Source organism: Lichenostomus cassidix, chromosome 28 (genome assembly GCF_008360975.1).
Source record: "Lichenostomus cassidix isolate B80296 chromosome 28, HeHo_3.0, whole genome shotgun sequence".
Classification (NCBI taxonomy): Eukaryota; Metazoa; Chordata; class Aves; order Passeriformes; family Meliphagidae; genus Lichenostomus; species Lichenostomus cassidix.
The window spans coordinates 5,774,157-5,880,488 of NC_139508.1; the positions used below are offsets into that span (position 1 = coordinate 5,774,157).

At 49.7% G+C, this 106,332-nt stretch overlaps 4 protein-coding genes, 1 long non-coding RNA gene and 1 pseudogene across 14 annotated transcripts; 4 read left to right on the plus strand and 2 right to left on the minus strand.

Moving 5' to 3' along the window:
• The first annotated feature begins 9,660 nt into the window (after nucleotides 1-9,660).
• Nucleotides 9,661-18,590, plus strand: ANGPTL4 (angiopoietin like 4). Its single transcript, XM_085040172.1, has 7 exons — nucleotides 9,661-10,211; nucleotides 10,559-10,669; nucleotides 11,158-11,284; nucleotides 15,626-15,739; nucleotides 15,825-15,920; nucleotides 16,222-16,497; nucleotides 17,061-18,590. The coding sequence occupies exons 1-7, from the start codon at nucleotides 9,696-9,698 to the stop codon at nucleotides 17,240-17,242; spliced, it is 1,422 nt and encodes a 473-aa protein (XP_084896298.1). The 5' UTR covers nucleotides 9,661-9,695; the 3' UTR covers nucleotides 17,243-18,590.
• Nucleotides 18,591-30,383: 11,793 nt separating this feature from the next.
• On the plus strand, nucleotides 30,384-48,783 carry RAB11B (RAB11B, member RAS oncogene family). Its single transcript, XM_085040729.1, has 5 exons — nucleotides 30,384-30,536; nucleotides 36,057-36,252; nucleotides 38,100-38,293; nucleotides 39,820-39,900; nucleotides 44,025-48,783. The coding sequence occupies exons 1-5, from the start codon at nucleotides 30,497-30,499 to the stop codon at nucleotides 44,168-44,170; spliced, it is 657 nt and encodes a 218-aa protein (XP_084896855.1). The 5' UTR covers nucleotides 30,384-30,496; the 3' UTR covers nucleotides 44,171-48,783.
• Nucleotides 48,784-49,204: 421 nt separating this feature from the next.
• Nucleotides 49,205-82,759, plus strand: MARCHF2 (membrane associated ring-CH-type finger 2). Of its 3 annotated transcripts, none has more exons than XM_085040488.1 (5): nucleotides 49,205-49,289; nucleotides 61,629-61,848; nucleotides 65,458-65,653; nucleotides 76,950-77,159; nucleotides 79,896-82,759. In XM_085040488.1, the coding sequence occupies exons 2-5, from the start codon at nucleotides 61,673-61,675 to the stop codon at nucleotides 80,052-80,054; spliced, it is 741 nt and encodes a 246-aa protein (XP_084896614.1). In that variant the 5' UTR covers nucleotides 49,205-49,289; nucleotides 61,629-61,672; the 3' UTR covers nucleotides 80,055-82,759. The 3 variants fall into 3 exon arrangements, with proteins under 3 accessions (XP_084896614.1, XP_084896612.1, XP_084896613.1); XM_085040486.1 differs by lacking the exon at nucleotides 49,205-49,289 and adding an exon at nucleotides 49,408-49,546; XM_085040487.1 differs by lacking the exon at nucleotides 49,205-49,289 and adding an exon at nucleotides 52,566-55,296.
• On the minus strand, nucleotides 77,155-79,896 carry LOC146426352 (uncharacterized). Its single transcript, XR_014846262.1, has 3 exons — nucleotides 79,718-79,896; nucleotides 79,559-79,682; nucleotides 77,155-79,518 (listed from the first exon to the last, which is right to left on the minus strand). It is a non-coding gene; the product is annotated as an uncharacterized LOC146426352 (long non-coding RNA).
• Nucleotides 82,760-84,910: 2,151 nt separating the features above from the next.
• LOC146426353 (E3 ubiquitin-protein ligase TRIM7-like) lies at nucleotides 84,911-87,945 on the minus strand. Of its 8 annotated transcripts, none has more exons than XM_085040491.1 (3): nucleotides 87,725-87,945; nucleotides 87,503-87,561; nucleotides 84,911-86,877 (listed from the first exon to the last, which is right to left on the minus strand). In XM_085040491.1, the coding sequence occupies exons 2-3, from the start codon at nucleotides 87,558-87,560 to the stop codon at nucleotides 86,357-86,359; spliced, it is 579 nt and encodes a 192-aa protein (XP_084896617.1). In that variant the 5' UTR covers nucleotide 87,561; nucleotides 87,725-87,945; the 3' UTR covers nucleotides 84,911-86,356. The 8 variants fall into 8 exon arrangements, 3 of the variants coding, with proteins under 3 accessions (XP_084896617.1, XP_084896616.1, XP_084896615.1); XM_085040490.1 differs by having other exon boundaries at nucleotides 87,503-87,612; XM_085040489.1 differs by having other exon boundaries at nucleotides 87,503-87,615.
• A 3,618-nt stretch (nucleotides 87,946-91,563) lies between these two features.
• On the plus strand, nucleotides 91,564-102,605 carry LOC146426354 (butyrophilin subfamily 1 member A1-like; annotated as a pseudogene).
• The last annotated feature ends 3,727 nt before the right edge of the window (nucleotides 102,606-106,332 follow it).

A 106,332-nucleotide genomic window follows, 5' to 3' on the forward strand; every position in this document is an offset into this window, starting at 1 on the left:
ACTGCCATTGGCTGTCCTTGCTCCTGACCTCGGCCCTGTTTACTTTGGGCCAAGCTGTGCTGCCCATCAGTCACTATTTGAGATGGCCAAGGTGGCTGTGGAAGCAGTCCAGGTGCTACCAGGGTGACACCCTTGCCATCAAACCCAGCCCACCACACCAACCCCCAGCCCACTCCTGTGACTAGCACAGGTCCTTCTCATGAGAACATTTTGCTGTGCTTTATAAACAAAGATAAAGTTTGAATATTTTTGCAAACAGGGTCTCAAGACTTGGGCAGTTCAGGCCTGGCCAATTAGGCCTAGGGGGAGGTTTTTGACTGACCAATCTGGGTGACCTGTGAGAAGTCTATATATATGGAAATCAAAATAATAATTCTTCTTTTCTTGCCTGAGAACCTGGGTTTCTACTTCTCTGCTAGTGGCTCAACAGCGGCATGCTCCTACACTGCATCAAAAGTTCTGTGGGGACCGCGGGCATCCCCCCTTCACTGGAGGGTCATGGGGGGTCTTTGCTGGAAGATATAATCAATGTCTTGTTTCTCTCCTTGGCTCCAAAGCTCCTTTTTCCTGCAGAAGAGGATAAGAATTAATTGAGCAAGAATTAATCAAAAAGCAGAAAGATGCAAATTTTCAAAGAGACATCAGGTGCTGCAGGTCCTGCCCTTTCAGTACTTTGGTTTCAACCTCAGCTTGTTCTGCTCCAGCTGCCAGCAGCCCTCACATCTATTCCTGCCCAGAGCCCCACGCAAGCAGAAATCCCCTCTGTGTTGCATCACCAGTTGAACTTCAGTGCATGCTGTCTCCAAAGCAACAAGCAGCTAAAATTGGTAGAAAGTTTGATCTGAGCCTGAGCCAAGCTTAATTTTTAATTGCTTCTAATTTCACTCTCTGGGCTGGGTTTGCCAAGCCAGGCAGAAAGGCCATGGGGGCAGCTGTGGGCCAGGTCACCTGCGGGCAGCACCCAGCTCTCCCTGGTTTGGTGCCCTCAGCCACAGGGCTCTGAAGGTACTCAGGGCCCCCAGACCCGGGGATCCAGCTCAGCTGCCTTGTCCCTGGCTCTCTGGGCCCCCAGACAGGCTCTCAGCACCCCAGGAGACCCATTTGCACTCCCCATGGCAGAGGAGATTGAGGCCCTTGACTGAACCAAGCAGGCAGTGGGAGGGTTTTTCAGCTTTTGGTTTTGTATGTGCAAAAGACTATCATGGGCTGAGGATTTGGTACTAAATCCTGAACACCTCGTGGCATTCCTGAGTCATTCCCACTCCTGCAGCCTTTCCCATTCCATGCCTGCAGCCTTTGTCTTCCCATCCAATCCCATCCCTAAAGCATACCCCTTCCATTCCTTCCATCCCATTCTATCTTATCCCATTTCTGCAGCCTTCCCCTTCCCATTCTATGGTTGGACAACCAGTCAGGGGAGGGTTTCTGGCATGGAAGCACGCAGGGCATCCTACAGTCAGCACTCACACTCCCTGGAAGGCACCTCCTCTCCCAAGTGCCTCTCTGAGCAGGGAGTATGAGGCCACATTCCTGGTGCAATTCATGGCTGCCAACAGAGAAGTGAAAATCTTCTGGTCCTGGCTCAGAGCTGCTGGAACTTTGCGCAAAATCCCAAACACGTTGTGCCTGTGCTGACACAGCAAACAGCTATTCAAATGTCAAAGGTCACTTTCCCCTTTCTGACAGCTATTTTTGCTACATGTCCTGAAGTCCAAGGATAAAGGAGGTACAGAACTTGGCAGAGCTCCATCCCTCACACCAGTTCAGGATATTAGCAAGATTTGAGAGAGAGGAAGAAACCATCCTGGGGAAGAAGCCAGGAGGAGAGTGTCCATCCTACCTGATCCTGCTTATGTCCCATGAAATCATCCCAAAGGAGCTCTGAGCAGGGGTTGCAAACATGAGGATGTGGTCATGCAAAGAAACATTGCCTGGACTGGCTGCACAGCTGGGTTTCACCAAAGCCCTGTGGTGAGGCTCTTCCCCAGAAAGTCATCAGCCCCTCAGCGAGACTCATCATTGAATGGAAAGCAGTGAGTGCCAGTGGCTCCCAGCCCTGCGAGGCTCTCGTGTGTCACCAGCAGCTGGGAGCACCCAGGAGCTGCACTCAGGTGTGGCTGGGACTCACCAGAGAGCTGACAGAGGTGGGAGGACTGCTACAAGGGCTGAGCCTGGTGCTGGTGATGTCACAGCCTCTGGCACAACCCAAAAACTGCCCCAACTCGGCAGTGCTGAAGTCAGCCCTGAGCCACAGGAAGGTCCAGCTCTGCTGTGATTGAGCACTCCTGATGATATTCCCATTTTCGGCAGAGTCCTGGGAGAGGCTGGTGACAAGGTGTTCCAGGGTAGCCTCACACCAGGAGAAGGAACATGCACCAGAAACTGCTGGTGGGCTTTCTCTGGTTGGTCCAAGGGAACTCTTGATGAGATTCAGGTCCCCACCAAGGAATGCATGGAAAGTCATCCAGGGGCACTTGCCTGGGACCATTCCCACCTCATGGGCAAGGGCACTGGGAGGGCTGGGACCAGCCCTCTGCACCCTGACCTTTCTCTACACAGAGAGTTTCTCCCAAAGGAAGACCCTGCCCAATCAAGGCCACTGATCTGGGTGGCTTTGGAAATGGCCATTTAGCAGGAGGGAACCACAAAACTGCCCTTTAAAGTGACACTCCCCAACACAAATCCTACTTTTCTGGCTTGAATGGAGGACCCATGATGCTCCATGGTCTCAGGATCACTGCCAGCTCATGATCATGGCAACCTCAGCCACACTGATTGACAGGAAACTCCCCATTTTGGACTACTTTTTTGGGATGGGGGGGTGTTCTTGGACTCAGAATTTGCCTTTTCTCTGTGCTTTGCAATGGGGAAGCAATTTCCAGGCCCCCTGAGAGTGTAGGTTCATTCTTGTTAATCAGGATTTTTTCCTCAAGGTATTTGAATTTCCTTGTGTGGGGGATCACCAGATTTCAAACCTGGGCACCTCTGAGGGCACATGTTCAGCTCCAGGTGAATGAGGTGGTCCAACAGCAGCATCCAAGCCCAAAGCTCAGGCACAGACTGGGACCCGTGTCAAGTTTCTTACAGTGCTGAGCAAAGTCCCGTGAATGGGAACACCTGTCTGCCAGGTAAAAATCCCACAACCTTTGCTTTTTTAGGGAATTCAAACTAAACCGATGCTGCTCTGTCTCTGCCCTGTCCCAGCAGAATCACTGCACGGTACATGCTCCTCTCTGACCTGAGGATGAGGAAAGCTGGATGTAGGATGCCCCTGCAGAGGTACTTGTGTGTGCTGGGTATTGGGTTCCAGGTGAGAGATGCCCCAGGCGAGGTATCTATGGGTGCTTGTATTGGGTCCTGGTAGGTTCTGGGTGTAGGATGCCCCAGGGGATGTATCTCAGTACTGGGTGATGGATTCTGGATGTGGGATGCCTCTGGGGAAGTGCCTGTGAGTACTGGGTGCTGGGCAGCCCCTACTTGGGAAGCCAAGCCCTGCAGCAGGGACAGTACTGCTGTTCTGGGGAGAGCTCAGATCCACTCCATGGGTACCAAAATGCTCAATTTAGGAAATCAAGAATCAACCAAAGTCCCTGTCAGAGTAGGGAAAGAGCTATGGATGGAAATGGGGCCAGCTCCTCTCTCCAAGCCCCACTTGGGATCTGGAGCGCCCCCAGCCACTGCTGCTGTTTTGCCAGCAAGGGGGATGGGAAGAGGCTGCTTGGCTTCTTGATGTTTTGGGGCATTTTCATCTGTTGTTTTTCAGGTTTTCAAAATTTTTTTAAATCTCCCCATGCCTATATATCCTGTGAGGGTGGGTGTAAAAATCTAGAAAAGTCCAGAATCGGAGCATGAAAATGCAGAAAAATCTTGACTAAAGATTAAGATATATTTCTCTTTGGAAAATGCATGCAACAGACAAAACCTTGTTTTCATCACTTTTTTTCGGTCCCCACCCTGCAGAGCCTGAGCCATCCCTTCCCGTTACCTTTTTGATGTAGTAGCAGGAAATATCCCGACTTCCCAGATGCAACCCACAGCTGGTATTCCTGGACACCCTGTTAAGTAGCTGAGCACACAGTTTGGATGCAGCTGCCCCGGGGGCTGGATAGATGTCACTGCTACCTCACCTGCTCCCTGGAGGCACGGCTCTGCCTCTCGCTGAGCTTTGGCCAGCAGAGCCAGACAAGGAATCCAAGCATTATGTTGTCTTAGTCATGAACCAAGCAGGGAGACGTGTAGGAAGAGGTTTGATCTCCAGCAGGAGTTTTCAGTACTGTGCCTTAAAATTTGCATGCTGCTGCATGAGGAATGTGTCCCCTGTCATTCTCCCATATAAAGCTCTGCTGCACTTTTCTGCAAGTCTCTTCCCAGAGGGAAAAGCAGCTGTGGTCCCATGGGGACAGGCAAGGATCTAGCAGAGCCCTTGTGGATGTGGCTGCTGCTGGCCACGCAGCTCTTATCCAGCATTCACCAAGCACAGTGTTGGACAGGAGGGCACATCCCCAGGGGTCCTTGTGGACACCCATCTGCAATGTCCTGGGACAGCTAAAAACCTTTCTGGGCAGCAGAAGTGATCTGGCGGTATTTCACACAACGCAGCCAAAAAAAGCCATTTGTGTTGTGTCAGGAGGTCCAGCCTGTGAGGGGCTGTGCCAGCAGGACAGAGGGGCCATGGCCACTGGCAGATGCTGACTGATAAATGCCAAGCCGTGCCAGTGCTGTCTCTGTCCCCATCACAGAGGAGGAGACGGGTGGCCAGGAGTGACAACAGGGCTGTGGATGAATTCTGTGGGCTTTGCTTGTACTTGCTGCAGTGAATCTCTCTTTCCAGTGGCTCTGGACATCTTGCAGAAACTATGAATGAAATGAAAGGATGTTCAGAAAATACTGAAGAAAGTCACCCTCATGCTTTACCAAATCCATTGTCTGTCATTAGCCAAAGCCTTCTGATAAAATAGAAGCCACTGTTGTCTCTCAAGGAGAGCAGAGCCCAGCACTGATCCCTGTGGTCTGGCCCTTCCCACTTGGGCTCATGACCTGACTGAGTGTGCCAAGGGCTGCACAGCCTCATCCCCGGGAACCTGAGGCAGCCCCATCCCTAGGAACCCAGGATCCCTGAGCTGTAAACTCCAAGCTCAGTCAGCCAGAGCCCGTAATGTGAAATGCATGTTGGTTAAACTGAGAGATGACTGTAAAAATAAGGGTCGGATTTCTCTGCCTGTGAAGCCTCCCATGTTACCCCAAGCCCTCTGGTTTCCTGCCTTCTGGCATGTGTGACCCTCTGCACAGTAACCCCAGAGCTCCCCGCAGAGCCCGAGATGGCAGGAAGAATAAAGGGGAGGGAAGACTTGCATAACGCTCATCCAGGCTCGCCAGGAAAATAAAGAGGCTGCTTCGACCAAGAGCATTGCTGGCCTTTTATGTCAGCTTCTCAAATGTGAAAATGGGCCTCTCTGCTCTGGGTTAATGAGCCCTGGGACCCTCCCCAGATGAGAGGTACCCCAGGGTGGCTGCAACATTCACCCATCCTCTGGAGCCCCCAGAAGATACAGCAACCTGGGTATGAACATCTTGCCTCACTTGGGCTGCCAGTTTACCCAGGGCTACCACATGCTGGCAGGGAAAGCCAGAGGAGAGAGGATGGGAATGGAGCCCAGTGACATGGCTGAGCTCCCGATGCAGCTGGTTCTCACTGGGATGGATGGCTGTGGCCAATTTTCCATCTTCCTGACTGACCCTGCTTGGAAATTCATCTCTAAGAAGCAGCACCATCGAGAGCAGGAGTTTTGTGCTTTCTCTGACAGGGGTGAGGGTGTCCCCAGCTCTGGGGAAGGATGAGGCAGTGCTCTGTCAGCCTGTGCCATGCAGCTGTCACCAGTCCCTTCGGGCCAGTGAGGGTTGGGGTACAACCAACCTGAGCTGGCGGCAGGAGCCGCATGGCCCCTCTCCAGAGTGGGGAGTGACAAAATTTGAGCCAGCAAACTTGCTTGGGAAGAGTGGGAATAGGTGACCTCAGGGGTGGGGGTTAGCAAGCTGCTTGGCTGCAGGGCCAGACCAGGGTGTGTGATGGATGAATCCTTTCAGGACCAGGTGTGAGCAGAAACTGAGGCGGACGGGGTGCCCACTCTGTCTGGGAATGCTGCCAGTGCCTGTCTGGGTGAGACGTGCTGCTGCACTCAGACGGGGGCCAGTAGGAAATCCGTGTTGGATGTTTCCTGACCGCTGCTGAATCAGAATAACTGTTTCTCTGGAAAACCTAAATTTATCCTTGAAGCCGTGATGATGTATTTCACACATGTCCTATTCCCTCTCACTGGAGTCTCCCTTACATTTGCCATTTCCAGCAACAAAGCAGTGCTGTGAGCAACCTTCCTATAAATCATCCAACCATCCCTCCTGATGACGTGAGCCCGGGGCTGAGCAGCTGCAGGAATTCGTGCAGAGTTCAGACCGGGCTGAACTTTCACACAGTGACCTGTCAGGTCAGCCTGGGAAGGAGTGGGGTGGAGAAAGGCAGAAAACAAAGACACTCACCACAGCCCACCCGCTCACAGCCTGACATGCACGGGACTGCTGGGACAGAGTCAGGGATGGGGGTGAAGACAGGGATGTGCTGCCATGCATGTGGAGGCTGTTTGAAGGAGCTACTTGTGATGTGTGTGGGGATACTGCCATTCCCGGGTGTCTGAGCTGGTGGGATTGCATGGAAGAAGGGAGAGGGATGGATATAGTGATAGGAATAAGGGTAGGGATTGGAGGGTGGGGATGGGAGCATCCCTTGGTTCCTGCAGAGATTTCCCACAGAAAATAACTTCCTTTGGAGTCTGCTGTTCCCTACCCAAAGGCTGACCCCAGACACCCATAGAGAGCCCCAAGAGTTATCATGCCCTGCTGATCCCTGTGCTGCTCTCGGTCCCAAGGCCACTGGGCTGGGGCAGAGTCCTAGTGGAGTCCTTGGGGACCTGCACAGGGGAAAGGGTCCTTCATCCCCTGGGAACAAACCTCGACCTTTCCCTGGCCCCAAGCCAAGCTGGGTAGTTGGGACCCCAGAGATTTTGTCCTTTTTCCACATGGGACACAGCAGAGCACAGAGAAATGCCCCAGGAGCTCACGTCTTGCTGGCCAGGCCATTTTAAGCTCCATTTAAACTCGAGAGCACCCAGCTCTGTGGAGAGCACTTTCCCATTAACCTGTGGTCATCCCCAGCCTGAGGTAGCTCACGGCCTCTGAGGGCTTTGCATTTGTGTACCTTAAACATTTGTATTTCTAAGGGCAAATTTGAGAAGTCGCAATAGGAAAATGCAGCCAAAGGAAAACGCATAAATCATGTGGCTTCTCAACAGGCCTTGGCTTCTTACATTCCCTCTCTCCTGCCTCAGCACAAACACTGCCACTGCAGAAAATAACCAGTGGGAACATGTCTGCTGCAGCACCCGGAGTAACCCCGTAGTTTCCCAGGACAAGCTCCAGTGTTGGGTAACGGTGGGCAGGGAGCAGAGCTCACACAGGATTCATTTTGCCTGATGTTGTTAACCCACAGCCACAGCCAACACATGAAATTGTGCTTCCCTGTTTGTCCCAGTGACTCGAGGGTTGGTGTTTTCCAGTCCAGAGGGCTCTTGGGGTGCCAGGTGCTTGGGCCTTGGGCTCCATGGGCATGGCTCCTGCCAGCTCACTCCCTCCTGGGATGCCAAAAACCAGCAGTACAAGCTGAAAAGGAGAATTTTCATTTTTCAGATCCCATCTGTGAATTTCTGGAAGAGCTTTGGCTGCCCCTACAGCAGTCAGGGGTGGTGGGTATGGTGGCAGATCTGTCCTTGGCAGGGAGGCCATGACCTGGGGGCAAGGGGGTACAGACCAGCCAGGCGTACCCCAAAAAGCATCCCAGGGACACCAAGACCAGCAGAGAAGGCTACTGAGGGGGGCAGTGGACTCTCCTCCCCATCACTACCACCCCTCTATGTCCCCAGCTCCTCTCTAGCACCAGTGTCAGGGAGACCACAGAGGGACTTCCCAAACCACAAAGATTTGGAAAAAGAGGTTCATATTTTCATTGTTTCTTTTTCTCCTGCAGTGTTTCCTACTTGTTTTTTTCTTTTTCCTTGTTTCTCACTTGAAAAACTCCTTCTGAGCATGAAATAAGTGACTGCAAAACCAGTGAAAAACAGTGAAAAACCCATGAAAAACAATGGCTGATAGAGGGGGCTTGGGACTCTATGGAGTTCGTGCCTGCTGGAATTTCCAAAATTCCACTTTAACCAGTTCCTACCTCTGTGACTTGACCCTGAGCTGTTGCTGCTGGGTGCCTGCTCCGAGGCCTCTCACTTACCCTTTGGAGAGAAGCAGCCTTGGAAATGCTTGGAGATGGCATGGGGACTCCCGGAAAGAGAAATCCTCCTGCCAGGCATTTTTGGACAAGATGAAAAGTCTTTTCCTTGGGCCATGCCTGAGCTGCAGGGCTCCAAGCAGCAGTGGTGGGATGAAGACAGGACTGCTGTGGGCTTGAGTGGAGGAGCTCAGACCCAGACCCCATCGCAGCCCTGATCCCAGGGGGCTCATATCGGCCAGACCCAGTGAGTGGTGGGAAACAGGGATTTGGCTCCAAAATCTGGAGTGGGAGGAGAGGCAGGTCCCTGCTCGAGGCTGCGCAGTGCAAAGCAGGGACGGAGCACTGGGGCAGCAGGAGGAAGCACCCCGTGGGGAGGGAGCAGAAGGGCTCCATCTGCTCCAATCCGAACAGAGCCGACAGCAGCTCCATCACGGTGTGTGAATTCCTTCATGGAGAGAAAACACAGAGACTCAAAAATCCCTTCAAGCCAGAGGAAAAAGACAGGATAAGGAGGAAGAGCCACAATCCGGTGTCCAAGACGTTGGCAAATGGAATAAGATGCTCATTTTTCACAGGGGGATGATTGAAACTTGTGGGGGAGAGGGTAATAAGGGATGGATATATTTATCCCTGTCACTCCTGAAAACCAGGAATGTTTAGAGGAGTGAACATTCTGCTTCCCTCAGATGTACAGAGGAGCTGACCCCAAGCATGCCTCCTCCCCAGGGTTGGCAGCACCCACCTGTGCCAGGCCAGGGCCCCCCAGCAGAGCCCTGTGCCTACAGCGGGCACCTGCCCTAGGGTCCCAGAACCCATCTGGGCAAGGCCTGGGAGCCCAAGGGTACTCCTGCCCAAGGGCCAGTGAGTCCCAGAGGGACACAGCCTCGGGAGGTGACATGGGTGCATCCACAGGGGTGGGGGACCAAGCTGGTGCAGATCAGGATCCCCAGTGCAGGAGGAGGGGCAGGACAGTTAGCAGGGATGGGATAGGGATGGGTATGAAGATGGGGATGGGAATAGGGACAGGCATGGGAACAGGTATGGACATGGGGATAGGAACAGGGATGGGAGTAGGGACGGGGACAGGAAAGGTGACGGGAATGGGGACAGGGATGGAGATGAGGACAAGGACAGGAGTGGAGATGGGGATAGAGATGAGGACAGGGATGAAGACTGGCGCGGGCAGGGGGCAGATAGAACTCGGAGCAGGCGGCGGATGCGGAGCCTGAGCCGAGGCCGACGGGGAGGGCGAACAAAGCGGCGGGGCCGGCCGGGCGGGGAGGGGCCGGTGCGGGGCCCTCCCCGCCACGGGGGGATAAAAACGGGGCGGCGGCAGCGGCGCGGGTAGAGGAGCGGAGTGGGTACGATGTGGCTCGGCAGGGCGGCGTTGCTGCTGTGCGCGGCGGGGCTGGCGGTGGCCCCCGCGCCGGCACCGGGAGCCGGGGCCGAGCGGCGAGCGGCAGCGGGAGCCGGGAGGGAGCGGCGGGCGCAGTTCGCCTCCTGGGACGAGGTGAACGTGCTGGCCCATGGACTGCTGCAGCTGGGGCACGGCCTGAAGGAGCACGTGGAGCGCACCAAGGGGCAGCTGCGGGAGCTGGGCGGGCGGCTGAGCGCCCACAACAGCTCCCTGGGGCGGCTGCTGCGGCAGGCGCGGGAAGCGCAGGAGCGCGGCGAGCGGCTGCGGGGCAGCGTGCGGGAGCTGGAGGGTCGCGGCCGGCAGCTGCTCAACCTCTCCGAGGCGCTGCGGCAGCGGCTGGAGGAGGTGGAGGCTGACAAGGACGCGATTCAGGGGCGGCTGGAGCGGCTGGAGGGCCGGGTCCGTCTGGCGCTGCAGGCGCGGCCGGCCGGGAACCAGAGCGCTCGGGACCTGGGGGCGCTGCAGGTGAGCGCGGGTGGCCCCGGCATTCACCGGGGGAGCGCGGTTGGGGGACCAGACCGACACCGGCTGGGTGGAGCGGGATAGAGAGGGCCCGACACGCCCCTGCCGCCGGCACCGACGTGGGGAGCGTTGGGGGGGCACACCCCAGCCCCGACCCGCTAGGGGACACCGGGAGCGACTGCGGGAAGGAGTGATGGAGGACCCGACTGTTCCGGGACATCGGGAGCAGCGGGTGGCAATCGCCTTCTGAAGAGCGAGAGGTCCTGGGGGCACCCGGAGCACCCTCCTCGGAGTCTCGCATGGCCAGAGCTTCCCGGAGCTCTGCATCTCACCTGGCTCTTCCCCCACAGTCCCTGATGGATGCTCAGAACCTGCGGATCGAGGAGCTCCTGCAGAAAATCAAACAACAGCAGTACAAGCTGGACAAGCAGAACCTGCAGATTAAAAGCCTGCAGAGCAAGGTGAGCCCCTGTCTTGTGCTGCAGCCCCCAGCCTGGCCCCACACCCTGTGGACACCCTGGTGTGAACACCACTGCTGTCCCCGCTCTGGTGGCTGCACTGCTGCTCCCTGGCTTAGGGGACCCCAAAGGGGCCACAGCTCTGGTCACTGTGCTGCAGTGTATCCTCTGTGATGTGAGGGTAGCAACCTGCAAGCTTACAGAGAGTTTGCATGGAGCAATAGGAGGAACTGGTAGATGGGAACAGCCTCCCTGGGCTCTGCCTTTGCATTCATCTGCAGAATAAATTAGCTAGCTCGGGTGTGAAAAACCACAATCATTTCTGGGTTTGCCAGGATGTGGTATCTTCTATTCCTCGACGTTTCTAGGCAAGTTCAGCCCCAGCTCTGGCCACAGGGAGTGGCTAGCATGTGGCTGACCATCTCCCCTAAGTAACACCATGGAAAACAAAGCTGAGATAAAACTGTTCTGACCTGCACATTTTTTTTTAGGTCAATCTACTAATTCCCCTACACCACAACAAAACACAGTCTCCAAAGTGGAAGATAAGCCTGAAGAAGAGCCTCAACCTCACCAACCAGAGTCAGAATGGCAGTGGTGAGCCTGTGCAGACGCAAAGTGAGTATCTGCTGGTACCACCCTGCCCATCCATGCCAAAGCAAACCTGCAGCAGTTGCAACCCTTTGGAAACAAAAGATTCATTTGTCCTGAGCCAGGATGTGAGATTTGCTTGAAAAACTGGAGCTTGGATATATGGCCAGAGTGAGGGGTTCTAGAGCAAGGCAGAATCCCTGCCTCCTCGGCCAGTGTTAGTCCAGCAGGAATTTAAGGATTTAAGAGGCTTTTTTCCTGCCTGATGTTAGGAATGCAGTGCGGAGCAAACAAAACCTTCGAGCAGGTATTTGTCAAAGAGGATTGGCAGGTGGCGGATGAGGAGAGGAGGGTCTCAGCTCTTTTGAGTTAACACTTGTTCACCTGCTTACACCTCACCAGGCAGGATCTGCTTTGCTGTCTGTGGGAGGAGGGGAGGGTTAGGGAGCACTGGCCTGAGAGCAGAGCTGTGTACTTGTGTATCCCTGTCTCTTGGCTCATATTTAGAGCTCGTACATGAAGCACAAGTGCCTCAGCTCACACTAGCCCTAACAGAAGGGGTTGAGTTGCATCAGATGCACAGGCAGTGGATGCTCACAGCCCTGGGAAATGTGCACTGAAGCAGGCAAGTGGATGCTGCATCTGCAACTCCCAGCTCTGCCCAGAGCATCCTCTCCACTGGCAGCAGGGCTGGAGGGGCTCCTGCAGAGGAAAGGGCAGCAGAGTGGGTGTCCCCAGCTGTGCCATGTCCTGCAGCCTCCCTCCAGACAGAAACTGGTGTCCCCACAGGGTTTGCTGGCCAGAAGCAGCTGTTATGTTGTGTCAGCTAAATCAGTGCTGGCTCTGCCTGTGCAGCTGTCCAGGGAGCAAAACAGAAACCAGGCAGGATGAGGAAGCACAGGGAATTTCTGCTCAGGGCCCAATGCAGGGATAGTTATGGGAGAACACACGGTAATTTGTCTGTGGAGCTCAGAGCCATCACCGGTGTCTGAAAGCTGGGTGGGCAGAACAAAGGGCTTGTCCACATGGACAAGAAGAAAGGTGGGATGTGTGGCTTCAGTCTCTCGGTGCTCAGTTCAGTGGGGCTGTGCAGGGTTAGCCTTGCTCAGAGCAGCACTACTGAGCCAGAAAACTCTCTTAGAACTTTTCTCCCTTTTTTTTTTTTCCAAGTTCTGCTTTGTGACTTGCCTGCAGTAGTGTGTGTCATAGAATTGTTTGGGTGGGAAGGAATCTTTAGAGGTCATCCAGTCTAACCCCTGATTCCACTCTTGGATTATGCTGAAAGTGGGGTGCAGGAAGATGGGTTGAGACTTTTGCTATTTGCTGGTGCAGATGTAGGCTGTTCTGGTTGATGCTGGCTGCAGAAATGTTCGTGATGCATAGTGGGAGGCAGCAAGAGCCACAGGCCTCATGGATGCTGCATGAGCTCAGCACCTTCCAGTACTGCACTGTCCCTGATGGAGAGACCTTGGGCATCTCAATTCCCTCCTGCCCAGCTGTGAGCTTCCCCTTTTCTTGCCTAATCCCTGATGTTGGTGTCACTGACTGAAAACAAATTGGCTTCCTTTCATTAGCAAGTTGAGTGAGTTTTCTGGCAAATCTTAAAGCACACAGGCTGGCCGTGTGCCCTCTGCCTGGGGAGGCTTGTGGCTGCTTTCAGAGCAGGACAGTGCTGGGGAGGCTTGTGCCGGCAGCTCCCAGGCTATTGTCAGGCAGAGCCTGGTGCCTGCGTGGCCCTGAGGAGCAGCGATGAACTTCACCAGCAGCCCTTGTAGAAAGACCCTTTTATTTGCGTCCAGTGAACACAAGTTTTTTTCAGAGGAGGGCTGGCATGGGGCCAAGCATGTGAAAGTTGAAGGCTCAAAGCTGCCTGGAGAGTGAGAGGTTTAATAGCTTGCAGAAAGAGGATCATGTCTTTGGGCAGAGCCTGTGCTTGCTGGCAGCCAGCCGAGTAGGGGAAAGGTAGAGCCCTGCTCATGCTCTCCCTGTGGCGCTGAGACTCCAAAATAATGGGGTTGGGTTGGGGTGGGAGAGGGGGAGGCAATGCAGGCAGCTCTAGGCATGCCCTGCCATCCCTGAGGATGGGTGTTTATACCAGTTAAGTGACTTCCCATGTCATGGCTGGAAATCCTGTTGGGTGAACACTAGCCTGAGGCAGATCCAGCCTTGGTGTCTTGCTTGGCTAAATAAAGGGGGAGGGAAAAGAAAACACAGGAGCAGCCAGGAGGGCTTGTTTTGCTGGTGCTGTTCGGATGTGCAACATGAACTGGAACTAACAAGCATGTTCCTCAAACAAAAAGATTGAGCAGAGGCTGTTCAAGCAGCTGCATCTTGCTCAGCTGCTGGAGAGTCCCTGTGGCACTAGGGGAACAGGGATTGAGTGCAGGGAGTGTGGCCAGGGCCCAGAAATGAGGAACAGGCAAGGATGGCGTTGACTTGTGCATACTGGGACCACTAAACATCTGCCTGGCACCATCCCACCGATGCTGGGAGATGCAGTGGGAGAGGAAATGAGGAGCTTGGCAAGCCCAGCACCTTCCTGCTGTGGCAATATGAGTGTGGACTTCTGGCTGGGGGTTCTTTCCTCTGAGCCTGGTTTGCTTCCCTGCCTGCATTTACCCAGAAGGTGGGGATACTCAGGATGCACTTGGCCCCTGCAGTCCTGGGGGGGCTCTGTGGTTTTGATGCTTGATGCAAAATGCCCTCAATCCCTTTGTCCCAATGCATGGGTTCAGGGTAGGGCTGGGGCACAGCTCATCCTGTGGTGACTGGTGATGATGGCACCAGTCCTGCACTGGCATTGCCCCAGCGGTGTGAAGGGTGTGACCACCAGTTGTGCTGGCTGTGGAAGAGGGGCTGCCCTTGCTGAGGAAGGGAAATTTCATGGTGGGAGGGGGAAGTGAAGGGAGGGATATGTTGGAAATGGGTGAAAGGTGTCACATTTCTGTCCCCTGGGTCCCCCCTGACCTTTCCTCCAGTTGGGGCTCTGCTCTTCACCCCAGTGCAGTGTCAGGGCTCCCCAGCACCTACTGAGGATGGGACAGGATGATGCTGTGCAAGGGCTGCTTTTGCTCTGGGTAGCTCAAAGGCCGTGTTTTGCCCCCTCCATTTGCCCCCAAGAAGCCCCTGGCCATTGGAGGAAGCCCCTCTTGCTGCCCCAGCTCTGGATTGTGCTGTCAGCCCTGACCCTGGGGCAGCTATTGTGAGGGGAGCCCCATGGCCAGCACCCCAGCACAGCCCAGGGCTTGTCTTGAGGTTTCTTTACTTGTCTGTCTCAGGGTCATGCTGGCAGCAGCTGTGAGCCACCAAAGCCCATCCGCCCTGGCCTGGGACGAACAGGCCCCCTTTGTCTGGGGGTGACAGGGGCACCTGTCCCTGCTGACAAAGAGCCCCTTGACTGTGCGGCAGCCTGGGGCTGAAGTCCCTGCACATCCTCCTTTGGCCTTTTGACTCGGGTGTTGTAACAGGTTCCCCATGCCTCATCTCTCCCAAGTGCTGTGGGTGGTGGTTCCTGGATGGACTTTTATCAGTGCTGTTGAAATGGTGCTTTGCTGGCAGCTCCGGGCAAAGTCCCTGTGGGGCAGAAGGAGCAGTGGGAGCCTGGCTGGCCTGGGGATGGAGGGGGACAAGCTGGGGGTGGCTTCACCCTGGGCAATCCACTTATGCAATGAGTGGGGACTCCCAGAGTTCACCCCTCCCTTCCTTGTCTCGGTTAGTGTATCTTGGAAAAAGGGTCACTCCAGCGTGGTGCTGTGCCTGCTGGTGGCAGGTTGCCCAGCAGGACATCTGGCTGGGGCCACCACAGTTGCTGGGATAAAGAGGTCATGTGCTGGATGCTCAGGCACCTTCCTGACAGTTGCTGGGATAAAGAGGTCATGTGCTGGATGCTCAGGCACCTTCCTGACGTCAGGACTTTGTCTTTCTTTCTGCCTCTGAGACCCCTAGACCCTGTTTCAGCCCTGGGTGGGATGGGGATGCTCGGCCCTGGCATTGCCCCCCCACCCCCAAATGGGCTGCTCCTGCCTGTGGGTGTACCAGAAACTGGGAAGCTCCTTGGTCCCTCCTTGGTGGGGAGCCTTGCACTTCAGCTGAGGTCACTCCAGCCTGGCCCAAAGCCTGGCTTCTGCCTTGGATGGAAGCCCAAGGAACTCTGTTTGAATAAAAGGGAAGATGTGGGGTCACAGTGTTTAAAGATGCTGAAGTCAGGGGCCACTGTCCCCAGCACGTGTCCAGAGCTGCAGCCACTGCTGTGCACAGCTGGCCGAGCTTGTGGCCAGGGCTGCAAGTGTTTCAGCCATGGCAGGAGTAACCTGCTGAGGAAGTGGGGTTTGTGGCCATCTCCTCAGTTGCTGTTTCCTTCCCCTGCAGGGCTCCCAGAGGGTTGCTATCAGCTCTTCCTGGCTGGGCAGCAAAGCAGTGGCATTTTCCAGGTGCAGCCTGCAGGATCTCAGCCCTTCAAAGTCTACTGTGACATGACCACAGGTAAAGCCATGTAGTGTCCCGCAGCACTTGGTAGGGTGCCCTTGTAACTGGTAACCCCAAGTGACTGTGTTTTCCCTGCCCACAGAGGGTGGCTGGACAGTGATCCAGAGGCGCATGGATGGCTCTGTGGACTTTGACCAGCTGTGGGATGCCTACAAGAATGGCTTTGGAGACCTTCGTGGTAGGTGGATGATGGTGTCTATGTTCTCACTGTGCGATAAGGGAAGCTTAGGAAAAGTTATTCCCCTTGCTGGCCCTTGGAGCTCTCTGTGCTGGAGGACAGCCATGGGCTGAAAGGGGGTGGACACTGCTTGCAGATCAGGCATCCTTGATCTTCCTGATGTGTCCTGCAGGTACCAGACAGTGATTCAAACACGGCAGTGTCCTAGGTGGTCCCTGTTTGTCTCTGGAGCTTGCTTTACACCTCTGCTTTTCATGGCATGTTTGTGTCCTTGTAGCAAATGTCATGGGTCTTATTTCAGGTGACTTCTGGCTGGGCCTGGAGAAGATACATCACCTTGTCCAAGAGGAAAAATACAATCTCCTGATTGAGCTGGAAGACTGGGAGGGAAATTCCCAGGTGGTTCAGTTTGTCTTCAGCCTTGGTGGTGAGAGCACAGCCTACACACTCAACCTGCTGGGGCCTCTGTCTGGAGAGCTGGAAAATGCCATCGGGGAATTCAGGCAGTTGCCCTTTTCCACTCGCGATCGTGACCATGACCTTAAAGCTGACACAAACTGTGCCAAACACCTCTCAGGTCAGTCCAAGCTCTTCTATCCCAGTATGTGCTCTTCCCTTTCAGCCCTGCACTGTCTGGTGGTGGTCCAGCGGGACACAGACCCTGTGGCACTAGACCCCTTTGCTGTTGAGCATGTCCTGTCCCCTGTGTCCCTGGGACAGCTGCTTCCTTGGGAGGAACTGTGTAGGGAACTAGGAGAGAAGCTGAAGTTGGGGGAGGGTTCATGATTGAGGTCTTTGCCCAAGTATCTGTCCTTATAACAGCTTTGCTGTCTGCCACTTTGCTTGAAACATTTTCAGGCAGAGCAGATGCCTCCCCTGCCCTGAGATGGGGCTGCTGAAGAGTTGCAGGAGGGTCTTCTCATAAGAAAGAGCAGCCTGGATTTGCAGATGCAGCCTGTAGTCATATAGGATCTGTGAAAGGTTCCCCAGTGCTCAGGACTCATTTACTGTGCATGAGGTGGTCTTGTAAGATCCTGAAGCCTGGGAAAAGTGTGGGAAATGGGGGCAGCAGCTATCTTGAATCTGGGTTTTTCTGTCTGGAATTTCTGTGAGTTAAAATTCTCTTCATTGCCCTTGTAGGTGGCTGGTGGTTCAGCACCTGTGGCCATGCCAACCTTAATGGGAAGTACTTCCGCTCCATCCCCCGGCAGAGGCATGAGCGCAAGCAGGGCATCTTCTGGAAGACATGGAAGGGCAGGTACTACCCCCTGAAGTCAACCATCATGAAAATCCAACCTGCAGCACTGGAAGCAGAGCCCTAAAGTTGCTACTTGAGACTTTTGCTGTGGAGCATGGACCTGAGCTCCATCACTCAGTGTTTACAGAAAACCACCCCCTCTCCCTTGGTTAGAAGCCCTTTAGTGGCAAGACACTGCTCTTCGCTAAAACAGCTCCATGTTGCCAAAACCCCTGGATAGGAGCTCCCAAACCTGAAGAGGAGCCACCAGGAGGGAGATCCACCTCCAGAGCATGCCCAAGGGTCTCCTGACCTGGCACATGCTGCTGCAGGAAGTTCATATTGTCTGGTGCTTTCCATCCTGTCTTAACATTTCTGTACTGTGTTGATGAGCTGTGCCCAGGGCAGGTGGGGCATGTGAAGTGTCTCACTGCTCTGGACCACAGCAATGGGTGTCCTGTCTTTCACTGTTGTTCCTAAATGATGTCCTACATATCCTACTGTGAGAGCCTCTGGAGCCTCCTTCACCTGCTGGGGCTGGGAGCAGTGAGCCTCAGGCAGCTCCATCTGTGCAGCCTGTCCCCCTGAGCTACAGGGCTTGGTGGGAGGGTTGAGGGTCACCTGTGCAGAAGGGGACGTCAGGCTCACTTGCTTTCCCTTTGAAGACCTGTATTTCTAGCTGTGCTGGAATTTGCTGGGAGCTGGGAAAACTACTTCCAACTCTAAGGTTGATGGGTAAGATTCTGCAGCTGGTTGCCTGAGGGAGCAGATCCTGGTGAGCTGTGTCTGGAGCTCTGCCTGGAACCTTCCAGTACTGCTGGGGGTGGGTAGGACAAGCAGTGGGACAGCACAGATACAGAGCAGTGACTGTCCCTGGGTGGGACCAGCCCTGCTGCCGCTATCAGCCCTGCAGAAGAAGGGGCTGCCTTCTTCCACCAGACACCTCGTGCTTTGTAGAGTGACTGGACCCCTGTCCTGCATGTGTGTCCCAGCACTACAAGGCCAGGGACAACAGGGTTTCTCTGCATGGTACACACCTCATCAGGTGTGTACCATGATGTGTGGCATCACCTCTGCCTTCAGGGTGGGTGTCTGCAGAGAGGTGGCCAAAACAGGTCGCCCAAAAACTTACAGGCCAAGATGCAGTCTTGGGGCTTCCCAAGCATCCCACCCTATTGTAGTCATATTGACTACTGTGCTAGAGCTTCTAGCTGCTAAATACTGTACATAGTTGTTTGTAGGATGTCGGACCTTGTTGATGAATTCCTTGTTTTAATTTGTTTTCATATTTAAATGCAGTGTTAATAACAATGTGGTGTAATTTATAAATGTTGATGCTGGAAAGGAAAGCAAGTGTAGTCTGTGTATTTTAAACTTTTTTTGTACTAAAGTATCTTTTCTGAGGATGTCTTTTAATAAAAACAAGCCTTTAAGTGTCCTGCCTGGATTATTTTCTTGATGGTTTACTTGTGGGAGGTGTGTGAGAGCATTGTGAGGACTCTGCATTTGAAAAGTTCCCTTGTTGCAAGTGTGACCTGAGCACTCTGCTCTCTCTGGTCTCCATTTTCAGCTGTAGCCTTATGGAGCTCTGATCTAAATTGTTGCTATATGGCCCAGCAGACGTTTTTAGTCTGCTTGAAGTTTATGGGCTCCTAAATTTCTTCCTGGAAATTAGGCTGTGGGGCAGCAAGTTTATAAGTGCTGATGTGCTGGATTTTCTTATTCCCTGATGGCAGATCTTTGCAAGAGGGGGACAGTCCTTGTAGGTGGCTGGAAAGGCCTGTGCTGACTCTTTGAAAATGCGCAGAGACTGAGGTCTGGATGATCCAGGCCCATTAAGGTCAGTGCTGATCAGGAGGACAAGCCCCACTACATCGCAGCCTTTTACCTGCTCATACCACCTGTGTGTAGGCATCTCCAAAAGCATTTACTGTAACTTCTGGGGGGTCATTATGGAGGTAGGAATGAAATGAGCTGGTGATGGAGTAGGGGCCTTTAAGATTATGGTGGTAAATTGCAGCAGTGCTCCCAACCCCATATATATCTATTTTCTCCAGCTCCAATATACTAGAGCTGGAGAAAATTATAGGTGCTTCTCTGGCTGATCAAGGAAGGGAGACAAAAACCACTCCTTGCAGGAAGAAGAGATGAGACTGCTCTAGTCCCCTGAGCAGCTCTGTAAATACCTGATGTACCTAAATGTGGCCCCAGCTCCTGCATCAGTCCTGCTTCCCTAGGGGAAATCCCAGGGTTAATGATAGCCCCAAGCACAACTGTGCAAACAGCCCATTATACCCAGCTCTGTACTCACTCCTGTATTCAGAAATGTATTTTTAATATTCCTTTTGCTTAATTCAAAGCTTGTTTAGTCCCTGAGTGCAGCAGCAGATGCTGGAGTGCATATTTTAGTCTGGAAACTGAAGTGGGAGTTAAGAAGCTGGTGAAGGAGCTCTTCTGCATTTACTGATTGCCAGGCTGGTTTTTTTGTTGGTTGTTTTTTTGTTGTTGTTTTTTTCAGATCTGGGGTTTGCTCCCCTGTGGTGCATTTGATCTACAGGAGGTGCCTTGTGGCTGGCTGGTGCCAGCTAGTACCAGGCACTAGTCAGGGTTTGGTAAATACCAAATGGGCAAACACTAAATGCACTGAATCTTGCCTATCCCAGGAACGACAGCTTCTGCTTTCTTGCGAGTCTCAGTTTTGCCTGTTCTGCTGCACAGTCTCCACATTCCATCGGTGTCAGTGCCACCCATACCCCAGGCCATCGCTCCTACGATGGAGCATGTGGCATCCTGGGGCCCTTGCAGAAGAAGCCAGTGTTGGGTCTCTGTTTTCATCTGAAATCCCCCTGAAATCCTCCACCTCTTTCATTGTTAACAACCACTTCGACTGCAGTTCATGGCAGCATCTGGGCACTGCCACGGGGCTCCCTCCAGCGACAGCGACAGACCCAGCAGGGCACTGCTGGAGCACAGTGCTGCTGCTTCCAAAACCAGCCATGGTTCCTGCAGGGCATGGGACCTGCTGTGCTAGCAGCTGCTGGTGGGATCGGCCACCCAGGACTTCAAGATGCCCCAGCAAAGGCTGTATAAGGGCGGCTGCTGCAGGTGGGGATGGGGTAGGCCAAAGGCTGCTGGGTCTGGACATGGTGTGATGGGGTTTTGGGGCCAGCAGCACTGTGGGATAGGCTGGGGCCGTGCTCCAAGGGGTGGCATGGAACTGGCATGCCGTTCAGTGCCGAGCTCGGAGCTGTCAGGAGAAGCAGCTCGACCTGGGATTCCCAAAGAGAATAATTAGATCAAGATGAAGTTGTGCATCAGGCACCAACATCCTGACCCAGCTGTGTTTGTGGCCCCAAAAGGTGAGGATAGGCCCAGCCTGCTGCACAGAGCTCCCTCTGAACAGCAGGAAAAACCATTGGGAGACATGACAGCAGGGCCTCAAGCTCTTTTTTATTCAGCAGTGGAATCTAAATTGCTCTTTGGCAAAAAGAGAAGGTGTTTGTGTGCACACAGAGCTGCACCAGCTTGGATGAACAGGGTGAATCCTGCATTGGTAGCACCAAGGTGTCGCTGTTGAGCCGCTAGCAGAGAAAAGACCCAGTTCTCAGTGGCAAGAAGGAAAAGAGGTTTATTGTTTTGATTTCATCATATATATAGAGTTTTCAAAGGTCACCCAGATTGGTCAGTCAGAAACCTCCCCCTAGGCCTGATTGGCCAGGCCTGCACCGTCCAAATCCTGGGACACCGTTTTCAATAACATCCAAACTTTATCTTTATTTATAAAACACAAAAGGAATTCTCATGGGAAAGACCTGTGCTAGCCACACCAAGGTGCGGGGGTCGGTAAGCCAGAGGCATCACCCAAGCCCTCCACCACCACTGTAGCACCAGAGCAGCAGCACAAAACCAAAAAAAAGCAAACTGGCAAAGCCCCACTGAGAACAGGAACCCGCCATGCAGCCAAGGAACATCAAACTGAAAGCAAGAGAAAAGCTCAGCACCCACCAACACTCTCCAGGCACCCCCAGCTCAGCACTTGGCCTTACCAGTGCCCAAAAGGGTCACACTTTCAAAATCATCCCTGGCTCCAATTGCCGCAGGGTGCCTGGCAGGCACGGGGTGCCAGGACTGTCCCAGTCCTTCCAGTAGCTTCTTCTGCTGGATCTCAGCAGCACCGAGCACAAATTGAGTTTCTTGTGGACATGCCTAGCTTTGCACAGGTACAGCTTTGCATCTGTACCTTTACCAGGGATACAAGCAGATGGGGCGGCTCCTTGAGGGTGCTCACAGACTCCCAGGGGCTCAGATCCCACTAAGAGAGTGGGAAGGGGAATCCTGGCTCAAGTATCCCAGGCAGAGGGCTGTGTCACTGTGACACTGGGATACTGCAGGGATTGAGGCTCTCCGGACAAGCTTCAGCATCGTAGGTGACCATTCTGAGCAAGTTTTTATCATGTTAGAAGAAGAAGCAGATGGCATAGATCTGACAGCTTTTCAGGGTGTGGGGCCCAGCAGAGCTTAACAAAATATTTGGAGCTAGTAGGACCCTCACTGGCTGTTGAGGAGCTCACGCAGTGCAGGTGACTTGGTGTGCGGCTGCCACGAGGGCTGCAGGGTGTGCTTGGGGTGTGGAGAGAATCAAGTGGGGCCCCTCTGGGGTCACTGGAACTGCTGCAGAGCTTTGGTTGCAAGAGCGACAGTCTGGGGCAGTGCCAGTTGGCCTACCAGAGTGGCATCAGACCGCTGGGACAGGAAAGTTTCCTTGATAGTTTATCGATCCTCGTGGGACCCCAGGCCACCACCTTTAGAGTCTCCCTTCTCCCAAGCACCCAAATACTGCTACCAAGAGAGCGTGAGTGTTCAAATTCCTTAAGCACATTCAATATAAATGCTAAGAGTGGGCCTGGGGCAGCATTTTGTTCTGATTTGGTGACACTCCTGCAGGGGTTGGAGCCCCTCGAGAGGCACACACAGAAGGGGGTAAAGTATATTTTTTAGTCTGTAAAAAGGCGGTTCAAGTCCCTCTTAGTGCTTGAAAAAGCGGGAATTAGCCCCGGCCTGGAAAAGAGGCCGCCCTTGGCCGAGGCCGTGCAGAACAATCCTCCACTGTGCAGGGAGCGGTGTCCGCGGGGAGCTGCCGAGCGCAGCGATTCCCGTTCCCCGGCGGGCACAGTCGCGGGTCCGGGCAGTGCCGGCAGTGGGAGCAGCGCGGGCCAGGCCTGCACCGTGTCCGCAGCGGGGTCCGAGGGGACAGCCCGGCCCGGCCGCGGCCCTGCGGGGACTGGGGGTGTTCGGAGTGCTGGGCTCAGCTGGGCTTGGAGGGAAAAGGCTGAGGGAGAATGGTTGAAGCATGTTAAAAGATACAGTGGGAACCTATTGAAAATCGTGTGCTAGAGACAGTTTTTAAAGTTTGTTGATTCCTTCAGGACATTTTAATCTAAGAGTTTATTTAAATTTTTGTGGGCTTCTGGAAAGCTTTTGTTGCAGCTCTGAGGAGGGCCATGTCTCTGGGGCACGAGCACCTGTGGAAGGAGCTGGTCCCTTGGGGTCACTGAGCACACAGAACCTCCTCAAAAAGGGGGATTCAGGGAGATCTGCATACAGAGGCACCTCAGCTTCCAAACATGTGCTGCTTGTGTCCATTTTCCTGGAAAACTTATCTTTTTTGTGAATTCAGATTTAGTTGTAACTATTTGAATGGGTTAGGTCGTCAAGAAATAGCATGGAACATGTTCTCCAGGTGTGTGTCAGCTCAAACACCACATTATTTTTGTATGTGCATGAGATTCCCTGTGGACATACACTTGCTTATGATGTTGTTATTTTTGTACATATGTCTAAATAAATATTTATAAAAGCACGTTTTTCTGCATGTACATTTATATTAGGTGAAGGGATGGTAAACATACAAACAATATTTAGAGTTTCCCCAGAATAAGGGGAACTGTTGTAGCTGTTCTTGAAGTTCTGCTATATTCTATTTATGAAGGGAGGGCATCACCTGTGGCCAGGACTAGTGACATGCGCAAAGCAGCAGGAAACCTCCTTACACTGGTATTATTTCTGTTGACTTGGGGAAAACTTTCATTTTCTTCCAGGAGGACGATGGGCAAAAAGTCCTGCCCAAGCAGGAAACTGGTTCTGTTGCCTAAGGCTTTGTAGTGCCGTTTCAGCGACAAGGAAAGGAAAAGACTTCTGCTATTGAAAAAAAAAGTTATATACATATGTGTGTGTGTGTGTGTGTCTGTGTGTGTGCATGGGCATAAAGGAATGACCACTGGAGTGGTTATACATATGTGTGTGTGTGTCTGTGTGTGTGCATGGGCATAAAGGAATGACCACTGGAGTGGTAACACAAAAAGTGGGACCCCACCAGAGACTGGTCACACATTACTCAATTTATCTAGATCCAGTTGCAGCAGGAGCACCAGCCTATCATAAATCGGAGGCAGCAGCAGCAGTAGCAACATTAGAAAAAAGCCACCCCCTTACCCTGGGACATCTTGCAACAATCCATGTCCCTTATGAGGTGGAGATTCTCTTGGAAAGGTGTGTGACCCCACCTCTGTCACAACAACAAATCCTTCTAACAGCTGATATTCTTAAAAAGATGCAACACCATGAATCCAGTGAGCCAAGTGCCTCTACCTGATGATGGAGAAGCACATCTCCAATGTGAGCAAGGGAAGCAGATTTCCATTAACTGATGTTCCCTCCCATAACTCAGATCCAGTTCTGGCCTCATCCTGTCACCTGGAAGGACAGTGATGGTCTGGGTAGGCCATCTGTGGGGATGCCAGGGACAGGTAAAAGAAGCAGAGCCACTTCCAGCAAGGGGGAGCACACAGGGAGCAGTCTTGGCACGTGCTGCACATCTGGGAAGAGGGAAATGAGTTAACAGCTATACATTTGATACTTGATATGCTTTCCGTGTTTGTCATGCAGCTGGAATGTCATGGAAAAAGTGGGGATTTTTCACATCAGCGGGACAGAGAGTATCCAATGGAAAGGAAATATGTGATTTGCTAGAAGCAGTACAATTCCCTGCAGAAATTGCTGTAACACCTTGTCCAGCCACACCAGAGGCATTACATTGGCAGAGGCAATGCCCCAGCTGATACACTTCTGAAGGCACAGCCAGGCAGCCCTTGGGATGATGTGCCACTCTGTCTGCTGGTTTCCAGAGTGAAAGGCCCGGTTTGACAGAATTTCAAACTATGTATGGGAAGGATGGCTCAACAGAAGAGATGATGAGAAAAGTGGGAGGCAACTCAAAATGATGGAATATGGTCAGCTGGAGAAAAACTGGTCTGCCAAAGAAATGTTTAGTCACTGTGGCGAGATGGTTTCAGGGTAAGGCCCATGGAGGGACAAAAAGTTTGGGCAGCTCCAGGAATTTATGCCGCGGCAAAATTAATTAATCATAGCTGCCTGGCTTGCCCAAAATTCTCATGTAACAGACCAAGCTGACCATGGGCCTGCTTCCGTTTCCAGTGGCTGCACTGAGATTACGGACACGTCACCTCCAGCTGTGGACAAACGTTTACTGGTGGTGGTGGTGGATCAGCTGCCAGGCTGGGCAGAAGCCTTTCCAGTATGAAGGGCTGATACAGGAGGAATAGTAAATGCCTAGCTAAAGAAAATTATACCTGACACTCAGGGTTCCAGAGCTTATTGAAACAGAGGTGCTCATTTTACAGCAAATATATTCCATCAGCTGTAGAAGTCTTTAGGGAGAGAGAGGAAATTACATACATCCCATCATTCACAGTCTTAAGGACAGGTAGAGAGAATAAATGGAACGTTAAAAGAAAAGAGAGTGAATATATGCACGTACACTAATCTGAAATGGACAGAAGCCTTAAATTTGGCTCTGTGGGATGTCCAGAATACTCTGTTACAAGCGGTGGGGCTGGCAGTTGGAGGTTAGGATTTTTCCTTTTGTTTTTCGTAGGGAATTTTGTCCCATCCGTTGCTAAGAGACGTTAATGATACGTACTTAAGGGAGGCAAAAGATGTACCGGGGCGGGGGGGAGGAGGAGAGCACCTGGCCCTGTTTCATCTGATGGCTTTCTCTTGGAGGGGCAGAGACCCCACGAGACTTGAGCCAGGGGGGTAGGGGTGGAGGGCAGCTCCTAGCTCACTGACTCTCTGAGAGCATCGGAGGGAACGGTCGGGCTGCTGTTTTTCCTGCGAGAGAGCTTGCTGCGACTGTCGGAGCCCAGCTCTGTGTACTACCTCTTCCTAACGGGGTGAGCCTTTTGTTTGTAAGAGCAGCCGTTGAACCGGGACCTTATTAACACCAAATTTGACTGGGAAGGATTTTTACCATCCACTCGGGTGCCTCAAGGGAAAACCCGGCATCTGACCCTCTTCCTCCTCCCGGAGTGCGTGTCTCCTCGGCTGCGTGCCGCAGCTGCTGGAGGAGCCCGGCTGCCGCAACCTAGCTCTGCCGTTTTTTTGCCGCTGCCTCGGGCTTGTTTCTGTTCCACTGTAACCCCGCACCCCCCGCTTGCCGGGACACGCTGCGGCTCCTGCCACAACTACGGAATTTCTGCCACCTTTTGCTTGCTACCCTGGGTGAGCCGGCCTTGCCGCTCCAGCTCGCTGCTCTGAGGTCCCTGCTACAGTCCATGCCGCCATCCCGCCCATCCGACATTACCGCCTGAGGGAGGCTCGCCCGACCTCGCGCCACAGCGCCCCCTGCAGCTGCGAGGGAATCATCGCACCTGCCCTGCCCAGCCGGGAGTCCAACAGCGCCCCCGCTGGCTGTGGCCGCAACTGCACCAAAGGGAAGGGCGTGTGGCCGCCCGGAGAAAGCTGGCACCGGGTTTCTGGTTTGTTTGTTGTTGCTACTGTTGTTGCTTGTTTGCCTCGTTATCAATACTAGTAAAGAACTGTTATTCCTTTTCCCATATCTTCGCCTGAAAGCCCTTTGATTTCAAATTTACAATAATTCGGAGGGAAGGATGGCCATATCCTCTATTCTAATGGAGGTTCCTGCCTTCCTTAGCAGACACCTATCTTTCAAACCAAGACGCTGACACAAGCAGAAGTTCCGTTTGGAATGCACTTAGCTATGCCGGAATCTTATATCCCTGCTGTGACCAGCTTATTGGATGGAGATTGACCCAGTGTGTTTATATATATGCAGAAAGGGTTCAAAGAATGAAGTACGCCCAATGTTACCAACTCAACCCCCTGAAATACAAGTATATGATATACAGCCTGGAGATGGAATTTTAAATAAGGTATTCTGTAGAAAATGCAAATTAGAACCTAGATGGGAAGGGTCATATGCTGTTTTACTGTGTTCCGAATTTGCTGTTAAGGTTGAGGTAAGAAAAATTGGATACACCATTCTCACATCAAAGAAATAGTGAATGATCTGTTCAATCACTTTCACTAGCGGTGACCAGGGATCAGTGTTGGGCCCAGTCCTGTTCAGTATCTTTATTGATGATCTGGTTAGGGGGATTGGGTTCACCCTGAGTAAATTTGCTCTCCACAACTCCCTGACAAGAGGGTGGAACCGGGTGGGAGTCAGGCTTTTCTTCCTGGCAGCCAGCAGCAGGACAAGAGGACAAAGCCTCAAGATGCACAAGCTGAGGTTTACATTGGACATAAGGAAGAATTTCTTCACAGAAAGATTAGGCACTGGAATGGGCTGTCCAGGGAGGTGTTGGAGTCACTGTTCTTGAGGGTGTTTATGGAAAAAACTGGATGTGGCACTCAGTGGACAAGGTGATGCTTGATCATAGGTTGGACTTGATGGTCTCAGAGGTCTTTTTCAACCTTAATGATTCTGTGATTCTATGATTCTATGATCAACTGGTTGATAAATAACTGACTTCTGAGAATCCTTTGTGATTTTGTGTTGATAATCTTATAAGTATTTCTGCACAGGAATCTACGTTGTACTTCACCCTGTTGGCCTTAATTCTGTTATGTTTTTTACTTATGATAATGTTGTATATAATGGCAGTACTCAAATGCCTTGGAAGCTTTTTCTTCTTTCTTTCAATACACTAGCAGGTGTGCCCCACTAAAACAAAGGGTGGGCTGTTGTGGAACACTTCAGCACCCTGTTCTGGGAACTGCGACACAAGCTGCAGGTTGTGCTCAGAGTGGGGGGAATGGCCAGAGCCCCTTGCAAGGGGCTGGGACCTGGCACTGACCTTTTGCTTTACCAAGGGCTCAGGGCCCTGGGGAGCCAGATGGGAGATGGCCAGTCACCCCAGGACTCTGTAGGAGCCAGGAACAGAGAGAGACCCCAGGCTAAATATCAGCATCAGCACAGGCACAGACTGGGAGGGGGCACAGCCCAGGGGTGCTTTGTCCAGGGTCTCTCCCCAGGGGCACTCACTGCTTGAGCTGTTCTGTGTCACTGCACCACAAAAGAACTGCAGTCTGGGGCTGAGCCAGTGAAAGGAGCAGGTCTGACTGGGGGAGTGTGGGGTGTGCGGGAAGTCATGCGGGGCTCGTGGGGTCACTGGAGCCACTACTGAGAAAGGCCTTTGATCCCAGAAGTGACCATCTGGGGTGGTGCCTGAGGGACCCCCAGAGCAGGATCTAAGTGATCTGACATTTCCTTACCAGTTTGCTCACCCAGATGGGACCTCAGGCCACTGCCCTGGAAGCTTGATGGCCTGTGGCCAATTTGAGGACATGTGGAATTTACAGAAAGATTCTGCAAATGTGTTGCCCCATCAGTGACACATACCTGTTTTTGGTGACATGACACTGATTCTCCAATTCAAAACATACCACGAACTGGGGAGACTCCTGAATGTGAAAAATGTGGGGACGATGGGCTCATGCTTCACTCCACATTGCCCCAGGACAGCATCTCTCTTGTAACATCATGTCATCATCTCCACTCCCTGCAGCCCATGTTAAAACCCATCCCAGCAGATTTTGGAGCTGGACTGCACTCAAAATGGTACCTCCATCATGTATTCAATCATGTATTGCTTTCTAAAACTCATGGCAAAAACACCCAGGCATTAGAAGAAGAAAAGAAGAAAGTGATTTCCATCCAAACTGATAAAAAATAGCTTTGGTGGTTTTTTAGGCCTTCCTCCATCAGTGTTCAGTTCAGAACGAATTAAGTTACTTAGGATAATGAAAATAAGATGTTTCAGTTCTACTGTGCAGAGCAAATCAAGGGAAGTAAAGGCTTCCTTTGCAGACCAGCAAGGAGCCGCTCTCCTCTCTCTCCTGTCACACAGCCAGTCACTGGATGCAGCATTATCAGCTGTGGGAAACTCCGCATGGGATAATAGCCCTTCTTAGGAGATCCTGCATCCAACATGTTCCGTCTTTGCTCCCCTGATGCTATTTAAGTGTTCATAATTGGATGCTCAACATGCCTGGGTGTGCTCTAGTCATCGCCCAGCAGGACATTTTGTTGGGGTCCTGCAGGAACAGGAACAGCATCAACAGGAGAAAGTGGTAACACCTTCCTGCAGATCCTGGTGTTAAATCTCCCTTTGTCATGGGAAGGATTAAAAGTCTGATGCTCCGTGCTGCATGTGAACACCCAAACCCCTAAGAAAAGATTTTTTTCCTAAGATTTCCTCTCCAGTCCTTCAGCAATCACTGCCTGTCACAGAGGAACAACTGGCCCAACCCATTGCTAGGCTGGAGTTGCGTCTTTCCTAAACAGCAGGTTCCATTAATTTTTTTGCTTTCCTCCCCTGCTGCTTCTATTGCCTGATAAGCAACAGGGATGCCTAGATAACTTGGCAGTGGAATTACAGGGTGCTTGCCCCATGTTGGTTCTCACCCATTCTCAGAGCCTGGGTCATTAACAGCCTGGCTGTCACTGAGCTGGACACCCTGCGAAGCTGTCGGTCTGGCTGCTGCCTCTCCATCTGCCCCCACTCATTTAGGAACACTTGTTTTTGGGAAATGGGACCCCTTGGACACCATGATCCTGCCTGTCCAGGGTGTTCATGTGTCTGGGGGAAACTGAGGGTAGCTCAGTGCCACAGAGCCTGGAGGGTCTGAATCTCTCCCCACCCCAACATCGCTCCCACTCTGAGCATCTCCCAGGCAAGCAAAAATAAGTCCAAAGCAAACTTTTTCCTCACCATTGTCTCAGTCTTGCTGCTACTCCCTCTGTGATACTGCAGACCCACTAATTCTTTAGGTGGATAAACACTCCTCCAGGGAGGAAAGTAGGGCAGACCTGTCATGATGAGCACAGCCCAGAAAGAGAGAAACGTGTGATGGAGCAGAGCCACTTCCCTGCACATTACAGAGAGAAGGAGGGAGTCGGAAGTTTCCCTGCCAGGATTTGTCCAACCACCACCAAAGGTGTCAAGCCAGTGATGGGACACTTGTGTGCACAGGTTGTGTGGGGTCAGGAGGACGGGGCCACCAGGGCAGCAGGGACACCCTTGGGCTCCTCGAGCGGCTCCGTGAGACTGGTGCTGCAGCCGGGACAGTGCTCCCACGATGAGCTGCTGCAGCTCTGCGTCAGGAAGACAAGGGATGTCCCGCTTGCAGCCCACGAAGCCGAAGCGAATGGTGTCCCGCCATCACCGCCCGAGTGGCCACGCGGCCCCTGGCTGTGGTCACTGCTCAGGAAACTGCCTGGAGCTGTGCCAGGAAAAAAAAGAGGAAATGTTTTCCTTTAACAATTGTGTCGCTGTACGGGCATGTTTTTGGCAGAACAGTCTTTTCAGCTCGTGTTTAACAGGAAGGTGGGGCCGGGAGAGCTGAGCGGCGCGGGGAGCAGCCCGAGGGAGAAGCGAGGGGGTTGGGGCGTGGGCTCTGGGCTGCAGCGGGGTGTGCTGGGACACTGCTGGGGGTCTCCGCCAATGCGCTCCCGGGCTCCGGTGCGGCGTTGACCCCCGGGCCGGGCCACGTCCTCCCACAGAGATGACACCACCACCCAGCGATCGGGAGTCACTCTGAAACGGGGCGAAACTCTTCTCCGCTCAAACCGAGGGGATCCCCATGCCCCATGAGGCCCCCTCCTCCCCCGAAACGAGACCCCCGCCCCGCCACTGGCCACGCCTCCACCCGGCCCCAAGCCCCGCCCCTGTCCTAACCCAAGCCCCGCCCCTGGCCCCGGCCCGCCCCGTCTCTCAAGTTCCCAGCTCAGGCGCCCAAGCACCACGCCTCCCCAGCTGCCCTCCTTTGATTGGACAGCGTTCCCCGCCAGTCAGAGGAGTTCCCGTCGTCTATTGGCTGTTGTTGATGGTTCTGGCACACCGCCCGCCTCCTGCGGGTTCTGGCGGGCGTTGATTGGCCCCTGCGGGAGCGCCCCCCCCTCCCGGCTGGGCCGCGGTCGGTGCCGGGCAGGCAGAGGGTCGGCGCCGCCATCGCCATGGGCACCCGCGACGACGAATACGACTATCTGTTCAAAGGTACCTGCTCAGCGGGGCCACGGCCGCTGCAACACGGCGGGCTCGGCCGGGACCAGCGGGCCGCACGGGCCCCGGGTGGCCGTCGCGGCCTTGGGGAGCGGGGCGGCCTTGTGGGCCCCCGGCCTGGCCTGGCGCCGGGGGAGCCCCGGGGGAGCGGCGGGAGAGCCGCGCGAGCCTTTCTGCCTCGCCCCGTCCCGTCCCGGTCCGCGTGGGCCGCCCGCCGGCAGCTGGGCGGCTGCGATCCCCGGGGGCGGCTGGAGCCGCGGCGGTGAGCGGGCGGGCCGCGGGCCGGGGTGTTCCCGACACCACACCCGGGTGTCGGTGCTTGCCCGGAGATCGCCCGGTGTCGAGCCGGAGCTGTAAAAACATAAGCTGCTGCGGAGGCTCCTTCGCAGGTCCCCGCTGGGCACCGGTATCGGAAGCCTGAGACCGTAACAGCGTTAATTTGGGTGTGCCGATGGGGTTCTACCGCGCCTGCCCCTGCCTGTGACATGTCGGGTTGTCTAGGGCTGTGTGAGGGCTCAGTGCTGCGCGTCCTGCGCTGGCGCCGGGGGGAACCTCGCCGTGGGTGTCCTCCCGTGGGATGTGTAGGGGGTTTCTGTCCCGTGGAATATCTCCGCAGGCCGGGCTCCTGTCCGTCCAGAGGCTCGGGCTGACCAATTTCCTGGAGCAGCCCATCGCCTGTGAGGCCCGAGGAGCAGTGCAGGTGTAGCACCTTCACCTTTGGTTTCCCAGCCTCTTTTGCATCAGATCTCCTGATGGTAGAGTGGCTGAAACCTGATTTTCATCTCAAGAGTTCACTCTTGGGAAGGGCAGTGCCGTTGGTGGTCTGTGGGGGCTCTGAGGATCGCTTGCTGCCGTGACAATTTCCCAGGTGTTTGGTGTCGGGACACGCTCTTTGTACCTGGATCCTCACAAGGGCAGCAGTGATTCTGAACTTGCGGACCATAGGAAAGAGCAATTACTCACCTGTGGGAAATATTTTATAGATGTATTTGTCTATTTGTTTTATTTGTTTTACAGTCTTGAAGACAATGGGGAAGGAAACCCCTTATTTCTTCTATGCCTATGAAGCAGAAGACCAGCCTGTAAAAATATGCTAAACTGTCTTGAGTCTAAAGTAGTTTCCTTCTTTAGTCATTCCACCGTCTGTTTCCCAGGTGGCTTAATAGCCAAGAACTTGAAAGCCTAAAAATTGTACTTCTTTTTTTCTTTCTATGAATAGTCAATTAGGTAAGGAGAGCCACCTAAAAAGTCTTTTAAAAATACTTACTTTGAAATGTGTTTTTAATGTTATCTGGAGTGAGATTCAACCTGAAGCCATTTGGTCAGGATCTGTGCTGTGGTGATGCTGGCACACTTTGTAGCACTTAATAAAAAACAAGTGGGAGAATTGTCCTTTACTGTGCATCTTTTGGGAGGGGTAATTTTGTGGATTTTTTTTTTTTAATAAGTAGATAGAGAAGGGTTTCTTTGTGGGTTTATTTATCTTTTCCTTCCTTTGATGCTTTTTGGGACTAGACAGTAAATAATATAAATGGGACCAAGTGGGATGAGGGCTCTACTGTGGGACCAACTCATTTTCCAGCCTTCCTTTTCTTTCTGCCTCCTCCAGTAGTGGAATTAAAAATCAAGGAAAATTGCTGGAATAACATTCAGGGCTTTGGTTGGCTTGTGGTTTAGTCTCTTCTTAGCTACACAAACAGCTTTTGGACTCTCTTCTGTCAGTCTGTGTAGTAGTCAGAGGTAGAAGTAATGAGATAGGAGGGTCTCAGTCTGGGAAAGTTTATTTTTATTAAATTTAAGGCTTTTCTGTTTCTCCCCTGCCACCTATTTCCAAAGGACAGCATGCATCAGGCAATGACTAACTTAAAGTTTGGGAGCACTCTGAGGATGTGGATGATTATGGTCAAAGCTGCTCTGCTGAACTAATGCTTCTTTGTTCCCAATTTCCCTTTCTTCTGTGTGCGTCCCAACAGAACCGCTTATTTTATTGATCACAACCAAATATTATTGTTACCAAAGTGCCTGAGCCAGGCTTTGAGGGAAGGAGCCAAATTGTGTGTGCAGGGCTGCATGGGGTAGTGATGCTGCGGAGAGCTTGTAGCTGTGCTCAGTGATGTGACCCAAGTGAAGCCAGCAGTTCGGGCCTCTGTTCCCAGTTAGTTTTGTAGCAGTGATAGTGAAAAAGCAGGGACTTTTCAGGATGAGTTTTGAATGCGTTGATCTCGAATTGAATTCATGACCTTTGAAGAGCTGTTAAAATATTTGAAGCCTTGTACCTATTAAAATGTGATCTGCACATTAGTTTTGCTCTTGAGGAGATTAGCTATTATCAGTGTTTATTTTAAAAATTAAGTTTGAGGTTGTGCAGATGTGTGCTGGCACAGGAAAAAGCAGCCATCGGAAAAAGAGCTTTATTTTGCCTTTGTGGGAATTTAGACTGCTCTGATTAGTCTCTGCCTAGCAAAAGCTGTGGTTATTAAATGCGTATGTTATTAGTCACCAATGTCTGGCAACCTTATGTACTTCAGATCTATCACAAACTCTGGTTAGCTGGTCTCTGCTAGAGGGAGTCTTAATCTTCTTAATTGCTCACAAGTATATATTCTTCTTTCCAGATTAATAAATGAGTGTATTTACAATTCTGTGATAAACTTGAGACATTTATTTTCCCTTTCTTACCAATGATGTGTGGCACTGGAACTTTAATTCTGACTTTGGCTTGTTTTGTACAAGGATCTCAGCGCACAGGGCAGGTGTTGAGTGGTGGCATTGTGCTCTAGTTCTGGATGTTGTAGACATAGGGAGCAGAGTGAGGGTGGTGACTGAGTTGATGGATGGGTAATGTAGTGATGGATAACCCACGCAGTGGCACAGGGTGCCGGAGGAGAGAGAAAATCAGGAAAGACTGAAGAAGCAGCATTCAGGATATAAACAGGATATACATGAGGCTTGTCTGTGTGCCTAGAGCCATCTGATGATGGCTGGTGCTGGTTCATGTCAGTTCCAAGATGAAACCAGCCTATCTTGCCATCACCAGTGTGGCCCTTTGGGGCATTTGGAGAGTGACTTCATCAGTTCTGGTGAGATGTGCCTTGGGAGTATTCAGACTCTTATGCTGTTATTTGGAACTTTCTTTTCTTCTTTGTCATGACTTCTGAGTTTGAACAGGCAATACTGTGTGGTGGCCTGTTACCAAATTTAGAAACTTTCCCAAGATCTAATCACTTAGTCCAGAATGTTGAAGGTACCTTCTTGCTCAACTCCCATAGAAAATAAATTTGTGGCTTCTGTCTGCACTTGGAGCCCCGGGTCTTGGCATCTTTCTTTTGAAAGTGAAAGTGCTCATTTAATGCTCAAGATTGACTATTAATAAAAAACATTTGGAAACTCTAGGGTAGAATGCTCTTTATGGAATTGGAATCTGGTTGCCTTCCTTTAACTTCTGAAAAATGTTCTCCTGCAATCTCTGTTGGAATGTGGAGGAGCCCAGTGAAAGGAGCTTGTGAGTAATGAGCCAAAGGAGTGTGAGACCCCTGAAATTTTTTTCCATTGACAGATGGAGTTAGTGACATAAGAACTGTTTGCATGGTTTATGCCCAAAATTGGTAATTTTAAAACACCAGAGCATGGAGATGGCTGGAACCCAGGAAGGCTGTGCTTTCTCCAGCTGCAAAATCAGGGAAAGGTGACTTCCTTTGGAAACAGTTGGAAGCCTCGAGTTTTCCAAGCTGGTCTAGCTTGTGTGGTGGATGTTCTTACTTTTAGTTATGGTCAGGGCTTTGGTGTAGGATAGAGCCTACTCCAGCCAGCAGATCCCTGTGCAAGATGGGTGATGTCGGCCTGTTCTTGGAAGGTCCCATGGAATTAGTGATGAAAAACTGTTTGTCTGAAAATAAAGCTAACAAAATCCTAGAGTTAGAATTTGTAATAAAATCTTTTTTTATCTATCTGTTCTCATGCCCTAAAAAATGGTTTAGGCAGTTTGCCAGGGAAGGCAGAGCACTGTGAGGAACTGGTTTAAACTCTCCTGGGTGGGGAGTTGTGGTGCCTTGCCACGATGTGCTGGTTGTCTGTTCCTGCCTCTGTTATGTTTTGCCTGTTCAGCTGTGCTAGCACAATTGTGTGTCTGTGCTGTCAGGCAGATGAGATGCTGGGGGGCTGTCCGGGGCGTTTCAACAATCCTCCTGTGCAGCTCGGGAGCTGTGGCAGCAGAGAGCCAGGGTCCAGCAGCAGCCTGGGAATGTGCTCCACGGGTGGGGTGGCAGCAAGCTGGAGCATGGCATTGCCAGAGCTGCATCCTTAAACAATGGCCTGAGCAGAGAAAAGCTGTAATAGCACTAAAGGACAAGTATGATCCTTGGCCCAGGGAGAACACTGGTGAGCTCATTATGGAAGTGTGCAAGGAGAAGATTCTTCTGTAATTGTTGGGGGGAAATAGGGTATGTTACTTGCCCATGTCTGCTTTCTGTAGGAAAACCAGATCATATGAATGAGGAAGATCAGCAAATCTGTACTTAGAACTGAAGTTGGGAATATTCCCAAGGTGAAGAAAGCTCACAGAGGCTGGCTGCCTTTCTTTCTTTTGCTTGAGCCAGGATGTTTGAATTCCAAAGGGTATGTGATACAGTCTTTGCCCAGCCAAAGGGAGGATGGCTCAGCTGCCTCAGCTTTGTTTCTCTCAATTGTTTCTTGCTCTCACTGATAAGCCCCAAAGTAGAGGGAACCTCCTGCCCCAAATATACTTTTGTTTTCACAATTCTTTTCAGGAAGGCTGGGCTTTGTGTGCTGAAGATCTCCCTGCACTAACATTTTTCTGTTAACATGGCAACACTGTGTGTGGAGGCAGAGATTTCTAGCTCATCTCTTACTTTTCATGCTGTCTACTAAAACTTGTTTTGCTAGATGAAGTTCTCCTTTGCTTTGTATCTTTTTTATAGTATCAAATGTCTCCTATTTTCCCCTTTCTGTGGTACACATGTTTATGAATTAAATTATTGAAATAAAATACCCCCTATGACTCCAACAGGGACTGCAAATAATTGTTTACTTACTGTGGTTTTGGTTTTTTAATAAAAATGGAGTGCATTTATACTGTACAAAGGCTTTTGTCAGGCAGACAGGTGGCCTATTTTCATGTTTTGCCTGTAGTGTTTTTTAAAATGTGGGTTGCAGCTTTCCTGTGGCAAAGGTTGAGTATGTGAGGGGCATCTCTTACCTCTGCCTGCTGCAGTGGTTGAGGCCTCCAAAGCACTGTTTGACTTTTTTTGCTGTAGCCAATTTCTCATTTTCACCTCTGAGGACCAGGCAGCTGCTCACGACAAAACAGCCTGGGACTCTTCTGAGGCTGGGGAAGCAAGCTGTGTATAGTAAAGTCTGAGGTGCTGTCCGTATAAGTCTCTCCTGCATTATCTGGCTGTGTATTTATAGTGGGTGCTGTCTGATAGGCTGTACTGCTGCATTGGGTCAGTGCTGGTATGAGAAATTAATATGTGAAAATAATGTCTCTCTTTTTAGTTGTGTTGATTGGAGACTCTGGAGTTGGGAAAAGTAATCTTCTGTCACGTTTCACACGCAATGAGTTCAATCTGGAGAGTAAGAGCACCATTGGGGTGGAATTTGCCACCAGGAGCATCCAGGTGGATGGGAAGACGATAAAAGCACAGATCTGGGATACTGCAGGCCAGGAGCGATACCGTGCCATTACCTCAGCGTGAGTACTGTGTCTTTGCTCAGCAGAATTCTAGAAGAGATGCTGCAGATAAATGTATGGGTAGAGAATCAATGAAACATATTTGGGACATGTGACAAAGTCATTATGACAGACTTCAAGTGGATCCAAGTAATAATAGAGCAAATACTTTTGTGTTCCCTTGATTAATATAATGAAATAAATTTTTAGATTCTCATGTTACTATTATGGAAACAAATGACAACTTAAATCAAAATTGTGAGAAATTCTGTTTCAGTTTTGTAATTTGGTTTTTTGTCTGCGCTGAATGTGCTGTGTGCATTACGTGGAGGGAGTGTCATTTCAGATGGAAGCTGGGTACTGTTGGTATCAAGTTTTGGTCTAGGCCTGGTGGCTTACTGTAACACTCATGGCTTCTGGTCTCTAGTGCCCCCTCAGTCTTCAGATGGGAGGGTGTTTTTTGGACAGTCTGCAGCCACAAAGTCCCTTGACATCTCAATGACTTTGAATTAGTGACAGCCCTGAAAATTAGGTCCATGAGTGTACACATTGAATAGCAAGGAAGTAGGAAGGCAACTCTGATACTGCTGAATGTGCAGCATTAGGAGCAATCCCTGGAGGTGAGAAGCTTTCACCTATGGCACCTTGTTAATCCACGGAGTGTCTTGAGGTGTACCTGTTTCTATGCAGGCAAAAGTATCTGGCAGAGGACAAAAAGTCCTTTGGTCAGGCCTGGTTCTCCAGAGCATTTTCTGATCAGGAAGTTGATTTTTTCTTATGTTACAGATGGGTATCAGTTTCTAAAGGTAAAAACATGTTTCTGAGTCATGCACAGATTGAGCCATTAAACTCAAGGTAAGGGGAATTTTGTCAAGATGGGAGAAAACCAGGAGAGGCTGGAGGCCAAAGGGAGCAATCTATAGGGAAAGGGATGCAGAAGCAGATGTAGGTGGCAATTTCAAATTGCATGTTTTCTGGAACTGTTAGTGTGATTTTCAGAAAGTTTTTTGTGACTCTTATTCTTCTAGCTGTAAAAACTGCCACTTCAGTCTGGGTCAACAGCAACAGGTTTGGCTGCTGGGAACCAGTGCAGCTGCAGTCCTGTGATCCTGCCTCTCCTTTGTGCTGGCACTAACTTCTGCTCAACACATCACTCAGCCAGTTCAGCCTGCTTAGCGAGCTGAATGCCAAACATTAGGGAAAAGGGAATGTTTTCTGCTGATTCGGTGCCCTGACTCAGTTCAACAACATGTCAGAGAAGTGCTGGCAGAACTGAGGAGAAATGGTAGGATTGTGTGAAAGAGAGATATGGATGTTATGGAAATGGTAGGATTGCGGATACAGATTGGCTTGTTCTGAGCTGAGCTCTTGGCTTGTGTTGAAATGGGACCAAACCTGCCCTGAGGGTGCAAACTATGTTCCTGAATTAGAGGTTGGTGGATAGTGACAATATAGCCCAGAGTCCCCTCTTTAATTTGTAGGAGGGATAGGAAATACTTGAAGGATCAGGAACAAATACTGACATTTTACTAAGGGCTGTTTTCCTAGTAGAAAGTTAGGCTCTAACTTCACAAAAACCTCCCGCCTGTACCGATTCTGAAATGGTGAGTTTTCCTGCACACAGTTTGGCAGGACATTTTCAGTCCTGGTTTCTACAGCCTCCCCAGCATTTTGGTACATGCACTGGATTTTTTTAGAAATGCTATTAGAAAAAAACCTGCATTTGGAACTTGATTTTAGGCAACAACAGTATTTGCATCAGCACAACTTTTTCTGAAGTGGAAAGCATTATAGGAGAGCTAGATGGCATGTATGTTGGTGTAGCTGGGACAGAGCTCTTGCTGAAGAGCTGTGCCTCATGGTTTCAGATATTACCGCGGTGCTGTTGGGGCTCTGCTCGTCTATGACATTGCCAAACACCTCACCTACGAGAACGTGGAGCGTTGGCTAAAGGAACTGCGAGACCATGCTGACAACAACATCGTGATCATGCTGGTGGGTAACAAGAGCGACCTGCGCCACCTCCGGGCTGTGCCCACTGATGAGGCCCGCGCCTTCGCAGGTTTGTACTCAGCCTGGGTGGGCTGGGGCTTCAGGGACCTGGGGGAGGGTGCCAGCTGTGATCACACTGTTCTGTCCAGGCTGAGCTCTTACCTCAAGTTTTAGTTTGGACCCTTAAAAAGACGTTTAAGGTGGGTTGTTTTTTTTTTTAATTAAAATACCTTGGCTTACTAACCAGCATGTGTGGTTGGTTTGGTTTTTTTGGGGTATTTTTTTGTCACTTTTAGTTTGGGGTTCTCTATTGTTTTTTAAATCTAGTGGTAGTACGTGTTTTTGAAACACTGTCCTTGAGCTGCCTGATAGCTGAAGATTAAACACTTCCTCTAACAAGGCTAGAAACAGTAAGCAACATTTAGAAGAGAAAATGTCACAGTAGAAATATAAAATATCACAACAAAAAATGTCCTTCCTTCCTTCCTAGAGACCTGATTCTGCTGAGTAGATACCAGTGTGGACAGCTACAAATGAATGCTGAACCTTCTCTTAGGGTGGTTGCTGCTCTTGAGCACTGATGCATATGGTAGTGTCATCTAGTCTCACTTAAATGCAGCGATTATCAGACTTGAAAGTAATCATTTGTTGGGAGAAGTCAAGTGGGTTATGAGCTGCTGCCACTGTGTTCCTTCTCTTTTCGTTACCTGGCAGAGCACTGGTCAGATACTCTTTTGCGCTGAAAGGGTGGCTGTCAAGCTTGGAGGTGGAATGTAAATATACAACATTTAAAGTACCTCTAGAAATATGACCAAGGTTTGCTTAAACACGCTTTCTGAAGTTTGCTTGTAAGCGAGTACCCTGGGGATAATAAAGCCACTTTAAATTTTCAGATGAATGAGAAGTGACATTTATCTAAGAGAAGCAAAACAAGTTGGTGGGTGCCCCAGATAGTCTGTTAGTTTGGTCACTTGGTTCAGCTTCTTACTTTTTGACCCTGACTTCCCATAAGACTGTTTTAAATTGCTAGTGATGGTCTAATTGTTGCTGTTTAAGTTCCATGACTGAAATTTGCCTATTCCTGGGCAGGTGATCCAGAACCATTCTAGGTATGATACTTGAGCGTTAATCACTTCCTTTTTTAATAAAAAAAATATTTTGCATTGTAAAAGGAAAGAAGAAAATGAACTGTGTTACAAGGGGTATTGTTATTTGGAAGTGGGGTCTGATTAGGAAAATGTAGGTCTGTTGATCTTTCTGGGATTGCAGAGGAGAATTGTGACTCCATGGCAGCTGATGTGCTTTTGCTGGGGCTCTTGCTCAAGGTACCTCTGGGTGCAATCTGTAGCCAGAAGGGGATGATACTTTGTGTTACTTGATTGAGCAAGGGCTGCAGTGGGGAAAATGTTCTTGCACTGTGGCCAAAGGAGATGTTGCTGAACTGCAGCACCAAGGTGTTCTTTGTGTAATGGGGAAAAGAAAAAAATGACTATGCTCTGGCTGATTTGGCCTAAAATAAAACATAAAAACCTCAAAGTAAATGTGAAATAAAGTGTTACTAAAGTTTTTAACTGAACCATTTCTTATTTATTACAGAAAAGAATAACTTATCTTTTATTGAAACATCTGCTCTGGATTCAACAAATGTAGAAGAAGCCTTCAAGAACATCCTTACAGGTATGGTTTGTTATGGATTCAGAGGAGCTGCTGAGGTGATGGATCTTCTTCATGGGCAAGTCTTGCAGTTATTGGAAATGTTTTGGAAATGAATGTTGGGAATGATGGTTAGTTTGTAAGCTTTCTATTCTCACCTTTGTGTTCTGCCTCCCACCCCATACACCCCTTTCTGGCCCAGGAGAGGGTTTCTGTCTCCTGGAGGTTTCTATCTCCTGGTGTTCCATAAATTCAAGCAATTGCAATAACACTGTTGTAAAGGAACTAGTAATTGTACTTCGGTGCCAGCACAAAATCTCGGCAGTGAAGCCCCTGGGAAGTTAAATGTGAAGGAGCGTGAAGCCCCATGCTGGGAAGTTAAATGTTCCAGTTTCTTCTCTTGCACCCAAGCAGACTAGTACCTTTGTCAGACTAATGAACTCTTGTTCTCAGCTGATAGCAAGAGTTGTAGGTGACTGTGCACCAACAGCATCTTCTTCAGAGAAGGACCTGGGCATCCTGATGGATGACAAGCAGACCATGAGCTGGCAGTGTGCCCTGTGGGCCAGGAGGGACAGTGGGATGCTGGGGGCATCAGGAAGAGTGTGGCCAGCAGGTCAGGGAGTGATCCTGCCCCTTGGCTCTGGTGAGGCACATCTGGGGTGCTGTGTCCACTTCTGGGCTCCTCAGGACCAGAGAGACAAGGAGCTACTGGAGAGAGTCCAGCAGAGGCCACAAAGATGATTTGGAGTCTGGAGCATCTCTCTGATGAGGAGAGAATGCAGGAGCTGGGCCTGGTTAGTCCAGAGAAGAGAAGACTGAGGGATCTCATCAATCTGTATGAGTATCTGCAGGGGGTGTCAGAGGATGATGCCAGACTCTGTTCAGTGGTGCCCAGCAAGAGGATGAGGAGCAATGGCCATAAACTAAAACACAGCAAAGTTCACTTCAGCATGAGGAGGAAATTCTTTATGTTGAGTGTGGCAGAGCCCTGGAACAGCTGCCAGGGAGGATGTGGAGTCTCCGTCTCTAGACACATTCCTAACCCACCTGGACATGTTCCTGTGTCACCTGCTCCCGGAGGCTTTGCCTTCGCAGGGAGTTGAACTGGCTGATCTCCAGAGGTCCCTTCTAACCCCAGCTATTCTGTGATACTGTGAAGTTGATGTTTCAAATGTCCCACTTCTAAAATGAAGTAATTGATAATTGCCAAAGAACCCTTAAAATCCCTGTCTAAATAGGAAGAGGGCAATCAGTCAGGTATTGGATTTCTGCTCTACTTTTGTCTACCCCAAGACATCTGAATCTCATCCTATAGAGGGGACAATTCATCAGTTCTGTTTGTTCTGTCTCTTGAAAAAGCTCTTTAAGATCCATACCATGGATGTGAAGAGTTGCCAAGATAATTCCTTACTACAGCTGAATTTGACGCCAATTAACTGTCTCTGTGGTCTCATTCCTGTACACTGTTTTGTGGAGTTGTACCTGATCTGCATGTCCCATAACATGTCAAGATGAGCATTTGCTGAACTTTTGTTGACCAGATACTGATTTCAGTTAAACAAGAATGAGCCTTTGTTCTGGTCCTGCTTTATTATTGGGCAGTGTCTGATCTATGTTGTTTATTGGATGCTCACCAAAGAACTGGCTTTGTATTACTGTTTCTTGATTATGTATCAGTGAGATTCTATTGCTGGGAAAGAAGCTGAGCATTAATAGGGTCAATTGTCAAGGCAGGCTCTTTTGGGTTCCTTTTGCAGTGGTGTACAGGGAAGCACTACAAAGCCTTGGGGTTGCTAAGTCTGGTGCTGGCCACCTCTGTTGGTAACAGAAATGTAGTGCAATTAGAGGAAGATCATAGACTCCCAGAATGGATTGGGTTGGAAGGGACCTTAAAGATCATCTCATTCCACCCCCTGTCATGGGCAGGGACACCTTCCAGCAGACCAGGTTCCTCCAAGCCCCATCCATCCCGGCCTTGGACACTTCCAGGGATGGGGTAGCCACAGCTGCCATGGACAGCTTGTGCCAGGGCCTCACCACCCTCACAGGGAAGAATTTCTTTCCAGTATCCTATCTAACCATGCCCTCTGGCAGTGGGAAGCCATTCCCTCTTTTTCTGTCCCTCCAGGCCCTTGTCCAAAGTGCCTCTCCAGCTCTCTTGGGGGACTGTAGATGCTGGAAGTCCTCAGTATGGTCTCTCCAGAGCCTTTTCTTCTCCAGTGAACAACCCCAATGCTGACCCCAAGGTGCCCAAGAACAGGCAGGCAGGAGAAAAATGGTAGCCAAGCTGCCTCTATAGATAAAAAGCCTGGTGGATGAGGAATGGGGTGTATTTGCTGCCCAGCAGGTTTGTGTTATTAAAGCTACCAGTGAAGCAGCTGGAGAGTGAGGCAGAGCCAACTGCCTGGAGCTGGAGCTGGGCCGGTCTCCCTCTGTGTAGCAGATTCATGGCTTTTCTGGGACACTTAGCTGGATCTGAGGCAACTTCCTTGGCACTCTGAGACAGTATTTATGGTTTTAGTGCTCTGAGTGTAGTTCAACAGTCAGCATCCATCCTGCCTTCCCTTTCAGTGTTGTCTAGCCAGGGTCAATCTCAGGACATGCTGGCCTGAGGCCACTCTAGGAGAGCCATGGTGCTGTAACAACTCAAGCTGAGGTCAAGCCTGAGCAAACTGAAGTCAAGCCCCTCTCTGTCAGCATCATCCTGGGCTCCCAAAAGTGTTGAAATTGTCCAGTTCAGATAGCATAAGGATATGGATAATAAGACTGAGTAGTCCTGAAAAGGCTCTTCCTAAAGCAATTGCCCCTGGGGGAGAATCATCCTTCTAAGAGAGGAGAAGGAACCTAGGAAAATATGCTGTGTAGAGTAGTGTGTGGGGAACCACCACAGGGGACTTGGAGGAGGGAAGAGAGTGGGAGCAGCAGGACAGTAGTTTCCTTACTGGCCACTTGTTTGTGGGATCACTAAAGACTGGAAGAAAAAAAACCACAAAACACCCCAAAGAGATGCTACCCCAAAGCTAAGGGGGCTTGGCAACCACTCTGAACAACTCAAATTCAAATACAGCACTGAGCAGGAAAGAAAGAGGATGTGACAGCCTCTGAACAGCCCTCCTCATCCCTTTCAGCAAAGATTTGGAGGTAGCCAGTGGCAACAAGACTGGCCTTGAGTTAAAGGTTTCCATTTCAGACAACGTAAGTTATGTGCAGCTTCTTAAAAAGCCTAATAAAAAAACCCCATAAACAAGCCCTGCACAGTCCTCCATGATTTTTAATCCTTACTAAAGGCATTGGGTGTTGCTGTTTTGGGGTTGTGGCCGTATGAATGTGACCATAATATTTACCACAGACTTCCAGGGAAGTACTTGCCCTTTTCCTGTTTCACAATAGAGGGAAGTTGGAAAAAGGGCTTATAGTCAGTCAAATAAGTAATTTAAAAACCTTTCCTCTTACAATAATTCTACTAACTATGCAGTTGATATAGTTTGTTTCTGAAAGCTTTTAACCTGGCAGTCTCTCTTTAGTGGTTGCAGCTTTGTGGATCTGTGTGCTTTGAAGCATAAGTTAGAGTCAAATAAATCCATTTAGAGAAGCATGGGTCTTTATGGACCCATGTAGCTTTTTACTGTCATAGGTGGGAAAACTGATGTGTTGCACTGCTGTTACTTGGTGGTAGCAGGTTGCCAGGAGCGGAGGTGGAGATCAGGTAACTTGTTGCTGCTGTGCAGGATGTTTCCCAGCATCCTGATGATTGGTGTTCTTAGAGTATGCTGCCCTTTTTTTTTTTAATCACAAAGATGATGATTCCCTGTTTTAGAAATGAGCATTCCTGCTCCTTGCCCATTAAAAAACCCTTTTAATAATTGCCATTTTCATGGAGTCATTGAAAAAGAATGGGCTAGGAAGTGCTTTTGTGGAAGACAGTGAGGACTCTTACTAACTTTTCCAGACAGAGCGGGCATGCTCGTTCCAGAACTGGAATGCCAGCCAGATGTTATATGCTGCATCTGGTCAGCCTAGATTCCCTTTCAGAGCCCTCAAGTTAAATCTTCTCATTCTTGGGTTCTGGCATGTTCTTGGACAATTCCCAGAGCCCTCTGGGAGGCCATGTCCCTGGGGCTCTGACCCATGTGCTCTCCTTGCAGAAATCTACCGCATCGTGTCACAGAAGCAAATCGCCGACCGGTCTGCGCATGATGAATCTCCTGGTAACAACGTCGTCGATATCAGTGTCCCACCAACCACCGATGGACAGAAATCCAACAAACTCCAGTGCTGTCAGAACCTGTGACCTTCTGTAGATGACTCTTGTGCCCTCCATTTCATCTGTGCTTCATTTAGAAACTTGTGTGCACTACCTATCTCCTGTGATTCAGTGACTCCCTCCTCTCTCCTTTACTGCATTCCCAAATCTCTCCCCTCTCATATTAGAGCTTTAATTGTAGGGCTAACATCCCCCTGCCTCTGAAACCCCTTCCATGTGGTGACTTCTGGGCTTGAAATGTAGTCACTGATCTGATAGACATGTTTGTGTTGGAACATCTGCTGCTGTATCTTATTCCATGAAACAGTCTTCTCAAATGGGTTTGTTTTGGTTTTGTTAGGTTTTTTTTTAGTTTGGTTTTATTGTTGTTGTTGTTTTCTGGGAGGGGAACACGGGGACTTGACTCTACCAGTTGAAATAACTACATTTAGGTGACAAGGTTTTTTCCTCCCGTAGTCCGATATCTCTTTTTTTGTGTTTCTGTAAACATGGGGGAGAAATTAAACTAGCTATCCTGCCAAATGCTCTGTTTTCTGTCCTGATAAAGTGTCACAGTGAGGATTTTAGTGGCTGCACACACATAAGAAAGCTGTTGAAAATAACTACTTACTCTGTAATTACCCCTAATACGATTAGTCTGGCTGTGTAGCTTGGGAAATCTTTCTCTTTTCTTGTTTTATTTGGGAACAATGAAGTATGTCCGCATTGCTTTCTCTGCCACCATGAATGCCTGTGCAGGCTTTATGAAATGGCTTAATATTTATTAATGGCTTATGTTAATCAGTTAACATTATTGTACAGTAAGTGCCAGTGTATTGATTTCAGAAACCTTTTGCAACCTGTACAAGTAGGCTTCTTTTGTACTGTAGGTCAGTGTCTGAAAGCAGGATCTGCTCTAGTTCCAGGGTTTTGCTTTTTTTTTTTGCATGCTGCTTTTTCTCTAGATCTCTCCTGCCCCTGTTTGAGTGAGTGAAGCAATATTTTCATGTCGCATATGTACCTGCACTTGTAAGGGTTTTGGTTGTTGTAGAGAAACACAATACTTTATACATTTTGTAAAACTTCTGCAGATCCGTAGCATCTGGAACTTTCTCTTCATGATCTTTCACTATTGACCTCTACTAAAATGCATAATATTAGGATTTCACATAATAACTACTAACCTGTTGTTTTCTTCTTACCATTTTACTGGACTGCAGGCTGTAATTCTTAAATGATTGTACTTCACTGATGTAACAGATTTGTCATCAGCAGGGCTAACTACTCTAATTCTTTGTTGTGCTGAATGGCAAGAATGTTACCACAACTTGGTGTAGTCAGTCTCTTGCTTGCTTGTGCAAATCTCTGATGTCTTTTCGTCACTCAACTAGCTCTTGCACACTTGCATCCCCTCCGGTATCTGCCGAATGTTGTGATGGCAAATACTGGGTGAAACGATCTAAAGGAAGAGCTGGAGACCATCTGCTGCTCCCTGAAGGCTCGTGGAGCCATTTGCAGTGAGTTTTTGCTCTGTATTCTGAGCCTGTACCTCACTGGATGAATCCCAGCTGCATATTAGTGAGTTGATTTTTCTTTACTGGTACAAAGCAAATATGAAACTGGGAATTGTGCTTGAAGGGGAAATCTGACATTCCGGTCTCAACTGTTCTATCTGGTTATGTAATAAAATTAAGGGCAGTTAACTTTGATGGCTTTTCTTTTATAGGATTTCCAGACCAATGCCTTTAATTTTGTACTGTATGCACTGAGAGGGCTCCAGCTCACAGCACAGGATGCACGTGGTGCCCGGCACTTCCACTCTTCAGCTTTGTTTAGAGGATACATTCAAGGTGAAGGAGAGCATGCTTGCAGCCTGATCCCATTAAATGAGGGTATGAATTCCTCTTTAGGCATCGTAGTGCTCTGTCCTAAGGGTGTTCCAGTTCAGGAGGCACTTTCAACACTTGATATTTACTTCACTTGCATTCTGTTGAGAGAAGGTGGGAACTGGGAAGTCTCCTTTTTGGTAGTCCAAGACCAGAATGTAATGTGCAGTCAGTGTTTAGACAGCTGGCAGTGAGAGAGTAGAAAATTCTGAAATACTGAAAATATTTCATTTGAGAACAAGTGGACACTAGTGGAGCTGGGCTCCTTAATTTTTGAACAAACTTTATATAAAGCAATCAGTTGGATAGCATGTGGAGGAATTGTACTGTTAAGAAGACTTATTAGTTCAGGGTGATGTATTAACGTATTTACTCTGCAAGTTCTGTTCTTAACATGAAGTTTCTAGAATCAGTCTGGCCTGGTGTAAGAAGCCAAGAAACGATTTAGTCACTTGCTTGTCTCTTAAGAAATTTTCTTTAGTCTTTGACTTTGTGGAAGGCTCTCGACTTTGCTGCAGAGTCCCAATGAAAGGTCAGTGTCTAGGGCTTAAGTGCTGTTAAATTTAAGGGTATTGAAGAGCTCTTGTACAACTCTATTGTGTGTTGTCCAAAGTTTCCTCAGTGCCAGTGGACCTTGGACCATTCTATTGTGTTTGAGATCTGTTGTGTGATAGGGAAAGGCCTCCTGCCCTTTTCTGGGGGCACCCAGGATGTGGGAGTTTGTGTGTGTGCACATGTGCACCCATGTAGCTCCTGTGAGCACTGGGAACTAAGTGGGGGTTTTATCTGCTGTGGTCCCTCAGTATGAGACAAGGCTCTTCCCCAGGCTGCTGAGCTGCTGTCCAGGCAGAGCTACAGCCCTTCTGTGGGTCTGAGGTGCTCCTGTTCAGACTAAGTACAGGGCTGTTCATGCCAATAGAAAAAGGACGGTGGACCAGTTCTGCCAGGTTAAGCCATCTTCCTGTGCATAGACCAGGGAAAATGCTTCTGATGTGGAGTTCCTGGTGCCCTGATGAGGCAATGTGTGCTCCTTAGAAACCATCCACAACCTGGCCTACTATTGTGGTAGAATTGCTGAGGGGAAGACTTGGAGTAATCCTGAGGAGGCTGGAAGTACTGAAGAGCTGTCTGACATTCAGAGAAGCTCTCCAGTAGCCCAGACTCCTTAAAGCATGCTTTCCTAATGTGGAAATTACAGACTACATGTAACCTCAACTCGACTACTTCATCCCACAGCTTTGCTGGCTGTGTCTCTCAGTATTGCTGTCAGGAAAAAATAAAAGGTTCCAGCTCTTTTCCATCTGCCCCAAGGAATTTGAGGGCTGAATTTGGCTTTTGTAAAACTTCTGGTAACAGGAAAGCTGCCTGTGAAAGAAGGAATATGTGCTCTGCTTGCTTTACTTGGATGTTGAGGTTGACTTTCCTTTAGCTATTGAAAACACTACAAAGCCCTGAGTATTCCCACCTGTGTCAGTAACACAAACATCAGTCAGAGGCTCCTGCTGATGTCTAGTCCTTTAATGCAGAACTAGGCAGGAGTCTGTCCTGCTGCCTCTCCTGTTACTAATGGGGAGGGTGAAGACCAAAATTCACACATAGAAGTGACTTGGTCCTGAGCACACAAACAGGTAATTGGTAAAATAAATTCCTTGGGTAGAGCAGATCAATCCAACATCTTTTCCTGCAGAGTCAGTGCTTACAGACAGGTGAATTAGTCTGGGATCTTCACTTGAGCCTTCACAGAACAAGGAAGTTTGGTTTGTAGGAAAGTTTTAAAGCTCCATACTTGTATAAATGTAAAAATCCAGTTAATGGGTGACTGCTTGCTACTTTGTTAAAAAGATTATAGTGTATGCTGTGGAGGCCATCAAGATTTGGTAGAAGAAAGACACCTTGGTGCCTTCTTGCCCGTGTGGCAGGTTTAGAGGCTGTAGAAAGATGATGGATCCCAGAGATGCCCCCACTTGGGCGCTGTTTTGTGAACCCCCCGCCGGTGATCAGGGAGTCTTGTGTGAGCACAGAGCTCTTGGCTGGGTGTGGTAAGGGTTGGGCTGTGCCTTTTATTTGAATCAGTCACTTAACAAAAGCTGTTGTAGAAATGTACAGGAGGTATTTTTGCTCCCTGGTGCTTGATCCCTGCATGCTGTATTGCTCCAGAAGGTGTGGGTGGGATCTGTTTGTGTCTGAGTCTTACCGAGACTTGGTGATCATTTCCCTTCTAAGCATGAAGGAAGAACTTGCTTAGAGGTTCTGGACTCTGTAGAAGAAAAGAAGATCGCAACGAAGTGATTTAGTCACTTAGGGAAGATTTTTTCCTCCATAAAAAACTAGAACAAATAGTGTTAAAGGTAGGGGCCTCCATATCAGCTAAGGAAAATCAGACAATTGGATGTGAAGAGTAACTGTCCTTCAAGTAAAACACAGTAAGTGGGGGCTGAAGGGTAGATTCTCTTGACTTGCAGACTCTTAGATGTAGTTGGGATGGTGATTTATGGAATGTTTCCATGGAATGAGTGTCTCCAGGGCTGCACTATTTCAATAAATAACAGCAATTTCTATTTTACACTGGTCAGATAATGCATGGTAGTGTTGACTATCAGGCTTTGTAGGCTATAAATAGTACCGGGCCTTTATGCAACCCAGAAGAGAGGTTCCTTTCATTTACTTTTATTCCTGGTTCCTGTGTTAAGTGCAATTCACTTTGTAAATAAACACATCATTCGATTTTTGTGCATGGTTATGATGTATTGTGGATATAAAGATTGCCAAATCATACCGTCTGTGTAAAGTTCTGTTCCAGACACAGCTGTAGAATAAAGTGGGGCCGCCTCCCAAGCGCGGGGTGGGTGCCCCTGCCAGCGCCCCGGGGAGCGGCAGGACGGGGTACTCGCTGCCCCTGGGCCTTTTGCACCGCCGCCGGGTGCCGCGATGGGCGGGAAGCGCAGCCCGCTGTCCCGGTTTGGGGACGGGGGGGCAGCGCCGGGCACCGCGCGGGGGGCGGGGCCTAGGCCAGGGGGCGGGACAAGAAGAAAGGGCGGGGCCGGAGGCAGCAGGGGCGGGGGCTGGCCCCGGGGCCGCTATTGGCCGCCGGCTGTTGCCAGCGGGGTCGCGTCGCGACGCCAGCGGGTTCCCCGTAGTCCATTGGGCGCTCGGGAGCTGCGTCAGCACGGCGCGGGTGGGGATTGGCGGGCGGGCACTGGGGGGCGGGGCCCGGCGGCCGCCGCAGCCGGCGCTGGGGCGGCGCGCGCCGCGCTGAGGGGCCGCGGGCGCCGGGAGCACAGGTACCGGACGGGGGGAGGGGGGCGCCCGGCGGGCCGGGCAGCGCTCCGGCGCGGGACTGCGGCGGCCGAGGCGGGAGGGCCGGGGGCCCGGGAGCCCTGACGGCCCTTCAGGTGTCCCCGCCGAGGGGTGTCCACGGTGTGAGGTGCCGCTCGTGCTCGGGAGCCGGAGGCGCGCTGCAGGTCTCGGGGCCACTCCCGCGGAGCAGCTGCCGCCAGCCCTGCTGCTCGCATGGGCCCCGTGCGAGACGTTGCCTCCGGTAGGGGCTGCGCTGTATTCGCTGTGCGGGTCCCTAGCGCCTGAGCCGCGGCCCTTCCCGGCCGGGCCGGGAGGGCCTGGGCTGGCACCGTCCCCCGGGAGCGCCGGGGGTGTCGCGTACAGACATCACCAGGGACACAAGTGCCGGAGGTTTGAGAATCGGCGTTTGTTTGTTCATCAGGTTCTTCTTCCCTGGGTATAAGCAGTTATTAGGAAAAGTTTCCTTTGCCAGTGGGCTCCCGTACCTGTTTTTTCACGTGTTTTGGAGCGTTCTGATGCCTGTTTGTGCCCCCCGAGCGTTGTGTGCACGGACACGCTGCCTTGTATGAGCTCGGTGTCACAGCACAGCTGAAGAGGTTGCTGCAGCCCTGTGTTGGAGCAGCAGCTGCCTTCCTCCATGGTGTAAGCTTAGAGTTTGTGATGGACTTTTCATAAACTGGCAGTCTCTAAGTCTGTCTCATTTAACCTCAGGTTTCTTGAGCCAACTGTCTGTGACAGAGGCCAGAGCTGCTGGTTTGTGGGATTTATCTAAGGGACAGGCTTGTGGCTTGGGTACAGGAAGGTGATTGTGACATGGGAAGTGTTTTGTTACAGTCTCAAACACTTGCTTTTTTTATATGTTCTAGATCTGGTGGGGGAACCAAGAGTACAAACCGAAAAGCTGTGCAATGGCCTTGGAGGCTTCTGGAGTGTCCAATTGCCTGTACTTAGTGCCCACAGAAATGGTGCCACTGAGGTGTAGGGTGACACATCTGCACTGCGTGGTGCTGCTGTCCCAATGAGAGTTCAGGCTGTTGTCCTCTTGGAGGGAGCTGTGCAGAGCTCGAATTTTGCAGGCAGGCAGGTGGAGTGTTGCACAAGTTGGGGGTGATGATGGTGAACTGGAAGTGTTAGGGTTATAAAAAGCAGCTCTGGCTTTTCATCCTGCTTGTTTATATTCAATGCACTGTCCCTGCCCTGATGTGTGTGATGAAGACCTGTTAACGTGGATGTGCTTCTCATCCCACCTTATGCCCTTTTTTGCGTATCCCTAAGGGACTGTTTCTATCCCTCTCTTAACCCTCTCTATTACTAGTCCTCATTTTCCTTGGCACTCTCATTCTCTTGCTCCACTCTCCTTCCGACAAGCATTTATCTCTGTGTCTTTCCCGTCTAATGCAGTTTCTAGCACTTTTTTTACCTTTTTCCAGGTTCTTGTTGAGAATATCTGTGATGTCGTTGTGGTTGGCCAGCTGCATTGGCTGTGGCCGGTCCCCTTTGTTGCCCTGCTCATGGGGACATAAAACCCTGCATGGCTGCCACTCACATGTGCGCAGTATAATCATTTGAACAGCTGGATGTTAGTCTTGGTTTTCCAAGGCTAAAGTATTTGAATACTTCTCTGCATCTCCAAATGATTATGCAGAAGCTGAAAGCGCCCTAGTTTTTCAGGTGTATTTGAAGCTGTGATGGTGTGTCACCCTTCAGAAACAGAGGCTGGCAGAGAAGGGAGCTGGGACTCTAAAATCCCTTTGTCACGTGCACCGTGACAGTGAATTTAATAATTCCAGCTGAGGACAGAAGGTCTGGCTACTCCCAAGCATGCGCTGGGTAGTGTTACAAGCAGCCTGCATCAGTCGGGAAGTCTTAGCTTTGCCAAGAGCAGACCAGGTGGCACAGGGAGCAGCCAAGTGTGCGCCTAATGTGTATTTCATGGACACTCTATACCAGCTGTAAAGCTGGGGGTGTCTGTGTGTGGTTAGCTGATCAGCACCACTGCCTAAGTGGAAACAGAAAAAGCCATTGGAACTAATGTTCCTTGTTTTGGATGTGTTTGACTGCTCTTTCTTGCTGTGGATTGCACAGAGGCTGCAGGGTCAAGTCATCCTGTGTTGGATGCCAAGGGGACCATGCAGATGAGCAGGACTACAGTGTACTGACTGTGAGCAGCTTCTGACAGAGTTCTTCCCTTAATGGATGCTGGGAGAGGGCCTTTCCTCTTGTAGGTGATTGGTGCTGACCCACAGCAATCAAGTGTAGGACACAATGTTTCCCTGGGAGTAAGTAAGCACTTTGTTTTTTTGAAACAGCATGACCAAAATCAAGTCCAAATGCATCCATGGCAAGCTGAGGCTGGGTATGGACTACGAGACTCCGTGAGTCCTGAGGAACTGCTGCAAGTCCTCAGGATATGACTTTGTAGTAGTTCTGCTGGTACTAGAGAGGCACAAAGCAAAATGGGCATTTGGGGGCTTTTTAAACTATTGTTTAAAATATCTTGGCTTTTCACACTAAGAACACAGAAGCTTTTCTTAGAAAATGAAGGGAGGAATCAGGCATCCTGAACTATAAAATACATGATGAGTTTATTTTTTTCTCCACTGACACTTGATTCAGCTTTGGATATTTGGAGATGTCAGAGTTTCTGTTTCCAAACTGGTTCTTTTCCCCTCCAGATTGAAGTTTGAGCTGGTGTGTCTCTTCTCCCTCCCAGTCTAATTTACTGTGGTTAACTTACGCTTCTGCCTGCTCTTAGCTCAAACCTTTACCCTAAGAGGGAAATGGTCTTGTTTACGGACTCTTGTCCTCTTGGAAGCACCTTGGGTGCATCACAGTGAATGACACGTGGGCATACACTGTCTGTGATGTCCAGGATGAGCCATGTGGAAAACAAAGTCCTGGGGCACTTTTCTCTGAAGGAAATGAGCACAGCACCAAAGCAGGGTAGGCAAGTGGTCTCCGTGAAGTCTGTGTATGTTAGCTTTCTCTGGTGGTAAAATGACACATTAATCTGTGGTGAGGCTTATCAAGTGTGGCTTATCAAATTCGTGGCTTATCAGCACAGTTCACGTCATGAACATGAACAGCAGGTTCTCCTCTCCAGTCCTTGTCTTGTTCTATCTCCAGCTCCAGCTGTAGCAGGTATTGCCTGGGAACCTGTGTCTTTGTGCTCTGTTTGTTGTAAGTAGACCATGTCAGCTGTAGCTCATCGCAGCAGCAATGTAGCTCAGCTGGGAGAGGGGGTTTCCCACTAAATATGGTTTGGGAGAGCTCTTGGCTGCTTGTCTTCCTGCGTGAAAGCAGGGAAATCACTACTGGGTTTCTTAGGGTTTTGTGCACCTTTCCTGGGGGTGGAATGTGCCTCTAAGCATGAAGCTAAAGTGCAGAATGACAAAATCCTGAAAAGCAGGGACTGCTGGTATGTCCTGAGACAGGGACTGAACCCCATGCATCCTCCAGTGAAGGTAGCAGCCCAACAGGAGCTGTACTGACCTGCAGCTCTTCCTACCCATCAGCTTTGCAAATGCCTTTCCTGCCCCAGGCCTCTCTAGGACAAACAGTGTTACAGTTTGGAATCTGTAATTTGTCCGCATTGCAAATAAATAGGCATCCATAAATTTTCTTCCAGATTTTATGTAGCAATTCTAACTAAACTTTTCAATTCCTGATAGAACCTGAGATGATGTGGTTAACCTCAAGGACAGATGTACTGTCACTGCTGTTGCAATTTTAATCAGTTGTCATGAAATTACTGATAGACTGAAGGGAACATTTTCCTCCTGTTCCTAAAAAGAGGGAACAAGGAGCAAGCAGCACTGGCTCAGCAAATACAAGTACAAACAAATCAAACTTACCTTCTAAAGCACTTCTCTGCAAAAGGAGAATGCACCAAGCTCATGTAGTCTTGACTTGAACAGTGATTTCTTTGTTTGAAGCTTTGCGAGCTTTAGTCCTGTTTCAGCTGAAAGCTTTTTGGGGTTAGATTTGAGATTGGTGGGAGGCGAAAGGTAAACTACAATTATGGACTGTTCTCAATTTATTTCCTCCTGGTTTTTCTTGTACTTCCCTGAAGACAAATCAGACAAGGCCTGTGTCCAGAAGAACTAGAAATGCAGCCTAAGCAAAACATTGCAAACTGAACTGAGAGAGTTTTGTGGCACAGATGCCAATTGTGAAGTTTCACGTGAGGACTGGGGAGGGAATCTCTAGCAGTAAGGAGTGGGCAGAAGGGAGACAATGATGCAGTTGGCTGGGATGAGTGAATCCTTCTCTCTGGCTGACCATGGGGATACTCTCAGCTGGCGTCTGCTCTGGAGCTCTCCAGAGTGAGGTGATGAGTCACAAGCTGCCTTTGCTGGAAAGCTCTTTGAAAGCTGAATGATCTGAAGAGATTTGTGATACAGCTAGGTTGAAAAATATAAATAGTCAAGTTAAATTCCAGATGAAATATCTCCTGGGAGCTGAGCGTGCTGCCTGGTTTCACATGGCGGTTGTGCACCGGCCGTGAGCCGCTCTGAGCAGTCAGAGTGAGCTGGGCTGCTGAGTGTTGTGCTGGTGGTTTGTTCCAGCTCCAGTTTGTCTCCAAGCAGAGCATTGTTATTTGTATAGCAGTGTAAATGGTGCTTTATGAACCAAGAAGGAAAACAGCGGGGAGAATGCAAGTTCTCTCTGACATGGGCTTTCTGATCCTGAAATAATGTGTTGCATCCTCCTGAGTCATGCCCTTCAATGGACTGACTGGTTCCGTGGTGTGTGGGCACTGCAGTCTTGATCTGGTGCATGTGTTACTGCTACACTAAAATTCTGTTTCCTGAGGTATTATCCACAGCTGGAAAATCCATTTTTTCTGAACAAATTGCAACTGCCTGGCAAGTGACTGCAGGACTGGGGCGCCCTCAAGCTTTGGCCTTGCTGTAGAGGTTGCCTCTCTTTAAAGAGGAGCTTGCTGAAGCAGTAGAGCTGGGAAGCAGAGGTGTCTGTGTTGCTGGTGCTGGTGTTTTGTAAAGCATGTGGGTGCAGAGAGATGTGGGAGGCCACATAGCTCTGGTCCCTTCAGCAGGGCAGGGCTGTGCTTGTGTTTAGTGAGCTGGTGTTCCCAGTGATGGGTAGCACTCTGCAAGCATTGCTTTGTAGGCATGACAATCCGTCTTTTTTTTTCCACCCAGGGTTCATAAGTTCAGTTTCAAGTCTTACTAATGCATCTTTCTTTCCTTTCAGAAAGAGAATGATAAAACACAGAGGGAGGTGGGTGCAGAACCTGTGAAGTTGCATTATGTAGTGAGTTGTGCTGCTGTTCACCTCTAAAAGCTGATGTCTTTTGAATCCTCAGGGAGTTGCAGGTGTTCCTCTTGCCCCAGCTGGTTTTCAGTTGTTCCCTTATGAAACTTGTTATTAAAATGGATGAATTTTGATTGGAGATACCGTCTGCAAAGAATTTTCTTCTAATGTTGCAATTCTTTTTTCCAGATGTTGGTAATTAAAATGCAGTAAAGTTTCCTTTCATATGGCCTTTTGGTAGATAGCAAGTCTCAAAAGATCTGAGATAACTTTGTTCATTTTGGTATTCCAGCTGTAACATACAGCCTAATCTTTCCCAACCACAGCAAGAAAAAAAATAATGCTTAAGTTTTCTTCTTTTTGTACTGATTCTTTTCTCAACATCTAAGCTTAAAACTTTTGCATCTTTTTGAATATTGAGTAACTTTATTAGGCAACAAAGAAAACTTGTTTGAAAAGCAATGGGTGAACAACATGATAAGTACCCTGAAATCTAGGGAGCCCTGCTGTGTCACAGCTCTGCTGTGGCCATGAGACCCATCCCAGTGGCCTTGTTTGGGAGTTAGGGTTCTCACCTGCTGGGAGCCCCTGAGCCCCACAGGGGCTTTGCCACAGGAGTTTCATCTTTGTCAGCCAGTATTTTTCCAGTGCTTCAAGACATGAAGTGAAACTACTGCAGATGTTGATCCAGTATGCTGAAGTTTTGGAGAAGAGGTATGTGTGTGGATGTTGGCTTTGGAAAACAGCAGTTATTGATCATCAAGGCTTGCTGCAGTATTTTTTTTTTAGCAACGGGGAATAGAAGTCAGAACCTGGCAATGTGTCTCTTTGGAAAAAATGGAAGTGGAAGACTGTCTCTTCATCTGTCTCTGCAAACCCATTTGCTATAATCTAAACAATCAAGACTTCAGAGAACTTCTAGAATATGTCTAAACAGTTTCTTGGTATAGAGAAGTTATGACCATTTGTCCCCAGCAGCAGCCAGTGAGTGAAAGCTTGAGTTACCATTGACTGCTGCTGAGCTGTGTTTTTGAAATAGTGGAGAGGCAGCCCAGCCAAGTCCGGCTGTGGTCATGTACAAATGTGATAAACACCGGAGTCCAGAGAGGTTGTGTCCTCAAAGCTTCTCACCTCCTCCTGGGTGTTACAGGGTTAGACTTGAAGCATGTGTCTTTAAATTCAGCCCCAGGGATCGGGCATGTGAGCCTCTGAGGTCAGCTTGAAGCTTTTGCTGTTAAGGGTGTAGGAGGTGTTTCCTGGTGTGAAGCTTTATCAGAAGGTTCACACGCTCCCAGAATGTTGCGCTGTGATTATTTTTTTCCCTTGCTTTTTGGGGTTTGTTTTGTTTTGAGCCCAGCGTCAGGGCTATCCCCTGGCTCTGATCCGCAGCATTGCTCTGCTGGCATCCTCTGAAGAGCAAGTCATGGCTGAAGTTTTCACAGCATCTCCTTTAGTTGCAGCCAAATGTTGCAGGCAGGGCAGGAAATAGAGAAGCTCCTGGAGAGTGGAATGCTTTCCTGTGTGTTATTTACCAAAATTTAAAATGTTTTAGAAGCTGTTGCATGGCATCAGATCTTGTTTTGAATGTTGAGGTATATGCCATAAAATACTATGTCACTTTTCTCACTGGACAGGGCTCCTTGTACCCTGACCTTAGGGCTGTTGTGTTCAGGTGACTTCTGAGCATAGGACTAATGAGATTTCATCCCAGGCCCTGAGCAATGGGAGAGTTGCTGATGGGTCAAGCATGAGCAGATCCTGTGGTGTCTTTCTGGGTACTTTTAAGGTGTTACTTAGCAGACCTGCAGGGTAACTTTGGGGAGTCAATTGATGTGTAAAATCATTAAAAATTTTATTTTTAATAAAGAACAAAATAATACTGTGGTTTTCAGCCCTCAGCAGAGAATATGTTTAAACAAACAAAACTGAAAACAAAGCCGTGCAGCAGTTTTGGACCGGTTCTTGGGGTTTTTTAGTTGGTTTTTTTTTTTGTTTTATATTAATCCATTTAGACAACCTTTTAACAGTAGCGTGGAGCACTCATCATGTTCCCGCCCATGTGTATCTCTGGTGGCAGTGTCTCAAGTCTGTGATCACTGTGGGTGTGAGGGTCTAGAGGCCTGATGTGTAAGAGGGGGTACTCTGCCAGTCAGCCAGAGCACAGGGGCTGCAAGTACACCGGTGAGGCCCTGCAGCCACCTGCAGTAAGCAGAACTGGTGCTGGAGGATGTGCTGCACCCCTGGGATTGAGCCTGGGCTGTGGGAAGATGTGCGCTGGTTAAGTGGGAGCAGGTGATTAGATGTGTGAAGGAAGCAATTCTTTGTATGGTCTCTCTCAAGATGGAGAAAGATGTTCAGATGTAGGGCCCAGGATTTGGGAAATCCAGTTTAGTGGTTAAAAGGAAAGCATTGATGCTTGGAAATGCTCTATAGCAACTGAAAACCTTCAGTTCACTGGTGACTTTTGCAGGATCATATGATTAGAAAACTCAGTGTCTATGTGCCCAAAGTGGCTAAAAGGGATTTGGAAAGGAGGCTGAGAAGCCTTACTCCAGAGTCAAACTTCAGCTCATGTCAGTAGTGGTTGGAGCTCTGATTTGCCATCAGTGAGTGGGTTACTTGCTAAATTTAAAAAAAAAAAGTCCTTGTGTACAGATGTGTGGGTTTTGTTGGCTACACAACTTGGTTATCTCTGGTGACAGCATGGGTGAGGTGCCGGGACTCGGTTACAGTAATCAGGAAAATGGGTTGCTCAGTGAGTGGAACAGACTCTGCCGCTGGCAGCCTCATACGTAGGGTTTTTTCTTGCTGGAGATGTCCCAGGGAAGCTAATCTATTCAGGAACTGGTGTGTATGTGCTGCACTCAAAGAAGGTGAAGCTGGTTCTAGTCCCAGTTTGTTCTGGATCGTATCAAAGCCACAGGATTGCTCCAAGGCTTTACACTGGTTGGGGTATTCGGTAGTGGACAGGCTGTGAGCAGCATGGCAGAGCCACAACCTGCACCTGACAGTCCTTGTTACTGCCATCCTTTGGCTGAAGCCTTTCCTGTTGTGTTTCTCATCTTGACTGTGCTTTTCCCTTTGTGGCTTTGATCCAGGTGTTCATCTGGCCTGCTGTGGTTTCCTGTCTGGGAGAAATAACTGTCTTGTCCATCTTCAAAGTCCAAATATGAGAGCTGGGGGACCCTTTAGCTCCTTGACTCCTGCTTACTCCTGCTGGGCACATCTCCTGCATGGAGAGCACTGGTCCAGCCTGATCTCTGCAGTCTTTCGAAGGAGTTTTGCCTGCCTCGTTGCCCTTTGGATGATATAAACTGAATTACATATCTCCTTGCAATGTGTGAAGACAAGGGGGAGTATCTTGCAGGCATGTTTCACTTAAGCTATGGAGCAGGATCCTGCACCAGCACCCTGGTCTCTGCCTTGGAGCAGCAGCACAGCATGAGCTGCTCTTTGAGGAACTGACTCATTTTGCTCCATGTGTTTGAGTTTTGGAATTCTAGTGCAGAACTTGCTCTTCTGAGCCAACTTTCCACAAACAGGGTTTGTTTTTCTTCAATTTGAGTAATATCTACAAACTCAGCCCTTTATGTTCTGGGTCTGCTCAGAAGCTGAGGATGCAAAATGTTGCTGAGAAGAGACTTCTGGTTTATTTGCTCATGTCTAACTGTGGCAGCAGAAGGGATGTTGATAATAAACCTAGTGTCTCTGAGACTTTTTTTTAAATGTGGACAAGAAATGTATCCTCGAGGAATCGGCTCAGAAATCACAGGTGCTTAGGAAAAAAAGAAATCAGTGTGTGGTTCAAACAGCTGTTTGGGTCTTGTTTCTCACTCTGGGATTTTGATATTTCTGTTGTAAACAGAGCTGGGGGAAGGGCTGGAACACAAATGTGATGACGAGAGGCTGAGGGTGTGTGAGGGTGAGCTGGGTGTTCAGAAAAGTAGGTTCACAGGGGACCCTGAAAGGAGAGTGCAGCCAGGTGGGGGTCAGTCAATTCTCCCAGGTGACAAGATGAGAGGAAAAAACCTCAAGTTGTACTGGGGAGGTTTAGGCTGAAAAGATTCCTTCAAGGAAAGGGTAGTCAGACACTGGCACAGGCTGCCCAGGACAGTGGTGGAGTCAGCAATCCCTATAGGGATTTAAAAGCCGTGTGGATGTGACACTTGGGGACACAAGTTAATAGTGGGCTTGGCAGTGCTGAAGGAACAGTTGGACTTGATGATCTCAAAGGCTGTTTCCAACCTGAATGATTCTGTGAACACTGGGTTTGGGTTGGATGATCAGTTGTGAGAGAAGGCTGTCTGTTGATGAGCTGATCCTTCAGGGATCAGGAAAGGGACTGACTTGGCTGTACACCATGGTTCATATTCCACTGGGTATGGAACTGGAACCTGAGTGCACTGCAGATGTTATCTTTGGATTTCAGTTACTTCTTCACTAACCATGAAAATCTTGCTGCTTTTCCTTCATATTTGCTGAATGGCATGAGTCAGATATTAAAGCAGTGACTTCAGGTTCCACCCTGGGCTAGACCCCAACAAGGAAGTGCCAAATAACTTGTAACAGAAACCTGTGCATTTCCTGAAGAATGGCAGGGTGGCCATTCCCATCCAGCCTGAGTGGGGCTGCCAGGGCAAGGCCATGGGGCTGCCTGTGTCTGTCAGATGTGGAGCACAAAGAGCGTCAGTATAAATTCTCCCAGGATACAGTCAGTGAAGGCAGTTATATTCCAATATGCAGAACAGACCTTTTTCCTCTGGACTTTAAAATATTTTAAACAACATTTTGGCCAAACAGATGGAACTGACCTTTTTATTAAAAGCATATATCTTCTCATGCTTGTTTCAGTAAGAGGTTGTTAAAATTGAAAGAGCTCCTTAACTTGCAGAACAGCTGACTTAAGTCATTCCAGTAGCATTTATCATCTTACTTTTTGCTCCTTGAAGCTGGAGAGTTTGTAGCCTTTCTTTTGAAAAGGAGAAATAAGAAAAGCAGCTCTAACTCTGTGTGCTCTTTGCACAGGCGGAGAGAAAGGCTGAGTCTATGAAGTTAATTTTTAAGTTGATGAAAAGATTCATGTTCATTTTGAAGAGGATTGACCTGCCCACAAGCTCAAGCTTATTCCTGCTCAGATACAAATTATTACAGACAGTTATCAAGAGCAGCTTTAATAAAGAGATTAGAAAATCTTCTATTAGAAATTAGAAACTATTCTGTAAAGTGAGGGGATGCTGCCAAAGATGGCATCTGGTGCTGAGACGCCAGTGAAGGGCTCTCTCCCTCTTGGATGCATGTATGTGAAGGAAGCTGTCCTGGCAGATGAAGGCCTTGGTTGTGTGAGAGTTTCCTTATTTCCAAGACATGAAAAAGCACTTTCACTTACCCAAATCAGTGTTTCCAGGGCTTCAAGAATCACGTTCTTGTACCAGCTTTTTGGTTTTTTTCCTCTGTAGTGTGGCCAAGCCTCCAACCAGGAAAACCCTTATTTTCTTTAGTTATTTTAGTTAGATTTTGGCTTGGTTGATAACTGACAGAACAGCAGTTTTGTGGGAATGTTTGACTCCTGTTGTGCAGAGATCTCAAAACAAAAACCCCTTTCCTTGGATGGGATGGCAAAGGTTTGTTTGCCTGCTTCTACCTCCAGGAGGCAAAGACTGCAGATTCCCCCCACTCCCCCTAAATTTAACAAACCTAATTGTTTTTGTATTTCTTCTTTGGGGCTGGAATTATTTTATTTCTTTTTATTCGTCCCCCTTCCCCCCCCCCCCTTTTCATTGCTTTCATTTGAACTTCTTTTATGGATTTATTTCTATTTGAAATCCAGCCACCAGGATGAGGCAGCATTCCAGCTCTGATCCCAGCAGTTCTGGCGCACGGGGATTACTGTGCGTGCCTTACATAAGGCAGTCCTGTTTACAGACACAGGGATTTTGGTTTTACCAGCACTACTATGTTGTTGGATTGTGTTCAGCTTGTGACTCACTGTAACCCCAGCTCTTTAGTTCTGCACAGCTGCCTCTCAGGGATCAGGTTAAAGGCAATTGGCAAAACCAGCATTTTTCTGAATCTGCAGAGCATATCTTATTCTAGGGATGAGATACCCCCTGCCAGGGTGGAACTTGGCTGTTTTTGGCAGCTTGGGTGAGCTGCTGCCTTTCCTCAAACGCAGAGAGCTCTCCTGTCCAGACGTGGCTCATCAGAGCCAGCTGCTGATTTGCCGTGTTGGGCTTTTCTCTGCATCTTCTCTCCAATTCTTGCATTTGCTGTTTGCTCCGTGTGTTCTCTTTGCTGGGTAAATGTTGAAAATGTACTGGTATGCTTTGCTGTTTGCACGTGGCTCTTGTAAAAGTCATGATTGGCGTGAAAGTTGAAAGGATGAAGGCTGGCCTGCTGCCCTTCCTAGGGAGGATTTTTGGTGCTTTTGAGAGGTTCATATCCACGTATTCACTGTTGGGACTTACCACAGGGGATATAGAAATGGAAGCATGCACATTTCTGTAAAGAAATAAAGAGAAAAAAATATCAGAGATGGGGTTGGGGAGCCTTTTGGTCTGGGACAGACTTCCAACTGCTCAGAAAGCTCCTGAAGGCAGCTCAGGGTCTCCCTTGAACCTAGCCACATAAACTGGTTTAGGAATCCTGTTCAGGCGAAACTTTGCTGTGTTAATGGAGAGTATAAATATTAGTTTTCAGGACAGCTGTAGCCAGAACAGCAGAGGCCCATGGGTCTTCTGGTTGTCTTCCCCATCTCTGTGTCAGCACGTTCAGTTTGAAAGGCTTCATCAGGTTAAAGGGTGGTTACCAGGAATTCTCTCTGGGAAAGGCAAATTTGCAATTCTGATGGTTAGTTATGTAAGTAGAACACTTGAAGCCTTAATTTTATGGTAAGGCAGCCTCACAAAGCCTATTAAAGGGGACAGAAGACTTACAAAACGTGTATCTGTTGGGGGCCTGGGGGGCTGCCAGCACTAGCGGGGTTGGAGGCGCATGAGGGGTTGGGCACGCCAGGGTTCTGGCCTCTGACTGCAGTGCTGTTCCTGCAGGTCTCCCAGGTGCCGGGCCCGGGACAGAGGGGCCCAGAGCTGCCATGACGACAGGCGACTGCTGCCACCTCCCCGGCTCCCTGTGTGACTGTCCGGGAAGTGCTGCCCTCTCCAAGTCGGTGGAGGACTCGGACATCGGCCGCCCGCAGTACATCACACAGGTCACCGCCAAGGACGGGCGGCTCCTCTCCACAGTGATCAAGGCGCTGGGCGCCCAGAGGTGAGGCTGCTGCAGGGACGGGGCTCGGAGCTGCAGCAGGGCTCTTCCTCTTTTGTGGTGGCTCAGGGGTACAGGGAGACAACAAAGTCTTGTTTTGTGAAGAAGTTTGCCAGAGCGCTAATACTGAGTGTGAATCCTCGTGAGCCGGATGCTTCCCAGGCCTATGCCCTCCTCAAGGGCACACCTCCACTGTCCCACATGGGGCTAGCGTGGGGCTGCTGTGTTCATGGAAGCCCCAGACCTGCAGCTGCTCAGGGCAAGGCGGCTCAGGCACCTCTCGCTGTGTGCTGCTGTCATGGCCTCGCGGGGCAGCAGCGAAGGTGGGGCTGTGCTTGTAGGGCAGCATGCTGTTCATGGAGACGTCTGAAGGGCTGGAAGGGAAGCACAGCCCCTGTTCCAGGAACGTCCATAGAGTAAAGGCGTGGTGTTGATCTTCGGCCGGGGGGGGGGGGGAGGGGAGGGTGTTTGTGTTGCAAGAACTACAGCATCCAGGTATTGCTAGAGAAGACACATGGCAGCTTCACTGGCTCAGGCTCCTCCTGATGTGACTTCTTGTCATGTATTTTGAGCAGCTTCCAGAGTAGAGGACATTTGGCAGCATTGTTCAGTTCAGATTCCAAGAGCTGTTGTATTTTGTGGCCAGAAATCCTGTCTGAACAGCTGTTATTTTTTTCAATGAGTTTGCTCAAACATTTATGGGATGTGAAAGCAGTGATTGCTGACATGGGGGAGGGATTCAGGGAAGCTGGATGAGAATAGAGGCAATCATAATTGCTGCATCCAGCAAACCTGGACTAGGTCAATAAAAATGTGAAGGGAACTGGGCTTGCTCTCTGGGCAATAGGCTGGGTGAGAAGTTGTTTAACCCCTTAGAACTTGTGGAGGTGTAATAATCATGGGGGAAAACTGCCTGGAAACATAGGTTAAAAAACCTCAACAGGATTCTTTATGTTTGTACATGAACACTAGTTCATTCTTTTTGGTGATGGTGGGTTTCAGTCTCTTCCTTCTCACCAGCACTTAGCAGAGCAATGCTGGGAGCAGTGTGACTGCACTGGAATGTTGAGTTGCTGATACAGTGTCTACAGCCTGCTGGAAAACTGTGTCTGAGTGTGTATCATGTGGGAGTATGACAGGACCCCCACCCGGTGGGGAAAGGAAGGAAAATGAAGTCTGATAAGAAATTTTTTTCACACGCTGCCAGCAAATTTCTTCTTTTTGGGTTGTTTATTGGTAGCCAAGGTTATAGTAATGTGCTGGAAATATGAAACTTCTCAAACAGGAAGAGAACGGATGAAATATCTTACAGATGCTTTTCTTAGGAAATGACAGATGCATGAGAGCACTGGGGACTTGAGGGGGTTGTCTGTCCCTGTCACTAGGATTTTGTGTGTGGGCTGTACCTTTGATGTTCTGGTACAGCATTTTATGGCAATAAATGTTACAGAATCACCAAATAATTGAAATTGGAAGGGAATTCCATAGGATGTCTGGTCCAGCCTCCTTTTAGAGCAAGCCTGCTCAGAGCCTTGTCTGATGTAGTTTCCAGAATCTCTGAGGATGAAGTTTCCACCACCTTCCTATACTGCTGTTGCATCTTTTGCAAGGATTGTCCTGGCTGAAGAAGTCCCCTAAATAAAAGGCATGTAAAAAGGAGGAGAGAACACGGGTCAGTGGTTCACCAGTGATGTTTGGCAGAGAGCAGGGGATGGTGTACATTGGGTGTAAATAGCTTCACAGCCCTAAATATGAATAAAAGTCTAGTTGGGATGAAACCAGCTAAATATTGAACTGGAAGTGGCAGAGATCTCCTGTGGCACACAAAGAGAGGAATTTTGCTTCTCCTTTAGCAAGGTGACATGCACTTCCTTGCTGGCTCTTCTCTTTCCTTCATGTCCCACCAACCTTTTCCCACAGTGTGCTCCTTTTCCTTGAACTGTGCTTCTGTGCCTCACTCTTGCTTTCTGTGCAAACTAATGGAAGTGGTGCTGTTGCTTTTGAAGATTGCTAAGTGCTTGCTCTAACTGTTGTGTTGCAATCCCACAAACTTCTGCAGTCAGGTGGGGTTTTTTGAAGTCAGAATACCAGTGGAGTATGAACTATGATATGGGCTCAGTGTGGCTTTTGTTCTGTCAGCAATACATAGAAAAAGGTGATAACTGATATCACTCACCTGGATTTCAAGAGGGCATATAATAGGGTCTTTGAAATTAAGGTATTCCTTTCTCACCCTCTCTCCTACCCCCAAATCTGGACAGCTTTGGATGTAAGAGAAAAATTGTGTGAAAGAAACAGCTGGTTGGAAAGTGGTAAGTGAGACACTAGTGAGGGCCTTGTTTCCATAGTCCAGGGAAGGCAGCCCTGCCCATGGCCTCTGCAGTCCAGCACTTTGTTCCTGCATGATTTCAGTGATTGCTGAAAGCTGAAGAGATGCACTGAACTGCTAAGAATAGTGAACTTTGGTGTCTAGAGCCATTTGGGGCTTCCCAAGGACCCCAAAACATCCTCGGCATATGTGGCACTGGGCTGCTAGGAAACCTGTGCCTTGGGTGCCAGCTGAGATGCCCCAGACCTGTAAGTGTTCCAGGCCAGGTTGGCTGGATCTTTGAGCAAGCTGGTCTAATGAAAGGTGTAGCACTAATTGTTCACAGTCAGTGGTGCCAGCTGAAGGTGTGAGGAACATCTTGAGAACAGATGGGTGGTTTGAGTGCAATGAGCAGCGCAGGCCTCCTGTGGCGAAGGCTGCAAGTGTCTCTGAAAGTGTTTGTTACTTTTCTTGATAGGTATCTCCAGTGCTGTGAGGTCTGTGAGGTTCTGTGTGATTCTGTAGTTAAAACTCATGGCCAAGAAGGTATTGTTGCTGAAGCACCAAAGCATTTCTGCAGCCACTGAGGGGCCAAACGCTGCAGAGTGGTTGTTGCTCTGGGGAGGGTGTGCCCATGGGATGCCAGAGAATTACTGTGAGGTGATGGGCAGAGGGTTTGTATGCTGAGACCTTGGTCTGAGTGCCTGCTTGCTGTGAAATATATTGTGTTCTTAGAGAGGTGAGCTTCCAGGGTCAGTGCAGTTGTGTCTTGAGATATTGCTGTTCCTGCTCAGCCCAGGCTGCAGAGCTGAGTTGGGCTCAGAGTGGGTAGGTGATCTGGTAAATGTGACTGATTGCCAATCTCTTGAGTGGCTGCGGTGGCTGGGGCATGCTGTGACTACTGTGGGTCATTCGGCTTCACTTTGGGCTTCTGGATTTCTATCAGTGCTTCAGGCTTGGTGTTGGGTCCAGTGTCAGCCCCTGCCCACTGTGAGCAGAGCTGGAGACTGTGGGAGGTGCGCTGCAGTAGCTTCTGGGGCCAGCTGAGCTGTCCAGGCTGATGTGCCATCTTCTCTTGTTGTTGTGGGGCTTCCAGATTTTAAATGACCTAAAATGTCCTGAGCATCTCCATGGTCCCCTGTGACTGGTTTCTGTCTGCAGCACGTTCCTGGCATGGTACGCCACAGGCTGCCTGCCATGCATGTGCCTTTCTGGGCCTTGGTGGGACCAGACCCTGTGGCTGTGTTGCTCTGCCTGCTCTGACTGTGATTTCATTCTGTTTGTCTCTTGTTCTGCCTCTTTAGTGATGGTCCCATCTGTCGAATCTGTCATGAAGGTGGAAGTGGGGAGGGACTGCTTTCCCCATGTGACTGCACAGGAACACTGGGCACCGTGCACAAGAGCTGCCTGGAAAAATGGTTATCCTCCTCCAACACAAGTTACTGTGAGCTCTGCCACACAGAATTTGTTGTAGAGAGAAGACCAAGACCCTTGACAGAGGTACCATTTTCTTCCTGCTTCATTTTTATTTCCATATCATTTGAGAGAAAATATGTCTTGTAGTTCTTGCTGTCTCCTCCTCCGTGCAGTACCTTTGTACACACAAAGAAGAATCTATTTGGAGAGATCAAGTCCCTTATCAGACCAAGTGATGTAGTTGCAAACACACAGTATTGGTGTTTGGGGCAGCTCTTACCTGTGACCTTCCCATGTGCAACCTGCCAGAAGAAGCACTTTGCTTGTGGCTGTGCTTTAATACCTGAGCATCAAAATGCAGATGTCACAACATGACTGACTGAAATATGAAGTTCTCATAAATATTCTTTTTTGCTGCTGGTTTTAATCTTATCTCACAGTGTTGCATTAGTGCAGCTCTCTTGCATGTGCCTTCCTTGTCATGTTCTTTTCTGAAAAGTGAGATGTGGTGTTTGCTGATACTGTTTGTAAAAGACCTGTCTTCCCATGACTAATATTTATGTGTGCTTCAAAGCCTTTGGGCCTTGCTCCTTCCTGCTGCTCTGTCCTCCTCCCAGTTGTAGGAGAAAACAGGACAGGGCTCCTTACAGAGGTCCTTATGTTCCTCTCTGTAGTGACCATAGGGTGATCAGGATCCTGATGGGTCCATCAGCCTCCCAGAGTTGGAGCCCAGGCTATGGCTGGTGGGCTGGGTTTTTTGGTTTTGGGAGCAAAGGAGGCATGGGCTAGGCCATTGTCTGACCTCAGAGTTCAAGTGTACGTCCCCAAAAGAGGAATAAGTAAACCAGTGAGGTACAATACAAAAGGCTTAAGGGTTTATTTTAGATGGTTGTTTCATCTGTCTGAAATTGTGTGAGCTCTCCCCATGTCAGCATACTTCTGGCTTGGCTTGGGGGTTCCTTCAACACACTGTGCAACTGCAGAGAAGTGTCACTCTGCAGCTGGGCATTTACAGTTAAAAATTTTGGGAGCCGAACATTCCTGCAGCCATCAGGAGTGGGACGTCTGGGAGCTGATTCTTAGCAACAGGCCCCTGTTACCTGTCAGCTGTCAGAGGTTTGTTGCTGCCTGCCACCAGAGTGTGTGTGGAGGCAGGGTTATTTCGGATTTGTAATGATCACTGCTCTTGTCCTCTCTCTCCTTGCCTTTGCCCCATCAGTTAGGTAAAAACTGAGTCACAACTGGAATTCTAAGATGCTTTTCACATCTTTGTTTCCTTTCTCTTATCACCTCTCTCTGGAAACAATATTGTTCCCTCCTCCTTTCCATAGTCCCCAGCTCTATTTCTCACACTCCCATCTCCTCCCAGTGAGCCTTGGAATGGAAAAGAGTCCACCAATTGGGGAGGCATTCAAGCATCAGTTTGCAAAATGGATATTAAGTTTTAATGACTGTTTAACTTACAACTGACTGTCATGGGCTTGACAGCCCCAGACAGGAGGAAGGTTTAGCCTACAGTACTAACTCAAACTACATATCTCAGACAGCAATTTGTATGAGCATTAATTTAGTGGTTACTGCTGTTGGGGTCTTACAGCTTCTCTCCTAGCTGCTAAAACATAAAATGGCGCTTTAGCCAGTATCTCTCAAATGGTTGTTTCAGACGTTGCAAAACACTGCTTTGAAACACTTAGAAAGGGCTGTATCTTGGCTTTGAGGACAGTGTTGGCAAGACCAGGGACAGTGAGCTTGCTAGGGCTTATGTGGGCCAAGTTGTGAGTGCAAGTTTCAGATGTTTTGGCTTAAGAGCTGGTAAAGTATTCATGTCCAGAAACAAACACGTGGGAGTGCATTTAGCCATCGTTCACAGATGCTGTAGCACCTCGTAACAAGTTGGAAAACTGAACACTCAAATAAAAGCTCAAAGGCCAGTGTGTGTTGGAGAAGTTTCTCATGTGACACCAACTCTGTGCCTCCAGCTGGCATGACGAGCTTGCTGGGAGAGCGAGACAGGAAAGTCTTGTCTGTACTCCAGTGTGGGTGAATGAACATTCCAGGACAATCAATTTTAATTTCTGTTGAAATTTGTGAAAAGCCTCTCTGGACTAGATCCTGTAAGGGTATGGTTATCAGCAAGGAAACTGAGTGCTGAGAGCTGATGGGTGGGCAACATTTAATGACCCTCAAACACAGGAGAACTGCCACTGTGTTTTCAGAGAGGAGTAGACCCCTTGAGCCATTACTGCCAGCTGGCAAAGACTTTGGGATCCCAGTTGTTTGTTACTTCTGGTATTTTGGGAGTGTCTGTGAGCACAGTGAAGGGGATGATCTGCACTGATGGGATGTCTGCCAGGGGAACAGCTTATGTACAGTGCCTTGTGAGCCTGAAGGCTGGTAAACAGCTGATGAAGAGTCTCCAGGTAGCTGGTGAGAGTGATGCCTGCTGCAGAGCAGAACCTAACCTGCAGCTTGCCTTTATGGTACAGCCCCAGAGCAGTTCCCTTGCTAGCAGCTCAGGGGCACTAAGGTTTTCCCTGGCTTGGAAAGCAGCATATAGCCTGGTTTAATACATCTTACGGTAGCAGGCTGCTCTTGCCCTTCCCTCGGGGCCAGCAGTGTCCCTCCACAGGTGATGGAGTGCTGTGGGTGCAGTACCAGCAGTGTGTGCTGTGGCTGCAGCACTCAGGTGTGCTGGGGCCCTGCACAACGCCATTCAGCTGGTCAGCATATCTGCTCTGTGCCTGGCACACCATGGCTGGAGGGCTCCTGCCAGAGCAAAATGGCTCACTTGGCTGGAAAGGCCACCTGGTTTTGTTGCATTACTTCCACCATGCTATAAACCTAATCCTTGCCTGGAATCTGGGGAAAAACCCTGTGAGGTTTGCTGGGCTTTGTGCACTTGGAGGTCAACTGACCGAGTGTGACCACTTTGGGAAGCGCCCGCTGGTAGCAGAGGCTCTGCCCTTAGTGCAGAGCCCTTTGGGAGGAGCTGATAACCCCTCAGCCAGCTGGCTGGCACTTTCCATTAATACTCCACCTGCAGTCTAGTGCAATCTTATCCCCACACCAGACCAGGCTGCAGCTCTTCACCAAATACTTTTGGGAAGCGTCATCCCCAGGTTGTTCATGTGTTTCTGAAAAGAGGGCTGGGGAAAGAGGCTGCTTAGTCATTTAAAAATGTCACAGTTCCCCCAGCCACCTTATCGGGGAAGTTCTCTGCCTCTTGGTTGTGGGGAGGGATGGGGGGTGTTTTGAAACTTTGGGGGAAGTGATGGTTGTGGTGAGTGTGCTGTTGAGGAGCCCTGATAAAAGTCCACTGCTCACCAAGTAAATAGAAATTAACAGCAGATAATAAATGGGTGGAGACTGGGACCGGGAGCATGCTGTGTGGCAGTGGTGTTAATGAAAGGATCTGTTCCAAGTGTGAAAGCATTCTAGCTCTCTTTTGCTGTCACCTGGCCACAAGGGAATTTGGTAGCATGCTACCTGCTGCTGTTGGACCTCAGAGGAGAAAGCAGGTCTTGCTGTTTGCTCTGCCCTGTCCTGCCTTTCCAGCCTGGGGGGGACTTAGAGCTGGTCACAGTGGCTGCAGTGATCACTGGTCAGCACAGCTGATCTCTGGGAAGGGACCATCAGCCTCATTAAGCAGGGGCTTTGTCCCTGTGGTTTTGAAGATCCTTCAGAAGGAGGGGGCCTGAGGCTGACTGTGGACTGCAGGAGACATTTTGGTGAGTGCTGAGGGGAAGCAACACGGTTAAGTTGAAATGCTTCTGTGTAAACTTCCTGAGTTCCTGGAAGCCAGGAAATGCCCTGACCAAAACTGCTTTAGTTTTTACTTCAGGCCTCTTGTCTATGTGTGTTACAGTGTAGTCTTCATGGTCACAGGCTGTGTCTTACAGAAGCAGCGCATGGATGGAAGATGCTCACTAGTTAACTTTGTTTATCCTGCTGTGTGCTTGTGTCTCTGCTCACCGAGACCAAACTATTCATTTTCTCACAAACTTCTCTGGGGTATTTATTGCTGTGATATCCAAGCACTTCACAAACAGTAATTGAACTTTGTAGCCTCCTTTATAGAGGAGAGATGTCAACTTTGTCCAGTATGGATTAAAGAGAATTTGTTAATAGAATTGTATTTTTGTTTCCTTTAAGCAGGCATTGATTTATGTTGTGGTCTCTTCAATATAAAAACAGGGACAGCGTTGACTGCCAGTGTGTCTGATCTCTGAAACCAGAGTGGAGAACTCATCTGAGCCCAGAGCCTGCTCTGGCAGTCACAGGCTGGCCCAGGGTGTGGGGGAAATTTCTCCTGCAGTTCAGCCTAGTTGAGCTATTTTTTAACTAAGAAGCTGATCAAAAGCTTAAAAAAAAACCCATGAAAGGCTGTTGTAAACTGTCAGGCTGTGAGATCGCTGGACAGTGGGCTTTTTGGGGGCATGTTTTGAACCCTGTAGGTGGAAATGGAGAGTTGACCTGCAGCCCTGGGTGGAGAGTTCTGTAGCCAGAGGTGCAGGATGGTGCCTGTGCTGTGAGAGGACAGAACGGCTTCTGCTCAGCTCTGAAGTGGTCTCCAACACAAGAGGGTTGTGGACCAGGGTTCTTGAGTCAGGAACATGTCCCTAGCAGAGAACAAGATGGCCAAGCCTTGGAGAGGGATGGTTTTCCAATACTTGGTTTTCCTACATGATTGTTAATTTAATGTGCATCTATATGTTTACAGGGAAGTGATCTGACTCCATGATACTCTAGCCAGCATGGCTGACACAGTCAAAAAGGGCAAAATATTTTCTGTGTTCCTTGGAAGATTTTGGCATTTGATATTTAGATGAAGTGTTTGAACTGTAAGTTGCATCTGACACAGCTTTCCTGGAGGAGGTACTTTCCTCTTTCTTCTAATAATACCATGCACAGGAAATGCCCAGTTACTGCCCAGGATTCTTCTTCAGGGAGTATCTGTACCTTTGCTGTCCAGAGCATGGTAGAAGGAGAAGCATGGGCCTTTGGACCTGAAGGATTGCTGCAGCTCAGACAGCTCTTTCTCCCAGGCCATGGGTAGTCATACAGTTCTCTAGGTATGGTTGGGTTTATTTGTCGTAATGTTTCATGCCTTAAATTTGCCTCAACCAAATCTTGTTGAGGCAAATTTATATAAAGTCCTATGTAAGTGTATAGAGAGAAGGGAATACCTCTTGTGATCAATTAATTCCTGTCTCCTTAGAAGGCTAAGTTAGGATGTGTCAGATTGTCTGGAGGAGCCTGCCTCTTCCCAGCTGTAGGAGAACCAGGCTAAGAGGTGTTACAGACAACTTGTGTATGAGGCAAAATATTGCCTCTGCTGCCTCTGTCCTTAGTGTTCTCCTGTCCACATTAACTCTTCTCTTTGGTCTGGGGCAAAATCCGTCACAAACCTATTTTTTCTTACAAAGTGCTCTTCGTGCTGGAGATACTTTGTCCTCTGGGATTTCATGCAGAGCTGAGTGTTTGGAGGCGTTTGGGACTGTATTGGATGCATTGTGTGTTTCCAGAAAGCATTACCGAGGGTGACACTGTGGCTGTGTTTCTAGAGCCAGAAGCCCTTCTGCTACTGCTCCTGGCCTTCTCTCTGGCTGCAGCCCACTGCCCACAAAGGGAGGTGGGTGTGTGGGTTGGTCTGTATTGGTGTGCATGAGCCCACTTCTGCCCATTTTTGCTTTCCCAGGCTACCAGCAAAAGCATTTCTTTTCCATGGCTGCCTTGTTTTGTGTGTTTTACTGTGGCACTGACCCTCTCATTTCTCTCTTCAGTTCATTAACCACTTGCAAAGTGTTTTAGCTTCAAGCTGTTGTTAATTTTGTCCCCTCTGAGTGTTTCTCAATAGGCTGAAGAGAGACACCACCTCAGTAGCCCAAAGACTCCTGTTTGGGGTCATCTGCCCCTGCTGTGAGCTAGCTTTGGCTTCCCATCTCCATCAGCTGGGTGCAATCCTGGTGTGGAGCGGTCACATCTGTGCTGTCAGCCCAGGTCTCTGCAGAAAGGCCCTGGGGTTGCAGGTCAGGCAGGTGTCAGGCAGCAGCTGTTTAGTCCCAGCAAAGATCACTCCATATTCCAGAGAAAAGGTATTTTTGTTCAGACATCATGTAAATACCAGGGAGAGGAACCAGGAGGTTTCAGGTCTCTGCTTTGAGAGTGGACACTAACTGCTGGTGCAGAGGCTTTGCTAAAATTACTGGGAGGTTGAAAGCCAACATACCCTCATGGTGAAAGCTAACGAGTATAATGTAGGACTTGTTCATAATGCTTTTCCAAGCATTTAATACCTTTGCTAAAGCAAAACTCGTTTAAGATATCTCATTAATTCCAAAAAAGATTTCTCTGGTGAACCAGTCACTCTTGGAGCAGTCCAGCCACACCTTTTGTTCCCTTCTTTCTGTCCTTGCAAGCAAGTTACATGAGGGACTGAAAGAAAATTCTGCTTTTATGTCTTCAGTGCTGGTGTTTTTCTGCCATGTGTGTGTTAACAGCTTTATTTGTAAATGGGCAGCTTTGGTCATTCTTGTGTGCTCCTTTGCCTCCTCTAAACAGCTCCTCTGTCTGAGGGTGCTGTGCTGCACAGGAGCCTGACAGGTTTTTGCTCCTACTGTTTTACTTTGGGTTTATGGTTCAATTTTTATTAAAGACTATTACTTTTCAGTGAGTGCTAATACTTTTGGTTCACTTAAACTGGATATTTTATGTAGGTCAGTGGATTATTTTTTTGTCTCTTGAAAGTACAACTTTCAAACACAATGTCACATGCAATGAAATGTGTTTGAAATATTCTCTGAGGTGTTGCTTGACTGTGTGGGTTGCACTGGAGTAGAGGACACCTCCCATGAGTCTGTCATGTGCAGTCCTTCTGCTTCGTCTTCTGCACCTCTGTGACTGCAGGAGGTGCTGCAGATATGTTCCTGGCGGGAACATAGGGAGGTTTGGGGGCAGGAATTGTGATATTACTCCTGCTTAGGTTATTAGGGAAAGAATTTTTTCCTCTGGGTGCAGCACCCGGTGCAGTGCTCCCTGCCCAGCCCCCCACCCCCCCACCCCCCCGCCCAGTTCAGAGAACTGAGCTGTGATATAAGCTCTCCCCCACCCCTCCTCCAGCTTTATCTTTGTTGCAGACAGTCTTTTCCCTTTGCTTTCCTCGAACTCTTCTGCTGAACTCACTGCACCGTTGTCTGATTTGTGCTTGTCTACGCTTCCCCAGCCCATCTCTCTCCTTGCTTAATGCACACCTCTGTTAGATTCCTGGATGTAGTGAAAAACAACTCCGTCTTGGTTCCAGCTGAGTTCCCACTCCTCTAATTCTTTCCTTTCTCTCTTTACTTGCGTTTGCTGTCTGAAGATGCTGTTCTCAGATGCAACATGAGATCCTCTTGGCACTTCTCTGTGCAATCTCTGGCACTGCTCTGCAAGCTGCAATGGCCTCTTTGGGGCCAAAGCGGGAAATACTTCATCCCTGCACTCTTGGCACTCACCAGCACTAGTGTCTTCCTTACGTGTCTGTCTTCGCCACTTTGTCCAACCCTGTCTGTGCTGTGATGATCCAAAAGACCCATGGGCTTTCTCTGAGGTGCAACTTCTGGTGGTGCTGTGATCCTGTATTTGTGCATGTCATGGTCTGGCATTTGCCGTGTGATACCAATCATGGAAGCACCTGGTGCTCTGGAGGAAAGTGTCCCAGTGAGCTGCAGCACTGTTTGGGTCAGTTCTTCTCCTGTCCTCCATTTCTAGTGCTCCTGAATCTCTTGATGTCTTGCTGTCCTTGAGTCAGCCCAGAGCCCTCTGCTTCCCAGCAGTTGAGGGCGTTGGGAAGGCTTTCATGCCCATACAAGGAGAGATTTGGTTTGTGGAGGTTTGTGGTTTCAGTGGCAGGTAGCTGGGGAAAGGAAGATGAGGAGGGGCAGCTTTGTGCTGCAGCATTTAACTGCTCTGCTTGCAGGGCTAGGGGCATTTCTGGGTCTTGGCTTCCTGAATTCTGTGTACTCTGCCAGAAAACATCCCTTCCCACCTTAGCAAAGGAAACACGACCATCCTGCTGGAGCTGCCCATGGAGCTTGATAGCTCATGAAAAGGTTTTGGTGCAGTCCTAGAGAAGGGATAGGACAGTCCCTTATCTGAAGATGTACTTTTTGATTCAACATGTTTCTTAGGACAGGGACAGGGCTAATAGTGCTGCTGTCATCAAGGTCGTGGTTTTTTCTGGCTTTTATAGCTAGGGACCAGGTCAACAGTGGGAGGAAAATCAACAGGCACCTGAGAAGCCACAGGGTAACTGTTTGGTGGGCAGAAAGCATGTGGGATGTTTTGTAATGCAGCCAAACTCTTGTGTGGTGCTGTGGCTTGCATCGTGCTGTAGCTGTGAAGCACGTGGGGAACTCCAGCAGGGTCAGCTGGTAAGGTTGGCAGGTCACACTGGTCCTGACTCCTGCCCACTGGAGTGAGTGGTCCAGGTGCAAGGCTGGGAGAAACCCGAGCACATGCTGGCTGGAGGGTGCTGGTCCCTCCAGTACCAGTACCATGCTGCACTGGGTGCTGCATGTGATGTATTTATGAAATGGGTTGACAGCTCATGGCCATGGACATTTAGCCACATAAGGTAAGTCAGCTGTAAAAATCAGTGAAAGCTAATTTTTAGAGCACCCATTTGTAAGTCCCCAGACAGACTGCTGGGTGCTGAGTGCTGCTGGGACAGTCCCTCTTCTGTCCATTCCCCTTGGTTCTGAGGTGCAGAATGCAGCCCAGCCCTGAGACACATGGAGCAGCAGGTGCTGGGATGGACAGGCTAGGAGACTGCTCTGATATGCTTTGAACTCTGCTCTTGGCATCCAGAGGAGCTGATGATGTCCTGGTGCCTTTTACTGCCTGCTCCCCTCCTGCCTCACGTCACCTGGGCTCACCCAAGCTTCATGGGCACTGCAGCACCCAAAGGCTAGCTTCTCATCATACCATAGCCCTACTGTCCCTCTAAGAAATGAGCTCCCTTCCATAACCCTGCTGATCCCAGTATCTGGGAAAGCCTCAGGATCTTGCTGGAGGACAAAGAAATATCGTTGTACCCCAAATTCTGTCACACAAGCAGAGAGAAGTTGTTTCAAGCAGGGTCTAGGACTCAACTCATAGCCCAACTGGGCAGCAAGCAGTCAGCTCTGCCTCTTTCCCTTCAGTGTCAGACATGATTGCAGTGTGGAAGCTGCTGGAAGAAGACCAAGTTGTGCTTTTGTTGCTTTCCCATGCTTACTTGATAGTTTTCCCTACAAAATATTTTTAATCTGCCTGACCATTTTATGGATTGTTTGCAAGGTTTATCTAAAATTCTGTATGCCCTAATGTGTTGCTGTGCCAGAAACGCTGTGCCCTTAGGGTGGCTTATTGTGTTCCTTTTTTTTTTTACTGTGTCAGTGCATATTGGCAAAGTTAATCAACTACTTCAAAAGAAAATTAATTTGCTTCCTGCCTTTGCATGTTTGGCTCCCATCTTGGGGAGGAGGAAGGCGTTTCAAAAGTCACAAAGAGTATAAATAGAATTAAGATGCAGTAAAATACCTATCTGCCCGAGCTTCTTATAGTACAAGGGTCAAAAGTGCCCAAGGATGTCCTGTTGCAGGGAATGCAGTGCTCTGGTCCTGTTGCTAGAGGTCCAGACAGGGTGATTTGGCACTCAGCTAAGTGCTGTGTCACCAAACAGCTCTGTCCTGGTTGGACTGGGGAGAGCCTGGCACATGGCTGTGTTTGAGCCCTGGGGCTGCCCAGGAGGTGCTGTGTAGAGAAGTAGCTTTCCTGGGCCAATGAGTTGCTGTCCACCCCCACTTCCTCCCAGAGCTGCTCAGACTGTGTGTGTGGTCCTTATTGTCCCCATGCAGCTCATCACACTGATCTCCTCTGCAGACCCATGCAAGGGGGGACCTGCAGGTCTGCCTCCCTTCTCCCAGCTCCTGTCCAATCAACAGTTCTGCCTGCTCTGGAAGCTGCCCAGTGGAGAAGGACCTGGTGGTGGTGGCCAGCAGTGGCTGAATATGAGCCAGGTGGCCAAGAAAGCCGGTGGTACCTGGCCTGTTACCAGGCATAGTATGACCATCCTGCTGTTCTGGGCACCAGTGAGGCCCCACCTCAAATCCTAGGGTGGCCCCTTACTCCAAGAAAGACACTGAGGCACTGGAGTGTGTCCAGAGAAGGGCAACAGAGCTTGGGAAGGGATGAGAGCACCAAGAGCAGCTGAGGGAGCTGCGGGCAGCTCAGCCTAGAGAAAAGGAGGCTCAGGGGGGACCATCTTGCTCTCTGAGTGCCTCTGGCCAGCCATGTCCTCTGTTTATTTGTGCTGAGGTCTCACAAATTTGTTGCATACCTACCACCACCCCTTCTGTATTGCTACTTAAATGGTGATTTCTGGGTAGGAAAGGAGCTTTGTGGCCAGGGTTCTCAGATGGGTCCCTTCCCAAGCTGTCTGCTCTCAAAGCAGGTACTGTACTCCAAGTCTGGCAGCAGGATGTGTCTGACTGGCTGGACAGCCCAGGTCCTGATAGTTCTCTCCCTGCTCTGGCTATTATTTTCAATAATATTCTCCAAGTTTTATCTAAAAATAAAATTTAAAACATCCTTAATGAGGCAGTCATCTTTGTGCAGGGAAGAAGGAAGAATCTGCAGCCCAGCATACACAGATCTCAGTAAAGATGTGTTATAACAACTTGATATCTGTAGGAACAGAATACCTTCTTGCTATTCTAAAAAAAGGAAAGGAAAGGCTGAAAATAGCATAATCCCAGGAAAACAGAACAATTGCTGTTGCTGAAGTTAAATATCTAAAACAAACCCACACTAGAAGCAAGTCAGGACTCCCAAAAGAAGGGAACATTTGCACATTGCCTGTGAAATTCTAAAATGCCATGATTCTCCTGAAGAAACCCAAGGGCTAGATTTGGGACAGATGCTTATAGCTTGGCCTTGCTGCAAACCCCAGTGCCCCTGTTTCCCACAGCCCCTTTAACAGTTACAGTGTCATGGGTCTGTTTCTGTTGAAGCTTAGTCCAAGACCTGTTAGATCCTTATTAAGCCAGGCTTTACTGAACTGATCTTCTGCAGTGCCTGCTCCTCACTTCTCCAGAGGAGAGCCCAGGAGCTTCAGTACTCATGACTGCCTTCCCCTGGATACATTCTTGTCACACAGCTGTCTCTTCCATTTCCCTTGTTAGTTGTTAAATCTAGACTTGACACTTTCTGGTTCCGTTTTGGAGAAGGTTTGTGTGAGTTCAGCAGGTCTGCCCAGACTGCACAGGGAAGGTGAGAGTTCCCCAGCGCTGCCCGCCTGTCATGCACGCAGCCTGCCACTGACTGATCCCCCTCTCCCATCCTTCCTTCCTTCCCACAGTGGCTGAAGGACCCCGGGCCCCGCAATGAGAAGAGGACGCTGTTCTGTGACATGGTGTGTTTCCTGTTCATCACTCCACTGGCAGCGATCTCGGGTTGGCTGTGTCTGCGTGGGGCCCAGGACCACTTGCAGTTCAACAGCCGGCTGGAGGCCATCGGACTCATAGCACTCACTATAGCACTTTTCACAATCTACGTCCTTTGGACGCTGGTAAGTGCCAGCTGCCAGGGTCCTGCTCAAACAGGAGTTGGAAGCACTGGCTTGCACCTCGTTGGTGCCACCTGCTATTTCTGCCTCCCTGTGTGAGAACACCTCAGGCTCTTCCACTTGAATGTCCATTTAATTATCTTCATGTGTGAGCTGCTAAAGTTGTTGCTGAGAATGGAAAACCACTTCCTGGTCATCTGCTTTCCAGACTGTCCCAGTGTGTGTTACAGTGTTCCCACAGTGTCAGGTATCTGGCACAGACATGCTGGAGCTGGGATGGAGCTGGGGCTGACTGGGAAGGGCTTGGGGCTGGGTCAGGCAGTGGCCCATCTGTGGTTCAAGAAGAAGCACAAACTTAGTACCTGGACAGTGCAGGGGAAAAGTAAAATCTGGAACATGTCTGACTCCTAAATAATCTACCATCATGTCCCTCTCTGCTTTGTGCTGCTCAGCACAGACTGACTGTGCCCAGTGGGCATGTAGACTGGCCTTGGGGGGGTCTCTGGCCACAACTAAACAAATTCCTGTCAGTATTTTTAAGGTGTGGGTAACACAGAAGGTTTGTGCAAGGAACGCTCTGGCCCTGGGGAAACCCGTGGCTTCTCTGATGCTGGGTTTTGGAGTTGGCCCAAGTCAAGGCTCAGCAGCTAGCCTGCCCTGGCCCACTGCTGTGTGGGGGGCACTGGGGATTGCTGGGAATGTATGCTTGAGCCAGTCTGGGTGTGAAACTGATCCCTGCTGGGAAAGAGCTTCCTGCAGAAACCTTGCTTGGCATCTCTGGATGTGCTGAACTGGGGGGGCCAGGAGCTTGCAGGGAGCTGAGAAGAGCAGGACAGCGAATGTGGGTTTGGGTGTGGCACAAGCAGAGGCCCAGTGGTGCTGGGGTCAACTCCCTGCCCAGGGCCCCAGGGCTGCTCTCTCCAGGGGCTGCCAGGCCAGGGACTTCCCTTTGTTTCCCATTCTTTTTTTTTTTTTTGTCTTCTGCTGCTGAGTGGATTTCTGGGTTTGGATCTTCATTTTGGCTCTCCTATTCTAAGCCCTGTGTCTGCCATGCCCTGTCAATGCCATTTTCCAACTTCTTGCTGGAAAGCACCATTTTGGGAAGAGAAGAGGTGCAGTTGCTGCTGGAGAAATATAGTGGGACCCCAACATGCTGGCAGTTCTGTGGGCAATAGAAATTCCCCAGTCCCTTTACTTGTGGTTTCATGCTCCGGCTTCTCAGAGTAACCCCTTCCCCTGGGGCTGGACACTCCTTGCAACTCTCCGCCACAGACTTGGGAGCCAGGGCAGGATGAGCTGGTGCTGCAGCAGCTGCTCTGGGGGCAAGAGTGCCTGGGGGCAAAGCTGGAGCCACTCCTTGTGCGGGAGCTGTGGAAGAAAGTCTCCATGCTGCATGTTCCTGCACAAAGCTTGTTTCTGTAGGAAGCCAAGCTAAAATTGGAAACCTTAAAGTGGAAGTGTTTCCATCTTCTCTGTACCAGGACTGATGGAGAGGAGCTGGAAACCTGAAGGGAATGGACAAATGTTTGTGCAATAACAAGTCCTGACTAAAAAAGCTTTAATTCTCCTGTGCTTCACTTTTCCTTGAGTAGAGGAGGACATTAGGTGAAGCCCCTTTACTCATATTCAGCTCATTCAGCCCTGGGCTGTGCAGCACAAGGGGCTGATATGTGGGAGGCAGTCATGGCTGTAATCAGTGTGAGGGTTGTGAGGGGCTGTAGCCAAGGCTACAGCTCCTTTGTAAGGAGCAGGAGCCTTCCTTGAGGTTTCCACAATTAGCTCCCTATTCTCTGAAGACTGGGAGATGCGTTTGTCAGCAAATAACCTTATTGCCACAGTCCCTCTCCAACAGGAAGGAGGGGTGTGCACAGAGCAATAAGCTTAATTACCTCAGTGGCACAGCTTCATTTCTCATAATATGTGTCGTAGGCCTATGCAGAACTAAGAGTATTACTGAGTTTTCCGTGTCAGATGCACTTCCTGGTATGTCCTAGTTGCCAGCTAAATGCTTCCGGTAAGAAAGCCTGGTTTAGATCAGTGGCTGACTAGATTCTGTATTTAAGCCGAGCTTGAAGCTCCCCTCGCAGGGCTGCTCTGAAATTGCAGGGTCAGTTCCTGCGTCTGCTGGGCTGCTCTGGGTTCCCCCAGCCTTTGCATCCTCCCCTGTCTCCACCCGGGTGGACAAGTCTCCCAGGCCACTTTGTTGTCAGGAAAAATTGAGTCCAGCTGTTGTCCTGTTGTTGCAGATCAAGGAGGGAAGGTTTTTGTGTGAGGTGAAAGAGGTCCCCTGGGATCTGTGAGACAGGAGGAGGCTGGTTGGATTCAGACCCTTGTTTTGCTCACCCAAGGTGCTGGCAGCAGCCTGGGGCTGGGTGAAGGGGTGAGTTGTGGCTCATCCCCACCACATATCACCAGCCCGGACCCAAACCCAGCAGAGGAAACCCTGTTCTGCTGTCCCAGTGCTGTCCAGAAGGCCCCTTTGGCTGTGCCCCACTCAGCCTGGTGTCACCAGGAAGGGACTGATTGCTTGTCAGAGGCTGGGGACATGGAGTGCCCCAAACCATGTCAGAGGCTGGGGACATGGAGTGCCCCAAACCATGACAGGGTCAGTGCTGTCTCCTGTGCCTCGGGGTAAGGGATCCCTAGAGGTGGAGGGGTGCTGGCATCTGGCCATCCATCCATGTGCTGCTGCACAAGTGGCAGGGGTTGGTGACAGAGCGCTGCGTTCTCACCCACCAGGTCTCGTTCCGCTACCACTGCCAGCTGTACTCAGAGTGGCGAAGGACCAACCAGAAAGTCCGCTTGATGATCCCAGCCTCGCGGAGCCCTCACCCCGTGCCCAACTCCCTCCTCTCTGCCAAGCTCATGAAGAAGACAGCAGATGAGACCACCGTCTGAGCTGTCCTGCGGCTGGCCAAGGTGGAGGGTCGAGTGTCCTTGCAGGCCTGGGGAACGTGGCAGCTGTGGGGGCACTGGAAAACAATCATCCCACCCAAAGGGACTCTGTGCTCAGCACGTGCTTTAGACCTTGGCAAAGAGACACATAATCAACATCTGTGTGTGAAATGGTCCAAAAGAGCTTGATGGCAGAAAATAACTGTCTGCAGGGACACTTTCCTATAACTAAATACCATACGTGGAAAACATCTCCCCCTCTCTCTCTCTCTATATATATATATCTATATATAATATTATTTTTTAATGGCCATGCATATTGTGTTTGAGTCCTTTTGTGTTGATGTTCTAAGCTTCAGGATAGAAGCTGGCAGCCTGATCTCATTCAGAGGTTAAATCAATGCCTTTTCTCCAAAGGAGCATATGAAGAAGACTTTCAATCAACCATTCTTAAAAAGTCCCATTCTCCTTTGCACTAAATTGGTTTTGATATACTGCAGCAGCCTTCCCATTACTCTTTGGTCTCTTTTGTGGTGTTCTGTCCTTTCTAGAAAGTTGAGTGTTTTTAATAATTGTTATAATCCCAGAAGGAGTAAAATGACATAATACCGAATGGAGACATTTTGTATTGTAAAGTACTGTAATTTTGAGAATTTCAAAATCAGTTTCAGAATGAGAGAATCTTTTCTGGTGCAGACATGATCTCACAAAATGCTTTCCTTGAGATCCTGGCTCATCCCCAGGACTCAGATGCACTCAGCTCTTGGTCTGTCTGGCAAAGGTAGATGGAGGATCCAAGGGTGGGGATTGATGGCTCCATACTAACTAAACTCACCATGGCCTTTTGCTTTGAAAAGTTTGAGGAAGGAACTTTCCTGACCCCAGAATGTGGGAGTTGGAGTCTCTGCTGATGTCCTTTCACCGCCTTGAGGCTGGACCTCCCGTAGCATCAGTTCCACACGTACCTTAGGGGACAAGCCGTGCCCTGCGGCGCTGGCAGGACGCAGGTGCTTATGGCTGTCTCTGCGCTTTATTTGCACATTCCAGAGGAGCTGCTGGGATTGGGTTTGTCCCTGGCAGCGCTGCCTGCCTGTTGTGTCTTCTAGTGAGACCCCCCCCTCCAGTTTGCTGGTTCCCAGAGAATAATGGGTTCTGGGTCCTTTGTCCTGGGGGGCTGGTGTTCCTCCTTCTTCTTCTTCTCCTTTCACCTGCATTTCCAGCACATGCAGCTCTCAAAGCCTTCTGTCTCGGAGTGCGCCTTCTGCGAAGAGTCTCCCTGGTTTGGCTTTGGTTCTTGCCTCTGCCACCTTCTTGCCCTGCCGTGCTGAGTGCCCATGCCTCGTGCTGAGTTTTCCTGAGCCTCCTGAGTGGTGCAGACTGTGAGGACACCGGCAGTGACACTGCCCTGCCGGGTGCTCCAGAGTTGTGTGCAGCTGCTCAGCTGGAGCCTGGGCTGTGGCTTCGTGATGGTGCAGGTAGAGAACAGGTAGAAGGCAGGCTCCAAGGCCTGTGTCCTTGCAGTGGGTGATAGTGGTCACACACTATGTCCCTCTGCCCCTTTGCTGAAAGCAAGTGGATCAGTGCAGTGCCCTGCAAGATGGAGATCTGTAGTTTCCTGAATTCAAAGCAACATGTGCCCTTGCTCTTCCTCCTCCTTGTCTCTAGCTGCAAAGCAGTATGTATTTCGTTATGTACTCCCTCACCCTGAACTGGAAGTTGCTGGTGGCATGAACAGCAGGGACCAGTGTGCCATCTCTCCCAACAGGATTGCTCCAGCCCTGGGCCTTTGTCTCTGTCTGCTCTTCTCCTCCATTTCCTCTCCCAGGGTTCTGGTGCAACTTGGGGATACCCTGGCACATCTTGCAGCAGTCTCTCTGTGTCCTGAGGTCTGCTTCGAGCTGGTCTCTTCCAAGCATGAGGGGCTGGTGTGGTCATGGAGTGAATGTCCTCTGCCACAGCCGGGCTGCACATCTCTGCTCCCCTCTCTCGGCCAGCCCCCTCCTATCTCTTCCCTTCAGCCACATACTGGTGGGCGCCTGCCTTTTCCCAGTCATGCACTCATGCAGGGATTACTCTGCCCCTGGTACTCTTGGTGGAGAGGCTGCTGTAGCCCTGCTCCACTCACAGTCCTATCCTGTTCCCACATGGGCGTTCCCCACTCTGCACACCCTTTCCATGGCAGCAGGCTCTGCACCACTGCTCCGTGCCTTGTCCTGGGTGCCCCTTCCTTCAGCCCTTTCCCAACAATCCCCTTGTCACCAGGACATCACCAGTGAAGAAAAACTGGGGATTGGCTTAACCTTCCCAGCCCTGGCTGCCTCCCAGGAGCTTGGCCTTGCAATGTGCTGAGTTCTGGCAGGTGATGAGGAATGCTCTCTTCCACAGCATGTCCCCAGAGTAAGGACTTAATGGACCCAGTGTTCCAGTTAGGAAACCCACTGTCAATCCAAATATGCAACTGTGAAAGTCAGACCGTGTGCTGCTGTGTGGCCGCGGCTGCACTTGGCATCCTTGGCTTTATTGTTGCCAGTAATTGGAGTTGTTGCATGTGCCCCTGCAAGACCCAATAGCAACTCTTTGAGTCTTGTCCTCCTTCCCAGAGGAGATGTTCAGCTCATGGGTGTAAGCAATTGGTGTCTGACCCACCATGTTCCAGTGTGTTCTGGGGAAACGGGCTGTGCAATGATGTAAATAAAAGTGAGACAAACTTTGGGCTGCTGTGTTGTTACTGGAGGGGCCAGGGCTGCAGAGCTCAGGCTGACTCCCTGACAGCACCCCCGGTATCACCTGCCTGGGACAGCTGTCCTGACCAGCCCCCCATGCCCCAGCAGAAGGCTTCAAAGCTGGACAAAACCCAGGGCTTTTTTAACTTCCGGGTAGTTTCTTTGTCAGTGCACAGAAGCCTCCGTGGCATGGACCAAGCAAGGTAGATGACATTTGGGCCAAGGCAAGAGTCCTTTGGTCCCTGGTTGGGCCAGGGGTATGTTTGGGGCTGCACGGACCAACCCTGGTGTGCCTGTGATGCTGCCCTGCAGAGGCTCCTGCTGCTGCCCCCATGAGTTGCCTGACCCAAGCCTGCCCATGGCCCTCCAGCCCAGCCCCTTGCGCCAGGGCTGTGGGAGACACTGGACACGTGTGCGAGCCCAAGCCCTGGTGGGGTCATGGTGGGCTGTGTCCAACTGTGTCCAGCTGTGTCCAAGCTATGTCTAACTGTGTCTGAGTGTGTCTGAGCTCTGTCAGAGCTTTGTCTGAATGTGTCTGAGTGCATCTGGACCATGTCAGAGCTGTGCCCAAATGTGTCCGAGTTGTGTCCAATTGTGTTCAAGCTGTGTCCAGGCTGTGTCTGAGCTGTGTCCTAGCTGTCTCCAAGAACCATCCAGGGTCAGCACTGTGGCAGAGGCTGCAGGGCAGTGTGGGCAGGATGCCTGCCCAGAGCTGGGCCTGGAACCTCAGGGCAGAGACTTAGGCAGCCATTGGTGCCTGTTCTGTGGGACAATGAGGAGCTCCAGCATCCCCTGCAGCTTTGGCTCCCACCCCTGGATCTGTGTTGCAAAGCCTGGTCATGCCGCTCTTGCAGGGGAGGTTGGAAATTGTGAAGCTGCCCATTAAAGTGCCACTCGAGACACTGCAACACCAACGTTGGGCACATTTCAAAGGTCCTGGACAAGACTTTAACCTTGGGTGGGCAAGACCTTGGATGATTTGCCAAGCTGGCAAATCAAGGGTCTTCTGGACTTGTTTATATTAAAAGAAAAAAAAAATTTAAAAAAAGAGAGTGCTATAGTTGGCTCCGCCATTCCTTTAAAATAAAACTGTACTGCCACACAGCAATCTGACAGGGTGGGGGGAAGAAAAAGTGGCAGCTGCAACAACCAGAACAGCATAAAAGGAACAGAAATCTCAGAGAAAGGGCTCACCGGGGGAAGGACACACGAATTAACAGGAAGTGTGTTCAGTCACAGCTGCTTGGCTGATGTGCCAAATCCAGGCAGGCTTGCTTTGGAGCATGTCCGACAGACCCATGCTGAGAAAAGCATGTTCATTGAAATGCCTCCACTGCCCATTTTCCCCTGGGAACAGGAGGGTCCCAGGGGTCTGGTCACACCCTGCTCTGGACCGAAAGCTTCTGGAGTGGCCCTTTGGCCTCCATGTCAGGCACTGGCTGAGGAGGCAGCAGGTCACTGCCGTTATGTGCTGTCTGTGCCCACACTGCGTATGGGACAAACCTCCCAGCCCCAGCTGTCTTCCCGAAACCACTCAGAGCCCGTATGGGTCCAGCCTAGCTCAAGGACTATGGCGTTTCTTAAGCCTTCCTACCTGTTCTGGCACTGGAATGCAGAGACGTCTAGCACAAGAGAGCTGAATTTAAACTCCCTGAGTCTTTGTGGTGCAATTCTACATGAAATTATGTATTTCTCACACAAATGCTGCAATTATGCAACTCAGTTCCCAAAGAGCTGAATTTTTTAAAATTTAATTTTTGAGAGGCACATCAAAAAGGAAACCAAAGCACAAAATTTACCCCCTCCAAACTACAAAATTCCAGTGAAGAGGTTCCTGGACACCAGTCTGTTGAAAAACCCAACTTGCCTCCAGCCTGGAGGACTGAGCTGGCTTTCAGAAAGGAATTTCTTCTTGATTGAGGTAGGTGTCCCTAATTGCACAGCACAGCTGTTTTTGGGGTGTTTTGCGTGACAAAGGACAAAAATACAGAACTAACCAATCTGCAATCTCCATCCACCAACCTTCTGCTGTGAACCTCTGTCATGGTGTAACCCCAGCTGACAACTAAACACCACACAGCCACTCAGTCACACACACCCCTCCAAGGGGGATGGGTAAGAAAAAGGAAAAAACCCTTTTGATTTGAGATAAAAACAGTTTAATAATTGAAACAAAGTACTACATAATAATACTAATGATAATAATTGTAATGAAAAAACCATAAACCCCAGTGGACCAAGTGATGCCCAATACCCAGTTGCTCAGCACCCACTGAGCTGTGCCCAGCCCATCCCCCAACAGTGATTGGCCCCTCCCAGGCAGCTCCCCCAGTTGACACACTGGGCAGGACATCCTATGACATGGAATATCCCTCTGGCCAGGTCAGGTCAGCTGTCCTGGCTATGCTCCCCCCCAGCTTCTTGTGTAGCTCCTGGCTGGCAGAGCATGAGACACTGAAAAGTCCTCGACTTGAGTAAACCCCACGACTGATGGTTTGGTTGTTGCTATCAATAATATTCTCACCCTAAATCCCAAACCCAGTACTGTGCCAGCTACTGAGAGGAAAGTTAACTCTGTGCCAACCAAAACCAGGACAGTCTCTGAGGCTCCTGCCCATGGAGAGTAGGAAGTGTCTTACTGGGAGCAGAGATCCCTGGGTTTCCCCAGTCTTGGTGCTACCACAGTGGAGGAGGCTTAGGGCAGGGCTCTGTGGGCAGATACCTGGGCCTGACCCAGCACTGCAGCTCAGAGTAGAGAAGGGAGACCAATACTATTGCCTGTGCCCAGATGCTGCCACAACAATGACAACTGAGATGGCACTAAGAGGGTCCAACCAGCAAAGTGTCCAGGAAAGAAATCTGGGCTGGACTGAGTCAATGTTCCCCTTCACCTACATCCACCTTCTCCTCTCCTGGGGACTGGATTTAGAAGGACTCTGTGAGAACTTTGATGGAGTGAGATCAGAGAATGGCAGATCTGTGGGAATTGCCTCTCCTCGGGATTTCAGACACAGCCCAGCTTCGTGCTTTCCTTCCTTGGTTGCCCCTAGAGCTGTTACCAGTGCTCTGCTGCAAGGAATGTGCTTGGTGCATGTGTCAGGCAAGGAGAGGCTCTGGATGTGTGGGGAAGATAAGTGTTATCATGAATATCCAGCTATGTTCATGTTTTTTAGCTTAGTTGAAAAAAGCCAGAGGCACTACTCCAGCACCCTTGGAGGAGCTGGAAGCTGGACCCTGCTGTATCCTCCATGGCCTCATACAGAGCAGCTCTGCAGTACCTCAGCACTCAGTGGTGGTCCCTGTCCTGGGACCACCAGGCACCAAGCTCCTCCCTGCACTGTTTCTGTGCTCCCCATTGTCCCTGCAGTCCAAGTAGGGGGAGTCAGCCAAGGGACGGGGGATGAAGGAGGCTCTGTGGTGGTGTCCACCTCCATGACCTGCCAGTCCGCACCTTGGTGGCCAGGGGATCCACGTGAGGAGAAGCTGGCAGGATGCAGGACCCTCCCAGTTCCCAGCACCAAGACCCAATAAAATGGTGTTCACCTTTCCAGTCTCTCCCCTGCCTCCCATGTTCCCTCCTTGTCAGGGGCACAGCTTGAGCCATGAATCCGTCCCCACCCAGAGCCACGGGCGCAGCCTCTCCTCAGGACACGAGGCCAGGCAGAAAGCAAAGATCAGGGCTTCATTTTCAGCATCAGCAAAAGTCACCTGCTTGTCTGTGAAATCCAGGCAGACCTGGATGGCTCTGGGGAGGCAGGTAAGATGCAGGGGGGTCCAGTCGGGATCAGTGAAAGCGTGATACTGTCCAAACCACTGCCCCACGGCCCAGATCCCCTCCTGGGGCGTAAATTTGAGGACCCCCTTCCTCCTGACAGACTCCTGGGCCACTCCCACAGCCCACCAGTCCCCTGCCTTGGCCACCTCCACCTCCCAGCAGTGTCTCCCCACAGCAAAGCCCTGGCTGCCGAGCACACATGGCTCTGTGTCGAACCGCTCGGGGGTGTTGGGCAGCAAGGTCCACTCGTCCCCCCGTCTCACCCCTCGCCAGTCATCGGCCAGGATGAGGAAGGGGTTGGCGGTGGCTGGGTCCAGGGTCACGTCGGCTGGGGACAGAGGAGGAGAAGCTGCTCAGAACAGGCAGCATCAGGGCTGCCTCCACCCAGCAAGACAAGAGACAGGGTGAGTTCCTTTTCCTTTTAGTGGGAAAACCCCCCTAGCTGGACTGTCCCAAACTCCATGCTGTCCCAATGCTGTCCCTGCCCCAGGGGCTTGCACACACCCTGGCCAAGGGGACTTCAGTTTCCTGGAGGAGGAGGCACCTGAGTGGGTGGGTGCACACCTGCAGTGCAGACACCTGGACCTGAGCTTGGGTGTCTCTGGTGCTGCAAGAGCAGAACAGGCAGGTCAGGGCACGAACCAGTGCAGACCACAATAGATATTACCCCAAGACCCATAACCCATGGTTTCAAATTCCCATTTCTTGCTGTGAGCAATGGAGGGGGCCAAGGACGTCAGCTCAGGAGTCTTTGTTGCTGGTGCTGGGTCTACAAATAAGCACCAAGAGTTCAGCTGGGGAGTGTTGCAGCCACCAAGACCCAACCATGAAAAGCCCAGGCTGGGACAAGCCCCAGTACTTTGACTTTCAATAGTCCTCCCCCAGCAGAAGCAGGATACATTTTCTCCTCAACAGAGGACAGTTCCCCCTCCTCTTCCCTTCTGAAAACTCACCTCTTCCACTTATCTCCTCCACCTTATCCACCAGGGTCTCACTCTCTACTCTCTCCATCCTGGATGACAGCATATCCACAGTCAATCAACAGAAGGGGAGACAGGATTCACTGCTGAAAGTGGGAATTGCAAGACTCAAAGACTGCCTGAAGATGTTAAAGCAGACAAGGAATGATGGAAAGGTCACAGCATTCAGGCACTTTTTAGACAGCCAGTGCTCACCTGCAGGTTGGCTTCAAGAAATCAGGTTAGAATGGGTTGGAAGATCTTCAGTCTGCTCTCCACTGCCCTGATCTCGTCATCAGCTCATGGTTGGACCAGGCTTGCTCAGCACTTCCAGCTTGTTTGAGTAAGCAGGGCACAGTCCAGAGGGGCTGGATGGCCTGGAGAGCAGCGCTGGGAATCTGTCTGGGGACCACCCCACGGAGCTTCCCCCTCCCCTTCTCTGGTGATGGCCTCCCATGCCCTGAAGCTGCCAGCCCATGTGGGACCTCATCCAACACTTGAATTTGGCAATTCCTCCTGTTCCTGCAGTGCCCAGTCCTGTTTACATCACAGGGTCTGCTGCACCTCCCCTCCCCCAGCCCAGCTGCAGGTGGGTGATAAGAGCCCCTGCGTGGTGGAGGAGTCTGTATCTCCCTGTGAAGGATGCTCAGAGCCCTCCTGTGACACAGCACCACAGGCACCTCCAGCCCTGTGGGGACACCAGCCACGGAGCAGTGGCCATGCTCTGGGTGTCCAGGCTGCATCCTGTGACAAGGGGGAGGTCTGGCTCCTGCCCTGGCTGTTTGCCCAGTTTTGTCCTTGTTGGGGTTTGACCCTGGCTAAATGCCAGGCACCTACATCTGCTGTCTCTGCTCTCCCCTGCCGCAGCTGTGCAGGAGAAGAGGAAAAAAAAGCTGTTAAACACAGGACTCAGGAGTTAAGGGACCAGTGGGAGGGCGCACTGAGAAAAAGCGCAAAACAGGCTGAAAACTTGAAGTTGCAAAGTGAGTTATTAACCTAACAGAGTTGGAGGATAAATGAGAAGTAACAATAAGCTCTTAAGACGCCGTTTCTTCACTTACCCCCCTCCCCCCTCCCAACCGACAGCTCGGGGGAGGGGCAGGATATGGGAGTTTTTTTCTTAGTCAATCCATCACCACAATTCAAACACTGTTTCTCTGCTCCCCTCCCTCCTTCCAACCAACAGCACGGGGTGGGGGGGGCAGGATAGAGGGTTTGTTCTCTGGTCAGTCCATCAGGGAGAGGAGTCCTCTACTTAGCCATGGGGTCCCTTCCATGAGAGACAGTCCTCTGCGAACTTCCTTGGCATGGGTCCAATCTCACAAGCAGCATCCCGCCTGCATCTGCTGCAACGCAAGTCCTTCATCCATAGAGTGCAGAGTTCCAAGCCGAGGCCAGGCTGCTTCCATCTCGGGAGCAAGGCTTTTTTCTCTCTTGCAAGGCCTTTGCAGCTTTAACTCTCTCCACTGGGACTCACACCGGATCACAGCTTCCTCCAGGCATCTGCCCGCCCTGGCGTGGGCGCCTCCACATGGGCTGCAAGTGGGTCTCTGCATGGGCTGCAGGGGGACAACCTGCTTCACTATGGTCTTCACCACGGCCAGCAGAGGATTGTTGGCTCCGGTGCCTAGAGCACCTCCTCCCCCACCTTCTCCACTGACCTTGGTGTCTCCAAGTTGTTTTCCCTCACATATTCTCACTTCCTCCTTCTCTGGCTATAAAGAAGTGTGTGCTCACATTATTTTGATTTCTTCTTAAATACGTTATCACAGAGGCATTAACTAACATTTCTGATTGGCCCCAGGCTTGGCCAGCGGCATGTCCATCACCTTCAGAGCCATCAGAGATTGACTCTGCTGGACATGGTGAAAAACTTCCAGAACCTTCACACAGAACACACAGGAGCCATCTTTGTGCCACTCCCCACTCACTAGCAAAAGCTGGGCTGAGCAAAAACAACAGTCCTGCTGCCCTCAGGTTCATGGTGGAGATGTTTGCAGGGCATGTGTCACCTCAATTGCTTAACTGGTAAATAGGGGACAGCATGTGCTGGGCTTTGCATCCCACGTCTCTGTTCTCCAGGCAGCTGTTCATGTGCCCGGAGGTGATGGCCTCATGCTCACTTGTAGGGAATGTGGTGGGTTCCACTCTGCTTTTGTCACATCACTCTGGAAGGCACCAGCTGAGCACAGATAAAGCAGGATGCAAGGGCAGCTGCTGCCAGGTGGCTTTCCAGACACCAGGGTGGGCCCTCTGCCTGCCTAATATTCTTGCCTGGAGCTTGGCTGGCCAGCTCCACTTTACCCGTGACCAGTCCACTTTTGCACCTTTTTGGCGTGTCTGACACCTTGTCTTCCCCAACTCTTTCCACTCCACATGGCTTTAGTGCTCACACCCTTCCCCTTGGACACCCAGTGTCCAGCTGGACATCCAGCTTTGATCCCCAGCTTTGCACACATATGGTCACAAAAGCCAGGCTGGACTTCCCCGGAGTGATGCCTATGGATTTGTGATCCCATTGGTAAGTTATGAGGTTGGATTATTACACTTCTTTTTGCTGTCCTTTGTTGTCGAGGTCTGTGTCTCTGTACCCTTCATTTGTTCCTTCCCTCTTTCTCTTGTTACTCCATTTGGCCAGGTCCCTGCTCAGGTTCCTTTGCCCCAGCAGGTGTCCCCATGTCTGGCTGGGCTGGGAGGATGCTGGACCGGGTTGGGCTGACCTCTGTGGGCATTGCCTTCTCCTCTCTCAGAGCAGCAACTCTCCCCCAATGAACCATCCTCAAGGGCCTCGCCTCTCGGCTGGGAACTGCTTGTAAGCAATCTTTAAGTTAATGCTCAGCTTTGCTCCCATCCTGACACTGCCTCTGGATGTGAATCCCAGCCCCATCGCCTCGCTTCTTCCCACTGCCTCCGGACTCATGCCAGGGACACGCAAACTGCTGCCAACTCGGGCAGCGTTGCGGGAGGAGGCTGTCACACGCAGCCCCAGAGAGCCCCTGCAGCAGGGGATTTTCTGTGCATGCTGCCAGGACATGTCCAGAGCAAAAGAATTACCAAAACCCCCCAATTACTCAGTAACTTTCATTTTGGAGCGGAGGAAGTGCAGGAGGAAAGGAGTGGCAGGCTGGGACAGGGTGACATTTTTGTTTCATTTTCCAAAAGGGAAAGACTTAGCTGGGGGCCGATCTCTCCGAAGTGCTGGGTGATGGCTGAGCAGCTCCTCCTCCAGCTCAGAGCCCAGGAAATAGCTCAGGGTCTCCAGGTGTGGTGGCATCTTTTGCGAATCTGCAGATGGAAATCGCCCTCTGGCATCTGCCAGAACTGCCTGTGGTTTCCACCTTGTGTTAGCAAAGTGAAACCAAGTCAGTGGGGAAAAAGGGGGATGGGAGAGCAGAGCAACGCCAGGTGCTGTCCTGGCTGGGCCTTGGATTAGTGTTTTGGGTATTTTGCTTCAGCTGGTCCAAGGCCATGTCCTGCTCTCAGTGAGGTGCAGGAAGTGAGTCCTGGTTCAGCCAGGGCTTCTCCTTCCCATCCTGCACCTGTTTGTCTCTTTCTTAATGCTGGATCAGAAAAGCCAGAGCACGATGTCCTTTGCTTTCCCTGGGGAAATTCCTATAACTTTTTATACCAGTCAAGTACTTTGTATCTTAAGCCCTAACCAGTTTCAGGCTGATGATGGAACATGAATGTCAACCTTCAGCATCCAGGGTTCTTCACTAGACTTACAAAATGTGGCTGTAATCAGCAATTAACTCATTTGAAAGTGAACTCTACCTTTTTTTTTTTTTTTTTTTTAAGATATATTCCCTTACTTTTCCTCCATTTTGCCCATTCCTCCTCCTTCCTCATCTCCAGCTGGTGCTCAGTGAAGAGGATGCTCTCCAGTTCCCAGCTCCACTGCTCTCTGCTGGCTTTTGTCATTTACAGTTTAGTTCTCCAAGTTTGTGAGCAGCATGCAGGTAAGAATCCCCTGGATCCTGCTGATGCTTGTGGCTCAGCTCCCAGCCTGAATATCTTCCCGACTGCCAGTGCAGCAGCTGCCTATGAAAAGTAGAGTGCAGAGCAGGGTCAGGCCCTTTCCATACACCTTCTCCACTTCTGAGAGTGCTAGCATCCCTCTGGATCCTGGTGCATCCCTCTGGCCATGTCAGCACAGGCGTTGGCACAACCTCATTGAACTTGAGTGAGGATTAGATGATGCCAAAGAATTGATTATAATTTGCTGCCATTTCCATCCCTGCTTTCCCTGTTTCCTGCACATTCCCATTTATTGTGCTGTGTCCAGGGTGTGTTGGACCCTTTGGAAAACCAGATCAATAAAGGAAAAACCCAGCAACAACGAACTTAGTCTGAGCTTTGTTGTGTTGCTGACCTGAGGCCCCCTCTTCAAGGCAGCCCTGGCAAAGGATGCAGCAGAGCACTTAAATCAAAAGTGATCCTGTCAAAAATGTTAGTTTGCTTTCATTTCTCTTTAACCACAACCACTTTTTGGTGAGCTGAGTGGCCAGTTTATTATAAACCTTTTTCTTTTAAATTTTCAAGGTGCCAAGAGCACCTGAGATGTTTCTACTTTTTTAATAGATCTTTTTAAAGGATGAGAAGAGATAAGGATATTTGAATTATATTTGTAGTCAAGTTGTTGATTGCTCCAGCCAACGACCCAGAAACCTTCCAGCCACTTCCATCATTCCTTGTCGTGCTTTCTGTCTGCCCTGAGCCATGTGGGCAATGCTTGTCCCCTTGAGAACTAGGGGTTTGAAGAACCCTCCTGGCAGCGCAGAACAGGGAGGCAGAGGGCAGAGGCCTTGCCCCAGCCCACTGCCCATGCTTCAGGGCAGGGTCCCTCCACCAGCTCCCCTCAGCACCTTGTCTGCCCCAAGGGGGGATGGGGATGCTGCCAGTGTGATGGCCTGGCCTGGCAGCACACGAACCGTGTCGAGCAGTATCTGCTGTGCCTGACATCAGGTACCACAGCAAACTCACGGCTCTTTCTTCTTCCTCTGGGTGTTTGTCTCAGCTCCACTCAACATGAGGGGACCCTCCAACTCCATCACCGTGGCCAAGGCGAGAATGCGATGCTCCACTGCAGCTTCTTCCCAGAGCAGCATACACAGGATGTGGAGGTGACCTGGTTTTGGCAGCATTTCTTACCTTTTGTGCGTCACTACAAGGGGGGCCAGGACCAGTACAGGGTGCAGATGCTTCAATACCGAGGGCGCACCGAGCTGCCGAAGGATGGTCTTGCCCAGGGCAGAGCAGATTTGAACATTTTCCACATCCAGCTTTCTGACAGAGGGAATTACACCTGCTTTGTTCAACATGCCTCAGGTTATGACGAGGCTGTGGTAGAGCTCAGGGTAACAGTTTGTAGTTTGTGTACCTGGTACCTCTAATTTACTTGCTTGTAGCCAATGCTCTTTTTCCGACATCCTGCCCAGAAGCAGTTTCAGGTGGCTGCTTTGGAAATAGGGTTTTCTTAAGTTCTGTGTTTGAAGATACCAAGAATGTCTCAGAGAGGTGAAATTACCCACCGAGTGGCCATAAGGAGCTCATGAGATATGCTTCCTCCTTCAGAAGTGTTCTTGCTGTGTTCTTGCATATAAGCAGGTGAGAAAGGAGTGGTCAAATAGATAACCCAAATCTATTCTTTCTTTGATCTTTTGCCCCTTCCACCAGCACAGCGCCTGTCCAGGGCCGAAGGCTGATAACAGTTCTGGCCTTGTGGATTCTCTTAATCTTATCAAGATAAAAGGGGGCATGAGAAAGGAGTGGTCCAATAGAAAACCCAAATCTATTTGCACTTCAACCATTCTTGTTTCTTTGAGCTTTTGCCCCTTCCACCAGCATGGCGCCCGTCAGTTCTGGCCTTGTGGATTCCCTTAATCTTATCAAGATAAAAGGGGGCAAAAGGAATCCTTTTGCCATGGAGCACAAGAAATTGCTAGTAATATTAATGACTTATGAGAAGTAATTTGTATAACCATTCCTATCCTGAGGAATGTAATAAATATTCATGAATTTTACCTATAACACTGTGCCTTTGGAAGTACTGAGGTGTGTGTGTTTGGTGGAAACAATTCCCACACATCCGGTGCATCAAATAAAGCAAATACCCACTTCTCTGACTTGGTCTCTGAAGTGTCTCCAGGCTCAATTGGGGCGAATGACAGGTGTAAGAAAAAGATTAGGTATTGGGTAATAAAGGAAGAGTGTTATGGTTAATGCATTTGTGTTTTAATATCCACACCTGTTATGCAAATGAGATTGCAAGAAATGTCCTGACTCCAGGTGACACTTGTTGGAAAAAACTCTTTGGTTTGTCTGTGTCAAAGTTTATCCTCATCAGGGAGAGAAACAGCCAGACTACTGTATATCCCCTCAATATCCAACACCCCTCAAGCTCACCCAGGGTCTCTTTGTTCCTGCAGCCAGCGGCTCTGCCCTGCTCGTCACACCGGAGTGCTACGAGGCCGGGGGGATCCGGGTGTCCTGTCGCTCAGCTGGCTAGTACCCAAGGCCCCGGGTGCTGTGGCAAGACCTCCATGGGCAGCAGCTCCCACCCCACCAAGAAGACACTACCCTGGATGAGAATGGGCTCTGCAGTGGAGAGCAGCATCATCCTTACCAGAGGTGTGACCCAGGAACTCTCCTGCTCGGTGCAGCATGTCCTGCATAGAGCAGGGCAGGGATCAGCCCTTTTCCTATCAGGTGAGCCAAGGACAGGGCATCGCCCCACTGATGTGCCTGGGGAGCTGTGCCCATCAGAGCACCCCTGGGGCATCTGCCCAGCTGTGTGCTCAGCACAGAAAGGCCATTCCCATTCCATTTCCATTTCTGTGTGCAAACAGCTGTGGCTTTCACCAGGGTTTGTGCAAGTATGCTCCTAAATCCACAACTTCTGTCAGGAGCTGTAGGTTGGGGTGGAAGGGACACCCCTCATTGTGGCAGAGTTTCTACAGACACCTGGCTGAAATAAACACTGGAACTAAATGAAAAAGGGAAAAACCAAACTATGCCCTTAGTCTCCCCTGCCGTGAAATCCTGTCCTACAGGTTCAGTAATCCTGAAATAAATCCTTGTGTCTCATTTTAGCACCTGCAGATATTGAATGTATTTTTAACTTTCCCTTGTCTCCCAGAAAAGCTCCTTTTTCACTGGATGCTTGATTTGGGGCTGGGGCTGATATAGTTATCAGGGCAGAGATGCAATGGTGAACTGGACTAACCATACACCAAAATGCACTGCAGCAGCACATGCTTTTCCATTCTATTTTGTTTCTCTTGTACTTTGGGAATGGACAAGTCCTGGAGGCTTTATTTTCATGTGGAGTTGTTACATTTCTCCTGGTGATACTGCTCTGCATTGGAGTGTTGCTGTGGATGTACATATTACCCTATTTCTGATCATCTGTTGACTAATGAAATATAATATTTGTTTTTTTCCAAAGGAGAAGAAACTATGATGTAACTAGAAATAATGTGGTCAGAAATCCATCTTTCCTTTGAAAATCCCCAACAGTGCAGACAAAATGTCATCAGCCTCAAAGTGCTTAATTGTCAAAATGTGGGGGTACTTTCTGTCATTTTTTTGCCAGTTTTTGGAGTATAGTGATGAGCTGATTTTCATCCTCAATGGGATTCAGATGGAATGACCATGTACGAAACAGAAATAATCTCCTTGCCATTGCTACTCTCAGAGTAACCTCCCCTTTGGGGATTTATTTTTCAGATCCTTTTTTCCATGATGCCCATCCTTGGATGATTGCCACGGGTGTGGTACTGGCCGCTTTCCTTTGTATCACTGTTTATCTGTTGTAAGTGAAAGGTACCATCCTGGGTCAGGGGCTGAGGAAGGGGCTGGGCAGATATCTGGTCCTGACAGATGTAGGGGGTTGAGAAACACCTGGATGGAATCAGAGTCTTGCCCCGGTGTCTGGGGCACACATTTGGTGCCAGGAAACTTAAAGACCCAGGGACTTAGATTCTGTCAGGAAAAGAAAAGTTTCTTCTCCAGCAAGAAGGCCAAGGAAGGAAGTCAGCATTAAAGCCACATCATTCATTCCTCCACCCCAGAACAGAAATACAGCAGTAATTTGCCTTGCCCTGCCAAGAAACCCTGACACTTTTGGGTGGCCTGTCAGGGTCTCCTTTCCTTCTAACGATAATGGGACTTGATGCAGAGGAATGAAGGAAACTGAAATCCTCTCTTTCTTACTTGGGGGAGATGGGGCTGGTGGGTTGTGTGAGCACTGAGACACATCCCGACCCTGCTGCCATGTGAGTGACTGTAACTCCTGCTGGGGGTTAATCAGTGCTTGTTGGAAAAAATATTTGATTTCTTTCTTTTTGTCAGGAAAATTAATCCACGAACGCCAGAGGTTTATGTCCAAAAAGGAGACAGAGGAGTCCTGTAACTTTATTCATGAATAAAGGGAGAGGTCATGGGCATTTCCCATGGGGTCTCTCAAATTGATAGAGGGTGCAGCCTCTTTTATCCTAATTTCCCAGCCGCAGATTCCCTCTCTCTTTCCCCATTGGCTGAGGTACTCGAGAGGTACAGATTTCCCGGAACACCTAATTAATATACATCCCCCCATAATACAGACATCCCCAATATACATTCCCCTTTTCTTCTTCTTCTTGTATCTCTGTTCTTGTAGTTTATTAACACAGTTTTGGGTAAGTCTAATTAGGGAAATTCCTATGGAAATCCTACCCATTGCTTCTTCTATCTCTTAGTATCCATGTTATCTTACCAGCAGACTCAGGTCTTTACCAGCCATTTGTTTGTAAAGACACTCCCTTATTCCTTTCATTTTCTTCACAGGAACGTATCAGAAAGAAATAGGTACGTTTTACTTTCCATTTTCCAGAAACTGGAAAATTTTTCAAATGGAATAACTCATGGGTCACATTTCTGGGGAATATCTGGGATGGAAATAGTTTGGCTACATACAATTATGCAATTAATTTGAATGAATTGATGTTGCAATTTTAAGGAGAATCATTGCAGAACCAAACAAAGTGTGAACAGGTGTACCAACACTGAGCTTTGCTTATCAAAGTGCTGTCAAAGTTCTTCCTTCTCAAGGCCAGAGGATGCTTTGAGGTAGAACATTTCATTTTTCAGGGGCCTCAGTTTTTCCCAGCACTGCAGAGCTCAGGCACAGGGCAGTCATGTAGCTCCACAGGTGACATCTAACCCCATGCTCCTCTCTTGTTGAGGCAAACCTGCCCCTTCACTGCTGCCTGGGAACTGGAGCCAGAGCTCAGGCCTCCAGCAGGGTGGTTCTGATCTCAGCCCTACAGTGGGGTCAGGGAGGGTGGCCAAGACCCCAAAGTCGTGAGAAGAAAAGTCCTTAGGAGCTCCTGAGCTGAAGCTTTTATCTCATGAGCAATTTCAGCCTCCGCCCCAACCCAAAAAGTCTGTTGTGAGAAAAAGGCACCAGTTTGGTGGTGACTCTCTGATCTGGTTTTGTTTTGCAGCAACACAAGCGGAAGCACTGTGTAAGTCTCAATCCCTGTCTCCATGGCGAAATCCTCTGTGAAAACTTCCAGGCTTTTGCATCCATATTCCCATTCTGTCTAAATGTTCCTTTTAGGCAGATACTTTCCTTTGCCCTCTCCTGGCCTTGTAATCATGCAAAATTCACCCAGAACAGTCACCAGGAATTTTTCCCTGGGTGGTTGTCAATGTTTTCTGGCACTCCTTTAATTTAAGTATTGAAATAGTTCTGAACGGTTATTTTTCTTTAAGGGAAGATTACAGAAACTTGAACTTTTAAGAAATTTCCTATACAAATATAGATTGTTTGATCACTAAGAAATTTAAAAAAACCAAACTTGCTTGACGAGTGTCCTGGTTTGAAAGACAGGTGTCGCTGTTGAGCCGCTAGCAGAGTAAAGAACCCAGTTCTCAGTGGCAAGAAGGAAAGACCTTTATTGTTTTGATTTCATCATATATATAGAGTTTTCAAAGGTCACCTAGATTGGTCAGTCAGAAACCTCCCCCTAGGCCTGATTGGCCAGGCCTGCACCGTCCAGATCTTGGGACACTGTTTTAATAACATCCAAACTTTATCTTTATTTATAAAACACAAAAAGAATTCTCATGAGAAAGACTTGTGCTAGCCACAGACAGGTGTCTGCCAAGGAAGGTGGGAACCTCCCTTATAATAGAGATTATGACCCCCCCTTCCCTCCGAATTATTGTAACTTTGAAATCAAGTGCTATCAGGCAAAGATATGGGAAAAGGAACAACAGTTCTTTACTAGTATTTATAACAAGGCAATACAGAAAAAAAGGTTTAAGCTGACAAAGTCAGAATACAACCTGCCACCCTGTTAATCAGGGTGGTGCTAGCAGTTCAGTTAAACGGTAGCTGCAGTGCTGTTGGAATGATGGATGTGGTGTGTTGAAGTTGTGATCCTGCAGAAAGGTCTGGTCAGTCTCTGGAGGTCCAGTGGTGACTCTCAAGCTCTTCTTCTCTGGGAATCCAGTGGAAGTTGTGCCCCAGAGTTGCAGAGTCTCACCTTATATGCAGGTAGGAATGTTCAGTTCCTCCCCTCTGGGCGGGTCATCTCACAATGGGTTGATGTAATCTTATGAGTCATTCCCAGAGACCTTCATGACCCATCAGCAGAGATAGCCCTCCCGAGGGTATTATCAGGGCTGGGTCATGCTGAAGATAAACACCACTGCCCCACCTGGTTTTTAACAGTTTATGAAGATGGTAATAGAATACATATTTTTGGTTAAACCTTACATGTAACCTAAGACAAAGAGCAAGAAAGTTGGCTTGTTTGTTTAATTGCTCATAGAATTTCCAAGGAATATGGAAATTCTGGAATTTAATAGCTTTGGCTATTAAAAATGAACTCTTGGTAAATTTGTGCCAGTGAAGGGGCAAAAAAATGATGGGGGGAAACTAAATACAGGTCATCTGTCCTTGTAATCTGAGCACAAACCTGCGCATGTGCCCCTCCATCGCAGCCTATCCTGACCTGTGTGGTCCTTTAGCAGGGTGGGGTTCCTGGGAAAGGGACTGTGCCACACAGTAACTCGTGTGTGTTTGTGTTCCTTGTTCAGGGGACTGCAATGCAGAAATCAGTGAGTCTCCTTCTCTTTCTTACAAAGAATTATTTGCCGATTTTCTGTAGGGTGGTGGGTTTGGCTGAGTTTTTCACTTTTAAAGTGTAAAGTAAACCAGAAAAGTGGTAGGAGTTGGCGGGGAAGAAGAATGAATTTGAGAATCAGTCATTAGAGATGACTGGAGAGGATGTCTGGGGCTGGGAACACATGGTGGCAGTGCTGGTGCTGGCAGGGTGGGAGTGCACTAAGGCTGTCCGCTTGGAGGTCTCTCCCCTGGGAGAGTATTTCCTGCTCCAGATTTGAGCAGGACAAGCTGCACCACCACTGGCAGAGCAGAGCTCCAGGTTGGGGTGGGACAGGGCTTTGCATGGCCGAGCTGTGGCAGAAACCTGCCCAGGGGCACATGCAGGCAGTTACAGGAGAGGGGACACAGGGTATATGCAAATCAATATCTCACAACCCACTTGTGCTGGTTTATCTTCTTTTGCAGAGAAGAAAGCCAAGGATCTCGGTGAGTATCATTCCTATGTGGGAGACTTCTCGGTTGGGCCTTTGTGTCATCTGGGTTTTACGTGTGTTCCCTGGTTTTGGTTTTCGTTTTGGGAACGGAAGAGGTAGCAAACACAGAACTTGTTTCAGAAACGTTACTTTCCATTGGTCTCTGTGTGGGTTTAGGCCCTTCCCTGTAATTATTCTACACTCAGAAGAAAATTCCTTCAGTTTTCAAAGTACAAACTGACCATAAATGTATGTCCAAATCAGGACTGGCAGCGTGGTTGTATTTGTAGAAAATGGATGGAGCCCCTTCACGTAGTCAGATGCTGAAATTTTGAAGCAACTTGCTGTGAGATGACTTTCACAAAGATAACAACAACACAGAAAATGAGCAGCTACACTAGTGTATCATTACCCTGAGCTAATCCAGTACAAGTGTGTTCGATTACCTCTCACCTGTGGTTTTTTGTGGCTTTTTTTTTCTTAAAGCATGGAGAAGATATACAATGCCTTTAGAAAAAGGTGATTAAGGTTTGGTCTTTCAGTGTGCTGAATCATTTTCCCTGCTTTATTCTCCCTTCCTGGCAATTCCCCTCCCACAGTGTTGCTGGTGGGAACAGGGATACTCCGGCTGAGCCTCCCTTTAGCAGAGGCAGTGTAACACCCAAACTCCTTGCTCGTTTGGTGCATGCCCCAGTTTCAGGCAAATCTGGAGAGTACTGGTCCTCAGAGAGCTGTGGTGTCCCCACATTTCACACACATGGGATCTTCAGCCTGAAGGTCTGCTGACAGTCCTCCTCCCTCTCTGCTCAGTGTCCTCTCTGCTTAATTTTCTGTTCCTTGCACCAACATTGTGACCTTGTGCACCTTCCCATGCCACTGTCTGCCAGCTCTTGCTCCCACCCTGCTTATTCCTTAGGCAGCCCCAGCCAAGATCTCTTCTGGGGTGAGCTCTGCCCTGATGTGATGGTTCCATCTCTCCTGCAGTGAATGTGGTTCTGGATCCAGGCACAGCCCACTGTGACCTTGTCGTGTGTGACAATGGCAAAAGTGTCTGTACTTGTTGCCGAGAGGGCATTCCCAACTTTGATCAGAGATCTAAATGTTGGCACTGCGTGTTGGGCCGCAACAGCTTCAGCTCAGGGAGATACTACTGGGAGGTGAATGTGGAGTGTGGTTTAGGAAGATGGGCTGTGGGGGTCTCTAGAGCAGATGTGAGAAAGGATGTTGTTATTGACCAGAATGGTAAACTAGAAGAAGGCATCTGCGCAGTGGGGACACAGGCATGGCTGTTGGAAGCTTGCACCTCTCCTGATTGCACTCCCCTTCCTGAAATCGGAACGTCCAGTCAGATCCGGGTCTGTCTGGACTATGAAGAGGGACAGGTGGCATTTTTCAGTGTTGATAAAGGGATTCCTATCTTCATGTTTCCACTGGCATTATCTGAGAGGGAAAATGTCCACCCCTGGTTCTGTCTGGGTCCTTGGGCATCATTCAGATTATGTCCCTGATGAAGGGGATGGAGTAAGACCAGGACTTTTTCGGGATCTTGAGGAGTTCATACTCACAGAAGGATTGAGGTTAGAAGGAACCTGTGGAGATTTCTGTGGCAAGCAGCTGCTCAGAGCAGGGCTAACCTCAGGACTGCATACAGTGTCTTTGGACCTTGTTCAGCTGAGTTGTGTAGGGCCTCCAGGGGCAGAGATCTCTGGACCTCTGTCCAATGCTGCATCTCTGTCAAAGGTCAGAACCAACCCTTTCTCTTTGGTCAGAATTTCTTCAATTGCAATTCCTGTCTGTCACCTCTCCTCCTTGCCTTCTCCCTGTTGTACACAGCTTCCACTGAAAAGCTGTTCCTGCAACAGGAATTGCTTTTGAAATGTACACAATAAAGTTACTTTGGTGGGATTTTTCTGTATGTGTGTCAGCACTAAGGCTGTCTCTGAGCAATGTCTCCTGCTCCTTTTAGCCTGTGGGATTTGCATGCACTTTGGAAAAAAAGGTTCACTGCATCCTGCTGGAGCTGATGAAGTCATGTCAGCAGGGGAGGTCCATGGCAGTTCTTGTCCCTACACCTGCCAGCAGCACAAACCCTGAGGATGAGCTCACCTGTGACCTGCTGATATCCAGCACTGTGAGATGGGCAACTCCAGATTATTTTGCTGTAGGGGAAGCTGCTCCTTGCAAGGGGAGGAGAGCAGTGCCTGCTTTCTCAGACATGCTTTCACACCAGATCCTTCAGCCAACTGGTGTCCAGCAGGCATGGACCTTCCCAAGGGAAGGCTTCACCTGAACAGAAATGGTAAGGAAGGAGACTTCAGTATAGGTGGTGGGTACTGAAAGGTCCAGACCCTTCTCCAGAAGAAAAGGTAAATACCTTCATAAGGTGTGACCATCTGTTATGTCAGGAACAGGAAATAGTTAAAAGGCTGTGCAGTATTAGAGGAGCTGAGATGGATGCAGACAGTGGTTTCAGAACCATGTTCATCTGGCAGGCACTGCTGAGAACAAGGCATCTCAGAACTGGTGACCCAACAAAAGCAGGACCATGCTTCAGTCTCAACCCTCCAGCATCACACCAGACCCAGAATCAGCACTTTAAGAGCTTTAGACACACATGAGCAAGGTTTGCAAGGAGAAACTGTACCAGTGTCGCTGATCAGCAGCACACAGGGGACACTGTAAAAGAAATGGTGAGTGCTCACAGTGGGTGACTCTGTTAAGGGGCCCAGAGGCATTAATCAGCAGGGTGTCATGAGAGGTATCCCACCTTCTGGCAGCTGAGGTCTGAGATATTGCTGAGAGGGTGCCACCACCTCTCAAGGGCACAGACTGCTCTCCACTGCTTCTCTTCCATGTGGCACAAATGACACACAAGCCAGAACCTGGGCAGAATCAAGGAAGATTGCAAAGCCTTGGGGATGCAAGTGAAAAATATTGGTGTTCGAGTGATCTTTTCCTCCATTTTACCAGCAAGAGGAAAGGGGATAGCCAGGAATAGATGTATAATGCAAATCAACTTCTGACTTCATGGTCGGTGCCTGAGGCGCAGGTTGGCTCCACAACTCAAATAGTTATGAAGTAGGTATGTGTTTATTCCAGCTGGGGTGCATGGGGGGTAGCCCCTCCAAAAGCATGCACACCTCAGCAGCACTTCACTAGGTTTATATCAGGTTACAGATTACATATGCATAAAGTTACACAGTGCCCCTATACATATTCATTACCTATCCCTGCTTTGTATTATAATGAGTTCAAAGTTCATTTAAATATGCTGGCGCAAGTGCAATGTCACTTAATTAATTGAGGCTGTGGAGGTGGGAGAAAGTAATCGGAGTGTTCCTCGAGATGAACTCTTCACCTTATCTCCTTACACACGCTCTCTTGGTCCTTGTTTCAAATCCAAACCTTAGAACTTACTTGTACCAGTTCTGAGGTCCGAGAGCAGGATGTTCAGTCACACGCAGTAGTTTTTCTCAATTCTTTGGCTTTCTTCTCTGTATCCTCCCTGTTACTACGTAGCCAGTAAATCATTAAGAAAATGATACATTATCTTCAGCAGGCACTTCTTAGTAAATCATTATCCAACCTCTGGCCTTCCAAATCAGTTAAAAAAAATATTATCCAGCTTCTAGTTCTCCTAAATCAGTAAATTCTAGCCCCCCTTAAATCAGTGCCATCATGAAGGTTTGGACTTTTATGATGACATTCTTCAATGACTACAACCTGTTAGCGAGGGATGGGATCCACATGTCTAGAACAGGCCAGGGAACCTTTGGCAGCAGGCTGGACACCTAGGACAGCTGGGCTTTAAACTGAAGGACTTGGGAGTGCTGGGCATTGCTGCCACTATGTTGAAGGCTGGGGGAGTGGAATTTTCTCCATCCCTGTTACTAGGAAACTAATGACCAAGTGCTCAGGGCCATTAAATCTTTTGTAAGAGACAAAGGCTGTGGCTGGGTGTGGTGAGGGGAGGAGGTACTCTGGCCATTGGGGATCTCACTTGCTGGCTGGGCACTGGAGGGGTCAGAGGGAAGCTGCTGCTTGCTTTTGGCTGCGACCACGGGACGTCCAGCTGTGCACAGCCTTCTCCTCCTGGCTTGGTGAGCCCTTGTTAAGGAAAGGGCGTGGGATTCCAACCCTTCTCCCCGCTGCGAGTGCGCACTTCCTTGGCTGCGGTTTGCAACAACTGCAGAGGAGCACAGCTGTCGCTGTCCCAACACCCGCTTGTCAAAACGCACCGCGGCGTCTGCCGTAACTGCGGAGTTGCTTCCACCTTTGCTGGCTAGCCCAGCTGAGCCAGCCCTGCCGCTCCAGCTCGCTGCTCCGAGCTCTTTGCTGTGTGCTGCCTGACTGCACCGCCCGGCCGCCATTACCAACCAGTGAGCCAGACCTGACCCTGCGCCACAGCGCCACCTGCAGCTGCTCGTGAGTCATCGCGCCTGCCCTGCCCGGCCGGGAGCTCAACAGCGCCCCTGCTGGCTGTGACTGTAACTGCACCAAACGGGAAAGTGCTTGGCAGCCCAGGGGCATCTGTCACCGGGTTTCTGGGTTTTGTTTGTTTTACTGTTGTTGTTGCTTGTTTACTCTGTTATAGATACTAGTAAAGAACTGTTATTCCTTTCCTCATGTCTTTGACTGAAAGCCCTTGATTCTAAAGTTATAATAGTTCAGAGTAAAGGGGGTTCATATTCTCTATTCTAAGGCAGGTTCCCACCTCCCTTAACAGACACCTGTCTTTCAAACCAAGACACTGCTTCTCAGGGAAGCTCATTCCAGGGTTTGACCACCTTCTTGATAAGGAAATGCTCTCTAATGTGTAGTTTGAACTTTCCCTGGAATAACTTTGAACCATTCCCAGGAGTGCTGCCCCTGGATCCCAGGAAGAAGAGCTCAGCATCTCCCTCTTCACATCCCTTCCTCAGGAAGCTGCAGAGAATCTCAATGGCATCTCTCAGTCTCTGAAGGAGACAAGTCCAGAATCCTCAGCTGCTCCTAGAGAGCATGCCATCCAAGCATGCCATCCAACCCTTCACCAGCTTGGTTCCCCTCCTCTGGTGCATTCAAGGACCTTCACATCCTTTTTAAATTGTGGGGCCCAATTTATGGGATTGCACTTCCATTCTGTGGGGGACACAGTACAGGAATGCAGTTAGTACAGCTATAGTCAATTGTTTCAGGATGCGCTATGCCAACATTTATTTGCCCTATGGCTGACACATCACTGTCAGATGATGTGAGATGAGATGATTTAAGACCATCCTTTCCTCTCCTTTGCAGAGAGGAAACGATGGTCTTAAAATGCTCTGGTTGCCAGCTTGTTTTCAAGTGTAATTCAAAGCATAGGTATTAGCTAATAAATCCAATGTCATTTGCAATCCTTGCTTTTAAAGACTGGGGGCACTCATGGAAAGGGAATTTGTCTCTAGCCTCACTCTGCCTGCTGATCTATCAGCCCCGTGTTTGGACATATGGAAGGGTCTGTGTTGTGACACTGAGCCTCTGTCATGGTTAAGCCCCAGGTGGCAACTAAGTACCACGCAGCTGCTCCTCACTCAACTCCATCCTGCCCCTGGCAGGAAGGAGAATCAGAAAGAAAAGATAAACCTCATGGGCTAAGATAAGAACAGTTGAACAATCAAAAAAACCAAAAAAACACAAAAGAACCCTACCAACAATAATCAAACCAATACTAAGAATAGCCATGAAATGGAGACAGAGGGATAAAACCCGAGAGCAACAAGTGACGCCCAATACTGATGTGCAATACACATTGCTGATGTGTATTGCACATCACATTGCACATGCACAATACACATGCATAATACACATGCACAATACACATTGCACATGATGTGCAATGGCTGGGGGCCTTCAGATCTTGGGACAGAGGGGCTGTGCTGGCAGCTGGGGAGATGTGCAAGTGTGGGATGCCTGTGGGACTGTCTTGGTTTAAAAGACAGGTGTCTGTTAAGGGAGGTGGGAACCTGCCTTAGAATAGAGAATATGAACCCCCTTCACTCTGAACTATTATAACTTTAGAATCAAGGGCTTTCAGTCAAAGACATGAGGAAAGGAATAACAGTTCTTTACTAGTATCTATAACAGAGTAAACAAGCAACAACAACAGTAAAACAAACAAAACCCAGAAACCCGGTGACAGATGCCCCTGGGCTGCCAAGCACTTTCCCGTTTGGTGCAGTTACAGTCACAGCCAGCAGGGGCGCTGTTGAGCTCCCGGCCGGGCAGGGCAGGCGCGATGACTCACGAGCAGCTGCAGGTGGCGCTGTGGCGCAGGGTCAGGTCTGGCTCACTGGTTGGTAATGGCGGCCGGGCGGTGCAGTCAGGCAGCACACAGCAGAGAGCTCGGAGCAGCGAGCTGGAGCGGCAGGGCTGGCTCAGCTGGGCTAGCCAGCAAAGGTGGAAGCAACTCCGCAGTTACGGCAGACGCCGCGGTGCGTTCCAGCGAGCGGAGCAGGGGCAGCAACAGCCAGACTCCTCTGAAGCTGCTGCAAAAGCTCAGCCGGGCAGGTGCGTGCTCGCAGCAGGGAGAAGGGTTGGAATCCTGCGCTTGTTTCCCAAACAAGAGCTCACCAAGCCAGGAGGAGAAGGCTGTGCACAGCTGGACGTCCCGTGGTCGCAGCCAAAAGCAAGCAGTAGCTTCCCTCTGCTACCTCCAGTGTCCCACGAGCAAGTGCTGGTCCAAATGGCCAGAGTACCTCCTCCCCTCACCCTGCCCAGCCACAGCCTTCATCTCTTACAAAAGATTTAATGGCCCTGAGCACTTGGTCATTAGTTTCCTAGTAATAGGGATGGAGAAAATTCCACCCCGCTCCAAACTTCAACAAGCAGTCAATGCCCCAGGACTGTCAGTGTTAAAGAGGTATCTGGACAATGGTCTTGAGAACAAGCTTTAACTTTTGGTCAGACCTGAAGGGCTCAGGCAGTTGGATGAGATGGTCATTGTAGGTGCCCTCCAACTGAAATCTTTTAGTCTGTTCAGGTCCTGGGGCTGTCTGCAGGGCTGCAGGGTCCCACCGGTGTCATGGCAAAGCTTGGTGAAGCCCTGGCACTCTCTGGAGCATGAGCGTCGGGATGGGTATGAAAGGTGTATACAAAATACAACACACGGCCACCAACTTACAAAGAGCTGAGAGACTCACGTGATGAGGACTCAGCAGCCAGTGTTGCCTGTTCTTGGTGTTACCTCAAGTGACTCTGGCTGAACCACTTGCACA

What these genes read in the sequence shown, in the direction of transcription:
- RAB11B (XM_085040729.1), top strand. Translation starts at nt 30,497, where the DNA reads ATGGGCACCCGCGACGACGAATACGACTATCTGTTCAAAG. An exon ending in ATACGACTATCTGTTCAAAG is followed by an intron (nt 30,537 to 36,056) that starts GTACCTGCTCAG and finishes CTCTCTTTTTAG; the next exon opens with TTGTGTTGATTGGAGACTCT. An exon ending in TGAGGCCCGCGCCTTCGCAG is followed by an intron (nt 38,294 to 39,819) that starts GTTTGTACTCAG and finishes TATTTATTACAG; the next exon opens with AAAAGAATAACTTATCTTTT.
- MARCHF2 (XM_085040486.1), top strand. Translation starts at nt 49,519, where the DNA reads ATGGGCCCCGTGCGAGACGTTGCCTCCG. An exon ending in AAGGCGCTGGGCGCCCAGAG is followed by an intron (nt 61,849 to 65,457) that starts GTGAGGCTGCTG and finishes CTGCCTCTTTAG; the next exon opens with TGATGGTCCCATCTGTCGAA. An exon ending in GACCAAGACCCTTGACAGAG is followed by an intron (nt 65,654 to 76,949) that starts GTACCATTTTCT and finishes TCCTTCCCACAG; the next exon opens with TGGCTGAAGGACCCCGGGCC.
- ANGPTL4 (XM_085040172.1), top strand. Translation starts at nt 9,696, where the DNA reads ATGTGGCTCGGCAGGGCGGCGTTGCTGCTGTGCGCGGCGGGGCTGGCG. An exon ending in TGAGCCTGTGCAGACGCAAA is followed by an intron (nt 11,285 to 15,625) that starts GTGAGTATCTGC and finishes CTTCCCCTGCAG; the next exon opens with GGCTCCCAGAGGGTTGCTAT. An exon ending in CTGTGCCAAACACCTCTCAG is followed by an intron (nt 16,498 to 17,060) that starts GTCAGTCCAAGC and finishes TTGCCCTTGTAG; the next exon opens with GTGGCTGGTGGTTCAGCACC.
- LOC146426353 (XM_085040490.1), bottom strand. Translation starts at nt 87,575, where the DNA reads ATGCTGTCATCCAGGATGGAGAGAGTAGAGAGTGAGACCCTGGTGGAT. An exon ending in GGAGGAGATAAGTGGAAGAG is followed by an intron (nt 86,878 to 87,502) that starts GTGAGTTTTCAG and finishes CTCTGTCCCCAG; the next exon opens with CCGACGTGACCCTGGACCCA.